Below are 137112 nucleotides of genomic sequence, written 5' to 3' on the forward strand. Positions count from 1 at the left end.
CCATCACGCAGAGTCCCAGTACCATCGCCATGTGACCGTCGTGGCCACACATATGAGCTGCAGCCGTAGAGATCTGGAATTCCTCGTCATCGTCACCAGCGTTGGGCGCAGGTGGAGCCATGATCGTTGTGGTAGTGATGGTGGACGGAGCAGGTAGTAGATTTGCTGGTGTATCCATCTTCACATCGGGTCTAGAGTCACAGGAAACAGCAGCCACGTCCTCGCCCTTCTTCGGCGACGAAGTTTGCGGGGTGGAGCTCTTTCGTTTCTTACGCTTCCGAAGCTCTTTCTGTCCCCCTTTTTGAGTGGAGCAGTACGGGAGATGGTCGTTTAGTTCTTCGATCGGTAACGCGTCCATGTCGGCACGGAAGGCGAGTACAGGCAGCTTACGTTTGTCGGAACGCGAGATAGTAGCGTTGTCGTAGCAAACGTCTACGATAAGACCAGTAGATGCCATCTCGCGGATGTTCTTGCCCGGGATATGCAGGGTCTGCTCGCAGAACCGCCGGATAAACGCCTGAGTACGGAATTCCTGATATCCAGTCTCCGGGTAGCGGTGGAAACCGCGTCGGATGTCACGCAGCATGCGCGAGAAGCCGATCCAGTCCAGTTCTTCGATATCTTCAGTGCTGGCAGCCCCATCCACTGTCTGATCAGTCTGATCCGCCGTCTGTTGGCTTTTAACTTGCGTAAAGTTCTTGAGGAAGGGCGAGACCTTGGCCAGCATTCCATGTAGACCCTGTTTCCACGGATCGTCGGGTGGGTACAGACTCTTACTGTGGAGATTGCTACTATAAGTTGGAGCTCTTGTGGGCGTCGTAGAACCTGAATAAGGCGTGGAAACGCTTGCGTTGCCATTACTGACGCCGCTCTCCACGAGCGTACTTTTGCCACGAAGACGCTGGTCGCGGATCTCCTCGGGTGTATCGTAGTAGCGCCGCAGGAAGTCGTCCTTCTTTCGCAAAAGCTTGCGGATCGCTGCCTCAGTCACTCCGAACTTGTCGGCCAATTGGCGCTTCGATATCTTGCTGTTCTCCGCCATTTGGATGATGTCCACACGCTGACGATCATTCAAGCGCTTTCCCGAGCCCTGCTTGGCCTTCTTGGGCTCGTTGTCGCCCTGGTCGTGCTCGTCATGCTCGTGATCGCTCATGGTGGTAATCCGCCGCTTGAAGGGAGGGACTCGATAAGTACGCATCGCTGACCAAAAGATTATTATCGGACTTTACCGAGGAGATACAGTACACTCTACCAATCATCGGCGTCTTCAAGAACCGAGCCACGCGACTGGATCAGACGAAGCGTCGACGGAGACGATGGCGCGCAAGTTGGACGGTAAGACGGCGGTGGGCGCCTGGGAGGGCGAGAACATCCTGTCTATCGCTCAGTTTGGCAAGGAGAGCGCGCAGTACGTACCATATTGCAGCAATGAAGTCATCCGCACTGCTCATGAGTTTTTTTTTTTTGGATTGGTAGACGCGTGCTGAGCGTGGCCGATGAGATGAAGAAGATGGTCAAGACGCAAGGCGCCAATGACCTTCTCAAGGGCAAGGTACGCAATACGTTAGCTATGCTTGAAGGTATTGATTTTGACTGGGCTGCTGTAGCTCCTGGCCAACGTGTTCATGGAGCCATCTACACGCACGAGCAGCTCGTTCCAGGCAGCCATGAAGCGTCTCGGTGGCCTCGTGGTGTGCGTCAATGAGACCTCGTCCAGCAGCCAGAAAGGCGAAACATTGCACGACACTATCCGCTGTCTAGAATGCTACGCCGATGTGGTTGTACTTCGCCACCCGATCAAAGGCAGTGCTCTGGTAGCAGCCGAGGCTACCAAGAAGCCTGTGCTTAACGCTGGCGACGGCGTGGGCGAGCACCCAACTCAAGCTATGCTGGATCTGTACACGATTTATAGTGAGCTCGGCGACCTGGAGAAGCTCAAGGGTAAGGTCGTCACCATGGTCGGTGACCTTAAGTACGGTCGTACAGTGCACTCGCTTTCCAAGCTGCTGGCCATGTACGGCACCACGTTCAACTACGTGTCTCCTGAGAGCTTAAAGATGCCGCGCTACGTGTACGATGAGCTGGCTGCACAGGGCATCGAACAGAACGAGACCACGGACTTAAACTCGGTTATCAACCAGACCGACGTGCTGTACGTCACGCGCGTGCAAAAGGTAAGCGGCGTATCTGGATCCTGACTGATTGTGAATAGCACTCATGTTCAATTGATGTCATTATATTTTCAGGAACGCTTTGAGAACGAGGCCGACTACAACGCAGTGAAAGACAGCTTCCGCATCACGCTGGACACCATCAAGGACGCAAAGGCCAAGATGGTCATCATGCACCCATTACCGCGTGTTGGTGAGATCGCTGAAGAGGTCGATAACGACCCACGTGCTGCGTACTTCCGTCAGATGGAGAACGGCATGTACGTCCGTATGGCTCTGCTTGCTCTCGTCCTGGGCAAGGCATAAGAGAACTCAGTGGTACCGGCAGGAGCACAACCCAACGTCACACGGACCATACCGGTAGTTTCCCATTATTTTCCACGAGTTCATGGAACTATAGCGTCTTGGCGCGTACATTTTCTTCCAGTTATCTCAACTGTGGACCGATTATCGGCCACAGCACAGCGCGTTTGTACACTCGGCCGCATTTTCACATTGATACTCAACAGCAGCGTCATATGCTTCCGAATTCAGTCGAGAGCCTAGAAAATAAGCGACTTCTCTCACGAAATGCTCGGCGTCTTCATACAAAAATGGCGTGAGCGCTTGCTGCAGCTCGTCGTAGCATTTCTTGGACCCACACTGCGTGATCTTGTTAAGACAGCACTGGATGATTGCCAGCAGTACCGTCAGATCGATATCCCGTCCAATACAAGCCCTCAATTCTCTCTCAAGCCAGACTTCGTACTCTCCTTTGACCTTGTGCATCTTTGGGTATGCGTGCGAGTCTTCGATCTGTTTGCCAGCCACCCGAACGAGGCGCATGCGGCGTCGATACACAAGCGAGCGTCGTCTGAGTCTCTGTCGATTGCTATCGTTGCGCTCGCTCTGTCTATTTCTGCCCTCGTGGTCCCGTATCCGTCGCCCCTGGAAGCGGAATAGCTCGAAGTCCGTCTCGCTCCGCACATTGGCATACACGTCTTGGAACGGATTTTTGCATAACGGACACGTGGGCAGATCCACGCCGTGAAGCGCTAGACTGTGTACCCATGTGCTTAGACACTCGAAGCAATACACATGATAGCAGGATACTAGCATCACGGGGTCCTCCAGTGTCTGCAGACAGATCGGGCACGCGTCACCGAGCACTGCCAGATCAGCTGCACGAGCGTTCTCCTCCTGTTCTCTTGATGAATCTACTTGACCACTGGAGGACGCAGAGGGAGCTACAGCGTTATGTGCATCTGATGACGTCAGTACAGCGGCGTCATCGCCCCGACCGGCCCAGTCGCCCTCGTCCAGCGCCGCCTCGTCCGGATCAGCGCGATTCCCAATCGACATTCGAAAAAATGGGGCTAAAAGAAGAAAGTTTGAAGTTGGTGTCGTGCACATCATCCATAATTAACCAATCAAACGTCGGTGTTCAACCTCCCTTATCATCCAATCAAACGTCTTTGTTAGCTATTGCCTGCCTTCCAGTGCTTTTCTTGATCGAAGAGTTACACTCGTCAATCGACTGCGTGTTGAGCTGCAATGGCGGGCGACGATCTGCTGAAGAAAGGCAAGCAGAAAGGTGCAGGGGGCGGCGCAGATGCGGGTACGACGCATGGCAAAAGTAATGGCAAAGGTGCGGGTGTAGGCGGCTTCCAGCACTTGGGACTGAGTCCTCTAGTGTTCCGCGGCGTCATGGCCATGGGCTACAAGGTGCCCACACCCATCCAACGCAAGTCGCTGCCGATCGTATTGTCCGGAAAGGACTGTGTGGCCATGGCCCGAACAGGTTCTGGTAAGACTGCCGCTTTCCTCGTCCCCATGGTGGAGAAACTCAAGGAACACTCGACCAAGATCGGTGTGCGTGCTGTGGTGCTCTCACCCACGCGTGAGCTGGCGGTGCAGACGCTGCGCTTCGCTAAACAGCTGTCCAAATTCACGTCGCTTAAGATGGCGCTTATCGTCGGTGGCGAAGGAATGGACCAGCAGTTCGAGGCCATCGCGTCCAACCCGGACGTGCTGGTGGCCACACCTGGACGTCTCATGCATCTTCTACAGGAAATCCCAGACTTTAACTTGAAGGCTGTGGAATATGTAGTCTTCGACGAAGCCGACCGTATCTTCGAGATGGGATTCGCCGAGCAACTACAGGAGATTTTGAAGAATATGCCCACTAGTAGACAGACGTTGCTGTTCTCTGCTACGCTACCGAAAGCGCTGGTGCAGTTCGCACGCGCTGGTCTAAGCGACCCGGAACTTATCCGTCTAGATGTGGAGAACAAGATCTCGGAGAACCTCAAGATGGCCTTCTTTACTGTCCGATCGCTGGACAAGCCAGCGTTGTTCTTGTATATGGTACGCGAGTTCTTACCTAAAGGAGATCAGACGATCGTCTTCGCTGCCACACGCCACCACGTCGAGTTCTTACACGCTCTACTAGCCGCCAACCACATTGAAGCATCGTGTGCTTACGGTGACATGGACCAGGCTTCGAGAAAGATTAATTTGGGCAAATTCCGAGCCAAGAAGACAAATTTACTTATCGTCACGGACGTGGCAGCGCGTGGTATTGATATTCCGCTACTGAACAACGTGCTGAACTACTCGTTCCCACCTACAGCCAAGCTGTTCGTGCATCGTGTCGGTCGTGCAGCTCGTGCCGGTCGCAGCGGTACAGCGTTCAGCTTCGTGGACCCAGACGAGACGCCGTTTATGGTTGATCTACACCTGTACATTGGTCGTCGTCTGGAAGACTCGTCGCCCGAGGAAAGCGCTGGCACCAAGCCGTATTCACTAAGTACGATGCGTGTCGAGGACGTTCACTACGGCGCGTTCCCCAACGAATTGATCGACCAGGAGAACGAGGCTTTACAAGAGACAGTGCGCAGTCATCCACAGGTTTCACCGCTTGTCAAGGTCTGCGACAACGCGTACAAGGCGTACGCACGCACACGCGCTGATCCGTCCAAGAACTCGATTCGTCGCGGCAAGGAGCTGGCAGTGAAGAAGGTGCATCCTTTGTTCCAACAGGAGTATGTGCTGGACGAGAGTAAAGCGGACAAGGCAGCGTACATCGACTCGCTTCAGACGTTCCGTCCGCCTCAGACGATCTTTGAGATCGCAGCGGGTGCTCACTCCTCAGCTAAACGCTCGTCTCCGGGTGTTCTGATGATGGTCAAGAAGAGGAAACTGCATGGCAAGATCATCGCTACGGAGACGACGAAAGCGGCGGACAAGGTGAAGGCCAAGGAAGAGGCGACGGCACTTAACGCTGCGGCTGAAAAGGAGGAAGTTGCTGGCGCTACGGACGATAAACTGACGGGTACGAAGACGGATAGTGAAGATAACACCGAGGAGGCGGCGGAGGAAGCTGTTGCGCCGAAGAAGAAGGCGTTCTTCTTGTCCAAACACGAGCGTAAGCAGCTTAAGAAACGCGTGGCAGCTGGAGAGAAGGAGGAGGACGTCATGAAGCAGCTCGCGGCAGCTAAGGAGCAGGGAGCGACCAATAATGAGACCCAGGATGAGGGCGATGCGTCGTTCAAGGACGACGAAAACTACATCGGCTACATGAAGGACGGAGACTACACGACCGAAGGATTCTTGGCCAAGAACGCCGACGGTGGCAAGGTGAATGCGTTCGCTGAGGCCCGTCTGGAAGAAGCCATCCTTGATGTGAACCCGGACGAGGCAATCGAGATGAACAAGAAGCGTCGTATTCTTCACTGGGATGTGCGTAAGAAGAAGTTCGTCAAGACTACAGCGGGAGAACTCACGAGTCAAGGCACACTCAAGCGGCGTAACGAGAGTGGAGTGAGTGTACGTAAGAAGCAGCAGGTTGGCGAGGTGTATCGGAAGTGGCAGCAGAAGCAACATAAGCGCGTGGCTGGCGGTGGCGTTGAGGTGGAAGATGACGACAACACTGGAGGGCGGAAACTGGACTACCGTAATGGCAGGAAGCCGCGTGGTGGCGCGGTCATGGCCAAGCGCAGTGGCGTCAACAAACACGCCAAGGACGAGTTGATGAGTGAAGGCAAGATCCGCAAGGAGGAGAAGCGGAAAGCTCGTTCACGCGGTGTCAAGGTCTCGTCTGGTGTCAAGTCGAAGCGTGGCAAGGGCAACATCAAGGGAAAGAGTCACGGTGCTCCGACCAGAAGCAAAGCTATCATCAAGAAGCGGTAAGCTAAGGATGACTCGAGGCTTTCAGTTGTCTTGTGACGACGCTAGATAATAATATAGACAAGTCGTGTGCACTTTCAATCAATTTCTTACCAACTGATCGCATCTCCGTTGCCAAAGTGGCGGAGATGAAGTGGCTCGCCCAGTCTCGTACGCACGATCACTTGAGCCATGCCAGCTACACTCTCCTCGGGTCGAACGTCAGCTGACGAGGACACTCCGTCGGGTTTGTCGTCGATTCCTGAGTGTAACAAGACACATCCGATCTTGTGAGGCAGGAAATCCGCCACTAGCGACCTCGTGAACATGTGCAGTGCACTCATAGACGCCCGGAATCCGTACGAACCTCCAGCTAGATTCTCCGAGATGCTACCTGCACGTGACGATACATTCGCTACGAACGCCATGCCACGATCACGGACTCCAAGACGTAGGTTCTGGAGTAGCGCACGCGACACAATAAAAGGCCCCATAGCGTTTACTTCGTACAGGCGGATACAGTCCTCGGGTGTTGTAGAGTGCATGTATCCTTTGATAAAGAGTCTGGCATTGTTGATCAGCAGATCGATCGGAATGTCCTTAAGAGCGTCAGCAGCAGCAGCCACAGACTCCTTATAACCTGGATCCATGGCTACGACCTTCCAGGGCGACAGCTGCATGACTTTGACGCACATTTCGCCTTCAGGACATGCCGCAATGACGTCCCACCCTTCGCTCATGTAGTGCTGTACGAAAGCCATCCCTGTGCTGTTGTCTGCCCCTGTGACAAGCACTGTTCTCTTGGGTCCAGTATACACTGGTGCTAGCACTTGAGCCGTCGAAGTGGGCGTCGACACGAGTCCCAGTTGCGTCGGACGCGCACGTCTCGGAGTGTTGGACGCTTTGCGTCCTCCTGAACGGGACGATGAAGCAGCCGCCTGGATGCGCGAGGACACCATTGGATCAAATTGGATCTCAGCATCGCCACCCTCACCGTCGGTCTGCAGAGAGCGCGGCCGCAGTCCCATGCCGTGACGCCGCATGAAGCTGGTGAGCCATCCGTCCGAGAGGTTTAGAGATGGCGCGTCGGGGATGGTGGACAGGATTTCACGCGCTTTGTCCACTAGAAGGCGACGGGTGAGATGTATGTGGTTCTGCACACAACTGTCAACGTAGAGCTTGAGCGCCAGATCTAACTCGGGGCAAGACACGCCATGGCCCTTGCGAGTGATACCGTGACGCTGCTTGTCCTCGATCTCCTCGGCTGTTTTCAGTACGCGCGAGACCGTAGCAGCCGTGGGGCCCGTTGGCAGGTTAAAGGCCTCGTGTGCCCATGACGCCAGCTTCCTCGTGGATATTGAAGGGTTCTGGCGATGCTTCTGAATGAGCTCGAACTTCTGAGCTACCGTCATCCATTGCACCATTTTGACGGGAGCACGGTACTTGTTGCAGAATGCGCGCGAACGAGGTCGCTTGAAGAAGAGGGTGTGGTATACACAAAAACGAGGTTGCACGAAAGGATGGGTTTCTAAACACCAGTGAACAGAAATCGCTTGATGACCTTTTCAACAAAGTAAACTGCTCGCACCCACGATTTTGTCCCGGACAAAAAATGAAATAGTGCTATGTTATAAGATACATTTTTGAAGACGTTTAGGACAGATGAAAGGCTTTTTTATTATTATTTTTGCCTTCATGGCCACGAAAGCTTATTCATCGTGTCGTACGAGAGCCCTAGCTAGGGTTAATTGTAAGTACATTTTAGAAAGTGACTCAATGTTGATTCTTGATGATAGCTGCAGATAATTTCCACTTTCCGCAGGACTCGTGTCGAGTGAAAACATGTAGCTCGGAATTAGGAGGAGTCCTGCAGGCTGCGACAGGAGTTACCAAGGCAGCACGTCGCCCTTCTCGAAGTGGTACATCACGAGCTTGTCGCCGAGCTTGGCACGCTCAATGATGCGTACCATTCCGGCAACGCTGTCCGCAGCCTCCACGGTACCGGTGAAGTTAATGATCGCCGTGTTGACATGGCCCGGGTGCAGCAACAAACAGCCAATTTTCTCGGACTGAAGATCAAGAGACAGGCTCTGCGTAACCATGTTGAGCGCCGTCTTGGACGCGCGGTAGCCGTACGAGCCGCCAGAGCCATTGTCAGCGATGCTGCCCATGCGGGAGGTGATCTGGGCCACAAACGCCTGGCCATGCGCGGCTACTGCGAGGCGAAGGTTTGGTAGAACCGCTCGCGTCAAGAGAAACGGGCCCACGGTGTTGACTTCGAACTCGCGCATCATGCTCTCTTTGGTGGTGGCGTCCAGGCCTCCGGCAAAGGAGACACCGCTGTTGTTGATGAGCAGATCAGCAGCTACACCGTCGACAGCCTTGGCCATCGTCAGGATTGACTGCTCGTCGCCTGTGTCGAGTGTCAGGATCTTCCACGGCTTGAGATTCTTGAGCTCGTCGGCGGTGTCGACACTGCGTGCCGTGGCAATGACGTTCCAGCCCTGCTTGACATAGTGTTGCGCAAACGCGAGGCCGATGCCGCGGTTGCCGCCAGTGATCATAACCGTCTTGGAGGTCATCGTGGTTGAAGGAGAAGGGATTTCGCTAGTCGACTTAAGCGGCTCGAGAAGTGAATCACTTCTGAAGTTGCGAGACCAAGCATCCACTTAAAATGTTACGCAATCCAAGCAGAAAAATATGGGGTTTAGGCGCGTTCTTATTTAGAAAACTGCAGTACAGGGCCACAGGGCCACCCAACCTCTAGACAAGTGAGCGGCTGGGCAAAACTGCAGGGTAGGTGCAAAGCGAGGGTAAGCGACATCTCCACCCTCCTTGACCAGTCACGTCTAAACCAAAAAGCGCCGATGGTTTTCATCGGTCCTCAGCGGGACTCCTCTCTGCTGGCACTACTAGCGGTGGCAATCGTTGACGAGAATGGCAGCCGACAGGAGCAGTTCGTACGTAGTCGACTGCTGTGGACTCTCGAGAAGGAGCGGCTTTTACGAGAAGGGCAGTTTTCTAGGTGCTTTCGCATGAGTCCAGGAGCATTCGACAAGCTGTGTAGAATGGTCTCGCTAGAACTGTGTCTAAATCCGCGTACATGGAAGTACCGAGGAGCAATTACGGTGACAAATCGACTGCAAATGCTTCTTCGCTACATGGCTGGAGGCGCTGTGATTGACATTCGACGTATTGGAGGAGTGAGCTTGCCATCATTCTATCGCGTACTCTACGACACTTCAAGAGCTATTGTTGCCTTGACGGAATTGAGCATCCGTTTTCCCATGTCGTCTACCGAGCGAGAATCTATTGCTCGTGGGTTCAAGGTTGTAAGCTCGGGAGGAATTATTAGCGGGTGCATTGGTGCAATGGACGGCTGGCTGTGCAGTATTGTCACTCCTCCGACGAGAAAGGTTGACCAAGTGGCTGAAGGCGAAGACCCCGGAGCAGGGGTTCGTGCGTATTTTAGTGGTCACTATGGTACCATGGGTATCAATGTTCAGGCCGTGTGTGATCACTACTGTCGCTTTACGTATATCAATGCCAGTAATCCTGGCGGCTCTAACGATGTGAAGGCGTACCGTGAATCACGGCTTCCCCGGCTCGTTGAAGGACTAGAGCGAGGCCTCTACGTCGTGGCAGATAACGCGTACATGGCTACCAATCATATTCTAACGCCGTACACGCGACCTCAGATTGGGGACAATATCTACCGCGACTCGTTTAATTTTCACGTTTCTCAAGTCCGTATCCGGGTGGAAATGGCTTTCGGCCTGTTAGTGAACAAGTGGCGGCTATTCAAGTCACCGCTGTCTGTGAAACTGGAGAATGCCACGCTTTTGATTCACTGTGCAGCTGTCTTGCACAACTTCGTAGTGAACGCGAGATTGAAGACTACAGTGAACCCTGTTGGCCACGAAATCTCTTCTCTCGGAGAACTGGTAGGATCGTTTTCGCTGACTGATATTCTTGCATACGATGCAAGCGACTTGGCTGACGCAGGCGCAACGACAAGTTTTGTTCGCGAAGGAATCGTCGAGAAGCTGAAGACACAGTCGCAACTTCGACCTCATATACCAATGAATAAACAGTAGAGTTGTGTTCGTGTTCATTCGATTCTGTGCTCATCGTTCAGTTACCGTGTCCTACATCTCGACGGGGCTATCTCCAAGCAAAGCCTCGTCGCCTTCCGCATCTTGATGCTCTTCAGCAAGCTCGGCGGCGGCCGACTTCATGACCTTGTCGATTGCGGCACGAATGGAATGCACAGTGTCCGATGCGTCGCCAGTACGCGTCAAAATCTCAATGGCAGAAGCCCATTCCTTCACCACCCGAGCCTTTTGCTGCGAAGACGACAGGGTGGACTCTTGCTCAGCATGCTTCTGGCTTTCCAGTAGGTCTGCAATACGATCTAGCACTTTGAGTCTCTTCTTAGCCGGTGTAGACACATTTTGGTCATTGCCAGCAGCCGCAGTGCTATCGATCTCGCCGCTGCTCTCGAGGATATCCAGGCGAGCTCGTTTCGGTAGCTTCCGCTCAACCGTTGAAAGCATGGACGGTCGGCGGCGCAGCCAGTCATGCAAGTACAGCGCCTCAAGTTTTCCCGCGCAGAAGTCGAAAAAGTCGCTGGTGTGTGTCCCCGATTGACGCGAATTTGCCAGACTTGTAGTGTAGTTGCCCGTAGCCATCCGCCACATCTCACGAAGTTTCACTGCATAGTGTTGAGGCGCAAGGCTGGGATTAATCCCTGCGTACTCCACGCGATTCACAACCAGAGAGTCAAACTCCGGGTTCTTCGAAGCAAAAGCAGCTTCGACGTCCTGCCAGAAGTTGTTGTAAGCATTGACTGCACCGACATCTAGCGCATAGCGTGACGGACTGGCATCCATTTCGTGGAGCCGCACGGCAAATCTTTCACTGAAAATCACCTTCGCCAAACGGAAAAAGCAGTGCTTCGTCCGACGGGTGGAAGCTGACGGTACGTCCGGCTTTGGCGGGTCGGAAGCCGTGACAGCGACGCCATCTTGACGAGCCTGCCAGTATTCACACAGCAGCGTAATGTAGCCGGCTTTGTTGTTTTGATTTGAGCGAGCTTTCCCTTGCGGCTGGATCCGGAGGCTGGAGCATGCTGTTCGAAGATCCCTGGCCAGGTAGCCTGCTAACGCACCCCGCAGCGCGTCTTCGCTGCCGTCCGATGGGAACGAGTTCAGCAAAGCAACGATGCTTGACTCGCTCATGATGAACACGATCCAAAAACGAGAATGACACTGCAGGTGTCGAGCTCCTAGCGAATGGTGGCTGCAGGTGAATGGCAGCGAGAGCTTCTTCAAACACACCCGCAGCGGCGATGAACAGGTGGTGGGGGGGGGGGGGTGCTCCTCAAGACATGTGGCGAGAAGCTGCTAAACAGCGGGGCCAGCTCTCTGCTATTGCTGTGCACTAGCCCTTGGATGGCAGTCAGAGATGCTGTTGCTCTCGAGGTCATCCCGCGCCTGCGCGACAACCTGTACTGCGCTGAGACACGGACCTACAGGTCGTTGTCTGGTTGTCGTCAGAAACCGCCTTCTTTTTGACCAATCGTACACCGAACAGGATCTGCAGGCGCTAAATAAGAACGCGCCTGACTCCACGAACAACATTCTTACATGTTGTTTCTAATGTGTTCCACACAAGTTGAACGCCAAACAATGTCGCTCGAAGGTTGCAAATACTTCAGGCAGATACGCTTGCCACGCAAGGCACTTCGACTGTTGTCATGCGTCTGCTAGTGCTGCTGCCTGCGTTGCTGAGTGTGTTGCCCGAAATCGCGGCTAATTCAGCCACACACTGCGTCAAGTGGCGCTCCACCTCAAACTGCGATCCGCACGGCGTACGTGAGCCGCAAAATGATGCCGCGTGTTCGAAGCGTATCGCCTCCGGACTCTCTGGCTACTGCGAGTGCGAAGGCCGCCGCCGCGTCCGAGAGGTCGAATGCGACCACCACGAATTCACCTGTGAGGAAGCTTGCGCGCAGGACTCCTCCGTCGACCTCAGCTGTACGAATGATAAATGATTCGTCCTTTGGAGTTGACTAGCTGCTAACGCTTTTTGTGCTGCAGACCCGCAAGGTTTCGAGCATGTGACGTGTGGTAGCTCCATCAAGCTGGTGCACGAGCCGAGTCGCTACCGTCTGCACTCTCACGAAATCACGTATGGCAGCGGTAGCGGTCAGCAGTCGGTCACTACGCACATGGCGCGCAATGACGTCAACAGCTACTGGCTCGTCAAGGAAGGAGACAGTGCTCCAGTATGTGAAGTGGGCAAACCTATTGAGTGCGGTGCTACAATTCGACTGGAGCACATGCAGACGCGACGTAACCTTCACTCTCACATGTTCAAGGCGCCATTGTCGTCCCAGAACTTGGAAGTGAGCGCCTTCGGTGTGGCAGGAGAAGGAGATCGATTGGACTCGTGGATTGTCGAGTGTCAAGAGAACCAGCAGTGCTCAGCTGACGGCCACTGTGAAGACGACGGACTCTGGAAACGTGGCGAGCTCGTACGTCTACGTCATCGATCTACAAACCACCTGCTCACCACGAGTTCCAAGTCTCGCTTTGATGACAGCAATTGCCCGCGTTGCCCCATTAACGGCCAGCAGGAAGTGAGTGGCAGCTCCATGCGCGATGAAAACACCCTCTGGTTCGCTGGAGAAGGTATCTACGTGACGGAATAAATGAGAAAATGTCCGGAAAAAATATTGGGGGAAAAGTAACGTTTGCTGCCTGTCACACTGTCGACAAATATGGTGCTTTAACATTAAACACGACGTCCCCACTCCATTCTTGCGGCACTACTGTAGTAAATAATTCATCTCTCAAGATCCAACTCGATGACTTCGAAGCCGTCGTCTTCAAGATCAAACTTTGTCGTCTCGTCACACTCCAGGAATACCGGGGGAACACCCCCCTGGTTAGTTGGCATCTCGAACAGTGCCGTCGTCAGCGCCTTGACCTCTTCTAATACTTTCCGGATAAAAACACACGATTCGTTCGAAGAATTGACGTCACTCGAGGAAACACGCGAGCAGCACGTGATAACATCGTGGGTCTCTAACACAGTGTCCAGACGTCCAGCAAGCTCCAGCATGTACGACCTGGAAGCTTCTTTATACCATCGGATAGACTTCCCTTCGAGAGTTAAGAGCTTCGAGATAATCTCGCGAATATAAGCCTCTCCATCAACTTGATCGATCGTCGACTGCAACAATTTCTTCAAGTTCGAAGAAGGAGATTCAGGACAAGCCATGTAGGACTGCAACAAAAAAAAAGTAAGTTTACTTTACGTAAGGCAAAACAACACAACAACGTCACACTCACTGTTGGAAAGAGAGCCATAAACTTCTCCGCGTTGGATAATATCTCCTTCTCCAGTTTCTTCACTCGCTTCTCCTCGTCACGTTTCGACTGTTCGGATTGAATTGATGCTTGGTTGAGGTCCGCGGTGAATTGTCTCTCCTCAATCTTGGATATAATCCAGACCATACAGGCGTCTGGGTCATCGCCAATTTCTTTCACGCTCGCCTCTGCGTCTTCCTGTGTGAAGCCCATTCCAACCAGCCGATCCACAGTGAGACTGTGTCGAGGACGGTCGGTACCTCCTCGACGTCGGCCTTTTGCTGTGCGGCGCTTAGCTTTCGCGGATGGGGATGGGGGCTGCTCTGCGTCAGCGTCCGAAGAAAAGGCATACAAGTCGAGCATTTCGTCTGCATAGGTCACGATAACAAGCGTTAGAAATCTCAATTTCTCTGGTCAAATTGAGCAGTTAGCAACATACCGTCGTCCAGAAAAGTATCCATCTCAGTCTTCTCCTGATGGTGCTTCGATGCCTTCTTTGCCTTGCTCTTCCCCTTGTTACTTGTATTAGTAGTGCCATTTGCTGGTGCTGCATTCTTGCGATGCGGCCGCCGACGTTTCTTACCAGTCTTCGTGGTGGCTTTTGGTTGGGCTACCTCCGGTGCTGATGAAGTAGACTGAACAGCTGCAGTTGATCGTGTTGGACTTCGTACTGGCGTTGAATTGACGGAAGGATTTGGTGGAATCACCGCCGGGGAAGAGTGCGTCCGCTTAGCTGACACCGCTGCCGGTTCAGGTGGATGTACAGTTTGAGTTGGCGCCGTTGAGGGCTGTAAGGCAACTGCTGACATTGAGCTTCTTGTGGTACCTGCTGGTGCGTTGGCTGTCTTTACCGAGGATGCTGTGGCTACCTGTGTATTAGACTCTGTCATTGCTGCTGCTCTGTGAGACAAAACTGTTGGTGCTGTGGTTGGCAAAGTTGACGAAGGCTGCACTGTGGTGTTCCCTGTGGACACCGGGACAGCAGTACGCGGAGTCGCTGCTACAAGTGAAGCTGGTGGCACTTTTGCTTCAGAAGTCGGCGCTGCTGTCTTGGATGCTGGTGCAGGTTTTGCTTTCGGTGGAGTTGGCACAGGAGTAGGCGAGCTTTCTGGCTGTTCAGCTGCAGCAACAAGCCCAAGGTAAGTTGGACTTTCATTATTTTAGCAGAGACACAACTAGCGAGTAACCAACCTTGATTCACTTGAGGTCGGGAAGAGGTGATCGCTTCAACCGGGCTCTTTGGTATCCTGCTGGTAACAGGTAGGTCACTAGTCGGCTGTTCCTGAGATGCCGGTTTGAGATCCACTCTAGATGCTGTGGCTGTTACCTTCTCTTCAGCTTTTTCAGAAGCCACCGACTTTGGTTTTGGTCCCAAACGAAGTACCGGCTTCACAGATTTTCTCTTCGAATTGCCCCCACTCGCAGTTTTCGCGTCGGCACTCGCGACACTTGCAGACGTAGAAGAAAATACCCCACTCTGCGGTTGTAATCCCAACGATTTTGCAGCACGCTTCGCTACAAGCCTCAGAGCTGGCTGCTTCGGTGGTGCAAGACTCGGGACTGCTAATGCCGATCCTGGAGCTGCTATCGCCCTACCTGATGACACAGCAGTAAAACCCGTCACTGGGGTAATCGGTCGCTGAGCGTTAGAACCCGCTTCAGTCTGCAACGCTGGTCTATTCGACAGGGTCGTAGCACCTCCGAACGTTGCTGCCGCTGTAAAAGCCGAAGTTCGAGGCGACGCTGTGCTCTCCACAACTTCCAGTGTAATTCGAGCCTGATAAAGTCGTTGTCCATCAATCACTCTGCAACGAATTAACCCAATAAAACCCAAACGGATGAGATGTGTACCTGCCCCACGTTGCGGAAATGATTAGCGACCTGCGCAACCGTCAAACCGCCAACTGGTTTGTCGTTGATACTCCGCAGTACGTATCCTGTCATTTACAAAATCAACACACCACACAGAGCAAGCACTCAGCTTTTCATTCTTGTATTAACACCAACTGCGAGCGCTCACAAACCTTTGCGGACACCTGCGCGGTCAGCAGGCGAGTTGGCAAAGACGCTGGAAACCACCGTGTACTTGGGACCAAGAGCTGGACTTTTCTGAGCCAGAGACATTCCAAACGAGCGTTCACCGTCATGCAGCGTAAGCAGCACCTGGATCTGGCGCTGTTGACTCTTGGACGCCATGATACGGCCGCTCTCGTGATCTCCTGATGGCTACGAGACCTTTATCCGATTTGATCGAGTCATGTACTGCATTACATCATGATATGCTGCTCATTAGGTCATTTGTGTTCAAAACATCTCATTTCTCTGACCAATGAATTTGCCCCATTCTTCTCCCCAGGCCGAGTAGACACACTGCTGGACGAGTATGGGTGTGCCTGCCTTCTACCGCTGGGTGCAGGAGAAGTATCCGAAATGTGTCGTGGACTGCGTGGAGAGTCGCGCCGTGGTGCTTGAGGGAGAGCGTCACTTCGAGCTCACAGACACGACGGGGCCAAGCCCCAATGGCTTTGAGGTGGACAATCTGTATGTCGATATGAACGGCCTTATCCATCCATGTGCACACCCGGAGAACGGCGAGGCGCCCAAGACCGAAGAGGAAATGTACCGCCGCGTCATGGCCTATGTGGACCGTCTCGTGGCTGCTGTACGTCCACGTCGTGTGCTGTACTTGGCCATTGACGGCGTCGCCCCTCGAGCCAAGATGAACCAACAGCGTGCTCGTCGCTTTCGCTCGGCACAGGAAGCTGAACAGCGCATGGAAGTAGAGAAAGAGGCGCTTGAATACATGAGCGCATTGGGCCACAAGGTGCCCAGCAAACAGGAGAAACCTTGGGACTCGAACGTCATCACGCCTGGCACCAAGTTCATGGCCAAACTGGCCAAACACCTGCGTTTCTACATCCGTGACCGCGTCAACAATAACGCTGCATGGAAGAGTATCAAGATCATTCTATCCGACGCAGGTGTGCCTGGAGAGGGAGAGCACAAACTCATGCAATACATCCGCGTGCAGCGCTCACAGCCCGGCTACGACCCGAACCAGCACCACGTGCTTCACGGTCTTGATGCTGATCTTATCATGCTGGGTCTGGCTACCCACGAAGTCAAGTTCTCCATCCTACGCGAAGAAGTACTCTTTGGTAAGCAGAAATACGAACGAGAGCGACAAAAAGAGCAGCAGACAGTGCTGGACGCCAATGGGACTACTTTGAACAAGAGAAAGCGCGGAGAGTTTGGCGAGCACGACGCAGACCTCGTGGCTTCGGATCTCAAGCCGCTACAGTACCTACATATCGCCACACTACGTGAATACCTTCAGGTCGAGTTTGAGCCGCTGTCCCGTGTGCTACCGTTCGAGTACGACTTTGAGCGAGTGATCGACGACTTTGTGTTCCTCTGTTTCTTCGTGGGAAACGATTTCTTGCCGCATTTGCCGTCGCTGGACATTCGTGATGGCGCGCTGGACTTCTTGATCTTGATCTACGCCAAACTGCTGCCTGCGATGGGCGGATATATCACCGATGGAGGCCACGTGGATCTCTCGCGTGTTGATGTGATCCTCGCTGAAGTTGGACAGGTGGAAGACGTGATTTTCCAGCGTCGTGCGCTCAAACAGGCCGAGAACGAGAGGAGACGCAAGTCGCACCTGTCGAACGAGAAGAAAGACCAGATCGCAGCGGCGGCAGCGAAGGATTCAGCTGTCGAGATACTGAAGAAGCGTCGTATTGATAAGGATATCATCGCTGCAGACAAGAAGTACGGCGGCTTGACCGCAGAAGAAGCCGTCAAAGCACGTGTTAAGGAGAGTGTGGAGAAGAAACTGGAGCAATATCGAGAAGAGGTTCAAGATGTCGTGCGCTTAGGAGAACCTGGCTGGAAGACGCGATACTACAGTGACAAGCTGAAGGCAGACGATATTGAGGTTGGAGGCGGTCGTGAACGCGTCTTCCACGCCTACATTGAAGGTCTGTGCTGGGTGATGCGATATTACTACACTGGCTGTGCTTCCTGGCAGTGGTTCTACCCGTTCCACTACGCTCCTTTCGCGTCAGATTTGCGCAACATCGACCGCTTTGAGATCAAGTTCGACGAGGGGCTTCCGTTCCATCCATTCGAGCAGTTGATGGGCGTCTTTCCAGCTGGAAGTGGCCACGCTATCCCCAAGCCGTATCGGTCGTTGATGTCCGATCCTGAGTCGCCCATTATTGACTTTTATCCGACGGAAATTCCAGTTGATCCCAACGGCAAGGCGATGCCGTGGCTGTGGGTGGTTCTACTGCCGTTCATTGACGAAGAGCGACTTCTGGAAGCCATGAAGGAGCCGAATCAGAAGCTGACGGAAGCTGAGAAGAAACGCAATGCGCGGTTCGGCAAGGAAGTTGTCTTCTTCCACACCAAGTGTCCCGTGACCAAGAACCCACCGACGACTGAGCTTGCTGAGGCGCAAGCTGACCCGAGAATCTCGCAGTCGTTCAACGGATCACTTATCTACATTGAGTCGCTCTACTTCCCTATTGGAGGGATCGTTCCGAGTCCAGAGAAGTCCCAGAGACACTTGGCGGACATCCCGAACAACCAGTGCTACAGTTTCCAATACCGCTTGCCGCCCACTCTACCGCATCTGTCGAAAATCTTGGACGGCGCTCAATCTCCCTGTCCCGTACTGATTACAGACAATGACAAGCGCATCACGATCCCGTTCTTCGGCAAGGCCAACATCAACATTGTGGATCTGGCTGGCGATGCTTCAAACCACACAAATGTGCGTCAGAACTACATGTCGCGTCACAACGGAGGCGGAGGTCGTGGATTCGGCGGACGAGGCAATGGCGGACGTGGCTATGGCGGACGTGGATACGGTCAGCAGGGCTACCAGCAAGGCAATCAACGCTTTGTGAACAACAATTTGAACGTGGATCGCTACGGTGGCCCACCTCAGCAGCAGCAGTACAATCAGTACATGGCCAACGGATACGGCAACTGGGGCTCACAGGAGCCGAGGAATAAACGCGGTCAGTATGGCGATTCCTACAACCAGTACAACGGAGGCCAGTCGTCGTATGGCCGGCCAAGCTCGGACTACCGCGGAGGCTACAATGGTAATGGCGGGCGTGGATACCAAGGCGGTTTTGGTGGACGAGGAGGACGTGGAGCTCCGATCCAGTCAGCGTTCGGAGGTAGCTTGCAGCAGGCTCAAGCGTACCCATCGAACCATATCGGTGGCTCTGCTGCCCCCGCTGCGCCTCCCGCTCCGGCACCGAGAGGTCTGGAGGCTCTGAAGGCTGGACTGCGCAGCATGCACCAGCAGCGCCAGAATAACGCCCCGCCTGGAGGCAATCCCAGTCGCTACGATCGCTAAGCTGTGTGCACGGTAGCGATGGTGGGCTGTTTTTACTACGCAGCATGATAGTGCAGATTTCCATTGGCAGACGCTAGGAAGGAGAAGCAAAGCAATCAACACGATGTTCATCTCCGCATTTTCATCGTTGACATTTCATCTGACAATTTTCTGAGTTTGCTAATCCAACATTATGGTAGCAAATTTGATTTTTCAAAACTGCAAATTCTGGCGGGAATGGGGTGGTTTGACGAAGAGGAGAAGCTGGAGCCGATGCCACCGCCACCAGCACCCAAGACACGCCCCAACACACGCAGAATACCCTCCCCACACCCGCGAACAAGATTCCAAGCTGTCAGTGACGTTGGTGATCTCCCAGCGCCGCAGTCTCCTCCGGCGCCGCATACCCACCCTCTAGTGGCGCTAAGCAATGAAAGTGCGCGCAACGTCAAGCTCCAGCGCGAAGGAGGCGGCATGGCCATGCGTAGCAGCCAAAGACTTTTCCGCCATCCAATCGTCACAGGTAAGCGGCTAGACCCGATGTTTTTGAGTCGCGACCGTGTTAAAGCATTCACGGACCGACAAGAAGAGGAACCACAACAAAGTGCCAATCCTTTTGCAGTCGAGACGGAGCATTCCAGTCGCATCATCGCGTTGCAATTGCAGCGACAAGCAGAGGAAATAGAGAAAGCGCCAATAAAATCATCCTTAGGGGAAGAAGAGAAAACTATTGCGGCGACAGAGGCAAGTGCTAGACGCCACGACTTGCTGCAATCTGCTCGACAACAAGTAAGAGAACGCAAATGGAGCGATGAAGATACAGAAAACAGCGGAATAATAATTAATGGACGGACTGGGAGTGCATTGGCGCGTGCAAGTGAACGGAAAGTCAGGAAACAGTTGAATCCCAGATGGGTGCAGTCTCGGCAGGATGCTTCTAACCGACCTAAAAGGCCACAGGAGCGACCGGAGGAAAGGCATCTGAGAGAAACACTGGTTCGGACAACGCCGCAAGATCTACTGAGGTCGGGTGTGCTGTATGATGAAGCAGATGCAGCACGAAATGCTGCGTTTGAACCACTGCACAGGCCACAGTTGCCTGTGGTTACGAAAGGAATTGTGGGACTGGCAGGATGCTACTTTGAGGAGTACGATACTTAAGTTCAAAGCTTCACTACAGGGCTATTGACAGGTAATGGTGCACACTGCACCGATACGGTACGATTGAATTAATAGGATGGCACGAACGCTTTCATCTCGCGGACGTAATCCTTTTTCTCCTTAATAACGAGCACAATGTTGAAAATGAGGATCGCCAGCACCAAAAATGAGTGGGCGACTTGGAGAGACGAGGACCATGCCACAAACTCAGCCAGCATCACCGTCGCCTCAATTGCGACCAACACCCCAACAGTGTACAGCGCCTTGCCGGTCAAGTCCCCGACACCCAAGATCATAACGGCAACCAGCAGCAACAGGTCCGTCACGAGTATAAACTGCAAAACCTCAAAAATTCATGTTAAAACTAAAGAACGATGAAAATATTAAAGTGAACATACCGTCTTCACAGGATTACCAGGAGCAGGCCGAGAGGTGCCGTCTCCAGCACCGCGAAGTGCTGACGGTGTGTCTGTCAAGTAATCATCCTCTACAGATGCAGTGGTGTAGCTCCACACACTCAAGCAACATAGCGCCAGTACCAGCGGGACGTTCATCCATACTACACTTCGCACTTTGTGCTGCAAACATAGTATAATACAACGCAGTCGTTAATCTCTCTACCTTGCCAGCACTTCTCTACACTCACCCATTTGCTCACCTGCCGCAGCTCCAATCGGAACACTTCTCGTTCAGCCTCGCGTAGCCGCAACTGCAAAGCGTTAGTCGGGTCGTGCACATGTCGAGCATGAATCTGGTACGCAGTCATAGACCAAGTGAGTTAAAAGTACACAAGTACCCATACATAACACTATTGGTATTCAGAGCACTATTAGCTCCAGCTTCAATACTTACCACCCGTCGAAGCTTCTCCTTAGTACGAAGATCATTGTCAAAGCGCGTCTCTAGATGTGGCAGCAGGAGTCTTGTCACATGCTGGTTTAGCACCCGAACATACTGCGTCTGCCTGCAGTGACAGCGTTTGACTGTAAGCACCACTATAAGCCAAAGTATGCTAGAGCTAAGTTCGCACCAGACGCGGTCATTGTCCAGCAGTCGCTGCAACCGGCGACAAGTGGAGCCTAGACCGATGATATCCCGAGGCGTGAAGAATACCGCAATATGTGGCCAGAGCTGCCGTAGTCGCTTGGAATGAAGCTTCACGCGCTTGCCACGATTGCGCTGTCGTGCCTCCTCCACCGTCGACATGCGTGGCAGCAGCGGCAATCGTTCTCCCTCCATGGCAAGAGTCGGATACGTGGCAGACCAACCCGTCTGATAATCAAGTTCAACTCAATTGATCCCATATTTTTTTCAATTTAAACAGGTTTTGTTTTGAAAAACACCAACAGAGGGCTAAATTTGGGTTGCTACTTAACGCCGCTCTTTGTTGTCTTCTCTGCGTTTGCGAGGAGCTTGGACATTCTTTGAGCGAAGAGCAGCGACGGGTACTCGACAAGATAATACGTTGCAGTCGAAAGTGCCATAATGAGAATCATCCTGGAGAAGAACCGGTCGAAGTAGTTCGGCTGCGCGCTCACTGTCGGGTTATAAATCACAAACGAGTGCATCAAGTAGACGGAGAAACTGATCTTGCCCCAGAAGCGAAGGACACTCCACTCAAGCATCGTCGACACACAGGATGGTTTGATCATCTCGATTACGAAAATGATTGCCAAGAACGCACTGATGTAGGGGTCCCCTTTGAGGGCAGGCGCGGGATTCTCGTGCACCCAAGTAAAGAGCAATCCTTTGACACATACGCTTAGTAACATTGATATGACTAGAGCTTCAACCGCTCGGATGACGATAGTGTGCCACCACTGGAATACGAACTCGGTCCTCTTGATCCACGTATCCAGTTTTACAAAAATCACGGCAGCCAGGGAACCAGTGAGAAAAGTCGAAATGTGAGGTCTCAAAGGCATGTGGTTGGATCTATACGTGTAGACTCCTTCGTGTACGATCCACACAGTCAGTGGGATGGCGGCTACCAGCCAAAAGCGACGCATTCCCAATACAGCCAAGACGAAGAACGGAATTACGAAGTAGTACTCAATCTCCAGGGGCAACGTCCAAAAGACATGATAGCGATACTCGAATTCGAATGTCAGTGTCTTGAGCATATCGAACGGTGGACGATTTCCAATAAAATAGAGTTGCTGATCTTCAGCTGTCATTAGAGACAGCACAATCACTGTCACGAAAAACAGCGGATACACTCGAAAGAACCGCTTCTGGAAATAGTCGGCCAAAGAGAACGCCCATGTGCGGCGAGATGCGCCTCGATAGAATAACTTCATGCTCTTTTTCGTAAAGATCCAGGTTAGGAGGAAGGAAGAGAGGACGAAGAACACGTCAACACCAATTGATCCAGGGTGGATTCCTGGAGTGAATTCGTGTGAGTGCTGTACGACAACAAGCATGGCTGCGAGACCGCGAATGCCATCGAGGAAGAGAACCTTCGTCTGTTGCACTGGTGCTGCTTGTGCCGTATCTTTCAAAGTCTTGGTGACTGGAGACTTCACAGTGTTGTTGTCTTCCTTAAGTAGTCGCTGGTCCTCTGGAGAAGAAGTGTCCGGATCTGAAGGCTCGATGACGTCTAACTTTATTGTTTCCGCCGTGGAAGCCACATTTGCGTGCTGGGCGCTTGGTGTGCCGTTGCTCGCGCTCTGAAGCATTTGCGCTCTCCAGTTGAGTTGGTCGTTTGAGTTGTGAAAGGATCAATAGGTAGCCACAAATACTGGGACATGCTCGAGCCACCAGAGGAAGATGGTCATATGCGTGCTTTACAACAACCCGCACGACGGATGGATAAAACACGATCTGCGAACACATGGATGAGATGTCCCTGTAATACGCACAGCGAATTCCTGCATTATGCAGTGCATACTTCAGTACATGTACTGTACAATACCTAACTTAATACATGTATTTAACAACAATTTTTGCCAGCCAGATAGGCATACCGCAATCCTCCGCATGCCATCAATTCTAGGGTATGAAGAAGAGCTGCAACGCTTTGCACGCTATTAAAATTTTGCCAGAGATGATCAAAATGATAGTGTCTGTATCTGAACTCTTGAATTTTCGTCGTGTTTTAATAAAAAGTAATAGAAACACGTAGCAAATAGATAGTACCTTACATGAAGTACTAGTATTATTACTATAGTGGTCAGTACTTTTGTCAAATCTGATCATTACAGATCATCTTGTCCTATGTAACTGAAAATTGCCGCTACTCATATATAGCAATAATATCAGATAAGCAGGGATGGTAGTACTCCGTCATATATCGCAATAATATCAGAAAGGAAGGGATGGTAGTACTCCGAGGTACTACCCAGAGGTCTGAATAAAAAAAATTAGTATCACTAAAATCAGTTTTTTAAAATATAAAAACGGATTACTGCAACTTTCTTAAAAAATGAATATGATATTGCTCCAATATTTCCAGTATAATTTGCAAAAGTAGGCTCATAGAAACTTTAGATTCCTTACGAAACAATTGGACGTCTCAGCACCGTATCTTGATATCTGTATTGCCCATACTAGCTCTTAGTTATGAATCTGATAGCCAATCATTATCTCAGAGTCCACAAGCAAGCAACTTGCAATGATCAACCGGAGGTGTTCTTTCAGCTGCAGAAGCTGCAGCGGTCAAGCGATTCGAGATCTTAAGCAGTGGTATCAAGAGGAAGGCATGCAAGGAAGATTACGCGACGCATATTCTTCGTGCTGGTCCAAGCAAGCGCGCTAAGCATAGAGGAGACAGTGGTGATATTTTCTACAGCGAGTTGTTGAAGCAGCTACCCCCAACATCAAAAGCATGCGAGCGAATTTTCTCGCAGTGCAAGCTGGTGCTTAAACCTTAGCGGACATGCATGTTGCCTGCCAATTTTGAGCTGATTATGTTTTTGCATGCAAACAGAGATTTATTGAATGTGACGAGGTTAGCTTCAGCTGGAAGTGACGCAGAGCTGTAGGCAATACTGCAATACTTACTGCAGTTTTTTATTTGTAATTGTGGAATTTCCCTTTTTATTATTGCGCTGACCCACCGTCAATTCCGTATAATACTGTATTAGAGAACCCCTGGTACTACCGGTATCTCTCCGAGACATGGGCTTATAATGCATAAATAGCTCATTTCCGGGTTGCTTAGGATCACATTTAGAGTTTCACCATGTGAAGGAAATCGAAACACGTCGGAAACCTCACACAAGAGCAAAAAAGAAAATATGCGCGTGGAAACGAGATATTCCGAGCTTAACCCTTGCTGAAATGGAAGAACGTGAGTTTCCTTTTGTCAAACGTCCCGTACAAGGAGCCATCTCGGCGATCCTCAAGGACAGCAATGGCTACCTCAACGTCCGGGACGAAGATCGAGATGTTCGACGATCGAGGCCACTAAACTTCCCCGAGCTTGACGAGGCGTATACGCCAGTGTCAGGCGCGCCTAAACATGTTGGACGGAAACATTATTAAGGCCAAAAGTCAGCGCCTTCAGAAGAAGATGCAGGTGGCGGAAGACCAGCGCATAGTATGTCAAACGGATGACTACAGTCATTTCAGAGCAGACACAGTTGAAATAGCTTTCGGGTGCATGGCAAGAGCGGATCGATGTATATTTCTTCAATTCAGGAGCACTTAGACAACGCGATGTAGTTTAGAACTATCCGATTGCGGACGTGTACAATTTCGATGAAGTCGGTCTGTTTTATAAGCTGTGCCACGATAAGACCATTGCAGGCCGTCAGATTGAGGGAGCAACAAAATCAAGACCTGAATTATTGTTGTTTTGGCCTCCAATGCTGATGGTTCAGACATGCGTGAGCCCTTCTTCGTTGGACATGCATTTAAATCAAGGTGTTATAAAGAAGAAGAAAAAACTGGTGAGCAACTAGGGTTCAGATACCAGCATCAACAAAAATGCGTGGATGACTACCTTACTCTTTCGTGAGTGGCTTGGTGAGTTTGATAACGCCATGGAGAATCAGCAGCACAAAATACTTTTACTGCTTGACAATGCATCATCACATATACCGACTGCATTGGACCTTCGTAGCGTCCACCGTCGAGATTTTGCACCCAAATACAACTCCAAATTACAACCGTTAGACGCTGGTATCACCGCGGCACTAAAGCGGCGCTACAGATACAGACAGCTACAGTACGCGCTCGATAAAGAAGAAGAAGAAGAAGAAAAAAAAATGTATGCAGTGGACCAACTGCTAGCAACAAAGTCGGTGATGTCCTGTTGGAGAAATATGAACCCATCGAAGATGAAGCTTTATTCTGTATCATACAGAGTAAAAATACTATTTATTAAAATATACCTCGACAGCTACAAACATTTCCTTCATACTAGCCCTTTCGCAGTTGGTGTGCGATAGACAATACTAAATTGCACAAAAAATGAACGAAGTTAGACAGAAACGCGTTGAATTTGAAGTTGAAACGCAACTCTATTGGCTGAGAGACAAGTATTATAATTGCATCTACCGGTGAAGTTGATATCCCGTTGAATCTGATCGGCACTAGCAAGTTTGCGCGCAAACTTCGGGCGCCAATTTGTATGGCTGCTTCACGTGCCACACACTGCGCGACGCTCACCAGATTCTCAGCCAGTTCCTAACTACAGAGACAGAAGTAGAGAGGAGCTGGACGAAAATTTTGGTGTGTTGCCAAACTGGTAAGTACTCCTCTGATGTATAGTTTCCGTTTCTTTATGCTAATTACGTCTTCCTCGTAACTAGAACTATCCGCACGTTTGCGCTTCCTAAAACACAGGTGCTTCTTTAGGTGGGGTGGAATGAGCGTGCCGTTGTGCCAGATCGTTTGCGAGATTAGGCTGCACGTGAGGTTGCTCCCAGTTTCCTCACGACGGACACGGTTGCAGAGCGGTACGTAACCGTCTAAGACTTCGCAGCAGGCCTCGCAAAAATACCTCGTCTCCAGTCCTTTGGTTTTTGAAGATGCCAGCACTGAACACACCTGGCAGAGATGCTGACGCCGCTTGCCAAGGTATAGTTGATCATTGTTTTCCAGCACGTGCTCGCGTGTAGGCTCACTAAAACCTCGGCGTTCATGTTGGTTTGAAACGTGGCTGCCATGACTCGAAGAAGATGGTGCATGTACTCAGCATGGGTAGCACAGGTTTGTTTCTCTTTGCTATCACCAACTTGTGGATCATGAACCTATTGACTATCGCCATGTCCACGAAGGCGAGAAATAGGTGTTTGTAGTACTTTCGGAAGACGACGTACTATAGCTCTGGAGACGTAGCTGGTCGTTCCAGTCTACCCCGCCCGTTCCCGAATGGTAGTCGACCACTAGCTGCGGACACGGTACCTGCGTCACCGCGCCTGTGCGCTTGTGCGCTTGTCCTTCCTCGTTACGTTAGTCACGGTAGTAGAACACCTGATGGCAATCATGTTTACTGGCTTGCTGTCCATCCAGGCAACGGCTACAAGCTTTGGATGTATCCTCGAGTGAGCAATTCGGTAAATTCCGCGCGGCGTCCAAGCTGGTCGTTTCTTTGTGTAAGACGGAGATTCTTGGGTACCCCCAAGCGGTCGTTGCGGTGTGTCCCAACAAAGTAGTAGCCCATGTTCAACAGGGTCAGTGCCAATGCACACGAACTGTAGAAGTTGTCGACAACGATAAGTCGCTTGCCCCAAATGCCTTCGAGATGTTGCGAATGACATCCTTTTGCGCCACTCCCTTTGCATTCTTTTTGTCCGACTCGGCTCGCAAGTACACTTCAACTCTGTAGCAGACAGAACAACATACAGAATAACATTGTCACTAGTGAGTTATACAGTAAACATCAATTTTATCTCGTGAACTCTCACGGGTTTCATTCTTACCAGCTTTCCCTTGATCTCTTGAAGTGACTGCCCTTTTTTGCGAGTCTTTATCTTGAGCTGCAAGCTGACGAAGGCAAGGTTTTTCGGCGATACTTGGAATATAATGTAGGCGATACGCATTGGCTTCGTCAGCGATGCGAACCCACAGCGCTTTTGGCAAGAAGTAGAAAAACATACCAAGAGACGAGGCAGCAAAAGCAGCAGCTGACTTAGTTGGCCCAAATGTGTCATTATCGAGATCGTCAGCACTACCCGGTTGTCGCTCACCTGTAATTAGTGCCATACAGAATTAGTTAGCTCAAATACCACATTATATAGCATACACATTTCTCACCGCTGTGGTTCTCATCATACAAACTTCCAGCCGGACAGTCCAAGCTGACGCATGGCAGCGTCATCTTGTCGAAATAGCTCGCTCTCATCTTCGAATTCGGTGTCAGCCTCGATTTCACTCTCGTACTCGCCGCAAGCTGCTGATGGTATGACATCATCTTCGTTGTCACCTTTGTCGTCGTCTGAAAACGGCTCCGAAGATACGTTGATATCGTCCGTCGCTAAGGGAGCGAACAATACCTCCGTACGCATGGCGTCGATAACCCCTTGGCTGTCAAAGGCATCCACACCAGTGTGACGGCTACTATCACTTGCATTGACACTGGCGTCAAGCTCTGGATCCACCGAAATAGACGCGATGTCGCCTTTTTGTTCTGTAAGCTTCGGATTAGAGCTTTTACCTGATGAATGGGTGGCTTCCGTATCTGGAGCAAATATCGCTGGACTTGAATCCGCTTCAGTAGTATCCGCAGCTGCCATCGTATAAGACGAGTCTGGTTGGGTAGCGTCAGCTTGATTCGCCAGGGTTCCGACGGGCAATTTGCATGCAGCAGCAGCTTGAGTCATCGGGGTTTCAACGATTACGCGAGCAGACGCAGTAACACGTAGTTTTGTTGGGGGGGGCGGTAGTTCCAGCTCAAGCATGTTTGTGCATGCAGCGATTGAGAGCTCGTGACCCAATGGATATCAAATAATTCGTTTTAACCCGAGCGAGCGGGCTACGGAGATGGACACTGTCTTGACTGAGGCTCAGCTGGACGAGTCGTCATACTTTCTGTTCATTCAGACGTCACCTACGGATGCCCATAAGGCACGTTGGAGAGGATGGAGAGCAGCTCACCCTCGAGGAAAGCACTCAACAGAAGGTAGACGCAGTTCGCAGTGCTATCTTCATGCTTGCTGACCATCCATACTTGAAAACAAGCTTATGAAAGATCTTCGCCTTCTCCAAATCCGGATTCGCGAGCAGTTAAGACTGGAAAAGGAGGCATCGATGACCCAGACTTTAATCACTAGTTTTTATGTAGTGGAAAGCTTTGAAATATCAAATTGCATTTAATTTTAGTTTCAGAAAACATCAACTATAGCGTTTCACAGAATTCTCAATCGGTCCGTATCATATATAGAAGGATATCAGCGGTGAGAGGGATCATTTAGGACAGGATATTCTGTAAATATTAGAATACGCTAATAAAATTAATTTAAAGAAAATATTTTGTTGACTCTTAGATGATTAAATAGCTTATGTTCTATTTTATTTGCATTAATACATGGACCGAGAGGCTGTGGGCTAACTTTGCACCATTTGATTCGCTAAAATACTGTAATATTAGCCCTGTATTTTTTTTAAATTTGTTCTAAATCTAAACAAAATAGCAAAAAACAACAGTATAAATCTACTAAGTCATACTACTATACTTAAGTACGTTCTTCTGTAGTACTACTGTAGTACTGTATTAGTACTAAAGTACAAGACCGCATAACCGATCTCATAGAGCGCACCCCATGTACATCAGATCGCGGCCGTTCGTCTGGTGCATAGGATAGTACATGTACACATGTTAACAGAATTTTCCTGTAAAAAATCAAGTTACAGATGACGTCCGTATTTTTGCCAACGGTTGGCCGCGCGCCCATTCAGCGTTTCAGTGTTGGATTGACCCCGTAAAGGGTATTGAGGGGGGATTTCATGTCCTAGCAGGGTTGTCGCCATTATGGTTAATGATCCATCCAACACGAAAAGGTCAGTACGGCTCTATCTATTTGGTCAGTCACAACGATTATCTAACTGCGCGTGCGTGTCTGTATAGGTCCCCCAATACCTACTGCTGTAGCTTAAGGGAAAAGTTCCCTTTGTGGGAGGATAGAGTTTCGATTCCTCTCAGCAGTCTATTCTTCGTTATCGACAAGCTACACTACCACAACAAGGTCTTCATCTACGTCAGCCGCCTCGATGTCCCTGGATGGATCAATGCTCTCCGTTGCCACGCAATGCTGCTGCAGGATCTCGATCAGCTCGTGCCAACTTGGCTCTTGAGAAGCTTCGCGTGCAGCGGCGATGGCGTGACGGTATCGCAGAGATCAGTCTTTCGGAAGCCCGCAGTGATAGTAGCGCTTGACAGGGAGGCCCACACGCTTTTGATCTAGCTGACGATGTTGTGGCGCTCCGGTGCCGCCATCTTGAAAGCCACGCCAGCTCCAGCAGCTCTAACTTGTGATAATAGAAACCCAATCCACTCCTTTCGCAAATGGTTCTTGAACGGTCGATTCCATGCAACATCAGCAGGCTGGCACACATACGTATACCCTGGTGTAATCTTCATCAGGTGCACGTTGAGAAGCCGAGCAAAGATCATCACATCTTTGCGCCAGTGTCCAGAGAAGTCATCCCACAACAGGAGGACTGGCTCGTGCATATTGGCTCGGTGACCAAAATGCCAAGCCAAAACGTCGATGGACAGCTCGATATTCCACCAGCCGGCGCCGTTAGTGTAGATGCGAGTGCCGCGCTGCAGGCACTTGAGTTCACGCCTAGAGTCTGCGCCCAAAGCCATGGCGGATTGCCACGTCCTCGCGTGCCGTCTCCGGGACGCTGGACGGCTTGGTCTTGAATACGATAAACGGGTCCATCTTGGTGCCATCACTAGCAGCTAGTAGCATCACAGTGGCACGTTCATTGGTCTTTCCAGCACACTTGATCCACACGGTCTTGGCACCGCGGCTAGTAATTGTGCGTGACGGCACATACGCGTAGTTTACAGCTGCATTATACTGTTAGTGATCCATATGAACTTGATAAGAGAGTAGTAAACCCACCTGTCTGGTCTGCATTGTAGAGTCGCCTCACCCCTAGCTCTTGCATCTTGGCACGGACTTTCCTGCTAAACTCCTCAGCTTTCTTGGCAGCGTCTGCCGGTGTTGTTTGTCCCTCGCGAGTGCGGCGACGGATAGACAACTTGTGGCGGCGGAGAAAATGCTTTCTCCAGCTCCAAGACGCTGCAAAAGCAGCCGATGACGAGCTGCTGCTCCGGTAGACTTCCTGAGCTTGCAGCTTGAGCATCAAGGCTGTCACGGGTACGCCGTCGGCTCTAAGTGAGTTTATCCACCGCACCAACTGCTCCTCTGTCTGCACGGAAAGTGTCGTGCTCAAGCCGGCGCGACGGTCACGCTGGTGAAAGCGGGCACCTTGGTTGCACTTTGTCTCGATCACCTGTCTAGCCTTCTTCCAGGCATACACCTGGCGCTTTTTCGTCTTTGCCTCAGCAGAGGTGACTCCTGGAAAGAACAAGTCTACAGTATTAGCCATAGTTGACGTATCTAAGTGCTTTAGAACCCTCAATTTGTAGTCGTAGGAGACAGCAGTTCGTTTGTACTGCTTCGGACGAGATCCAAAACCGGTCGTACGCGGCCTTCCCACAATCGCCATCTTTGCCAATGCAAGATGAGAAATGAACAAGCAAAAGGAAGCAGGCATGCATTGTTAATTGATGGCTGGGACGGGGTGTGCTTTATCAGATATTCTACAATGTAAATTTCAATAAAATCGGGTGTGCTTTATGAGTTATGTTTATCTTGTTGCCAACACCTGAAGATCTGATTGGCTTTCGCTGAGTACGCTTTAAGAGATATGTGCGCTCTATGAGATCGGTTATGCGGTACGCTGAACTTCGCAAAGACATCATGACGAAAAGTTTCTGGTGCCAAATTGAAAAATGAAAAGTCTTCGCTAGGTCGTCATTTTTTAACCGAGTGGCGTATAAACTTGTAGAGACGTATAACTTGCTATCGCCTTTTCAATGGTGCTACATGTACTGATAGCGCATCCTTGACTCGGGTCAGTGACAACAACAACAACTGTGTGTAGCCATAATACAACGGTAGTATTGTATGACTTGAGTTTGTAATTATATTTTCGGACACGGTTTAGACAGGCAGCCCGCTCTTACAAATTACAATCTACAAATTACAATGTATAAGCGGGCTGCCTGTCAAAACCGTGTCCGAAAATATAAGCTGCATGTCTAAACCGTACACGTACTGTACATGACATGTTTCCGGACGGAGGAAGAAGTATTTACCAATCGTCCTAAACCCAGATATTAGTACATACTACTGATGTTACGGTGGAGCTGCTCTTTACAAAAAGAGCAGCGCTTATTGTCGAGCGAATAAAATACTACTACCACCAAGACTTTTTCACCATAGCAAAGGAAGTACAATCTACGTAGTATTAACTAGCTTGAAGAAAAGGGTGAAGCAAGAAAAAGGAAGGAAGCACTTGTTGCCAGCTAACTGTGCATTCCGTAGACATATCGAAGCCACAACTGCTTTATGTGAACGCAATGTGCTGTTTCTTGGCCGGCATCTGGGCCTCGTATCCGGGGAAGTCGTAGTCAATGCCGAGTGCCTTGAGCACCTTGCGTTTCTGCCTCTCTTTAGTTACAAGACGCTTGTTGTTGACGACGGTCTGCTCGTACGACTTCTCGGCGTTGTGGCGGTTGCGGTTGATGGCCTGCCGGGGCAGCGGCTTAAACTCCTTGTTGGCGCCGACAAACATGTGCTCGTGCACGGCGTGCGAGGGCACGATGTGGCACGAGAGCGTGTGGTCGAACAGTCGGTACTCGTTCATGGTGTTGGCCACAATCTGCGCCACCTCGGGCTCGTCGAACTGGATGAAGGCGTAGTGCTTCGAATTGCCTGTGCGCTTATTGCGCGAGAGACGCACGCGACGCACGACGCCGAACTGCTTGAAGAAACCCAGCATCTGCTTCTCGTAGAAGCCGTGCGGGACGCGGCCGAGATAAATAACGTTGGAAGGCTGGTTCTTCTTCTTATCGGCCTGCTTCTCCTTGACGAGTGCGGCCGCATCTTTCTTGCGCTGCATCTTACTCTTACGCTTCTTGCCGGTGGAGGAGCTGGCAGCGGCCTCCGCAGCCGTAGGAAGCGTCACCAGGTCATTGCTGGCGTCAAACGTGTTCGAGGCGGTGTTCGTCGTCTCGCTGTCGCTGTCCGAGTCCCACTCGTCGCCCTGCAGCTTCTCCAGCTGCGCCGCAATCTTCTTGCTTACCATGGTCAGTGCTGTGTGTAGGCCGCTAGAGACTCGAGTGGAGTGACAAGAAGTCGGAAATTGATTGGAGCGCAGCCTGACCGAGTATACGTACGTATACCTAGAGCTTAACATGTATACTATGAAATCAAATCGGCGTGGCTGGATAATCATTTTTCTATCCGGATGGCTACATGTTGAAGAGCTATTCTTGCCTCTCTACGTTTACGTGCTGGTTTTAGAAGTCCAAGTCTTGCGTGGCACTTGAAAACTAAGGCTAGAGAAGAGAGGTGTCAATAGACGATGACCAAGGAACTCCACCCGCTAAGTATGCGACGGACGATGGTCAAAAGCACTGTCGGTCACGTGCAGCGTACGACTTACGACTTGCCGGACGCCAAGAATCCGTATCACGTGTACGGCTACGAGATTCCACGAGACCCGGAAAACGCTGGACAAGTTATCGGCAGGTGGGTGCATGCCACACCGTCACCTGCGACGACGACCGGACGCAGTTTCATTGAGACCAATCGCCAGGCTATCATTCACGGGTGAGCACGACAATATTGTTTGGCCAGCGCAATACGCTAACGTGAAGGGGCTGGTCGTGTAGATGCGTGAGCGCAGGAGAAAATCGCAGGTACGCTAACGAGCACCCCGGCATTGCGGTTAAGCCTGCGGCGAAGTGCAAAGGCGGTTATGTGCCTACGAACGACACCACCTTCGGCATCAAGTCAAAGTGAGTCTCGCGGATTGAATAAACTGCCTTTGTCTCGAGTAATAGCTAATAATAATGTGCACAGGGAGTCCGAAGACATTTGGGGTCTGATTCAGGCTAGATACACTTCGTTTAGCAATGACGACGCCTACTATCCGGATCTCGGCTCTATGAAGACTAGGGGAGTATGTGTGTAAACTTTTCTTCTTTAAGTTATCACCTACTAATATTAACGTCTACAACCACTTAGAAACTACCACTACCTCGAGAAACCCGCTGCTCTGTTGGCAAGGACATTCGCAATTATCCCAGGGCTTCGCAACGAGAACCCTTCAAAATGACCAAATTCAAAGCCGTCGGACCCACTCTCTACACACAACCCAACGCTCGCAAACCTGGAACAGAAGAAGAAGAAGAAAAATGCCAGTGCCAATGCGCCGACTGCGAGTACACGGAGGACAATTGAGCTTCTCATCAGCTTCAACTTCATATCCGTCTCTAATTGGTCAATAAAACTCCACTTTATCAGCCAATCCGCATATCACTTTTCAATCAGCGTGATGGCGATGCGCTTGTTGCGCCCCCTACTGCTGCTCGGTCTGCTCCCCGCAGCCTCCTGCACCTCCACCTCGGTGCAGATCCGCGGCGTAGCCCCTTCGGACCAGACCACGTACTTGTCTGCTGATTTTTCGTGCGGTATAGGCGGAAGAGCCACAAACCTTCCCACCAGTAGAGTGAACGACGACTTCTGCGACTGCGACGACGGCCAGGACGAACCGGGCACCGCCGCCTGCTCGCACCTGACAAACGCCAAATTCCACTGCGAGAACGACGGGTTCTTTCCGGGAAAGGTAAAGAAAATTGAGAATTATTAGCTGATATTTGAAGCTTATTCTTTTTATTATGTTTAGATTCATACGTCGCGGGTTCACGACGGAATTTGCGACTGCTGCGACGGATCGGACGAAGAAATAAACGGCGCGTCTCCGTGCACCAATACGTGTGCAGCTGCTGCCGCTAAGCACCGGAATGAGGCGGAGCAGTGGCTGGCAGTGGTCAAAAATGGGTTTGAGAAGCGACAGGCGACGATTAATGGGGAAATCACCGCATACTTCGACGGAGCACAACAGGCCGAGACGACGACACAGAAGGAGCTTGCAGGACTGAATTTGCTGAAAAACAGAGTGGCAGTACACAAGGACCGCGAGGAGCTGAAGGAGAAAAAGTATCGAATGGAAATCGCGAGACACAAGCAAGCGGAAAGTCCTCAAAATGAAGAAACAAGCAAGCAGCAGTTCTCTGATGCGAAAGAAAAAGAGACCATTGAAGCGCTGGACTTTGAAGAGCTTGATGCTGTTCAAGTGGCCGACGGTAATGTGCCTGTGAGCTCGGCGGAAGATGAACGCGCGTCAGAGGTTTTGGACTCGAGAAGGGAGACTGTCAAGAGCCTCATTGAGTTGCCGGATGGCACGCGGATCCCTCTGGCGGATTATCTGCGCATGAACCACAACAAACAACCATCTACCAAGAAGTTGTGCGCGTTATTTTATTGGTGGCGAGCAGGATATCGTGATCTAACTAAATGTCTCTTGTGTATTCGCAGGAGGGCTCCTCGCACAGCGGAAGAAATGCGACGAGAAGATTTCCTGGGACCTTTGCTTAACGGCGGAACTGAAGGTCGAAAGAGGATTGGACTGTACGCGCTGCGGACGTTCGGTAAGCTTACGAGCTGCAGATAATGCTGTTCGAGTAGCAATCTAACCGCGCGACTATTGTCCAATAGGTATCGTCGTTTCCCCTGTCCGTGCGCTAGTTGAATTAATAGTATTCGCTCCTAGAACGCTGTGGAGTGTGCTGTCAACGCCTGAAGTTGCCGGCTCAATGATCGACAAACTGCCGGACTTGCCGTACCCATCGCGCTCGATCTGGTTCCGCCAACTAGGTGGAGGCAGTGTCTATGATGGATACAGCTCGGCGATGTGGGGCGCCCGGGTTGTGTGGGATGCACCGGTGTATGCGTACCACTATTTATTGTAAGCTGTCGTTTTGCTGTGTGCTTTTTGGAGCTGAAAAAGTAACGAATTTGTTGTGTTTCCAAGCCCGACGCTAGATGACGAGTTGAAATTACCGGTGGCGGAGTCATTGCGGAAGGTTTTGCGCGAAATTGATGCTGACATCGCCAAGCTGGAGAAAGAGCAAAGTGACAAACACGAAGCTGCAAAACTGGACTACGGTCCAGACCGCGCGTACTTTGCGTTGAAGGATAAGTGTATTGAGAAGCGCATTGAGGTATGTCAATGCTTATTGTAGAACATCAATGTCCCCGGTTAATATTGTATTTTGTGTGTGTGCAGAAATACCAATACAAGTTCTGTGCCTTTGGAGACGTCAAACAGGATCATACAAAACTAGGCAAGTGGGATGGCTGGGCCGCCGGGGATGAAAGTACTGACAAGGTGGATCACACGAAGATGCGGTTCTCGAAGGGTCAAAGATGCTACAAGGGCCCTGAGAGGTGAGTTTCGGGTTTGTTGCGTTGCGTTGATTTCAGTTTTGCCTGACACAAACATCATGATTCGCTTGTGGCTAAGATCCGTGCTGGTACACCTCCAATGTGGCAAAGAGGACGAGATTCTGAGCGTTGATGAGCCATCTACATGTGTGTACGAGATGACGATTAGCACGGCTCTGGCCTGTACAACTAAAGTGCTTGCTCAAGCACAGAAAGATGTTGCATTTTGGTCACGAGCGCATTAATCAATCATGCAGACTGTATTAATAGCTGCAATAATTTCAATAAAAAATTCTTGCCTCACTTTCTGCTTACTCAATTATTTTCGACGGGAATTTTCATAAATCAGTAGCTTCCTACTGACTTTTTGCAAGACACACCTATCTTACTATTTTCGGGTTTGCTCGCTATTTTCGTAATAGCAACCGAGCTGTCCCGCCCAAAAGAGGGAGACCACGCATGACACATCGGCGCTTAAGTAGCTTATCTAAAAAGCATTTTAGATGCCATCGAGTCTAAAGTTTCACCTTAAAAAGAAATGGCGCTTTGATTTACGCCTTAAAGAGCTGCCAGCGATCGAGAGGCTGTATAAAAGGTAGTCAATGTTCGCAGCAATTAGTTTTTTTCTGCTGCAGCAAGTCAAACTTTTTCGGCGCTCCGATTGAGTGAAATATTTTTGAGCGTCCAGAGTCAAAAGTCGCGCAAGTCGGGCAGCAGCAGCTACATTTTTTTTTCGGCGATCTGCAAGGAGAACAGTGGCAGATCCACTCGCAGACCTAAATGGCGCCGTGCAAGTGGAAGGCATGCAATCGCGTTGCGAAGGCTACAACTGATGAATCGTCATTACTATCGTGTGGAAATAAGGGATGTGAGCACATCATACATCGCAGTTGCTTGGCTGCAATTAGGGTTGAATAGTGATAGTAAAGTGCATAGTTTAATAATACAAGCACTTCTGCTCGGTGCTGTAAAGTGCAATGCACTTTTCGATCGACCACTCACACAGCTATTTTTAGAGCTTGTATAATTACTTTAAATCATGTACGACTACATGTAGCGGTCACGTTGGTGAGCAATGTGTGAGTATTCCAAGCAGCCGTGTTTAGTATTTCTGTTCTACTACAAAGTACTTCAGTACTATTTAGCGCACGAGCTGCAACTCATTCGTCGTGCTCACCGAAGAAGCTGTGGAACTGGTATTGCTGTCGGCACCACCGCTTCTACCAGCACGTGGGCAATGTCGATCATTGACAGCATGTTCCAGGTCGAACTCCAGCTCCTCGGTGACTGCAGCTTCATCTTCGACAAGATCCCCGACCCCTAGCTCATCTTCGAAAGCTTCGACTTCAATATTGTTTAGCCAAGGTGTCGTAAATGTCGTACTTGCGCTTGGGCCCTTGTCACCCATATTCGAGTAAATGAGCACTAGCATCAGCACAGTCTCCAAACTGAGTTGATTTCATCGAGTGGATGTAGTCGTCTGTGCTCCACGAGCGCTCCGCAGCTGCTGACGAGGCTGGGATGGCGAACACTCTGTGTGCTATCTTGGCCAACGTCGGAAACATCTTAACATGGGTGCCTCACCAGCTAATCGGAGGGTATCGCGTCTGTTTCTCAAGCTCTTGCAGGGGGACCACGACTCTTTCATTGTGACGAAGCGCCCGATCTCGTCTCGCAGGAGAGTGAGTTCCCTCTCGTCGAACATGAAAACATCGAAATACGGCTTATGTGCCACCTTGGGAATTGTCACTCGGACCTCACTTCACAAGCGGTGTGGGCGCCTCGGCATGTTCTAATCAATCATAATCGCAAGTAAACTGCCGTTAGCACCACACATCCGTACAAATACTCATCGTACTGTTGTCACGCTCGGGAGCGACGCTGTCCAGGACAGTGTCCTTTTTGTTGCGCGCGTCTAAGTTGAAGTGAGTACGGACATCGACACAGCCTAAACTTTAGAATATCTTCTGCCAGAAATTCAGAATTTAGTCGCCATGCAAAACTCAGATGCACTTTTGACGCACTTTTGAGATAACCCTTTTGCTACCAAAACTAACGAAAGCTGCATGTTTTGAAAGTAGGCGGCAAATCCTTCATAAAATAAATAAAACTTGGTGGTTTTATAAAGCACGTCATGTGGTATTTCTCTGGCTAAGATACTGACCCTTTTAATTATGGCCAATGGCGTTACGAATAAGTTTCACCTTTGCTCAAAATGGCTCGACATATTTTCCCCAATCAGCAGCCAAGCGCGAAACGACGTTAAACACGCAGGAAGTGTAGTTTTTGTTTTTGATGGCTAGTGAGCCATTGTAATTCCCTTTCAAAGTGAAAGACGCCAGTGCGGTATATGTCAGCAAAATCAGCAGATTGTGTTGATTTTACGAATATGTTAGCTTTTTTGTATACAATTTACTTGACCTGCTATAGGAAGTAAAAATGCTAAACCTTATAGTGCATTACTTTGCAATTGTGCACGAAGCGCCTGTACTTCACTTTTCAGCCCTAGCTGCAACCCTCTCAGCGTTCGGGGCCGAAGAATCGCTCGACTGTAGCGTCTGCGGAAAACGCTGTTACAATGCTGTTGTGAAGACCCGTAGGGTAGCTTTGATAGAGCAGCCTGCTAAGAAGAGAGTTCCGTGGCACAACGATGGTCCAGATTCAGGCGTCAGCTTGTTAAGTGTATTGATTAAGTGGTTAACAAACAGAAGCAACTACAATCGCTACAGGGGAGGAGAGGGGCAAAGTGGCGAGACCAAGCAAACTCTAGCAGCTGAGGTCGTGGATGCTATCGCAGACAGTGAGGTGTCCACTGTAAGATCACCAAAGGACGTGATGAACAGAATCCTCGGCCTTAAGACCAGCTTCCCTTCGGCTTCTGATTGGTTAGCCAACACTGGCCAAGGTGTGGATTCGGAGAGGAATTTACGAGCATCATTCAGACACTCTGAATTAAATAGTAAAGACTTCCAGGGGTTCCCTCGACGCCTGTAGTTAGTTGGTCTGTCGACATACCGAGATCCAAGCACGTTCTCGTAGACTTGTGCGTAGGAAAGGTCCAGCTCGTCTTCACTTTAATCGTCCACATCAATAAGATACCGTACGACCGACGCAGTGCTCCTTTCTTCGACGACGACGTGCTCTCGGAGTGTAAGCTGCCTAGTACTGTGGCGTGGCATCATCGCAGAAAATAGATATTGCTGCTGCGGAAAGCTGAATGGAATGGTCAATTGCCCGCATTGCGATTGGATAAAATTAAATTCTGGCGAGCCGCCAAAATAATCTAGCACTGATAACCAGGGCTGTGCAGTAATCCGGCCCACCAGTAGAAAATAGTACTATAGTACTATTACTTCTACTATAGTACTCAGTAACTCGGCCAATTTTGATACTACTGTTACAGCAGTACTCAGTAACTCAGATTGGAGCTCGGATAGTACTATCGAATTACTGCCAAGATCCAGAAGAAGAAGGAACACGCTCCGTTTTGACCACCACACTGGATTTCCGAATGGCTTGATCACTATGCTGTATGCGGCATCGGTATGTCTATCGTGTCATGTTCCCGTCGTTTTCTTCACTCGAACACGACGGGTTTGCAAGTTGAATGGCTGCTGGTGAGCCTTCAAGCACAATTGCAAAGTAATTTCGTTCAGCGAGTCCTGTTCGGGTCTGATGCGCAGGCCAGTCTCATTTACTTGAGATCTGAGCGAGCTTTCACTCACTTTGCGATTTTCATTGCAACCCAGACTTCCTTTCCAGCCCGCTCAACGCCTCTCTCGCGCCAATGAAGTGCTCTTTTGTTGGATGTGACTACTCCGACATCGCGGTAACGGATCCTTGCTCCGTTTGCCAAAGGCCGGTCCATCATCTCTGCTCTAACAGCCTATACGACCCGGACAACATCGCCGTGCGGTAAGTAATCTTTAAGCATTATAGATATTCTATGGTTGAATTCACTTTACTAACAAATGCGCTATAGATTTTGCAGCGCGTCGTGTGTCACGAATTGGAGAGCCAAGAATCTGTCTGCGGGGACTGTTGCTGCGGACGATCGGCGACATACCTTCGAGATTGTAGGGTGGGCGCCTGAATCATCTCAAGAACTTGCCGTTAGCCAGGACTCTACGGATACGACGGAGCTAATGAGCAGCCAGTCGTCGGAGGCAACGTTGCCGCCCGACAGTCCTGTTGGCGTGGACTCATACGGGATCCCGATTGATGTGCATCACTTCCGTGACCTGGTAAACGCGATAACGTGTGGGACGTGGCACATGTACTCGCAACTTCCTATGCGGTGGGTGATGATGATGATGCTGAGCGATTCACCCATATATGCATTCTGTGTGCGGCAACCGCCACCAGCCAGGCAAACCACCCCGGAGATGCGTGGATGAGCGGGCTTCGGCGTTGGAGTCACACTTCCAATGCCAAGGACCACATGGTCTCAAAACATGGCAAGCATCCGGTCGGTATGGCTGAGATGCAGAAGCGAGTCAAGCGAGCTCGGAACCAACTTGAGTCGACCCCTGGATACTTGTCTCGGAGCATTGTCGACTCATCTGCCCACTTGTCGTCCCAAGCGCCGATGGCAAAACGAGGTGCACTGCAAAGGCTATGGGGCCCGACGGCAAAGGAGCTTAACGTGCACATTGCCAGGTGGTTGCTCAATGACGGTCTACCGTACAACACGGTGGTAACAGAAGACTTCCGCAACTTTGTTCGCTTGATTTCGGGGAACACTACCGTTCTCGCCCAGAGGACCTATTATGGTATGATGGATGCCTCGTTCGAACGGTTTTGTTTCTTGACAGAAGGCATGCTGTCCGCTGAATTCAGGGCCTCGTACAACCTGCCCTTCCTCAATGTGCTGCATGACGGCTGCACCACCGGAAGTGGTAAAAAGGGGCTAGTCGGAACTTCTGCAAGTTTCATTGACTTGAGCTGGGAGTTCGTCAATATCGCGCTGTTGGTCACCGTGTACAACGGCTCACATGACTCGTGCAAGATCAAGACGCTGATCACTTCTAGGATTAAAGAGTTCTACGGGATCGACATCGAGTTAATGGCGCAATTTACGATGTCTGATACCGCGCCTAGCGCCAAGAAGGTCTCGAAACTATTTGAGGACTCGCTACCGACGGACTGCACCATGCATGTCTTGAATCTGTGCCTTGTATACGGTATGGGCATGCGGGAGAACTATGAGACTGTCTATCTGCTGGACCCCACGACAAACAAGCCGAAAAAGGAGCGGCGCTTGTGCACGGTTGGCGGACCATTTCCGGAGGGAGCCACCTTGATCAAGAAGGTTCGAAGTCTGAACAACTACTTTAACTCACCGCAAAGGGCTGAACGTCTCGCCAAGGTGCAGCAATTCTATTGTCTCCCCGAGCTGAAACCAATCGTCGATTGCGACACTCGCGTAGCATCCTCCGTAACTCTTTCCAGCGCACTATCCTCAATTACCCCGCGCTCAAAGCATATTTCCAGCACTGTGAGAGTTACGACGATCCGGCCGTATTCGAAAAGTTCACACTCAGTGAGTGGAGACTGTTGGTAGAAGTTGAAGCGATCACGCACTCGTTGGCTGACCTCGCGCGCATTGACGTACAGCGCAGCAACCAAGTCTCATCAGAGCTTATCGTTTTGATGAAGTATGCGCTTGACCGGCTCGCCACAGACACATTCCACATCTACGATCTCGACGCTGCGAGATCACCAAAGACAAACGAGAAGTCACTTCCCCGTAACGATGTTCAGATTGACGCACTCTCAGACAAGGCCATGATTTGTGTGAACCGGATTAAGGGGCAAGTTATGAAGAGGCTGTCCACGCTTACGGCTGAGTCGGTGGTTATCTTGTTGCTCGACCCCCGAACGAAGTTCACGGTCGACAGTCTCATTCATCCTCCAAAGCTACGCCAAGAAGCCGCCGTTGGTAGGGTTGTCTCTGGTGAAGGCTCCGATGATACCGCTGAGCTCGCAGAAGACGCAGGTGATGTGGATACCGTTATAAGCAAGGGCAAGCAAATGCTTCGCAACGCACACCGAGAAGTTTTTCGGGCAATCCACGGCTCCAACACGAATAACAGCCTGCACACGGATGTGGATACACCACCGAACCTGGACTTGGTACCGTCGGTTGACGACGAGTTAGTGATGTGTGGCGCGCCATTGGTTGCTTCATCTTCAAGCAACACGCCTGTGGCCAGCCTTCACGACCGAGCCGATGAGGTCCTTGCGAAGTGGTACCAGCACAGTGTGAACTGGGTACCCGTTGCGCTCCAACAAGCATCGGACGACCAGTTGACGGAAGCAGACTTCACCAAGTTACTCCTAGTCCGACGCAGAAACGACGTTTGCTGGAACTTGCAAGCTCTATGCGAGCACATCGACATTTGCCATTGGTACCGTGAGACTGGGGCTGCAACATTCCCGTCAATTGCTGCTCTTGCCCGTGTATGGCTAGGCCGGAGCCCCTCGAACGCCCTCCAAGAGCGTGTCTTTTCAACGGGAGCCTTTGTCATGGGACCTCTACGTACAAGCACAGACAAGCGTCGAGCTGAGATCCAGGTGCTGATGAAGCACAACCGTGCGGAGATTCGGCGAATGGAACATGCGAGCATCCGCGTTTGCGAGAAGATTGACCATGCAGCGTCCCTCTAGTTGGTCGAGCAGCGGGAGCACAAGCGAGAGTGTGGACCGCACAAGCGAGAGTGTGGACCACACTTGACAATATTAAGTTGGTCGTAAGCAGTAGTTAGATAGTACTACAGTACTTCTACTAAGTAGTTCAGACGCCGTGAATCGAGTTACTGAGTACTGCAGTAGGTTTTAGCTTTGCATCCTTCTACTGCCGCCAGTACTTTGGAAAAAGTGGCAGTACTGCACAGCCCTGCTGATAACATTGACGACCCCTAATAACCATCGTAATAAATAATTGATAAGGTCTGGCTAAAGCTCCAAATACTGCTCACGCAATTGCCGAAAATAACTAACTAGCCCGAAAATAGCCTACTTGGTGTGGCATGCAAATAATCAGCAGAAAGTTACTGATTTATGCAACATGACACTGACATGTGAGGAATTTAGACTGACATGTATTGTCACAATTCACATCCCGTTTTCTATCATGAGCTGGGCTTCTTAATTTGCGTGAATCACGAGTGCGCCGTAATGTGCGTAAACTCACTGTACTGTAGCCGTCTGTAATACAGACTGTAAGTTACTGAACGCGCACCATCAGTGATTGCGAGGTACAGTGCAGTACAGTACCAGTAAATCTGATCCGATGCCCTAGGCATTTCACAGGAGCTTACTGTGTCTTTGGTGAGCTCCGGTGTGCAATGCAAGGCAGTAGCTTGGCCTTGTTGGTGCTAGTGATCCACACGGTGCTCCTTTCCCTGACTTGTTCCTTCTCCTTCTCTTCGTTGTTTGCGAATGATGCTGACACATCTTCTGTAGCAAAACCCACTTCTCAAAACAACTCTGTGGTCGACAATGACAGCCCAAACGTGCCAGTACGACAACCTCTCTTAGATGCTACCGACTGGTTCCTCACAGAAGAGGAAATTACGGATTCACGCGGTGGAGTGCCACGGGATGGCTTGGCAGTATACACGACTGGCAACAAGGTGACATCTCTCACGGTTCCAAACGAGTTTTACGATGCCACTTACGACGATTTCACCGCTACGAAAGCGGGGGACCGTATTTTGCTCTCAGCATGGGAAGTGAGTCTAGTTCCGCTCAAACCCGACATTGACCCCAAAGGCGCAACAACGGGCGTTCATGAAATGGTAGCCGGAGTCGTGGAACGAGGTGGAAGTTTTCACATCATGGGCTGGTCCAATATTCTGCATCGGCAGATCAATATTGAAGCGCGGAATGATATCAACAAGATCCCACCGTCGAAGGTTAACGGAGCTCAAGCGTTATACATTTTCGACGACCGCGTACGCACGATGACCTCGTCACATCACCAAAAGGCGCTGGTTTTCGCGGTCAACATTTCGTCAAGCAAGAGTGACCAGCCCATAGCTTACGTTGGTGGCCTGGACTTCACTAAGGATCGATGGGATACCATTTACCACAACAACTCGGCGATACGAGATGCTGCTGGAATTACGTATGAACGCAAAGGCTGGATAGATGCTCACGTCCGAATTCACGGACCTGCTGCTAAGGATGTGGCTAGCAATTTCCTGGCTCGATGGAACTCAGACTACTTGCCATGCCAAGGTCTAGACGACGACCTACTTGAGTATGTGAACCCAACGTACGAGAAACTACCTCCGCTGGACTACGCCAGCAGCAATACTACAGCGAAACTGGGTAAGCAGAGTGTACAGATCGTCCGAACATTTAGCTGCAAGTACAAACATTACAAAGAGTTTGCTCCATACGGAGAGAACTCGTTGTTTCAAGCGCGTCTCAAGGCCATCAGGAACGCGAAAAACTACATTTACATCGAAGATCAGTATTTTATCCTCGTTCCGGAATTGCTCGATGCTCTGATGGAAGTGATGCCAAAGATCCAGCGGCTCATCGTCGTGGCGAATGCTCTAGATTTCAAGTTACGAGCGACAGGATACGAGAAATATCTGTACGACATGGTGTCTCCTCTTCTGGAGGCCTTCCCGAACAAGTTCAACCTCTACACGACGAAAAAGAAGCTGAACATTTACATTCACAGCAAAATAGTAATCATCGACGACGTGTACTTGTCTGTTGGCTCGTCGAACTGGAACCGACGAGGTATGACGTCGGACTCGGAGATGAACGCGAATATTGTGGACACCAATACGGTAAACTCTCCGGATGGGGTCATTGTGAACAAATTTGCTCGAGACTATCGTATTCGGAAATTTCAGGAAATGACGGGCCTGAGCTACGAGGAACTGGAAGCCATGACGCTGGTAGAAGCTTTCGATAGCTTTGAGGCGGCGGCCTCCGATGCATCGACGATACTTGGCCACTTGGAGGTCTCCTATTCCGCCTATTATCTTGCGTTTACTAACTTCATCCGCCAAAGTGTGGATCCGCAGGATACATGCACGTGATCCGTTTATAAATACTGCTTTTTCGAGCACAACCCACTCCGTTTTAGGCACTACTGGTATTTGTACTACGCAAACGACTAAGATCATCCACACTTGCTTAAGAAATGCTGTAGACTACAATGTAGTAGTAGTAGTATTGTATCTAGCTACAGTAATACAGTAGTAGTATCAAGCTACAGTACTACTACAGGTAGTATTTCTAAAGCAGTGTGAAAGATTAGTTCTGTCAGGTCAGGGGAGATGCTCTCATCTAATGGTAAGTATTTAATAGCTCAGTCAGGTAGCCTTACTGCTGGCCTCGTATCTAATGACATTATCTATTGACATTATCTAATGGTAAGTAGCTCAGTCAGGTAGCCTTACTGCTGCTGTCGTATCTAATGACATTGGACTAAGGTTACGCAGCTCAGTCAGGTACATGTAGCCGAACTGCTATCGTCAATTGACACGGTACCGGTATGAAACATCGGTACTTCGAATGAAAAACATCCTTTGAAAAAACATTTTTAAATACTGCAAAAAACACTTTCTCTTTAATTTATTTTTATGACTATCAGAGGAGTGATTACGACTTTTAGAATAGTGACAGTTCCCCGTTAATGTGACCTGCCAGTCAACGACTGGCTCTGCTGCGTTTGCTCCCTTGTTGTAGCTGCAGGTCAATCACTATTGGAATTGTCGCCGTAACTCCGCGTTCGCCTACACTTCTTCCGCCTCTTTCGTCATGGCTTCTGTTGCTGCCAACCGCCCCGTCGTGTCCGTCCTCTCTGTGGAGGGCGAGACCGCCACCGTCGCCTCGCAGGTGGTGCTTCCGGCCGTGTTCACGGCCCCCATCCGCCCTGATGTGGTGAACTTCGTGCACACCAACATGGCCAAGAACCGTCGCCAGGCGTACGGTGTCTCGCGTGAGGCTGGCCACCAGCACTCTGCTGAGTCGTGGGGCACGGGCCGCGCTGTGTCGCGTATTCCGCGTATTCAGGGCGGTGGCAACCAGAGCTCTGGCCAGGCTGCCTTCGGTAACATGTGCCGTGGCGGTCGTATGTTCGCCCCCACGCGTATCTGGCGTAAGTGGCACCGCAAAATTAATGTCAACCAGCGTCGTTTCGCCGTGGCCTCGGCTCTGGCTGCTTCGGCCGTGCCTGCCCTTGTGATGGCCCGTGGTCACCGCATCGAGAAGGTGCCTGAGGTGCCCCTTGTTCTGGACGACTCCGTGGAGGCCACCCAGAAGACGACCCAGGCTCTTAAGGTGCTGGCCAAGATCGGCGCTGATGTCGAGATTGAGAAGGTCAAGGCCTCGAAGAAGATCACCACCGGCCGTGGCAAGTCGCGCAACCGTCGCTACACCACCCGCCGTGGTCCTCTGATTGTGTACGCCAACGGCAACGGCGCCGAGAAGGCCTTCCGCAACATCCCCGGTGTTGAGCTTGCTCACGTGGAGCGCCTGAACCTGCTGCAGCTGGCCCCTGGTGGCCACGTCGGCCGCTTCATCATCTGGACCAAGTCTGCGTTCCAGAAGCTGGACGCGCTGTACGGCACGTACACCAAGAAGTCGGCCTCCAAGGCTGGCTACCAGCTGCCGCGCCACCAGATGAACAACGCCAACCTGGGCCGTCTGATTAGCTCTGACGAGATCCAGTCGGTTGTGCGTGCCGGCAAGTACCAGAAGCACCGTCGCTTCCAGAAGAAGAACCCGCTTCGCAACCTGGGTGCCATGGTCAAGCTCAACCCGTACACGCTGGTGGCCCGTCGCGCTGAGCTTCGTGCTGAGGCCCTTCGTGCCGAGAAGAAGGCGGCTGTGGTCGGCAAGAACCGCAAGAACACGTGCAAGACGGACCCCAAGCGCAAGACCCAGTCGCGTGCTCTGCTCGAGAAGAACGCTTCGGACTAACTACACTGCTCTTTACCTCTACAGCGATGTAGCAACATAAGAAACAGCAATGAAAAGGCCATGAAAGAGGCTTCAAAAGACTCTAGCAGGACTTTTATTTTGTAATTGCTGCAACTACCACTTTAAAGAACGTAGTCGTTCGGTAATGTATTTCGAAGAACGAGAAGTGGAGATAGATTACCGTAATGTATATCCATTCTGATTGGATCACTCAGTTTCTTCGCTCACCATGGGCAAGTGGCTAACAGTGGAGGAGAAGTACCAACTCATCGTCAAGCATCGCCGAAACCCGGGGCTGTCGCAGGTGAAGCTGGCGCAATGGGCCATGGCCGCCTTTAACCAGGAGCGCGCGCCGTCCGCCAACACGGTGAAGAAGATCCTCCTCGCAGCCAATGAGATCGAAGAGAAGCACCGCTTAGGTATCACCAAACGAGGCCGCGACGTAGTCAGCCCTGAGCTGGAATCGTCGCTGAAGAACTTCGTAGATGTCTGCAATGCTGAAAACGTGCGTCTCTCGCGGAAACTATTGGTTCAAAAAGCGCAAGAGTTTGTGGAGGCAATGCCGCTCGAGCGACGCCCGATGCTGAGCCTCTCGGTAGGCTGGATGACGGATTTTATGGCAAGAAACGGAATCAGATTCAGAGAATTTCGACGTCGAAGAGTGGAGGATAATTCCGGGCTAGTGGACACTGTAGTCGCCCCAGAGGGACAACCACAGAGGACGTTGACCGATGTGACAGACCATTTAGCGCTGGCACGCGATACTCCAGGAAGGCAACTTGCTCGTGGGGACACGAGAGTGGAGGTGCCTCCACGAGTGATGGAACGTTTGAGTGGTTTAACCCAGAAGACGGTGCTTATTACGGGGGCGAGTAGAGGCATTGGACTGGCGTTTGCTAAGTACTATATTAACAGGGGGTGGAATGTCATTGCGGCGGTCAGAGATATGAAAAATGTGGACGAGGTGTGTACAGCTAGAGTTTAAGATTACGTTGACTGTCAAAAGCTTATCTCTTCTTTATGTAGTTAAAAGCATTGTATCCGTGGAGGCTGGTTCGGTTGGATGTAGCAGATCAACACTCGATTGAAGAGACGGCGAAGATACTTCGAGGAGTTGCAATTGATCTGCTAATTAACAATGCTGGGGTGTCTGGACTCTATATTCTGAACGACACGACGTCGGAGGACTGTATATGGCAATTTCAGGTGAATGCTCTGGGTCCACTGCTAGTGACACGTGCTCTTCTGTCAAATCTACGGTTAGCAGTGAGTGCAAGAGGGTTTGCATTTGTAGCTCAAGTTACGTCGCGTATTGGCAGCATATCGGACAACAGTTCAGGTGGAGCTTATGCGCATCGCGCGTCGAAAGGAGCTCTCAATGTGTTTACGAAGAGCTTGGCGATTGACTTGGAGCCGCAAAAGATCGGATGCTTGTTACTCCACCCGGGCAATGTCAATACCGCGTACAATAACTTTAACGGGGCTGTGGAGCCCGAGGAAAGTGTCGAGGGTATGGCGCGTCTTATTGATCGAGCGAAACTTGGAGACCCACTACAGCTTCTTCACTTTGGGAAGGGCGACATCATCGACTGGTAGATTCGAGCTATTTACTACAATTACTTTACAGTAATACTAGTAATAGTCATGGTTCCGTTTGTATGGTCGTGTGGCTTGTGATCCAGTCCTGCATGGATCGAGGCATCGCCACAGCCTTTTGCTCGATACCATCCCACAAGAGCAGCTTCTTTTCCTTCCTCGCTTTCCTCGTCATCTCGGCCATCGTCCCATATCTCTCTAGTAGATGGTCGAGGAATGTCTGCGGTGGCTTCACGTGGTGGTGACTCACGTAGTGCCAATACCCTTCGGGCCAGCAGTAAACTCCATCGGTCATCGTACACGCGCCCATAACGCGAGGCTGCTCGAGAGCCAACAAACAGTCGGAGAATCGACAGAAGCTGTAGGCGAGTTCGTGGCTCTCCACAAAAGCCCGAGTAAGGTACCACTCGATGGTCTTCAGCAGAGCAGGATCGCACTCAACGAACCAGGCATCGTCGACGAGGCGAAGAGGATTCGGGCGATTAGCGTCCGAGGACTCTGCGCTGCATCGTTCATCATCTCTCGGGCACCAGAATCCCAACTCTTCCAGCATCGTAATGGGATAAGCCTACGAAAACGCATTGCTTAAATGCAAATTTAACACAGCACGAAGCGATTGACGTACCGGTGACGCAATTCACTCAATCTCACAAAACTGACAGTAATACTGGGGGCCTTCAGAAAATGGGCATTTTGCGTGCAGAAATGCGATAGCCAACAAGTGCATTTGTGACGATATTTGCGATTCAAATTTCTAAAAGAAAATCACACAAATTTGCTCGAACCTAAAAAACAAGTGCATTTGTGACGATATTTGCGATTCAAATTTCTAAAAGAAAATCACACAAATTTGCTCGAACCTCGCCGATGGCAGCGAATACTGCGTTTGCGACATAATCAGCTACGCAATAACGCCGCTGTAGGAAGGTTTTGTTGCACCTTCTTAGAAGTAGCTTTAAGGAGCGGTGTAGCAGAAGATCTACGAAGAAGGGCTTTGTGGCAGCCTTGTAACGGTGGTGTCGCTGCCACCTGCTTCGTTCGAGGTTCTTCTAGCCGAGTTTTCCAAGAACTACACGGTTAAGTGGCGTCCCGGTCAGCGCGGCCGCCCTCCTAAACTACGCTTTCTACAAGCTTAAGCATGTACAGCGTCTCAGGCGTGGTCCACCCCCTCCCTCGGACCATTGCAATGTTTGTTGTTGTGGTGTAATTACAACTACCGAATTATCGTAGTCCTAGGGGACGTTTACTCCTAAGGGTCACCAACGAACCAACCAATCGGATCCTTCGATTGTAATACAGATGGCTCCATTACTTACGATAAGGTTCATTCTAATTTTACTTCGGCGGAAGCTAAAAGAACGGAGCCCAACACCACAAAGAAAACGGAAGGCCGTCGAAAAGTATGGTTCGCCCTCGCATCAATGGACCAGGAAAGAAGCGGAAGACCTATCAACGTAGGGCAGTAGAGTATGCGCATAAGAGAGACGTCCTCGACTACATTGACAGCGGTCACAGCCTTGACGAGACAATTTCACAGTTCTACGGCGACTTAAGTGGCTCCGACATTCGTGCTAAGAAAAAACAAATTCACAAGTGGAGCAAGCAGGCTCCAACTATACGTGCTGCATGGGATTCTGGGCGGGGGTGCCACCGAAATCTGCGCGGACTTGGTGAAGCGACTGTGCTCACCAAGGAGGCTGAACGCGCTATCGTAGTGTGGGTGAATTCGCTGCGGAAAGATGGTGCCCCTGTCTCCCGTCTCATGCTTCAACTGCAGGCAAAAGAAGCAGCTGCAGACATTGGCCTTGAAGGCAAATTTGCAGCCACATCAACATGGGTTAAGCTATTTCTTCGTCGCCATAAATTAGCGCTCCGTGCACGTACCAGGCAGGGACAGACGACGCCACAGGATGCTCAAGATGCAGCTACGACATTTCGAGCGCTGGTGCTGCAGACAATCGTCGAAAAGAAGTGTGTACAAGTATACAATGCTGATCAGACGGGTAATATTTTTTTTATTTTAGTTTTAAAATATTTTTAATGACTTTTCTTCTTGTAGGTGTGAATTTTGAGTATTTACCAAACCAAACCATATCTCAACGTGGAGTGAAAACTGTTTGGGTAAAATGTGCAAAATAAGAGAAGGCTCGAGCTACAGCTATGCTTTTGGCGGACTGGGAAGGCACAAAATTGGCTCCATTCATAGTGTTCAAGTGTCAACCGTCAAAAATTAAGGAAAAAAGGGAAGAGAACCACACTCTGCGCCATGGGTTTAGCCCGACTATGTGGACCCGTGAAATTAATCCACTTCAAGAGCGCTACAATTGTCAAATTTACGGGAACCAGTGCGCATGGTGGAATTCTGATTTGTCTCTGAGATTTCTCAAATATCACTTTGCTGAGCGCACGAACCGAGATGACCACATTTTACTCATATGGGACGATTTCAGCGGGCATTGGACCCCTGAAGTTGAAGAATATGCAGCGTCTATTAACGTTATCCTACTTAAAGTACCGCCGCGTTACACGTACGTATACCAACCGGCAGATATTTCGTGGAATAACCCCCTAAAAACTAGGTTGCGAGGTCTGTGGATCAACCGGCTGAGAGACCAACTTGTTGCGTATCGAGCCAAGGAGAAGCAGCGCCAGGAGAAAAGGGACAAACTCCAGAGAGATATTATTCGTGTGCGCAAGGATCTAGTGCAAGAGGAAGCAGAGTCTGAAGTTGAGCGACTTCGGAAACAGCATACAGAAGAGCCCTTTAAATTGGAGCCCCCAAAAAGAGAAGACATTACGGAGTGGATATCAAAATGCTGGAACGAGCTTTCAGAAAAGACAATTGTTAGTGGATTTGCAAAAGTAGGCATATTGGCTGATACTCGCCGTGCTGAGCAAGATTTTGACTCATATCCGGGACATATTGATAGCGAGCTTGTCCAAGAGCTGGAAAAATGCAATTTAACTGATGGTCATGTCGACTCTGACGATGATATAGAGTCTGAAGCTGGTACCGGTAGTGATAGCGGTAGCGAATGCTAAATACAGTAATTTGCAGTGAATGCTTCGGTAAGACTATGATTTGCATTCATATGTCGGTGCTCACGATTTGCATCCTTTGCTATTGAAGTGACGCCTAGGACTACGATAATTCGGTATGTCGGTGCGGCGCGCGCTCTGATATCCATTTATATTTGATTTGACGTCGTCATTTGATTTTGTGATGTCGCAATTTGCAGAGACTCCAAAACGGTCTCTTCAAAATGCGAGCGATTTAGTGCGACCTACCCCCATAGTTTGCTACAGGGTTTGTGCGAGCGACATTTGGGATCTGCCATATTTTCTGAAGGCCCCCACTGTCAGTAGTACTGTCAGTTTTGTGAGATTGAGTATCAAAATTATTTTGAGAGTAATTATGCGCAATTTAGGACAGAACATTTTTAAACATGCACAATAATAGTGGTTATCACTTTCTTGCAGGGCCCCATTTTGTGTGGCGTGGCAGGCGCCTTACCAGTGAGCCATTCATCTCTAGCGTTCTGCAGTCATGACACGCAGTGAGCGTGCTACAATATTGGAGTGGTTGGGGGCTGTTATGATAGCCAACGAGCTACTGGGCGACACGGACGGCTGTGACGAGGAAGCCATGGTCTACAAGACGGTCAGCAACAATCAATACCTGGAACGCAACCACGTAGAGAAGACTGGAAAGTGGGAGGCACAGCGTGTTGCCAGGAAATAATTCTATACGCGCATAGCGGGACCTACGGATGAATAAACAAACGTTTGAGCTCTTGCTAGAGCGGCTCCGTTCGCACCCTGTATTTTTGCGGTCCCCGGAGAAGCAAAAGCAAGCCCCTTTCCAGCTGCAGCTCGAGGTGCTCCTGTATTCACTAGCATAGAACTTGGACTTTAAACCCGTCGTGTAGTCCTTGATGTTTGTGCCAAGGAAACGTATAAGAACATATTCCTCCGACTCAGACCAGCGTTTGCTCCCCATGTTGACAAAGGAACTGTGCTTGTTGCTGTGTTGGTCAGCGCCATTCAATGCACCGTTGAATTTCTGCCACTATAACCACACCTATTACTTCTCGAAATAGCCAATAAAAGCGCTGCACTGGTCTTCCTTATAAAATTTCCTCGTTTTAAAGGAAAGTTTTTGCAGGTTTGAAGGCTTGCTCTGATTGGGTGACAATTCTTTTTTCTTACTTACTTTCCAACCGTATTGTATCCATGCAGAAAAAATGTTCGGGTTCAATTTGACGTTCGACGCTTGCATTAAATGCAGAGCAAATTTTGCTCTTCCCTACATGCTTTGAGGCCTGTGCACCGCAGTGATGCCACAAAACCCCTGTACAGTACATGCTAACGCACTGCGTATTACAGACGACCACGGAAAAATACGCCAGCACTGACCAGTATCCTCCATAATGTGCTATTAATAGATGGTACGATAAAATACGCCACAGTTTTGATAAAAATAAAATGACCACGAAAAAATTGCAAATTTCAAAGAAGGAAAATATTTTTACACAGTAAGACTACAATGATGGGAGTGGTTAGCGACTTTGACTAAAGGTCGCTGTAGCCAATTTCAAAAAATTACAATGGTAAAACAAATCTAAGATTTTTTCAAAACTTGTGTAATTTACTTTGTACTACTGTACATACCATTTTAAATACGATCTATAAAGTTCGTATTCGATTACATACGATATAGCTAAGCTCGGCAAATTAATGCCGTCCATTTCCGAAATCGCACGTCCAGCGGGGTAGGATCTACGGGCTACAGAACCTGTGCATCGATCGAGCGCGGGGGGGGGGGCAACCACGGGTGATAGTTTCATATGGCTCCAACAAAAGGAGGCCACAAGCACGGTAAGCTGCTCTCTCACTTGAGTATGGCGACGTTGAATGGTTATTATATCGTATGACTAAGACAATTGCTACACGTATTAGAACGAAACTTGCGGCGCAAGAGTAAGGGCGAGCTGAACTACATGTTTGCCACACTCGTCATCGAGAAGGACAACGACAGCGATGAAGACTTCGTTCTGGAAAGAATCGACGACGAAGACGAAGAGGAAAACCTTGAAAATTCGGATCCTGAACCAGGTAATATCTCCTACGAAATACTTTCTGCTGTATAATATTAACGCTAGACGCTCGATGACTGCCATGACAAACACGCACACAGAGAAGCAGCAAGAAAAATGCAAACCTTCCAAACTGCGAAAGCATCCAGCTGGTACATTATGCTAAAGTCGCTTTATCTTAAGGTTGTCGTATGTCTGTGGCTAACATGAACTTGGCTTGTTAGTTTCAGAAAAGACCAATGAGAGTGTCAAGAAAGGGCGCTTTTCGCCGCACGAGGTGCTGCCCTTGCTGAAGAAACACAAGGGGGAGAGTCGCGCGATTTTCTGCGCGGTGATGTCGTCGATGACAGTTGTGGAGCAAAGATAACTGAGCACGTGGAATACACGCCTCGGAAACGCACAAGCAAGCATGTTGAGGAGCTTGAGGGGATGGCGGTCAGTTGTGATAAAGTTGTGAAGGTCGTGGTTCCTTTTCCTTCTGTGGAGATTTCGAGCTGGGAAGAATTTAACAACGTCTTCAGTGATACAAGAGAAAAAATCATCTCAACTTTTGTGTGCACAGCTGTGGCGTACAATAGGTATGCACTAATTGATAGTATTTGCGTTTTTTCTATATTTATCTTTGTAACTTTATAATGCTTTCTGTACTACGCTGTAGCTCGCACGTCAAGCAGATGCCGACGGAGTTTGAGTGGACGCACAGGGTGTATCGGTGTACCCATGGCATAGCACAAGGATCGCGGTCAAAAGGTCACCGCAATCGCAAATCACGATACTGCGGTTACAAGGCGCGGTTTACACCAACGGTAACAGAGACAGTAGCCGGTGTGTACCGTATCATTATTAGAAATGAGGTACGGCAAAGCGACTTCAATTGTGCGTTTTTGCTATACTAATTTATTGCTGGTCTTAAATCAGGTACATACCCATTCTCATTTGACAACGCGTACTGGAGCGCTGTCGTATGTAACTACCAAAACGTTGCCGCTTGATGAGCAAGATCGTGAAGACGTGAAAACTCTAGCCGACACTCGTGTGTCCTCAAAACACATAACCAACTTTCTCAACGAACGAATCAGTGCGTATTGTATAGTTTCGATTTAATTTATTAACCCATTAACGATGTGTGATCGATTGCTGGCGTAGGCTGCATGGTAACGCCTCAGCAGACGCGAAATTCATACGTATCGACATGGGACAGGAATCCGCTGAAGGCGGATGAAGGATATGCTTCATGCGCTTCGCCAACTTGACGGTAGTGACGTACTGGTGATTCAAGATCAGATGAACGTGACGTGCGGCGTTGTGATGCAAACAAAGGTGCAGAAAATGAATGTTTAAGCAATGGGGAGAGTCGCTGGTGATGGACTTCACGCATGCAACAAATAATGCCGGCTACCAGTTGGGTACGCTCGCAATACTGCTCGCAATAATTATAGCTTCTTTAATTTTTCAGGCAAATATACCGCTTTATAGCAGTCATATTCACCATAAAGCAACCATTGATTAACTTTTAATTTGTTTTTTTCTGCACAGGGAGTCGTGTCGTCACTACCGCTACAGGTAGAGGCTTCCCCGTTGTCGACTTTATGTGTCTTAACCAGCAAGCAGTGGCAATTCCTACAATACTGGAGTATTTCAAAGAGAAGAATCCCTGCTGGCAGCAAGTAGAATCCGTGATGACTGATAAGGATTTTGTGGAGTGGCGTGTATTGAAGGAGTGCTTTCCAAGTGCGCAGATATTATTGTGTCAGTTTCACGCGATTGCTTACTGGAAGAAGGTGATGAAGCGTTCTGTGTATTACCTGAATGTTTCTCAACGTGAAGAGCTGCTGAACATGATGACAAACCTGCTCTACTGGTACGTAAGACTCTATATTGCATCCGCTAACCACTATACTAACCTTCTGAAATGGGAATCCACTAGCTCTTCCAAAACAGGTTACGACGACTGCTATGAGGAGTTGCGGCAGTACTGCAGGAGAAGCAAAAGGCCGTCAATATTTGCGTACTTCGACAAAAAATGGAATTCGTGTCGTGACATGTGGGCAAATTTCGCTCGTGGTGGGGTTTTCACTGCTGGAAATACCACCACTAACATAATTGAGTCCAATTGGAATCAAGTGAAAATGTTATTGGGACACAAAACTCGCATCGAAAACACGATTGCTTGTCTGTTGCAGCATCAAATGACTGTGACTCAGCAGATTGTGTTTTCAATCACGCTACAGTTCTTAACGACTCGTGTGCCCAGGACTATGCCAAGCGTTTTGAGAGCAGTTGCTGCTAGGTTGTCTCCAGCAATATTTGCAAAGTTGAAATCGGAGTGGAATGGTTTATTCTCATGAAAAAGGCAGATTGTGAAAGGGATCCAATAAGCGTCTCGTGTTGAAAGGTGCGTTGCCAGAACAAAATCTACAAGTGTCACGATGTTGATTGGACATGCACCTGCCTATTCTACCGCAGTCACCGCTTGCCCTGTCATCACCTAATGCACTTGGCACGAGATGGGCATCGTTTTGAAATTGTTCCATTCATTTCTGTTTACGGGCGCTGGAGTTTGAATGCTGCAACGCAAGTGAAAAATGAACTAGTGACTGCATCTTCTTCGTTGATGCGAATTGTGCGAATGACGAAGTTAAAGTCGCCGAAAGTAAAGTTGTATTACGCTCCTGATGATGATGTGCAAGGCGGCGACCAATGCATGGCTACCACATCGGCTAAGGACCCGAAACAAGTTGCATACGTGCACCTTCGTTGCCGGGAACTTGCAGACCAAGTCGTTCTATCTTCATCCGAAAAGTACGTGTACGCAAAAGCCATGCTGGAGCCTTTATTGGAACATCTTTCGAATCTATCTAGTGCTGATTTCCACCAACAGCTAAAAGCATGGAAGGAGACTGTGCCAATTGGCCTGAGTAAGGAGGCCTCAACGGACCGTACAGCATCTGAAAGTGACCATACCGACGGCAACAGTGGTAGTAAAGATTTTGATGTGGACCAGGATGATCTAATGGACGCTGTGCGAGTTATAGAAGCGAGAGAATATGCTATCTCTATTACGGACGAGTATATAAAGAAACAGGATTCATTTGATGCAGAAGACGAAGTTTCATCAACGCAACTGACACCCGACCACGAACTACCTCTGTATTCAAAACAAGTTCCTAGTACGGCGATCGCAGAATGTGTTGGCGAGGATGTGTCAAAGGCAAGCAGTACACATACTGAGAAAACTGCACGGCAGGTCGACATTGTCAATGTCCCAAAACCATCACGGAATGGTCGGCCAAGATCAACACCCAAGCAACTGAGACAAACTAAGCTTACTCCGACGTCGCGTCGCCTTGCTGTTCACAAATACCCTACGGGTCTTACTGTTTCACTGGGCCAGCTTCTAGTTTGGGCGCGTAATGCCTCGAATATCAAGTACGTGATGGAGTTACTGAACAAATACCCGGTCCAGCTGGAGGATTCTTACCTGAGGTCGCGCACAATTGTTTGTCAATGGGAAGCACGACGAACCAAGGTTTACATGCACCCATTTGTACTTCCGGTAGACATCACCCGTTCAATGCAGGCTGCGATAAGCGAAGCCAAAAATACACAGCATCAACCCCCTGAGCTGGACGAGAGTGTCAAGAATCAAGGCGTCCTACTCGATATTGTTGCTTCGATTGATCCGAAACTGTGGAAATTTAGCAGGTAAGGTTGCTTTAACATTATGGTTGCTACAATGGGGTTATTTTAGTATGGTTACTTTAACATAATTATGCTTTTAGCCAATTTGTGCACGCACTCACAGGATTCTACGCCGTTAAGGCCAAGGGGGGGGATGGCTGGAAGATCGCAAGAGGCTGGAGCAAAACTGGCGATGTGTTGAATCGGATGTCGACTTGTTCGCGAATGAGACGAAGACGGCAGGCATATCAGTCGATGCTATCTGTTCTCGTCACCAGGCGCTCGTGAACGAGGTTATTTCCAAGTTCACCTCTAGTCGTCTGCTCACCGAATTTAGAACACTCTCACGGAAAGCAATGATCCGCTTTGAGAATGTTGTGGGTGGGCTATGTTATGGGTGGCTTAATGACAGCCCAATCGAAAATTACTTGGAAACTATTGCAACTTCAGTGGGTAAGTGCTACGTGCTATCGTCTTTCTCGTGGCTGCTTGGGTGGCCGGCAACCCCGAGAAACTCGCTGCAAGACACCAATTTCATCGTCCACCCAGTGCATTTGAACGAGAATCACTGGGGGATCATTATTGTTGGTTTGCGCCGCAATGGTGCCAATGGAGCTACGATCCAGCTACATGCGCATGCTTACATGTATGAACCTCTTATTGACGACGAATATCATGACGAAATGGAGACAGTGTGGAATGGAATCTATAGTTTGGAGGAGAATGGCACCAAAACTAAGGTAAAAGAAGGGCTAGTGAACTTTGTAGAGCGGTGGCATTAGGCTTCAATGCCATGGAGCAAACTTGTTTTTGACCCCATTGAGTGGGTTGATGCCCCACAACAGCCCGACTTTGCTAGCTGTGGTGTCTTGGTTGTAGCCTAGGCACACAATTGCCTTACTGGAAACGTGGAACGGCAGAAGTACAACGTCTCAAAGAACGATGTGAAGGTAATGCGCTTACGGATGCTATGGATCATCATATGTAATTCGAATAAACGCAAAGCGCCCAATGCTACTGCTGATAAAGTAAGTAGGATCCATGAGAGCCTACAGGATGAGCTCAAGTAGGAAACCAGACCTGTATTAAAAATTCAATACAGCTGAACGTGCATGCTAAGCTTTCAGCCTGTTAATTGCCATCTCCAGCAACACTTCGAATGATAGAACGCCACTAAATTGAGATCCTCCGACTCCTAGACTTGCTGCTAGCTCGTAGCTGCGCTCTTCATCCTCTTCAATAGCAGCTTGAATCTCCAGTTGAACAGCCAATATCTTATCCAGATTCACTTGCACTCTTACTAGTTTTTTCTTCACATCGGCAAGGTGCTCCAGCCTAGCGCGAGCGAGCTCTCGTGTCAGCGTTTTCCCATCCATTCCGCAAGACCACAAGATCTTCAAGAAAGTCGCAAACTGTGCTTGTGTACGTGGTACACGCATTTTATGTGAAAAGTTGCTGTGATATACAATTAAGTGTAAAACACACGTATGTGACATGTGTATACTCTAAATTTAGATTCTGCGATAAAATATAGATTCTTTTCGCCTTGTAATTTAAAATATATTACTTGTACTGTGGTCGCTTTTATTATAGCTCTTCGGTCTGTTGTGTTGTCGTCAACAGATGTTCTTCTGGTTGCCGTACGTCATTCCTAGTAGGAATGGCGTAAGAATTTCCTACAATGATCGACAAAACAGTACAAAACCCAGACATCAGAAAGATCATCTTGAAACTATACTTACTTAAAATATGCATGAACTTTGTCTTGTGGACAAAGGCAGCTCTACGCAGCAAATACCTGCTATCCTACAACCATAATTACTTTTAAGTTGCAGATTAGGCTTTTACGAGGATTTATGAGGTGCAGATGCAAATACGATAGAGTCTATCATAGACTGGCGAAGCCTCCAAATCACAAAATGATCCTTATATCTTATGGCGCGATTTGCCGGTGTTACCGCCGCACTTTTGTAGTGGGTCACGATCATACCATATTATAGTGTTTGTCGGATTTAGAGGTGTATAATAAACTTTTGCACAATATAATATATCGTAGAAACGTTTGTTGCCACTCGTATGAAGTATACTTGCCTAATTTGAAAAAGAAAATCTTCTTACACTTGATTGGACAAATTGCTTGTTGTTCTTAGTAACGGATCAGATCGAGGGATTTGTTGCATGGCGTGTTTTAAGGTAATGCGTTATTTTTCCGTGGTCGTCTGTAATAACACGCTGCTTATAATAATAATAATACATGTAGTACCGGTGTAAAGAGTGTCATGCATCTTGGTACCACCAGTCTGGAGTGACGAAGCGTGAGTAGCACCACAAATGTCTGAAAAACACATCAAGTACAGGTTTTCACAGCAAACATACGGAGAGCACATAATAATGTGGAAGAACACAAAACACATTTGGAAAACACAATGCTTTGAGAAAATTCACACAAAACTACATGGCGTGCACAATATCAACATCTCTGCCAACACCACTCAATCACTTTAGCTTTCACAAGCTTCCCCTCCCCAGGCCCGACACCATGCCACGCACCCACGACTGGAACTTACTCGCCTGTGACTTGACCGAAGCCGATGCTGACATGCTGCTGCAGAGTATGAAGGCGTTCACAGCAGCGAAGAGCCAGCTGATGCCGTGCACCTTGTGTGCGTCTTCTACTCCCCACTCAATGCGCTACAAGCTCCTGTCGTGCGAATGCGCGCAGTGTAAGGCTGTGGCGCCGTTTGCAAAGTGTCAATGGCGTGGAAAGAAGGTTACTTGTTTAGCGTTGAACGCGGTAACGATCTTTGAGCTCGGCGAACATTTTTCAGCGGCGAATCCACGCCAGAAGCCGAAAGTCACACGTTTGCAAAAGGCATACATCCAAGAGTTAACCAGAGAAAACCTTACCCCTCTCCGTATCTTGCATGCCATGACACGGAAGTTTGGGAAGACTCTACAAGAGCTGCCAGAGCTACGCAAAGTTCAAAATGCTGTGAACCACTACCGCCGCACAGAATTAGGTGGAAGTGACCGCTACGGAGAGCTTTCATCACGTGTAGCCGCCGCGGCGTACAGCGGCCGCGAGGCGGAGCATGATGCTTTCACGTTTACCGCTAGAACAGACGGGTTCGGCAAGCCCGTTGTTGGTGATGGATCTGACACCTACCCTTTTGTTGTGGGTGTGACGACAAAGTCACTGTTGCGCTCTGCTGACCGAGATCCGGCCTTATTCGTTCTCCACATCGACGCGACGTTCCAGCTAGCGCAGACTAGCTACCCTGTGATTGTATGCGGCATGTCTGATGGCGCAAGACAGTTCCACTTAATGGCTCTCTTTATTACATCGCAGCTGGAAGAACGTCACTACACGGATGCCTTGTCAGGACTGCAGACAATCTACACCAAAGTAGTTGGCAAGCGACTGAATGCTCAGTATATTATGGGCGACGCAGACAAAGCCCAATTTAACGGTATTAAAACCGTTTTTGGTGCTGCTGGTGAGTACATATCTCTTATGTGCTATTATCATGTCGTAGCTAAGTTCGGCTTGCCCTAAAGGAGCGCACTAACAGACTGCATGGGGATCTGGCTGCTGAAGTGTTTTGTGGGATTTATGATCTTCACTTTGCTGCAAATAAGGAAGCTTTTTTGGCACGAAGATGAAAGTCTTGGCGGATTGGAGAACGCATTCGGAGCTGGACACGTTTCGTGTGTACATGGAGAAGCAATGGCTGCGAGGAAACTTCGGTAAGTGGCAGGTTTATTTTACACCACCAGGCTTCGCATCAACAAACAATCCGTGCGAAACCTTTAACCGTGCTTTCAAGCGTGACTACACGCAAAAGCGCAAGCTGTAGCTTGCCGTTCTGCTTCAACAGATGCAGTACTGTTGCAGTCATCGGTCCATGGCACCGACAGAGTTTGCGCCTAGACGTATATCGGACAAGCGCCTGGTTGCACGAACAACAGCACTTCGGCGTGGTGGCTATCTGGCGGAACACACGTTCAGCAGGAGCAGTATCAGTTTTCTGGTGGACAATGCGAGCAGTAACATCCTTCGTGTGCTTGCTACGCCTCCACAGCGCTTCTACATCCCGTCGCGAGGCCGATCTGAAGAAGCGCTCGATGTTGCAGCTCAGTTCTCTGTGAACTACGCCAGGATGGAGATAGAGGGACAGCCGAGCACATGATGGCCTGTCAACTTGGATGCACTACATTGTCCATGTCGGTACCACTTCAAGATGAGAGACTGCGTGCATCTTCAATTTGCACTGCAGTGCCGCAATTACGTCGACGGAGAAGGCGAGCGTCTCATGGTAAATCGCAGCAGAAAACGAGGCTTGGATATTGAAGATCCCCAAATTGTTGCACAAACTGTAGGACGTCCGAAGCATGCAGGTCATGCTCTGCAGTGCGAGTAAGCGACGCGCAGAAATACATACTTCTTGAGTCACCTAAACAATTCCAACATCGTATCTGGCTACTGTATAGCAGTTTGTAGCTGCACATACTTGTGGACGCGTCACTAGCGTCACCAACTTGTCGTATATACTGCATAGTGGTTGCGGTCAGAAACCGGCAGTGCCGGCCCGGCACTACCGCTTTGTCGTGTCCTCAGTGCCGCATTCATGTAGCACCTGCGCCAGATAGTGGCAGCGAAATGGTGGCGTATTCTCCAGTATAACGCTAAGGCGTATCTCGCAGCAGCCACGACTCACCTATAGCATCTCACAGTATCTTCAATAGCGACAGCCTTTTAACCCGCACCAGCAGCATCCATAGTAGTTCCAAGGCGGTAGCCGTACGCAGTGTCTTCTGTGATGCAACTACGCCGCTACCACCAGCGGTTTTGCATCTTTCGTGTTAGTCCTCACGCTTGCGCCTTCAATTCCAGCGGAGCGGCAGTGACAATGTCTTCATCGCAGCGCAGACGCCCCAGTGTTAATCAGCAGTAGGTTCGCCACCGGGTATCAATGGTGGCAGCCACTTACCCGGTGTACCGACTGCTCCACAGCATCCTCATATTACTACCAGCGCTGCAGACCAGCAGTAAGTGCACTAGCGGCACGGACAACCGGCGTCTGCAGTGGTGCCAGCCACGCCTCCAGTGCTTTGGCCTCCCTGGCCTTCCGCCACAGTCTCTCCGGAGCGACAGCTTCTTCGTGCCCAATTTTGCTCCGCCGTTTGGCAATTTGCAGGCCCAAGCCACCAATCACAAAGACAATTCTTGGAACGTTCCGTTATGCATTTTGCAGTGCGGCTCGAGAGTCTCGAGTCGAGACAGACCATGGCCATTCCTTGTTCGTGTGCTAAAATGGATCTTACTGTGTTTGTCAGAATACTTACTGTGCTGAACATATTTTCTCGATTGGAGTCCAGGAAGGTATACTTCTTCAATTATCGCATCGTCGTTAATCACGGCGTGATTCACCTGACAATGATGCACCTGACCATCGATTTCATCACCATGATCCATTCGACGAACACAGTAGAAGTCGGTGATTTTTGCGTCTTGGATACACGTAGAATATTGGAAACTGAAATCCCTTCAGTACGGGGTTTGTGCAGAGCTTTCAGCTGTCTTGCAACTATGGCTTACTGAGCTCGATACCGGTCAATTTCTGGACATGATAACCCTCAAACGATGACGATCACGATAAAGTGACAGCGGTACCGGCAAATAACATACCATAGTATCTACTGTACCACAACAAACCACCATACACATACAAATATCCGTGGATACTCACGGACCGTTGTCGTTTAAAAAAAAGCATGTAAACTGTGGTACCAGAAACGTTTGTGTCTTCATTTCCAGCTCAGCTACCTACTGGATGCAGTACTGTAAGCTTCAAGTATGACGTACTTCGAAGTAAAAGGTATTAATATAGGATAGTTGAGGCTCAACTTGAGCTTGAAAGGAGCACACGAACGTTTACTCTATAGTACCGGTACATGTAGATTACTTCGTAGTAATAATAAGCCTAACGTAATTTGCCAGTTGAGTGCGTGATGCCAATTGCGTGCACGATGCAGAATTTCTGCCAATTGTTATGCTTAAAATCAAAATTGCGCAATTGGATTGGTTGATCTCATTTCAGTCAGTTCAGTGCACGCTTTTCAACAACCAACTATATAAAATCCACATTTTTCAGACTCATCATTTTTTAAAGGTTATTCGATTTTGGCCAGCTGCAACCCATTCATTTCACAAGACACGAAGCCATGGGGGCAGACGACGAAGACGTGGAGTCTACAGCGCTGCGCCGAGGGGGGAACCTACACGCTTGTAATAATACCGGCCTATTTAGTCTCTGGATGAAGACGTTTGACTCGTATTTGACAAACAACAACGTGAAGCGTCCGGTGGTGCTGGTCCTGGACAACAGTTCGACTCATGTCGAAATCGGTAAGTGCTTTTATTTTTATTAGAATTATTTTTATTATAAACAAGGATTTTGTATTAATCAATTAGACGGGTAAAATTTTTTTAGGTGAAGTTTCCGTTTGGTCACACAGAGGTATTTTGCTCGTCGATCTCCCTCCAAATGCCACTCACCTCTATCAGCCTCTTGACGTGGCTGTTTTCAAGCCTTTCACGAGCATGATGAAATCTACTTTACTAGCCAAAATGCTGCACAGTTCGGACTGTACCATTGCAAAATCGGATAAATACCATCGAGATAGCGTGCCATGCGTATCGTAACGGTGGTGACAAGTCCTGAAAACGCTGTAAATGGCTTCAGAACCACGGGAATCTATCCACCATCCTTGCCTAGTTTGCAGGCTTGTTTACGACTGTTTGCGAGCGGTGGAGCACGCGGAGACATTGGAAGGGCGGCATGGCTCAAGCGAAAGCGTGAAATTCAAGAAGAAATACGCAGCAGCATTTTACAGCTGCCACCAGCACCTCGCACTAAAGGCAAACGCTCCCGACGCACCGTGGACTTTGTAGGGCGTCCTATAACCAAGGAGATGCTGCTCCGGGGTGAGCTTTAGTCGATAGCCGGAACCGTGCACAAAACTGATAGCCTCAAATTCCATCCTCACTTTTGACTAGCCATTGCACCTTACATGTAACGGGGTACAATCCAGTGTGCCCCTTTTTACATAAAGAGTGACCCGTCACTCTAGTGGACACCTGGTACACGGTACCAGGTGCTCTCGAGCCAGTCAGTGCATGACTACTTAGCTCCACTATAGGTAACCTCTAGTCTGTAAAAATCCCAAGCTTATCTTACTTATAAATACATCAGTCTTAAATCTACTCCTCTAAGTAGCAAACCGTTCCCACTGAGGCCGGGAACACGTGGACTTACGTTCACTCGGGTAGTTAATACCCTTAAGCACTTCCTCTGTGCAAGGTGCTGTGTGACCCCGTCACACTTGGTAGCACTCGTAGTCAATCCAACACCATCGCGGGTAGATTGAGCTACCTGAATCTTCTGTGCGCTCAGCGTTTGAGCCAAGATGGACCGGAGCGAGTTTCCTCGCTTGAACGACTCACAGTACGAGTCTGTTCGGAAGATGGGAGGCATCTTTGGACAAGATGTCCTTCGCAGCTTGGCGGCGGCGACGCCTGCCGAGCAACAAGAACGCGTGACCGCGTTTGAGACCTACGAGCGTGGTCTCATCGCTCACGTCCGCGGGAGCTTGGAGGCCACGATGGTCGCTCCCCAGGCAACCAGGCCTAAGTCGTTGTGGCTGAAGGTCCCCGCGTTTGAGGGGAAGGAAGGAGAGAACCTTCACTTCTACGTCCGTGAGGTGGAGATCGCCATGAAGGCGGGTCTCATCTCGGACGAGCCAGTACGGGTGGCGTTTGCCCTGTCCAACCTCGGTGGACGTGCCAAGCACTGGGCATACACCAGGGAGACGTCATCTCCTGGATGCTTTGCATCCTGGGCTCAGCTGTGTGAGCAGCTTCGAGCCGCGTTCCTACCGGCGAACGTCGAGTTCCGCCAGCGCTCACGCTTTCTCGCGTGTAAGCAAGGTAAACGTGAGCTGCAGGAGTACGCGCAAGAGATGCGCACGTTGGTGGCATCTCTGGCAGGAAATCTTCTGCCTGAAGACATTAAGACAACAGTCTTCATGGACGGCCTGAAGGTCGGTCCTGCTCGCACCCAGCTATTCCGGGTGCAAGCGACAACTATGGAGGAGGCGATTCGAATCGCCCTCCAAGAAGAGTACAGCCACAAGCAGGCTGGTACTCTTCGGGAAGAGGAGCATCACCACGATGAGAATGGCGTTCTTCGGGAGGCGGAGCATCGCAGCAATGACGCTGTTCTCCTGCTGTCGCGCAGCCCGTTGATACCGGTGCGTACAACGAGCCCGAGCCCATGGACTTAAGCTCAGCCGAGAGCTTGGTCCGCTGCTATGGATGCGGCGGACATGGACACTACCAGCGTGTGTGTCCCTCGCTAGTCCTCGGGAAGAAGACGGCCCGTGGGCCCCAAGTCCGGTGGCGCAGGCCACGGTCAGGTGGACGAAGACTCCCCGGCCACCAGTAGAGGCAGTATGCTCTACTGAAGAGCGCTAAGCCTTCGTGATGGGTGTGCAGGTTGTGCGCACCACGGGACTTAGCCCAGAGAGACGTGGTTCTCTCAAACCGGTGAAGGGCAGTGATGGGCTGCTGGTAGTACACTCGGTGTACGGGGGTACGGTACCCCTTGAGCGTTTGATGAGTTCTGGGGCGTTGATACGCCGCCGGAACGTCGCTTGACATAGCGACATAGCGACATCCGACTGCACTCTATGTCAGAGTGGCGGTCGTGGGCTGGTCCTTGGTGGACTAGCCTTTGGTACGGTAGTATCAATGGTCCTCAACGGACCTGAACGTTTCGGCTCGATGAGCTCGCGCACCGCGGTGTCGCTCGCAGTTCTCGCCATGAACAACATGGCTAAGCCGAACATAAGGCACAGCCCGGACTTTGGTGTGGCAAGGCTAAGAAGGGCTCTACCAGTCCAGGTCTATGACGGAGCATTGGTGAGTCATGTTCCCACCTCCGTCATGACTGGGGCGTCTGATACAGACCGCAGACGCGTCACGGAGCTGTCAACGCGCCACAGCTCTGCGTACAGCAAGACCATGCTATCCTGCGACAATGCCACGGACTTTGCCCGGTGTGTGGACCTGCTACACCAGCAGCGTCCAACGCCAAGAGTCGTCGCGCCGTACGGGCTTCGACAGTGGTTATGCCTTTAAGCACTAACCAGGTGGGTAACTTAGGACCACACGGTCGTCCAGACCTTAGCTGAAAAGGAAGGCGCTGAATGCGCTTCCTGTGTGGGTAACACAGTACCACACGCAGTCGCCCAGACTATAACTGAAGTGGAAGGCATTACCATGCTTCCTGTGTGGGTAACACAGTACCACACGCAGTCGCCCAGACTATAACTGAAGAAGGAAAGGCATGTTCCATGCTTCCTGTGTGGGTAACACAGTGCACACGAGGTCTCGAGTGCCTCTGATGTCGCCAACGAGACATCACAACGTGGGTAACAAAGTGCCACGTCACGTCAGCCGCCGCAAGTCGGGTCTGAACCTTGTTCAGGCCGACGTCGCTTCAAGCGACGCGGATTCCAGGGCCCAGACTCCTCTGACTCGGTCGGTGGACACCACCACTGTCCGGTGTGTGTGCGGGTCTGCCACACCAGCCGATCCCAACACCGGAGGTCGTCACGCCGTATGCGCTTCGACAGTGGTGGTGCCGAAGGGCATTCACCAGGTGGGTAACATAGGTCCAGACTGCGGGTAACAAGTTCCGCAAGCAGCGAAGCTGCTTAAGGAGACCGACATTCGGTGCTCCGAGCGTGGGTAACAAAGTTCCACGCAAGGTCACTCAGACTATAACTGATAAGGAAGTCGCTGTATGCGCTTCCGGTGTGGGTAACAGAGGTCCACCCAAGGCGAGTACCAAAGCGCCGCACACAGAGCCATTGGTTCGAGGCGCGAGGTTGTCTCGGCCTCGCCAGACGTGAGCAACTCGCTCGACGTCAAGTCGCGCAGACTCAAACTGCTGACGCGAAGGCTGAATGCCTTCGGTCGACACGGCCGACGCGGTCGACCATACCGACGCAGTGCACATGGCGGAGAGCCGTTGCGCCTGCCAGTGGCTATTAGAAACCACGCGAGACTCAGTAGTATCGAGGTTAAGTGGTGGAGAGGCTCGGAAATACCTTTCCTCCCTGACTTTCCAGGAGGCAGGTAGCCGTCGTGCTGCCAGTGGCTATCACAAGCCACGAGAGACTCAGTAGTCTCGAGGCTAAGTGAGGGAGAGGCTCGGAAATACCTTTCCTCCCTGACTTTCCAAGAGGCAGGTAGCCGTCGTGCTGCCAGTGGCTATTAGAAACCACGCGAGACTCAGTAGTATCGAGGTTAAGTGGTGGAGAGGCATGGAAATACCTAATCTCCCTGACTTTCCAAGAGGCAAGTAGCCGTCGTGCTGCCAGTGGCTATCACAAGCCACGAGAGACTCAATAGTCTCGAGTGTAAGTGGGGGAGAGGCTCGGAAATACCTTTCCTCCCTGGTCTTGAGGTAAGACCAAGTTCCTTACGGAACCAGGCGTCGATGTACATCGACTGCAGGCTGGAGGCGAACAGCCGGGCTAGAGCTGCGGTAGCTCTAGCCGAACAGGACATAGTGGCGAAGAAAGCCACTGACGCAAGGTGCCTCGGAATCGCTGAGCAAATCAGCAGTGTTGGGGTTGCAAGCAATCACACACGAGGCGAAGCGTGGGCCTAGTGCAATCAACGCACTGGTCCCTTGGTCATGAACGACCTGTCGAGTAGGGTGAACGGAACGTCTCACCCGCCGACAAAGCGGTTGCGGTGCGTAATGTACGCAACGCGCCGGGTATAATGGGCCGTGGAGCCATAACCCAAGTGTAGTGCACGAGTGCACACACAACTGACCAGGTGGTGGTCGAGGCAACGCACGCAGTCGTAACTGGTGCCGCGCCGAGCATGACACCGTGGTGATGGCTGCTTGCCTCACCATGGGTTGGTACCCGTGAGTACTCGGTGTCAATGCCAGACACCAATGCCGCAGTGGCATAGTGGTGTGATGTGCCCCACCACGGTCGAGTACCATCAAGGTACATGGAGTCTGTGACAGACACTGGTATAGGTGCAAAGGATGTGCACCATACCACGACCCGATGCGCTCTGGACGCTGTGAGTCAACGCACGTACCGTTCATCGGCACTGGCTGCTGTCGAGCAGCCTGCCAGGAGTTCCACGTAATGAACTCGTCGTGCATGACACACATGACGTGCACGGAGCACTTATGGTAGCTGTGGTACGTGTCGTACACAGCGTACCTCGTGTACGGGCCCATGGACCTGTACACTGTGCTTGCACATGCGTCGTGCATGATGCGAGCACTGGCCATTAATCTGTTCAGGCGACAGCACAGCAGAAGCTGTTGCCGCCAAACATGGCAGCCTTGTGGTGGGCGTACCGCACCAAAGGTTAGTACCGTACGGTACATGGTGTCGATGGGAGACACCTACACCATGTGTGTTGATGAAGGACACCTACGCGCCGTTGGTATGGTGACCAAGACGTGAAGAGAGCGTGGCAGAAGCTCCGCCCGTAAGGATGGATCCTTGCTAGAGCCAAAGGCATGGCCCGAGGTGAGCTGAGAGCTCCCTCTAGTGCTGGGGAAGGTGTTGCCCTTCTCGGTGTCGTCCCTCGCGGGAGACACCATGCTCCGGACGCGTTCGCGAGGACTGTCGTGTCCTCTGGTGCGAACTGTGGGCGAATGCCACACGTTCGGATGCTATTGCACCCTGTGCCAAAGCACTGTACGCGCGCTAGCGCAGGAGCTAAGGCAGCTCTGAGTGTAGGCTTTGCGGCCAACACAGTTGTGAGCATAGGGATGCAAATCCCAGTGAGCTTTGGCAGCACATGTCACTGTGGGTGTGACTGAGAGCCGCGCCAGTCTCGTGGTGAGAATTCACCTTTTGGTGTTTTAATTCTCTCACCTCTGATTGGAGAATCAGTTGTGATTAGAGAATCAGGTGATTCTCAGTTAAGTGCGGGAGGATGTAACGGGGTACAATCCAGTGTGCCCCATGTTACATAAAGAGTGACCCGTCACTCTAGTGGACACCTGGTACACGGTACCAGGTGCTCTCGGAGCCAGTCAGTGCATGACTACTTAGCTCCACTATAGGTAACCTCTAGTCTGTAAGAGACCCAAGCTTATCTTACTTATAAATACATCAGTCTTAAATCTACTCCTCTAAGTAGCAAACCATTCCCACTGAGGCCGGAGCACGTGGACTTACGTTCACTCGGGTAGTTAATACCCTTAAGCACTTCCTCTGTGCAAGGTGCTGTGTGACCCCGTCACATTACATGTTCATTTGTAAGAAACGCAAAAATAAGTATTATATGCGTTGGTTTTCCCTTTTTGATTTCTAAAGACCCAATTCGAACAACAATTGGTGCCTTTTTCGCTAGATGCACCTTTTGAGCATGCCCAAAATCAGGCACTCAACTGGCAAATTACGTTACGCAAAAAGGTAAACGTAGCATGACGTCCGACTCGGAGTTGAATGCTGATGTGGTAGACACCAGAACTGTAAGATCGCCTGAAGGGGTCAAGGTTGGTAGAGTGCCGCGTGACTTCCGTATTGGCAAGCTCGTGGAGATGACAGGACTTGCTACAGAAAGCTCAACGCCATGACATTTATTGAGGCCGCAGATCAGCTACCTGAAGCTGTTATTGACGAATCAACTATCCTCGCCAACAATAATATCCAGCACAAGGCGTACTTTTTTGCCATCACGGACGCGGTGCGAAAGGTTTCGGACCCACAGGATACGTGCACATACAGCGGTAGTGAAGCTACTAAGGAAACGAAGTAAAAATGTTCTGATACAGTATTTGTGAAACACTTACTAAACACTTGAGAGTTTATACTGCTGTAGTAGTAATTCGAAGCATACCTGGTAGTACAGTACATGTATTTGCATCAAGAGAAGGTCTGACTCGACCCCCTCCCCCCCCCACTCAAATTAACTAATATAATTGAGCGGATGACAGAATACCGGTACACGGGTACGAATGCACCGTCTCAGAACGTGTTACTTGTACCGAATCCCTTCTTTGAAGTGGTGTTCCTGTTGCGGCGAATTCAATAAAGTTTTGTCCTGTCGCGTTAAAGAACCAAATTTTAATTTCGCCGTGGGTGACTCCAAGATGCCAAGCAAAAGATTTATCGACAGATGCATTCGTGAGACTACATTCGTCTTTTTCCACAAGCTGCTCCAAAGCAACTGGTGGACTGTTCAAATCTCGAATTCTATCATGAAGATCCACATTATCATTCCACCAGTGGTGGGCCACGGCATACGTCAGCTCCAAGTCGACGCCTCACTTCAGACAAAACAAACGCAACTTTCTAATAGTTCAGCAACGTTTACTAAGCCAAAAGCCTTCGTGGACACTCAAGCGCCATGTCATTTGTTACAGCACTGGTGATCTCGTTGGCAGCGGCGTCAACTTTTTCGTCGGCTTTCTCATTCTCGTCTTTATTCGACGAGTCCTCAACCAGCGCAAGAACCGGTATCGGTACGAGCAAGCGGGAGCGCGGATCTGTCCGATGGATCGGACATCAAGCCCCGACAACCTCTGCTTGACGCTGAAGATTGGTTCCTTACAGAAGAGGAGATCACAGATTCGCGAGGGCATTCCGCGAGACGGTATGGCGACTTACACTACTGGCAACAAGGTAACATCGTACACAGTGTCCGATGAGTTCTTCAATGCCCTTTTCGACGATCTTAGCGCAACCAACGAGGGCGACCGAGTGATGCTGGCTGCGTGGATGGCCAGGGGGTCCGAAAATGATATTGTTATTTATCGTAGTAGCATCTTCACGATAAATTATCGCGAAGCTAGCTTGTATGTTGGCAATACGTTATGATGCTTTAGCTAGAAGACCAATAAATAATTGAGTTATTGCTGCAATAAACACGGTTTATTGAATCAATAACAGGTATCTACGCTCGAGTTGCTGTGTCAAGTGTTTGTGCGTCCCAGTAACCAGCATTTTCGCGCAGGAAGAGAATCATTTCTAAAGTAATGGGCTGCAGTCCATGGCGTTCTTGGCCAAACGTGGTACGAGCAACGCTAAAAAAGCGCTCCACCACGTTGGACGTCGCAGGGATTGCGTGCAAGAGCTTGTACTTGGTCTCCTTCGCGGCAAGTCGACGTCTCTTTTGAAGCAGCTGGACGAACGAACTTTCGCCGTCGTCCTCGTCTTCACTCACTGCAGGAGGGCCTGTCGACTTGAACGGAGTCAACACTGTTTTTTCAGCTCGCGTGAGGCGGGCTGCATTGCCGCCTAAGACCCGTACACACCCTGACTCAAAGTCAGGGCTGTGAACAATTTCAGCGCGTGGGCCTAGTGTTCATAGTGAATACAAAACAAATTAGCAATGGATACTAGAAAAGGAAAAAATATGCTGCACGTACCAATGTACCGAGCGTAGTGTGGTTTGATGGAAATCAAGCCATCCAGCCACACTCGAGCATCAAGTAGTGATACTTCGCTTCCCTGTAAAGCTTTTGCAACGGACTCGACCTTCTTCAAGTCTGCTAGCAGAGCACGCAAACGGCGGTTGTACGAAGGGGACGGCAGCAAATCTGCGATGTCGTCGTCATTGCTGTCGATAAACTCCAGCAGTGTGAAGTACCGCATCACCATAGCGAAAGTGGAGCTCCATCGAGTATCTTGGCGGATAACTGGACGGAGCGGCGTTTTAGTTCTACATTCAAAATAGAAACCCAATTAGAAACGTTTCTAACTACATCATTATCAGTTCAAACTTACCTCAGCTTGGCACTTTGCTTCAGGTTACGAAGCTTGATCATTAACTTCTGGACAGCATCCAGCTCGTCCTCATAGTCTTGCATGTCAGCTTGCACTGCTCGGTTAAGGCGGTGGCTGGCACAGCCGATTAGCGGCACACCCATCAGCGTTGCGAGCCGCCGGTTAACCGAGCAGTTGTCTCCCACCAGGAAACAGCACTGGCCCAGCTGCTTGCCGTAGTCCCGAGGCAGCATAGTGGCAAGAAACTCCATGTGGCCGCGGGCGGAGAGGTCTTCCTCCTCCTCGTTGAGCAGTGGAGCCATACAAAGAAGAGGAGTCTTGACGACCCCGTCCACCTCGTAGCGAGCGTACACTGCAATGTAATGATCTGAAGCATGAGACCACCCATCAAAGATTAGCCCAAAAAGGTCAGGTATCTCTTCAGCGATGCCACGCTCCACGGCCCGCGTCACACTACTCATGCCAGAGACGAGCGTCTCGACACAAATTGAGTCAAGATTAGAGTACCTATAGAAAGCAAATAGAAACAAAAGTTAGAAATTCACTGGCAACTTTAGAAATGCGTATGACTTACCTTTTGGCCGCCTCGTTCTCACAGAATGACAGCGGAAGATTGCTCTTTACTGCGTCGAGACGAGAAGACCATGGTAACGGGAGTGTCGGCGTGGGAAGTGAGAGAAAAGAAAATGAGTCTGCTGAGATCAGCCGATTCGGCAACAAAACGACTGGTTCGTGGCGATCGATTGACTGCTGCAGATAACTTCAGGAAACTGTACGCATAAATTACCGTATGTAATATGCAGCCACCATAAATTATGCACGAGCCTAGTTTAGGGTGACAACATAAATAATGTCTGCTTATTTATTGAAATTACTGTATCGTCAATTTTTTTTTCGGGGGCCCTGTGGATGGCAGCCCTCGTTCCACTTAAACCTGATGTTGATCCTACAGGTAAGGAGACCGGTTTCAAGGAGGTATTTGCTGGTATCGTGGAGCGAGGTGGGAGCGTCAGTATCCTGGCATGGGCCAACATCGGCGTTGGATACACTTCCTACATCCTGAAGGCGCGAGATGCTATCAACAGCATCACGCCGTCCCCAATTAACGGAGCAAAGGCAGTCTTCATCTTCGACGACCGTCTCCCCAAAGCGCTGTCCTCGCATCACCAGAAGAATATGGTGATCGCCGTTAACAGCTCCTCTAATCCTCATAAGCAGCCTGTGGCTTACGTCGGAGGAGTTGGCCTCGCGATGGGACACCATTTACCATAACGCGACTGCAATTCGCGACGCAGGACACATTACGTTTCGAGAGAAAGGTTGGATGGATGGTCATATTCGCATTCACGGACCAGCAGCAAAAGATGTGGCCAATAACTTCCTAGATCGCTGGAACTCCGACTACCTGCCGTGTCAGAGTCTTAAAGATGATGTCCTGGACGATGATGTCCTGGACTTTAAGAACCCAACGTACGAACACTTACCCCCACTGTAGACTACGCCAGCAGCAACACTCGGAAAGCAAAGTGTCCAGATCGTACGAACCTTCAGCTGTTTGTACGACCACTACGAAGAGTTCGCTCCTCGTGGTGAAACCTCGTTGTTCCAGGCCCACATTAAGGCCATCCAAAATGCCAAAAACTTCATCTATTAATACATTGAAGACCAGTATTTGGTGCTGATTCCGGAACTTCTTGACGCGATCCTGGAAGTCATGCCGAAGATCCAGCGTCTTATCGTCATTGCGAACGAAGAAACCGGGCCGTTTACTAACGCAGGATACATCAAGTATTTGTACCAAATGGTTCAACCGATCCGAGCAAAGTACCCAAACAAACTCAAACTGTACACCACCAGACCCGATCAGAAAATTTACATTCACAGCAAAATTATGATCATCGACGACGTGTTCTTGACGATCGGATCAGCCAATTGGAATCGACGGAGCATGACGTCGGATTCGACTGTAAAGTCTCCCGATGGAATCCTCGTTGGGAAAGTTCCTCGTGACTTTCGGATTCGGAAATTCGTCGAGATGACGGGGCTCAGCTATGAAGAACTGGACGCCATGACCTTCCTCGAAGCAGCAGACAAGTTGCCCTATGCAGTCGACGATGACTCGTGGTTTATGGACAATTTAGAAATCGAGTCTCACGCCTACTTCTTCGCCATTACGGACGCTATCCGGAAAGTTTCGGATCCGCAGGATACGTGCACATACAGTGGTAGCAGAAGTACTAAGGAGACGAAATAAATTACTTCGGTCATGCTTTTTTATTTCTTAAAAGTATCGAATAGCTCCACCTTTCTTGAGCCATTTTCGAAGAGCATTATGGCGTACAAGAAGCACACCTGGGTTGGTGGGGTGGGACGACGGCCACAGTGGTGGACGACATGACTGAGTTAACAAGTCCACGATTTCTTGCTTCAGTACAGGCTTCAAAAACGACTTGCTGCGTCTCCCAACGCCCGTGATAATGCGAAGGTTCTGTAGCGGTGCGTTCCCAGCAAGAGAGACGTCGCTGATCCCCTGTTGGGAGCGCGTGATCTCCTCGAAAGCAGACACTACCGCACACTTGGCCACACCACGAGAGAATGTGTGCAAGTCGATCTCAAACCCGTCCTTGAGTCTCCATGGCGTTTTCTGAATAATCTCTTCATCCAACATGCGTTTGAAAGTCCGACGTGCTGCTGAGAACAATCTCAAGTCGTCCAGCGTATCAATCAACGTCGACGCATGGCCAATGTTGCGCAGATCCACAGTAGGAAGCTGCTGGAGCACAACCGCCAAGTCCTGCTTCAGTTTGCGTTGCTGGTCTTTCGATTTCTTCGTTGCGTTTAAAAAAGCGTTAGCTTCCTCGTCATGTTTGTTCTCCTCGTTATTAGCTTCGTATCGTTTGTGTAGCGCTCGGATTACTGCGGAACAAGCCAGTGCGTTGATCACTGGCTTCTTCACGTCGTTGTTAAGGTTGCGTGTTTGGGTGTCTAACATCGCGTTGAACAGATCCAGCACTTGTGCCCACTCGCCACGTTTCTCGAGATCCATCATATACACTGCAAAGGTGAAATCGTCCGGAGCGGCTTTCCGAGCTTCCCGCATTCGATCGAAGATGCCCATCGCCAACTGGATACTTGAAGACTTCGACACGTTCTTATCGTTCGCTCGCTTCCTGTCACTTGTATTGTCCCCATTGCGGATAGCAGCAAGAAGGAACTGGTTGAACAGCATCGTGCTGGCTTCATTACGAACCCATTCGTTGTCTAGCTTGCGGTAGATCTCCATCACGCGGTGGGTCTCGCCGGCTTCCACAAGCGCCTGGCACATTGCTGTAAGTGTAGCCACATCCGTCCAAACACCAGGAAACTTGTTCTCCACAAACTCCACCGTTGTCATCAACGAATCCTTTCGTCGAGCTTTCGCTGCTGTCAACATGAGCACTCGGAACGCACGTAGCGTTGGTTCGACACCCAGTTCGTGCATCTGCGCGATAGCAGCATGGGTATTTCTCCAATCTCCCTGCGATTTAAACTCCGACAGCAGCGGATCATAGACGCTCGACTGGTTTCGGAACTGTTCGCCAAACTGGTTGCGGAGTTCCGGCATCATGGCCAACGCCCGATCCGCTTGGCCCTTACGAGCCCAAGCGCAGGAAATCTGCATATGCGAGTTCAGTGGGGCTGAGACGCCGCGCTTTTCTCCTCTACGGATCGCGTCTAAAGCCTCTCGAGTCCGATCGCTCTGCGTGCACACGCGGACGACACTCTCGACGTCTTTGGACACCAATGACGCACTTGTGTCATTCGCCTTGCGCTGGAAATCTGCCACCACTTGACGCCAGTCCCGAGACGAAACACCGGACTGACATCGCACGAAGAAGTGCGACTGCGGCTTGAAACGCGTCGGCAGCAGTCGCATTCGTGAAAGGGCGAGCGCAATTGATGCAGTTGAGACCGTGAATTGGAAACTTGATATTAAAACGACGCATAAATTCCGAGAGGGAACGAGTCAGATGGGTTCTTCAAATTTTGCATGTGGCAATTGCTATCGCAATTGCTTGAGCCCGGAATCGAGACGGTTGGTGCTCTAATTTATCTCCGGTGGAGATTCTATAGAGACTCAGCAAGTATTTTTGCCGGTAGATCTTCGAAGCTCAGCTGATCGTCACCTCAAGTGGTCAGTGGAGCTGCAGGTGACTTGCAGCATCATCTCGGTCGTTGCCATTATCTAATTTTTTTCAGTTTAAGGTTACAGGATCCATTTTCAAAGTACATGACATTATAATGATACCGACGTGGTCTCACTAACGTGTCGGCACGTTGGTAGCAGCGCTCAGAACCGTAAATGCGTTGGTGACGAGCACACGGCGGTTGGTACTTGTGATGGCGACAGCAACGCCACTCAACGCTATGCGTTCGTCAAAAAGTCTTTAACTTGCCAGCAGAAAATCCTGTCTTTGAGGACGGAAGTTGCGCTGGTGGCCAAATGGCCTTTGTACGCTCGAGCGAACGAGCGTTTCGAATCATCGCAGTCGAAGGGCAGCGATGCTGCGTTCCAATCGATCCGCCAGCGCAGTATCTGCACATATCGCCCAAGATCTCGTGGCAGAGTATTCCGACTGACCATGTCAACGCTATTTTCTGCCTCGTTACATGAACGCCAAGAAAACTCTTCTCCCCCGTTGGTGGGATCTAGTTCGCTATTCATATCCCGCCCTCGCTGTTCGCCGTCTCAAGTCGGATAGACCTCTGTCCAGTTTGATGTCTCGAAAAAACGTGCGATAGCACTACACCCAGCAGTCCAGCGCAAAAATGGGAAACACTCGCCTAGCCTCCATCACTGGCACTTCTCATTCTGCTACAGCCCCTCACAATCCAGAATTCTCTCTTCTCTTTGTCAAACATGAGGCTAAGCGACGCCATGTGCGCGTCGAATACGCCCATGCGGTCCACCGAGTCAACATGTAGCTCTCTAGATGAGGTTTTGAGGCAGTCCATCTTCCCTGCCGACCCGTTCGGACGCCCGGTCAGAACTCGAGCATCATCGAGAAAAGGCGGCAAGTTCCCCAGACTACTTTGGCGTTGCAGCATGTCGGCTCGCAATCTGCTGTCCCGCGATCGAAGCGGTGGTGTCCCGAACGAAGGCAGGCGCAGTTTGAGACGACACACGCACGGTTCTCTCGCTTCAGCCACTCCAAGGTCATCTACCACCAGCGACAGTCGGTCCTCACATCGACCAACATCCAGAGAGCCGAGCATGACGCCCCGGTCCAGCACGGTTGTGCTTCGAGAAAGTAGTGAGGATCTTCTTCTCTTTCGAGAAGAAGCAGAGTACTCGGAGTATTTATTAGCGCACGTGACGGGACAGCATATTGAACGAGCTGGAGACAACGTCGTCTTCTATGAGGTTGAAGTGCATTTGAGCAAGAATCGGTGGCGTGTAGTGCGTCGCTTCTCGGAGTTTCGCGCCCTGCGACAACAGCTCATCAAGCACTTTAGTCGAGGCAAACGTCGTCGTCAACCGCGCTGTCCCATTTGCGAGAATGTACTCGCTTCGATCCTGGATATCGACTTCCCGTCTCGACAAGTGTGGGGGTCGCATATCTTCTCCAGCTCGTCTGCCGATGCGCATGAAGACGAAATCATCAACGAGCGTAAAGCGCGCTTCCAACAGTTTGTAGTCATGTGCTTGAACACCCTTCGAAGTCTTCGTCAACACGTCCGCGTCAAGCCCGACAGTGCTGACTGTGAGATCAGTGTGGTGTCTAGAATGATCGAGGAGTTTCTCGGTTTGAGCTTCACGAGATACCTAGCGTTCCTCGGAGAGCGTGGGATTGTCGACCAAGCATCAGAGACGTCGAGACAGAGTCTCCCTGCTCGAAAAGAAGATAGAGCAGTATTCAATGTCAAGTATAAGGAGGTGATGTAGTCCTGTACTTTAAAAAAAAGTAAAATATACAAAGAGAAATCGAGCTCTATAGATTTCAGTAAACCAGACACAGTTATGGACAATGTCGCCTTTGCCTCTTTACGCGTAGCTCGTGAAGAGCTCGCGTAACGGCGTCAATCGGTCGTAGCGAATCTTGTGTTGGGTAAACTTGACCGATTTGGGGCCGTTCGGAGTCGTCGCAGGAAGTTGGTCGATCTTGAGCATCAACGGCACGATCTTAAGTTGCAGGTTCTGATCGGCGGTGAACTCCGTGCGCTTCCTCCACTCGGCGTACGAGTCTGTGACTTCGACGCGAATCAGTCGCGCATTCTTCGGAGCGAACGAGTAGAACGCGTACTCTAGCGGCAACTCAGAGTACCGACAGTACGGACACCAAGGTCGGTTGTTATTCCGGAATCGCCCTGAGACCATCATTAAGAAGGTGGGGACCGGGTTTTCCTCCTTCTCGTACTTGACCATGGCGTCCAAATATGCGTCATAGCCATTCACCGTTATGATCTGCTTGTTCTTAACGGCTTCCGCTGCGAAGAGCAGCTCCGGCTGGTCGGTATTCTTGAACAGATACCTCAGAAACGGCTCGTCAAATAGAGACATATGCACCAACATTCCTGACGTCCGACCACTGCGCCCTTCCCATTGTATGATGGAAGGCACGCCCTTCACCCTCAAATCGGGATCGTTGTAAAACTCATTCTGGTGTTTCCAGTATTTCTCGGAACCGGCAAATACCGTCACCAACCGGTTGCGGCCGGGGGACTTGGAGAACACGTCGTAAACGTGTTGTTTCCCCTTCGCGCACTCCTCGGACCAGTCACTGGCTTTGAACTGCTCGTCGCTACACATGAAGAATAGAAACAACGACTCGTCCGGGTTGTACTGGTAGTTCTCCAAGAACTTCATCGTCTCGCTATATCCCGAGATCGTCAGATGTCTTGACGCGAACGGTACTGTCGTCGGTGCCGGCGAAACTTGGGCGGGGGCAGCCTTCGTTGCAATTGGTTCGGGAGTACCAGGAGCCACGACAGGCTCGACAGGCGCGAGTGGGGCTGCAGTAACCTGCATTTCTGGCTCCTCTTCCGCTATCTGCACTGGCATCCCCGGCACGCGTCCTTCCAGATCTTGACCGGCAGCCATTTTCTCTAAATCGCTGGGCTTTTCGGTCGCGGTAGCAGCAGTAGCAGCGATTGGAGCTGCCGTCGTAGCGACTGGAGGTTCAGTGGGTGGGGCAGTCGTCGGGAGCACTACTTTGATGGGGATGTGACGTGCGCGTTCCTCCGTTCTACGCTGCTCTTCCAATCGTGCTGCGATCTCCACGTCCAGTGCGTCATCGCTCTGAATGTGCACTGGGTTGCTGGCCTTCCGCAAGTTGCTGAGCTGCTCGGTTGGAGCGGAACCTTCCAGGTTAGAAACGTTTCCAAATCGCCAGCGCACCAGGAATATGAAGTACACCACAAAGAATCCACCGGCCAACAAGTACCACGGGTTCGTGCGCTTGCTGCCAGGAACACCGCGGCGGTGTGGCCGCTGCCGGTCGCGCCCATACCGAGGCGCCGACATTGCCACGTCAAGTCTAAAGTCAAGTCTCTTAAAGTCTGAAAAACGGAAAACAGGTGCAATTTCAGCCAATCAGATTATTCAAAACACTTGATTACGCCGTTTGAAATAGACTTGCGACCATCGGAAAAGCGTGTTCAACTTGAAAGTCTCTATTGTTTCACATGAATATTACATAGGGCTCTTCCAGCCCTGGAAGATTCCTCGCAGCGCTTCCGGCCGGTCGAAGCGTTCACTTACACGTTCGAAGCTGAAGCTACGCGTTTCCGCGTCCAGATTTGCTCGGTACATCCACGGCACACCACGCACCATCAACGACTTGTCTCCCTTCCAGTCGTTCGCAGGGTTTTTCCAAGTGGCGTACGAGTTCACCGTTTCAACCTTCACGAGTCGTGATCCTGGTGGCGCAAAGGCGTAGAATGCATATTCGACAGAAATCTCAGAGTACCGACAGTACGGACACCAGAGACGGTCGTTGTTGCCCAGTCGCCCGGCGATGAGGAAGAGGAACATTGGACCTGTCGGAGCGGTCAGGGACGGGTTGTTTCCGGCTGCAATACCATCGATGTATGACCGGTAGTTCTTGTATCCCTGTAGCACGACAATTTCTTTCAAAGCGATCTTTTCCGGTGCTAACAGTGGATCTGGAACATCCTGGTTCTTGAAAAAGTAGCGTAGAAGCGGTTCGTACAGAATGCTCTCCTCGATAATCATACCGGACGTGGCTCGCTTTGCACCAGGATACCCTCCGTGCCACTGCATGAGTGCGGGAATCATCTTGACCTTTAGATCTCCATCTTTGAAGAACGCATTCGCTGCGGACCAGTCCTGCTTCGAGCCTGCGTGGATGGTCACCAGCCTATTCCGCGCCGGAGACTTTGCAAATACGTCATAAACTAACTTGGATGCGTCTACACACACTCGCCGCCACGTCGTCTGTTCACCTTTCTCATCACCACACACGAAAAACAGGAAGAGCTTTTCATCGGAGCCTTCGGGCGCTCTGTAATTGGCCAAATACCTCATTGTGGCAGCGTATCCAGAGACAATATCGTGGCGACCCGCAAGTGAAGTTTTCGCTTGAGTGGTTACACTCGGAGTGACCGGGACTTGAAATATTGGTGCTGGTACAACAGCTTCTGTAGCCGGTAGCTCTGGTGTCGAAACAATGACAGCGCCTGGAGTCGACAGCGGAGGGTCCACGGCTCTTAGATTTTGAAGCTCATTCACAGCCACTGTCCCGATGACAGATTGTGTAGGCTCCACAATTTGAGGGTTAAAAGGCTGTTGGGTTCTATCGACATCCTTTCTAGTTTCACGGTGCTCGTCGTCCTGCTTGACGGACGGTCGGTCGATTGCTATGGGGGCTTTATCTGCATTGATGACGTTGGCGCGCAGGTCTGCGTGGCTCGCTGCTGACCATAAGCGCACCTGGAAGATGAGCATGCAGCAGAGCGCGAAGACGCCCCCAGCCATCATTAGCCAGCGCCGCCGTCGGGCGCTGCTGGCATGACGGTGCGCATTCGTCGTCATCGTCGAGTGCAAGTATACGGTTCACTGCCACGTACCCAATACTATCTGCCGTTTGATTGGCTAAAATTTCGTACAGCTGTTGGTAGTATTACCATTTCTAAAATATCTGATTCCGTAATATATACCGAGCTCATTGAAGTTTGCAGCTCATCCGGAGTCTTCGAAGACCTGCTGCAAGGCCTCGAGTATGTAGAACTTCTTCTTGACACGCTGATAAGTGAGTGCCGCTCCAGGTGGGCCTGGATATACTCGGTAGAACCACGGTACTCCTTTCATCGCGAGCTGAGGATCCTTTTTAAATGCGTTCTCGGGATTCCGCCACTCACTGTACTTGTCATACGTCTCCACAAGGACCAGCTTGGCATTGGCTGGAGCGTAGGCATAGAACGCATACTCTACCGGCATTTCGGATTGTCGACACCACGGACACCACAAGCGGTTGTTGCGTTGGAATCGACCCGATACCATCATCATGAAAAGAGGGTACGAAGTCCCATCATTGGCGTAAGATTCCACGTACGCTCGGTACTGTGCGTAACCTCTCAGTGTAACGATCTCCTTGGTCTCAACTTCTGGTTTCGCTAGTAACTTGTCTTGTTCGTCGGCATTGCGGAAGAGATAGCGCACTAGCGGCTCATAAAGAATCGAATTATCCACTAGGACACCCCACGTAGAGCGTAGAGCACCGGGCACACCGCCGTCCCAACGCATTAGCGTGGGAACAGCCTTAAGACGAAGATCATCATCGTCAGTGAAGGCATTACCACCCATCCAATCCTCACGAGGACCTGCGTGAATGGTAACCAGACGATTCGTAGATGGTGACTTGGCAAATGTAGCGTAGACCTTCTCGCGAGCAGTGGCACAGTTCGGATTCCAGTCATCTCGACCGCCTTTGCTGCCGCTGCATGTAAAGAAGAGGAACAGCTCTTCTTTTGAGTCGATAGGCTTCGTATAGAGTTGGAGATACGCCAAAGTCGCGTTGTAGCCGAATATTACATGGTGTCGCTTGTCAAATGGAATCGAAGCGTTTAATTGCTCCGGTGTCTCCAATACAAGTCGGGATTTATCGAATTGTCTCGACTTGAAATCACTCAACTTCACCTGAACAGCTTGTGTAGAGTTTAGATGCGAACTAAAATCAATCGCTGATGAAATAGTATCAGGCATAGAAACCTTTAATTGCGTACCGACAACGGGTACTTTATCCGCACCGGTCCACAAGTGATCACTGCCACTCACTGTTGCCATCAACGGTGCAGGCCCTTTGTTGTCTGAAGCAACAGCCACTCTCGAAGATGTTGTTTCTTGATCTTCTTTGTTTTTATCACTCGTCAGTGTTTCTAATTCGGCTTCTACCGTTGTACCAACCATGGGAATATCGCCAGCATCATCGAGAGACATTTTATCATCGTATGCCACCGTGTCTTCCGTTTCTGTGCGAAGACGCGGGGTCGTTGTCGCTGCTGCGTGAGCGTTATGGGTCTCCTCCTCACCCACGTTCTCCTGCTCTCCTTCTCCATTGACTAGTTGCTCTCTGCCATTCTCCGCCGCTTCCTCGGCCTGTTCTTCTGCTTCTTCGTGCGTGTTTTCTCCCCTGATCGCACCCATTTCCTTCAATGCAGTCATCGCGTCCTGCATGGCGTCGCTATACTCGGCCATTTGATCTGACTCCTCCACCCGCTCCACCGCATCAAGGCCTCGCGCCCACATGGTCGTGTATACCATGAAGACGCAGTAGATGACCACAAGGGTCGAAGCAGCCACTAGCCACACATTTCGGCGCAGCCAGACACTAGCATCTCTACCATGAGACCCTCGTCGCCGGGTATTGCTCGACCTCATTTCTAATTTGAGGTCAATTGCTAAACTGCAGCTTAAATGTTCTCTTTTTGAAGTGACCCATTTCTAAACACCAGCTTAAACTTACATGTTACAACGATATTACTGTAAGCGCTCTCTAGTTGGGTCTCGCCATCCGTGGCTTGTTCTTAAAGAACGTCTTCAGCTTGTTCGTCTCCGGGTAGTCTGGCATGAACTGGTGCACGTTGATCTTGTTGGCCGGTACATCCTTCTTGACGAAGCCGAGGAAGGGAACGCCTCGTACTGGTGCCACCTTCTCCTGGAATTCTGGCTGCTTAAACGGGTTCTTCTTCTTCTTCCACTGCTTGTACGTCGTCGAGACCATCACTCGCACCATGACAGCGTTGTCTGGTGCTGTATAATTGTAGTAGTGCATCACTGCCACATCCGCACGGTCGCAGTATGGGCACCACAGACGTCCGTTGAAGTCGTGATACCCAGATACAAAGAACAAGAAGAGCGGGAAACTGTTGTCGTATGTGGCCAGGTAGTCGATCACCTCTTTAGGGGAGGACACGGTTAGCACCTTGTTCTTATTGGGCTCCCCTGCCAGTGGTTTGTTTACTCGGAATGCATAGTCTAGCAAGTCCGGGTCTGTGCAGAAGGACTCGGTGAGCATGGTGGACGAGTTGCCGCCTCCTTCGTACCGTATAAGAGTAGGAATGTGGTCCAAGTAGAAGAGCTGGTTCTGTCGGAACTCGTTCATGTAGTCGGCCCAGTATGCTTGCGGCCCCACGCGAATTTCCACAAGTCGTGAGCCCCTAGGAGCGCGATTGAAGGCGTCCATCACGGGCTTCTTGGCGCGCTCGCAGTCCGGGCACCAGTATTTGCCACTCTCATCAGCGTCGCTCATGAACAGAATGTATAGCGGCCCCTGGCTCTCCACATCATACTCACTGACAAACGTGTGGCCTGCTTCAAAGCCCTGCAGATGCAGCACCGAGTGGCCCAGCACGCGGTTGCGAACGAGGCCAGTGCCGTCTTCATCCTCCGAATCCACGGCTGAGCGCAGCGAGATACTCACAGACACGAACTGATACATGTAGGCCAGAGAGAAAAGCACCATCGTCGCCAGTGCCATCTGCATGAAGCGCATGGGACTGATCTTCCAGCCACCGCCATTAGCCTTCACCTCCTCGCCCTTTGCCATCTCTTGGTCCAATTCGTCAGGTACCGGTATCAGTTGTGTAAGGTGTGGACCGGTTTTTAGGGTCTTTTCAGAATTCCAGCTGGAAAAAATGTGCACATTTTAGAAGTTTTTGTGGATCACGGCATGATGTATACTTCGAAGTAAGTATCAGAATTTCATACGGTGGTCCACACCTACAGAGTGCAACTAAAAAATGGTACTGTAGCTCCCATGTTATAAGTATGTGTTTATCATGCGCTACCACAAGCTTCAACCGGGGCAGGTGATTTAAAGTCGCTGACCCTTGCGCACCAGGTCGGTTAAAAAGTTCTACCCGAGACATCCTCACCAATGACAGAGCTTCCAAACAATCTCGAGCTTCTATGAACTTAGCAGTTAAGCTTTCGCCAATTCATTTGCGATCGTTGATGTTTGATTTGAGTATTTAGAAGTTGACTGCAATCTGCATGCCAACAATGGCGCTGGCGTATAGGAAACCAAAGACCATCATAGAGAGCTGATCCGACTCACGCACTTCCGTTTGCGACCGAGAGAAGCAGCCAGCAGATCCATTCAGCGTTGCGGAGAGATAGCACTGCACCCACCGGACCCATACACGCAGCGCGTACGAGCTCAGGACGTCGCAGATTGCGGCCAGCACAACGCATTGACGTCGAAGAGGCTCGAGCTCGTTGCGGGTTCGTTTCCAATGCCGCGTGGCTCGAGGAAACGTACCGGGAACAGCCAGGTAAGTGCACGTGCAGGTGAAGACGAACTTGATCATACACGCATACAGTAGAGAGAGATCCGCAGACATCTTGGCGACGATAAATAGCAGCAAATACGGCCAGATAACGACGTCGTACAGGTAGTCGCCCCAGCACTTGCTGGAAGCCGGGGACGTCTCCATTGAAGATCGTGTATCAGCCGACACGCCGACACCATTACGGTGGAACGCAGCAATGCGCGTTGAACTGCGTAGCTTGGCTAGTCGTGGACTGCCGGTTCGCGTGCTCTTGCTCACAATCACACGAGGTATGTTATACTGAACCTGCGCGTCAGAGGGCAAGGACAGAGGCTCTGGCAGGTTTTTGTTGCTTTGATCGATAAAATATTTGTCGACAATAGGTCGGAGCCACGTGTAGAAGCCGCTTGGGTCGCTCGTGATACGTCGAATGTGTTCGTTAGTAGCGCTGGTCTCCGTCTTCTTGGTATCGTTCTCGATCTTTTCAGCTTCTTTGCGGATCAGATACAACAGAATGCCCGCCATCTTCTTGATCCCGAAGTTCAGCATAGGTTTCGGAATGGCACATTTTGGATCGATATTCGCGACGATACAAGTGCGAGCTTGCATGCGTGTTAGAGGCTCGATAAGAGCACGGAAGCCCTTAATCTCCATACGACCGGCATTCCACCCTTGCAACGTGGGAACCGGCACAGCGCTATTCACTGAAGACACGTCCACGGAGCCTCCTAGTAACAGCAGACAATTGTGCTCATAAACGGCGTTAATGCCATACGCTCGGATGATGGCGTCGCGCTGTAAGAATGGAGATGAGATGGCCAAATAAGCCGCAAGTTCCACGTGACCCATCGACTGCAGCAGCAAAGACTGGGAGCAAAACGGAGTCCAAACACTGTAGAGATCCACCTCGCGAATAACGGAGATAGTGTTGAATATATCCACGCCGTCAACGAGACCTTCCAGCTTGATCCACACCGAGCCATCGTCATCCGGTTTCCAGGACGTCGTGACGCCCAGCATCGTCTGACCGAACTGCCAGTCGTCGTCACCTTCTTTGTCGCTAAAGTCCTTTAGCGCTCTGACACCTTGATCACGTCGTTCTTTAACGTGTTCAATCATCTCCTTCTCGTCATGCATTGCTTGTAATATCTTCGTCTTAGCAGCTGCAATGCTCGTGTAAGCGCTGTCCGTATCAGTTAAAAACGCCTCAAGTCGGTCAATCAGAAGTGCAGCAGAGAAGATCCGCTCCGTGACTTTCAAGAGCAGCACTTGCTGCCACACCCAATCGATGTTGCTCGCTGTGACCGCAACGGAGTAATAGTCCGCCAGACCAGAATTTGCATCCTTTGGTTGTCTCGTGTCACCGTCAGACGATAAACTCTTCGCCGAAGCTGAGCTCATACTCGCAGTCATACTCGCATCCGACGCTCGACGTTTCATCTTCCGGAACACGCCAGGTAGACGTTTTGGGAGTTTGTATCTGCTTTTACGCTGCTTGGGTCCGCCCACAATGGCCATCGCTGCCTTGAAAGTTACCACGCAGACGTCACCACTTCGACGCAATAAGTGAGCGATCTCGGCGAATGGTACGTCCAACACATACGAGTCGTTGATCTCGTACACTAAGTAGCCAGCTGGAACCAGCACACGCTCCTTGCCTGGCTGTGGCATTGACGCAGACGCGTGTAGCTTGGGTACATTTGTCGTGGACTGCTTCGACGGAGAATCCAGTAGAGCTGGACTACTGCCTTTCGGACTCAGCGATGCCATAGCTGACACGGTGGCAGCTGGTGCGACAAAGTCGCACTTGAGGACTGCACTTATCGCCGCTTCCTCATCGAGTGGACGTAGAGCTCCCAGTAAATCGATCTCATCTCGAGACACAAGACATTTCAAGACGTTCTGTGGCTCCTTGAAGCGTCGATATTGCAGAGAAGCTTCTCGATCAGGGTGCGTAAAGCCCAGCGTAAGTGGCCGTGGAGCTCGCTGGATCTTACCCAGAGCCTCTGTGAAGTTAAAGTCACTAACTGCAACGCCATTCACTGACGTCACGAGGAACCCTGGCTCGATACGTTCTTTACAAATGGCAGCTTCACTGTCTTTCTCGCAGAAAGCGACAAGCACCTTGTTGGAGAAGAGATCCGTCTCCAAATGCAGACCAACTTTTTGCTTACGGAACTTGATAGTAAAGTCGTCATCCAATGGCGTCGACACGCCGTCTACGCTACGTGGGGTGTGTGTAGAGGTCAGAGAAAACTCGGACACCGACGAAGAGCCGAGGAAGTCGAGACTGTTAGCGGACGATGAATGGCTGAGGTGGGACCTAGAAGCTCCATTGCTAGTGTCAATCTCCGTCGAGGCCGAGCGATGAGTGGGGGACGGACGCAAGCTTTGCGTCGTTGGGGGTTCACTACGAGGCGTGTCGTCGCCCCAGTCTTCACTTACGCAGCTACGTTCGTCGGTATCAAGCTGCAATAGTTCAGGTTTCCTCTTTGTAGTGCTTAAAAAGAACAAACTGCTTCGAGGTCGTTGACTAGCGCGCACAGGCTTGCGCTCCTCAGTAACAGAAGCACCGATGACGCTCGTACTTTTAACAGAACTTACACTTCCCGTCACTGACGTTGTGGCTGCAGCGAGGACTGCAGCGCGTTGACGCACGACCTGGGACGGAATGCTCTGTGCATCGTCATCGTCTAAAGATTTCATGTACTCCGCGTACCCTTTGCATGCCTTACGCAGTCCCGTCATGAACGATGACATCATGGTGTGTAGCATCATGTTGACCACGTAATTCGGGATACTAAAGTTGGTGTCGTCTTCGTATTCCAAGTGGAAATCACAGGAATCATTGGAGCTTGACATGCTGCGTATACAAAGACGTAGTGTACAAGTCTCCACTCTCACACGAACCCCATTGGTCGGTGCGTCTGCGTGATGAGCAGCTTGACACAGCACCACAAAGGCGTTTTGAGTGGGGTAGAATTTAACGCGACGTCGGTAGACGTAGTCCCGATTGGCTAGTGGCCAGGGCAAGTTGAGAGCGAAATACATGACGTCGCTGACGTGTTGATGCTCCACTACATGCACCTCGTGCACAGTACTGTCCCAGGTCTTGCGGTATCTTGCGTCCATGAGCGAATCGAATAGAGTATCGGCTGGGAACGGCAGCCAACCTTTGGCGTAATATACGGGCAAGGTCGAGTCTTTTTGGGTCGGTCGGAAGATCTCCACGTCCTTTTCGGCGTAAATAGGATCCTGTAGGTTGGCCCACACGGCGTTTTCGCCCATATCGACTGCGTCTAGAAGTCAGAATAGCGGGATATTAGTACTGAATTTCTTTGAAAAAAAAAAGATTTCGCCAGTCGCACCATCCAGTTCGGCGTCGCTGAACTCGGGATCGGAGCTGCGGTGCATGAGCGACGGACGCTTGCCTAGCGCTGCAACGCGCGAGCCAGAGCGTGTGGATTTCGGTGCCTCAAACGAGCTCATCCTGGTGAGGATGGAAGTGTGCCCTCTCCACTGCCAGCTAAGACCAGCGCCCGTTCGCTTCTTGTTGTTTAAGCCTAAAAATAACGAACGCACAAGTGACGACCAGGGATTGCTAGTACAATGATATCTGCTAATACTCTGTAATAATAAATAGCATCGTGACTACTATTAATTATTATGTTCGACCTATTAAATCATTACAATAATAGTCACAATGTAGTATTCTTAAGTTCCACAAAATTACTATAATCAAGCGATAATAAATAATAGCCCCACCCCGATCTCCAAAAGATGCAGAGGTTGAGCACCAGTCATCTCTACCAAAATAAAACAAGGCTCCTTGTGTCATTCAAGGTTTAGTCAACCACCTCTCAACCGTTAAGCTCTGACTTGAGGGCGTTTGTACATGTCGTGGCTCGAGATAATGAAGTGTGCTGCCATTCATTGCTGCTGTTTAGAACTATCAGTAGTGTCGCCGTGTTGTGTCTGTCGGAAAGGTGTTCAACATTTGTGTAGCAACGACGTCTACGCTGATGCTACACTAGAAAAACGGTAAAGCTACAGTGCACATGTATTTTACCATACATGTCGTGAAACTCAATGCGTTGTGAACATTTGTCTACATTAGATTCTGTAGTACTGATTGTCTACGTCAGTACCTAGGACCTCCGCCGCCAGTTGACCAAGATATTTAGGTAAAAGAAACTGGTGCTTCTGCTGTTTCGCCCGTCAATAACCTGCGTAGCACACCGCCAGAGTCGCGACATCCTAATGATTCCTGTGGAGCAAATGCAACATCGCCATCAGCTCTACCAGAGTATGACACGCATGGGGTACCTGTTTATGTGGAGCACCACTCTCGGCCTAACGCCAGGGACGCAGCTTGGTCAATTATCCACGACCTTGCTAAGCCGTACAAACAGTCTCGCGGGCGCAGCCAATCTTCGTTTACATCGATCTGCTTGCTATGTACGGCCGATAGCCAGCCTGCAAGTAGCCCATCGCATTAGGAGATTGGTTTGTTGAGGTGTTCGAACACGTCAAATGCCAAGGTTCATGTGCGAACGATGCATCCAGATCACCCCTTGGGTAAGGAGGAGATAAACAAGATAGGCAATCGTACAAAAAAATGACTGTCGGATTTAATATTCAGGCAACAACTAGTAAGCGTGTCAAGGCAAAGGAGGCTGGACCAAAGACCCGAGCAGGCCCCCTAAAGATGTTGTGGTGCCCTACAGACAAGGCAATCAACACCGCAGTTTCGAACTGGCTTGTCTCAGACGGTATGTAGTATATAATGCGAGTTACTGTCTTATGTCGTGTATTGATACTAATGCTATTTGGTAATACCGGTTAGGACGGCCCTACAACTTAGTCACATCTGAGGCGTTTCGCTCTTGCCTTCGGTTTGTAACAGGCAAGGAGCAGCTCACGATTTTATCACCTTCAACACACAATGGTCTTCTCGATGCATCTTATGATCGCTATACAACACTGACTAACCGCTTCTTACACGACGAGTTTCAGCGGTTAAATGGTCGAGCATTTTTGACACTGATGCACGACACGTACACTAGTTGTGAAAAGAAGGGTGTAATTAGAGCTTCCGTCAACTTTCTCGATAACAACTGGCGCATGCATCTCATTTCGCTACTGGTGACGGTGAAAAACGACTCCCACGCTGCTGAAGAAGTGAAGAGAGTGATTGTTAACGGCTGTCAAGAAAGATATGGGATCGATATTGGTGCAATGGCTAAGTTCAGTGTCTCTGATACAGCACCTGTCGCTCGTAAGATTTCCAAAGAATTTGATGCCACGTTGCCAACGGATTGCCACATGCACATTTTAAGCTTGTGTCTTTCATACGGGCTGGGATTACGAGAGAGCGTGAGAACGGGTTACGTGGTAGACCCAGTTACCAAACAAATGGAGAAGCAGAAACTGGTAGGGACTTAAGGCGGCACACTTCCGGAAGGGTCCAAAGTTATTCGAAAGTTACGAAGGCTAAATAACTACTTCTCCACTCCCCAGAGGGCAGATTGACTTGAGAGCCTGCAAAAATACCTGAAATTACCGCTTCTATCTACATTACTTGACGTCGACGTCCGTGTTGCATCTTCGTCAAGCCTAATGCAACGATCGATTGTGAATTTTCCAGCTTTTCGAGCCTACTTTCAATCACCTGAGCCAAGTGATGACCCCTCTGTATTTACTGCACTGTCGGATGAGGATTGGTGTTTAGTTGTTGAACTGGATGGGATCACGAATGTTGTTGCGCACTTAGCACTGATCGAGATTCAACGTGATTACTTGCTGGCATCGGAAGCAATCATCCTAATTAAATTCGCTGCCAATCGCCTTAGTGCGAACAAGTTCAGATGTTATGATCTTCAGTCGGGACGAACATCGCTCACTAATGAGAAAAACCTTCCTCGGTTGAAAATCGCCAAGGAAGATATGTTAGGTGGAGCTCAAACTTGTATCGCCCGAATATCGGCTCAGTTACGCCAGCGAGCACCAGCATTAACGCCGGAGCATGTCATGCCACTACTGCTTGATCCTCGAACGAAATCTGCGGTCCAGTCGATTTTGAGCTGCTCCCCATACGACGATAGTTTTCGTGATCAAATTATCCAACAAGCCGAAACATTGTTCCAGAACGATCTTCGTAAGCTCTTTAAGCTGAAAAAGACACATGAAAACGGATGTGACCAGAGACCTATTCCAGTGACTTCGAGAGACTTACGCAGGACCACTTGTGATGAAGACGAGTTTGTCATTTGTGGCGACCCGTTGGAGACACATGAAGAGATGTGCGAAGGAAACTATCTCACTCAAGCAGATCAAGAATTAAAACGCTGGAAAGGGCTCTCTGCTAAGTGGATTGATGTTGCAGAGCGGCAAAACTTGCATGGGCTCTCAAGAGAGGAACTAAGAACACGTATGACGAATGTGCGCCAAGATGGACAAGTTTGTCTTAATTTGTTCGAGACATGCAACCATGTGGACCTGTGTTAATGGTTCCGTGAGACGGGTGAAATAGTGTTTCCGTCAATTGCAGCAATGGCCAGAGTATGGTGCGGACGCAGCTCGACGACCGCCTTCCAAGAACGGGTATTTTCTACTGGTGGGCTTGTCATGAGCAAGCTTCGCACCCGGACGGAGAACCTCCGAGCTGAAAAACAAGTAATTTTGAAGCATAACAAGCGTGAAATATTCTGGCTAGAAGACAAATGCGAGCTTTACCTCGACGAATGAGCGTTGGCGTTCTGGCATCGTTTAAAATACGATACTGGGGCCACAGTGCTAGCATTGACAAACAAGCATAACATTCCATTAGTACTTACATAGTTTGCTTCATTCAGCGATGTATTGTAATTGTATACGTCGACGCCGTGTAATTGTAGATGATCATTAGTCTCGACGCTGTGTAGATCATTGAAAATATGTTTATGGTTGTCGTTATCAGTAAAAAGTTATTGTTTCAATATCTCGCCAATATCTGGTGTTAAACCAACATACCGTGGAGTTATAAAATATTGTGCGTCTTTGTAGACATTTCGATCTTCACTGTTCGCTCCATCGCCGCGATTATACTCGTTGCTCTACGACAATAAGTACTCAAGTCACTTAGTCGCTAGAATCACTCATGTCTAGCAAATAATTACAATCAACTCACCTTGGTGATGTACAATCAGCTCGCAGTAGCTGGGGCTACAAGCTGGATTAGCTTTATGATCGATATGATTAATGATGCTGCAAACCTTGTACTGATTTCGATGCTTCGGTGTAACTACATGTAATCAACAGTCAAGAAAAAGTATAGCCACAGCGAATGAGCAATAAAGCCGCCAAAATATCTCGTTTCCTTGCCTCAGGAACGCGATCAAGTGCTACATCCTCGAGTAAATACTGTAGCTTGCCACTTACCAGCGGCCTGACGTACTTCCAAGCCGTATCTTGATGTCAGAGAATCGCGTGAGCTTCGCTCTTCAAGTCCCTGATTAGATAAAGAATTTTCTTATTAAAAGCTGAAATATTAATATTAATAACCACTGTAGGTTCGATGCCGATCCAGATCTCTATTGATAGTTATGAGGTTAAAATTTGTTCTCCAAATATTACTAATCAGATCGACAAAAATGCCATTACTATCAATCCCTGGTGACGACGATGCAATGGCTTAAAATAGGTAAATTACGGTATGTCATCATTTAAAAAAAAGTGCCCCCCCCCCTCCTCCCCTAAATCATAGTTGAAATATACTCGCTGGCTAGGATATTTGTTGGGGGGATCCCTTAGCGATTTCACAGCTAGAATAACAAACATTTTTTTAATTACCAAAGAAAAGCGTTTACGTCAGAAAAGGTGTCGCGGTCACTTCAATGGCATGCCTGAAACCATGCTAGCTTTGCTTAGGTTGATGCGGTACTGTAAGCATCAAGAGCATTCCACAAGCGCCGACGACCACCTACCGGTATAATAGCTACAGGTGAAAAGTGCAATTAGTCTGGACCAGACTAAATGCGAAGCAAAGTTTTCAAGCGGTACATTTGAGCCGAGGGAGTCCAGACTAAATAGGAACCCAGACTATAAATGAATGTATAAGAAAAACAAGCTCGCGAAACTATCTATTCATCTGTCACTCTAGCACACTTCACCACTTTCAAAGTTATCCCGGTACTTACTAATTATCTCTTGAAGCTCTGATGAAAGTTGCTTCTCCTCCCAGATACCGTTCAAGCCTTTTGATAATCCACACATTATCATTGCTTTACGAGGATACGTTGTGTCGTTGTCATCGCGCATCTGATTCACTTTGCGTACGCACCGTGCTGCAAGCTCAAGGTAAAACCTTTTACCTGGGTTTTGCAATTTACCTGACCACTGACCAGCCTTATTAGGCGTTGAAAAACATTTTTGCTGTGCCAAGCGTCGTTTTTCCTTATCCCACTCGGCTCTCCAAATGCTTTTAATCGACTTGATGATAAACGAATCTGCTGGTTGACACAAATGTGTTGAATTCGGTGGCAAAAATCTGACGTCAATGTGCTTTTCGTCTAATATGCTTGCAACATTATCCAACTTGTGTCCACTTGCGTTATCCATGTAAATAACTTGCTTCTCATCATGCGCTTCCCGTCTGTTGCACTTCTTATCGGAGAGCCACTTGCTAAACACTCGCTGATCCATCCAGCCCTTGGGTCCAGATCGATATGTAACACCAGGTACATCATCCTTTAGGCCACGGATTGGATAACTGCTGTTTGCGTTCTGAAAAATTATCATGGGAGGCTCGATTCGAGCACTTGCTCCTCCCCGTATTTTAATCACTAGAGTCATGCCCTCCCCACCACTGACAACATCATGATACCGAACAGATTCGTCTCCACGAAAGCCTAATGTTTTCCCGTCGTCCATATTTATGACGAAATGAGCTTCATCCATGTTAAAAGTCGTATTCTCATCAATATCACCAGAGTCAAACAAGGATTTTATGCGTCCAAGGTGGGCTGCAACGCTTCGCTCAATTTCCTCTTTTTTCTCTTCACTACAGTCCAGGTTGCCACACTGGCGGCGAGAGACCACATCGAATCGATCGCAAAAGCGTTGTATCCAAAGCGGAGTAATCCTATCTTTAAAAATCACTCCTTTTCCATCATCTGTACTTGCTTGATACGGACAACCAACTTCATCGAACGATGCCTGGGCAATTTCAAGAAGTAGCCCGCGAGAAAGTTTAACTCCCGACTTGCGAAGGCGGCAAAACTCGCCAAGCAAAACGCTGTGTACCCATTCGACCCATGGGGCACGTTTTGGTCCTCGACCTGGCAGGGCCTTGAGATCAAGACGTTTGCGCACTCCTCTTTGAACTCTAACCGCTGACTTAGGCCGTCGTGCCCGAGATTCGTTTTGCAAGTGTTTGATATGATTATTCCACCAGTCGCTTGCTTTCTGAACGTTAGCTTTGTAATTTGCTCGAAAAACGGTGGGGTAAGCATACACCGCCTTCGATTTGAACTGCTTTTCGCCCTTGTCAAAAAGTTGCTGCATGAACTGCACCACGCGTTCTCGATCACGAAGCGTCGAACAGATTTGTGGGTTTCGTTTACGTTTTCCAAGCTCTCCTGGAGATATGATGCCGATAGAAATCGATTCGTTGTTGTGCACACCGCTTATATCTCCAGGGGCATGTTCTGTACGCTCATCACAAGCCGAGCTCGCGCCGATATCGGTAGCACGAGTACTTGCTGCACACTTGGAGGACGTAACAACAAAACCTTGTAGATTCTGCTGCGCACTGGCGGTTGAATGGTGGAGTAGGGTCGCTACGGTTGTGCTACTAGACGCAGATTGCTGATTGGGACGCTGTTGAGATAGCGTTTCAGCATCTGAATGGCAACTTTGGCAGCGCACGTGTCCTCCCTGCTTCTCTTCAAGCACAATGCCGCAAAAGACGTGATTCCGGTTGCCACATACATCGCATCTATGCGAAACACTCGCAGAATCGCCTCCACAGCCGTTGCAAGTGCTCATATTGGTGTTGGTTCGAAGGCAAACAGGGTTGTCGAGGCGTATTTCGGAGTGGCGGTGTAGTAGCTACTGGAAGAGCAGGCCATGTGGTGTAGGCAGCCCGAAAGGACTGGTGCAGAACGAAAGGTTGCAAAATCTATTTAGTCTGGATTGAAGCTGCTCGTCCAGCCGACACGAATGGTCGGGTCCAGACTGTATTGGAGTCCAGACCATTTGCGAGTCCAGACTAATTGCACTTTTCACCTGTAGCTCTTCCCACTTATACGGACTGTTTACTTCTGCAAAAACTGCAGGATGCTCATCGCTCTTCACATCACGAACCCTCGCAAAAAAAAATAGAATAATAAAAAATAGAATAATGTGGGTTTGCGAGTCCGTGAGTTGTGGGCCGCTATTCCCACTTACGTACTGGTAAGATCTTTTGCATCGAGAACTACGGCTGCACGTAAGCACTTACGATAATGGCGTTTGTTGTCGATTCATTTGTCGTTACCTGATTGTGGAAAAGGCTACGTGATAAGAGTGCTAACAAGTAAGAAAATACGCGATTGAGCATGCCTTGTTAAATAGTGCTTAGATTTCACGGCAATGAAGATTGTTGGAGGGATGATTTGCGCAGAGTTGTTAGGGCAGCACAGAATGGAGTGAGGACAAAAGTAGAGTGGTCTAGTGGAGAGGAAGTCTCGAGTGTAGGAGGAGAAGACGCTTGTGTCGGACTTGGTAAAAGGAGAAGACGCTTGTGTTGGACTTGGTAAAAGAAGAAGTGATGAATTATAGAGTCCGGTGTTCTGGACTCTCCACCAACCAGTCCAGTTATTTACGATTTCTCTATATGAAATAGCACAATTATATTCCACTAGATAGTCATCATCACTCGGAGATGCTTACTTCAACAAAGATGAAGAGGGCCAGTATTAATAACCAGGTTGATGGTGATCTGATCTGCTGACTGTAAACGCCCATCAACCTAGATGGGCACCGACTTCAGCACTGAATAGTTTTGTCGTGTTCAACGTGGACTCCTTGGTCGCTTTTACTGGACTCGTTAGCCGAATTAACGCGGATGCTGGAAAGGACGACGGACACCGTACAGCTTATTTCTCGAGATCTTGGACAGGTGTACCGAAGCAAGGAAGCACGGTGATCTTGACGCGCGATAGAAGTTCAGAACGAAATGATGCATCCAGATCGCCAAATCATTAAAAAAGTCAAAGGTTACAGTTTAAGTTATTTAGATGTGAACCGCGATTCGAACGTCTAAAGGAGTAGCACGCTTGCAGCAATGTACATGTGTAGTTTGTGCAATCTTTACCGCTCCTCGCTTCTTTTAGAAAGTACCAAAGTATCCGCAAGCTCAATTCCATACATTTTCCACAATGTTGACATTCAGACCAGGTCCCATTAGTTATCTCGAAAAGGTAACCATGTGGGGTTATAGTGGGTTGTGGGTCTACAGTACCAACCTTGCTTTGCTTCGACAGCACCATTCGTCCTACCATGTGTCGACGAGCAGTGGCAGCAACCCCTTCTCTTTCGGGGTGAAATGCCGCTGTCGCAGACCCAAGCTGTACTCACACATTATAATAGCGACGCTCCTCCTAGAAGCATGCTGCTCATTTCATGCGTCCATTTCTTAACTTTCGCCCCACCGCAAAATCATTCGTAGCAATGGTAACGCACACGCCAATGGTGTTCGCGCCGGTGTCGCTTTCTCGCTCCCAAGCTGAAAAACTCGAAGCGATGATGAAGCAGCAGGTGCAGGACGCTATTCAAGCACGCACCGCTCAGCTCGCCACGGATAACACTCTAGACCCGAAATGGCGCTTTGTGAACTCACTCGGCCAGCTTAAGACGTTTAAACTCCGAGGGACGGACTCCTTCTGCTCAACCTCTTCCTGGGCTACTACACTGAATCGAAGCACCCGAGCGACCGCATGCAACGTCAACGACCGTATCAGTACTGGATCGCACACTTGGACCATGCGCAGTCGAAGTAGCGTTCGAAGCCGTCACAGACGGTTGTCGTTCTCCCGTCGTACCGTTGGCGCCACGGTAGGACACCGTGACTTTCTTGGCCACCGACCACCACTGCAATCATTCCGAACGTTCGGACGCGTCCAAGGCAACTATCGCGATATCGTGGATGCACACTACGCTTCTAACTCTGAAGATTTCGTTCGGCAACAAAAACTGTTGTCCCCTGTAGTAATTGACTGTGCTGTTCTGCACACCATCCGCGCTACGAAGGACAGCTATCTGGGCATCAAATGGATCGCTGAAAACTCGTTCGCCGGCAAGCGTGATGTTTGCTTTGTGGAAATTGTGGGCTACACCACCAACACAAACGGACAGGAGATCGGGTTTGTGGCAATGGCGTCGGTCGATGTGCCTGAATGTCCAGAACTTACAGGATCCATGAAGCTAACACGTGTGCGAATGAAGCGCACGATGCTCGTGGTCCCGTCCTCTGACACACCGAAGGCGACCTCCGACGTCTTTGTAATGGGCGCCACTGAGACGAGCGAGTCGTCGATTACTGCGCATGCCCAGTACCGCTTCAACATGGCGGTTCTCAATGATATTTCACTCGTGATCGACTCCCAGAACATCGCAACGCAAACGCTGGCTCTTCACAAGAACTGGGTCCCCGATGAGAACCGTCCTTCGTGCAGCATCTGTAGTCGCAAGTTCCATTTCATGTATCGGCGGCGACACCACTGTCGACTATGCGGTGACGTGGTCTGCAAGACCTGCTACGTTACCCGGGCTGTGCCCGGTGCGGACATGGGAGAAGGATACGGCTGCAAACCTGCGGACGATACGGCGATTTGTCAGACCAAGTTCTGCGTGCGATGTGTCATGGGCCTCCGTGCAATCGACAAACGACTGGACAAATTCTCTCAGCAAATATCCAAGATGCTGTCGCTCAATGTTGACACCTTAAACATGTCAAGAAGCAATGTGGAGAACCAGCTGCCCGGGGCGAGCGGGCTCGACTCGTCCATCACGTACTTTAAGCGTGGCTCCAAACAGAAGTATACTCTGGATCTGGATCAACTCTATAAGGTCTCAGCATTGCACAACAATACTCCGGAGGTCGACGGTGATTTCGAGATCAAGACAAGCTATTTGGTTTCCTATGGTTCAGGCGGTCCCAAGCATTTGCGACCTTCACTATCGATGGATCCTTTGCATTCGGACTCTTATGGCAAACTAAGTGTACGCTCCAGTTCTGTGGCGAGTCAGGGTGAACCGGTCGTGTTCGAGGAAAAGGTGATACTCAACATGAACAAGCTCAGCCGGATCGTCGCAATCTGACTATATCAACACGTTGTGGCTTACCGAAAGAAGGCACATAATGTAGAGATACCTCGAACAGGAGAAAAAAAAGCAGAGGAATGCTATCTTCTGCGGTTGAAGCAGGGTGAATAGCGACACTAAGTAGATGGTCGATTCCAAATACTAGTATGATTTTTCGTCTGGAAGTTTAACTAACTACTACATGTATTAATAGCGACTGCTACAGCATTGCTCAGACGTGGTTACTACAGTCCCAACCTTGCAAACCCAAAACTTGCGGAGCTGGCGATATACCAGGTATTAATAAGACAGCTCTCAGAATTTGTGGCTATCCACATTACACGCAGTTTTAGAAGGAATTCTGGTAATCAGCGTCTAGGTTGCCAAGTTGAGTCCATGCAAGTAATATCTGTACCAAACCAATCGTCGATAGTACATGAGCCGAGCCTGGGAGCGTTTCCCATGTGTATAATGATTCTTTGGCGCGAAATATTCCGTTCTCTAATGTGCTGAGCGACATGTTGCTGTCGCAGAACTAAGCATTGAGTGTAGTGGCAATTATGGCAGTGAAATATTCAGATTAAAGTTACCAACCACTATGGCGGCTTGAACCTGTCATTTTCGAACTTCCGCAGTTGATCAACGTCGTTACAACAAACAGTACAATGGCGACTTCCAGCTCCAAGGCGTTTGCACCAGTGTCACTCTCGGCGTATCAAGCAGGGATGCTCGAGACTTTGATGACACAACAAGTGCAAGACGCCATGCTCGCTCGCTCGGTGCAGGTTGCTAAGGAGAACGAGCTCGACTCGGATTGGCGCTTCGTTAGTTCACTTGGCCAGCTTAAGACATTCAAGCTGCGAGGGTCCGATCCGTTCAGCTCAACGTCATCTTGGGCTACGACCCTCGAGAAGACCACACGCTCTACAGCATGCAACTTAAACGACAGGTCCACCTTGGGAGGACACACGTACAACAAGCGCAACCGAAGCAGTAGCTGGACGCGTCAAACGATTGGTGGCGATTGTGTTCATAGAGAATCTCAGTCACTTCAGTCCTTTCGCACCTTCGGACGTGTCCAAGGCAATTACCGGGACATCGTGGGTGTTCACCACGCAGTAAACTCTTCAGACTTCGTTCACTACCAGAAACTACTGTCCCCTATGGTGATCGATGGCGCTGTACTACGCACAATCGGAGCCACAAATGAGAGCTATCTGGGCATCAAGTGGCTGGCAGAAAACTCGATTTCCGGGAAGCGCGATGTCCGTTTCGCCGAGATGGTAGGATATACCAGAGATGCCAATGGAAGGGAAATCGGGTTCGTGGCGTCCGCTTCGATTGATGTTCCAGAGTGTCCTGAACTTGGATCTGCGAAACTAACTCGTATGCGGATGAAGCGCACGATGCTAGTTATCTCTTCGATAGACGATCCGAAGGCGACGTCCGAATTGTTCATCATGGGCACCACCGAGTCGTCTATTACGAACAGCCAGTATCGACTGAGCATGGCGATTCTGAACGACATTTCGCTCGTGGTCGACTCGCAGAACATCACCAGACAGACACTCGCCCATCACAAAGATTGGGTCCCTGACGAGAATCGCCTCTCGTGTACCATATGCAGTCGCTCGTTCCATTTCATTTCTCGTCGACGTCACCATTGCCGAATGTGTGGAGACGTCATCTGCAAAACCTGCTACGTCAACCAGTTCGTATGCCGAGAGGCTGACACCTCAGTCGCCTGTCAGACCAAGTTCTGTCTGCGTTGCATCGTGGGGCTTCGTGCCATCGATAAACGACTGGAAGATTTCAAGCCGCAAGTCTCAAAGATGCTGACTTTCGACACGTTGGATGTGTCGGCGACGGAAACGTTCGAGGAGTTCCTCGAACTCGATTCTCCAGATTCAAACCCACGAGCTTCGTCGCTCTTCACGTTCCAAGCGGACACTCATACTCTACTCGATTCATCCATGCGCACTGACGTGGAGTTTCCGTGGAATGCAACAGCTGATCGCATGAAAAATCGCGAATCCGTCACAGTTGGTGGAGTCGGTTCATTTGTTTCGCTCGGTTCGAGAGATCGTCCTCGATTTCAATCGAGTTACCTCATTCGAAGTCATATACAAGACTCCGTGGACCCTCACGACAATATCGTTGTAGCTCCACTACTGATATCTTTGATGCAAAAACTGTCGTCGCCAACGACAAGGGAAGTACCATCGTTTTGATCTAGCACCTCGCATTATACACAGCGTTGTTTATAGACAGAAAAGCAAAATACTACTTACACCTGCGAATACAGCAGAGCAATAATTGTCACTTAAGCACGTAGCCGTGAAAAAAGGGATATAAAAACAATGCACTGAACACTCCGACTTTCACGTACTGAAGCGCTCGGCCCTAGTGTCAGTGTCGTCCTCTCTGTTGCACGGTGTCCCCTGCTCAGAATCATGACTTGCTTTGGAAAACTGACTCCCCAGATATAACCTTCGCTCTACCTCCCATGTTCCAGGGTGCTTTATTTAGAGCCGTCTAACCACGTCCCGGATAGATGCATGCGCAGTAGCTGTCTAACCAGGGTTGTTGCGTTTGCTGTCATCTCCTGGTCTGCTGAAATCGTGTTTGAAATTGGAGACCAGGTCCGCCGTGGCGGGCGGTGGATTAGACTTCTCGACGCACTCGTAGTGCGAATCGCGTCGAGTACCACGAGAGATTCGCTCGGCGCTTGGGTACAGACATGCTCGCTGCCAGAGCTGCTGCCAATCGGAAGGTTGCAGATGCAAGACGAGCAAAAGAGGCCAATGAATGGAATGTGGTACACGATGTGGCGCCGGGGGAAGAAGGCAGCGATGCCACAGCTGCAACACCTCTTAACGAAGAAGGAGGTAAAGTTGAAGAAGCTGCGCCTCAAAATGAAGCAAAAACACTCGCTCCGACAACAACACCCGTGGATACCTCAGCTGACGCGAAGGACGAAGTAAAAAAGGAAGAAGATAGCGAGAAGATCCGTCTGATCCCGCTGACTGACCTCACGGGCTTTCAACTGTGTTATGTGCGGGTAGCAAATATTGCCATCGGGACGCTCAACAACACGTGGTTTAACTCGATCGTCATGCTGTGTATCTCGTGGGCTTCGCTATCGGTTGGACTGCAAACGTACCCGACGCTTGGGGAAAGTATCATTCTCAACGACATGGACTTGTTTGTCCTCGCCGTGTTTATCCTCGAAGCATTTATAAAAATTATGGCGGAAGGATTATACCCATGGCGATTTTTTACCGGTAAAGAGATGCGATGGAATTGCTTTGATTTCGCAATTATTGTCATGAGTCTACCGATATGGGGATCAGCTCTTGGGGGTAGCAGTATCGCTATTCTGCGTATGCTTCGACTTATGAGAATCATGAAGCTGGTCAAGCGAATTCCGCAGCTCTACATGATTGTCATGGGACTAATCGGCGGACTGAAATCTATCGGCTATATCATGTTACTGTTGTTCCTCGTATTTTATCTCTACGCGATCTCCGGAATGTACGCTTGGCAAGATAACGATACGTTCCACTTTCGTAGTGTTCCCATCGCAATGATCACGCTTTTCCGAATGAGTACACTCGAAAATTGGGCAACCGTAAGTTATCTATTTTCACAACATTTTTTACTTTCCTAATGATTTTATTTTTTAGATTATGGACATTAATTACTTCGGATGTGATCGCTTTGACGGTGGCTATTACTCGACGGATCCTGCCAAGACAGCAAGTTTTCAGTATTGCAACGTCACTCGAGTGTATGGAGCTAATGTGACAGACAGCTCGTTGGCTTCGCAACGCGCGTTGAACCAAGTTATGGCTACCTTGTATTTCATCACGTTCATTCTCATCTCGGCCTTCGTCATGCTCTCTCTATTTATCGGTGCCATCACTATGAGTATGACGCAAAGTATGGAGCACATGAAGAAAGCACAGGAAGAAGCTGAGGCTAAAAAACGAGCTGAAAAGGCTCGTAAACGGGCCCAGGAAGCAGAACTCCGCGCTCTTGAAGCGGAGAAGAAGCGCGCGGCAGGTGAAGCGCAAGAAATAAGCGATTTGGACCCCACCAAGACAGGCAAGTTGTCTGCTGCCGAGCGTCGAGAACGGCAGAAAATGCGCGAAGTTTTGATGCAGACGTGGGATGACTGCGACCTGACGGACATTTTAACGCAGCAACAAGGCGATACCAGGAGTATCAAAGGAGCGTATCTCAAAGTTGCGGGAGTTGCGACGAAAATCGTGGAACATCCCAAGTTTTCGCTCTTCGTCACGTGTGTCATCATCATGGCCGGAGTAATGGTGGGACTTCAGACGTCTTCAGAAGTGGTTGATGTGCTTGGGGCACTGCTTACGGGACTGGATACAGCCATTCTCACCGTGTTTACTGCTGAAGTCACTCTGAAAATCCTCGCTGAAGGTTTAGAGCCCTGGAATTATTTTCGTGGAGCATGGAACGTCTTCGACTTTATCATTGTGGTCGGGAGCTTCACGAAAGGGTCGGGTGGAATGCTTACGATGCTGCGTTTACTACGACTGTTGCGTGTGCTCAAACTTGTGAGAGCGTTCCCACAGCTGCAGGTTATCGTTTCTGCCTTGATTAAAGGTGTGAGCTCCATTGGGTACATTGGTTTGATCCTACTTCTTTGCTTCTACGTCTTTGGGATCGTGGGGAATATGCTGTTTGCCGAAAACGATCCGTTCCACTTCCAGTATTTACATTTCGCCATGATCTCGCTCTTCCAGCTAGCTACAATGGATGGGTGGAGCGATGTGTTGTATATCAACTATTACGGGTGTGATCTGTACGGCTACGATGCGTATCGAGATCTGGGATACGAGTGTAAACACCAACCGGGTGGTATGTTAGCAGTGCTCTACTTCTTCGTCTTCATCGTTCTCGGTGGCATGGTGTTGATTACTCTATTCATCGGTGTGGTGACTACAAGTATGGAGGAAGCCACACAAGAAATGGAGGCCGAGAAAGAGCTCGTACGTCGTGTGGAAGCTCTTCGATCTCAACACGACATCGACGCCAAAGTGGTGGCTTCGTACATGCAGGTGTTCCGAATGTTGGATCTGGATGGCAGTGGCTCAGTCGAAGAAGCAGAACTGCGTACCGGACTTGCAGCTATTGGGAAGTATCCAACCTACGAAGAGCTCAAGGAGATGATGGACGTTGTGGACGAAGACGGTAGCGGCCAGATCGACATCGTCGAGTTCGTCGAGTTTATGATTCACGTCCGCGAGAAATCCAACCAGCAACATGCTGCCAGATTGGCAGCAGAGGCTGCTTTAGCTGCTGAAGTTGCGGCTGAAAATGCCGCAGCAATCGAAACATCGATCGCGGACTCAGAACCGATGAACGGTGAAGTAGGATCGTCCTCGGCTAGACACCAGAGCGTCAACGGGACCGAAGATCCTTCGAGTAATGGAGAAAAAGTGCTGGTTATTAATAACGACAACGGCGATGAAGCTAGCCACGTCGCACCGTTCAAGCACTCAAGTCGGTCCTGGTCGTCTCCAAGGGCTGCGTTGTCGCCTCGGAACGGTCTGAATTGCAGCGTCATGCCCTATATCTCCGATAAAGAGTCTCAAGACGCCAACGTAGACGCTAACTCGACAAACCCAGGCATTTCATTAGATGTCGAAGCGCATTCCGAAGAGGGAAGCGAGACAGCGTTGCTGTCTCAAGAAGCTCCAGCTCGACCGCGCTCTGGACGGGTAACGAGTAAAATTCTCCCATCAGGATGAAGACACTAATCTTGACTTGTGTACTACTAGATGGTTAGCATAAAATATTCAATCCAACACCCCACTACAACACGTATATCTACTGTAGTCACTACTGTAGTCACATTGTTCGGCATTATAGTACCAGTCTTTTGCCTCTTTAAGACTGGTACTGTTCGAGACTCATTTTCTGCATTAACGTGAGTTTGATGTCCTCGAATCCTCCAGCTTTGGCAGCGTCGTACGGCAACCGACCGCGTTTATCAGTTAACGTTAAACTTGCGCCATTAACGACGAGGTAATCGCAGCAAGGTGCAGCGCCGGCTGCAGCGCTCACATGGAGCGCAGTCTCATTCTGTTCCCCAGCACGTACATTGACGTCCACGCCATGAGCCAGACACCACATCAACTCCTTTAGATCCCCACATGACGCTCCTGCGACGAACCGCTTGGCTAATTCTTGCTTAAGTACGTTATCATCGTCTTCCAGCGTCGCGTCAGGCTCGGCAAAGCCGTGGAAATGGTACTTTGCCTTGATAAACCGAGCCTTCTCATCTCTTGAAGTTGTGGGCGTTGGTTTGGTCCACCCCTCAGGTATTGTGTGCTCCCATACTGCGTTTACAGCGTCGTTGCCCAGCTTATCGCGAAGTAGAGTGAGGAGCGACATATCCCACGAGTCTAAGGCTAACGATCGTACCTTTGACTCGTGCACACCGAGACTTCGATGGATGCCAGAGCACTCGATGCACAGCAAGCAGCCAATATTGATCGATACCCACTCAGCCGGTTCTTGTCCGCAGTCGGCGCAACAAGGATTGGCTTCGGTAAGTTCGTCAATAACCGACTGCTGTTCCGGATGCACTTCTTGTCGATGGCTTTGCTTCTCCAATGCGCTCTCAGTACTGCGTCGAGACGCCTCGATCCACTCCATCATGTCGCGAGCGCTGGCTGCTTGTAGTAAGAGTTTTGCGCGGTTGGCGTCGATAACTTCAAAGCAGAACGGGAGACTTGATCCCTCCAGTTCACGAACTCGAGCAAGTAACAGATCGCACACAAGCGTCAAGCTACTTTCTGTTGGATGTTTCCCCATGCCGCCACGTGACGTGGTTTGGAAGAGTTTGCCGGCGTGGATCTGGAACCAACGGCGCTTCCAGCTTCTAGCTGGGAACATGGAGTTACGGACGAACAGATAGCCCTGTTTGGCTACGCCACCAGGAGTACTAGCCACGGTCTGTCGACTACTCAATGTATCAGTCGAGATGACCTCTACAGGCAAGTCGAGAGACGGGAAGCAGTCGCTTGACATGGCCGTGTCGACACTCAAGGAACCTGCTGCTACTGGCGATGATTCACTTGACGGAACACTGGAGCTGACTGCCTCGACGTCTTGAGATAAACGTTTGTCCAGTAGCTCTCGTTGTGCTGTCCACATGAGTTCGTCTTGTTCGAAATCTTTGCGTGACAGTTGCATCATTTCTTGACGTCTACGGAGACTTGGCTCCACGGACTTGATGAGCTCGTGGCATGCATGGAAGTGGCCCAATTGAGCGTACAGTATCGAGTTGAAACACTCGACCAGCACAAATTTTTTCATGCAGTCGACCCGATTCATGTGCCGAACGAGGTCGAAGCGAGCGAGTTCAAAGCGTCGACGTGCCGTCACCACGTCTCGCTCCAATGCACGTTGATGTTTATCACTTCCACTTGTCATAGGTCCAGAATCCGATCCGAGAATGTTGTTGTTGCTGCCTCCTGAAGCTGCAGAGGCCGGAGGTGTCCCTGTGGTTGTGAACTCGCCATTATAGCTCCCTATCGGTAGCGCTGGACTGCCTAGACCTATTGAATCCCCTCCGCCAGTAGGTGTACCCGTGCCATTAGCGGATTGGCCTGGCTGTCTCGATTTGCTCAGTAATTTACCCAACAGCGTCTCGTACTCCTCTCCCAGTCTCGTCACATCCTTCCTCAGTTCTCCTGCTTCTTTTAGCAACTCTTTCTCTGTGAATTGCTGGATTGATCTACTTAACAATGACTCCACACCCAGTAGCATACTCACACGGGAGCTCTGCACCTGCGCCAGGGTATCGTGCATCTCTCCGAATAATTCCGATAAACTACCCAATTCCGGACAACTAGTCGAGAAAATGGCTCGTGCATGTTTGCGTTGGATCAGCTCATCGGCCAGCTCTGTTTCTTCCTGGCCAAAGTGTTTCCCTGCAGCTGCGTACTCCTTTGAGTGTGCCACAAGCTCCTTTAACAGCGCTCGGAGGCCTGTGATGGATTCCTCGAAACCCTCGAGTTGGCGACGGAACATGGGCGAGTCCTCTACATAGTCCAGCACTACGTTCTTACTAAAACGACTTTGGATCTTCTCGCGAGTCTCGTCCGCGTCAGAGGAGGATCGGAAGCGCGGCGACGTGGCCACAATACGAGGCGTGGATTGTTTCTTGTCCTGAGTGGACTTATCCTCGCCCCCATTGGCCCTAGACACTACGGACTTACTCTCTGCTGCTAGTTCTTTCGCGTCCGCGCTTAATTCCCTGCTGCGTTTCTCCTGGGGCTCGTTAAGCGCGTCGGACTTCGCTAATTCATCCAAATCTTCGGCCGGTAGAGCGCCAAAGCGAGCCTTGTACGCGTCCAGCTGCGTCTGCAGACTCAGAATCATCAGATCCTTCTTCAGGATCACCTGCTGCAGCTCCGAGACGGCGTCGTTGGACGTCTTGGAGCCCCCATCGCCACCCCGCCAGGCATTGAATGCCTTCATCCCCGAACCGTTATGCAAAGTGTCACTTGAAGTTTTCCGTATCTTATTGGTAGAAATCATGATTTTGAGTTTTGACCAATAGCTTGCAAACATGTACACAAAACTTGTACGCACAAACGTTGAAGTGAAAATGTCTAAGGATAAAGTTATCTGGGTCGTCCTGGTTGCTATTCGGCCTCTGTACCCTGACGTCATGACAGGATTTTTACTGCTCGGCGCCGGCAAAGACGTCAGCGAACTGGTCCTCGGGCATCTCGCGCTCGGGCTGGCGGTCCTTGCGCTCAACCTCCGCCGACTTGCGAGACACATAGCGGTCGCGCTTGTCGGCCTTAGCGTCGCGGCGGTTCTCGTTGGGCGACACGTAGTTCTCGTTCTGGTACAAAGTCTGACCGCCGAAGCTGCCGTCGAAGATGCGGATGGGCGTGATGACGAAGCGCGGGCCGATCTCAATAAGCTGCACGAGGTCCTCGCCACGGTGAAGAGCGGCCAGCTCCGCCTTCTTAGTGTCGGCGTCGTCCGCCAGCTGGTAGTTACGGCACCAAACCTTGCCGTCCGCGTAGTAGAAGCTCATGACGCGGTCAATGAACGGCTTGCTCTTCGGGTGCGCCTTGGGCGTGCCCCACACTTGCGTGAAAAGCTTCTTAACCACCTGGAGATGCGGCTCATCGTCGAAAGCCTTGTCGAACGTCAGCAGCGGACGCGAGCCGGCCAGAGCGTTGCCCGTCATCTTCAGCTCGTCCATTGTGTGCACTGAATGTGTCGATATGGCATAAATGAAGTGAGTATAAGTGGATAAAATACGTAAACAATGTTTGAACTGACCGTTCTGCACAAGGAACTTGGCGCTGGGGCCCGTGCCGACGCGGCTCACCCACAGGTAGAGGTCCTGGCGCTTGCGAGCCTCGAGGAAGATGGTGGTGTTGCAACCCTTGATCTCCGCGATCTCATTGACCACGTGAAGAGTGTCCTTGGCGTCCAGCTTCACCTCACGCTTGTGGTGCGGCAACAGTTTGCGGAAATCGTCCATCAGGTGGCGATAGCGCGTCGTGATGCCGCGCGAGGAAAACACAAGCACGCGCTGTTTGTTGATGTACTTGCTGCCACCCGCTGTGGCCAGCTTCTGCTTCTTGGCCTCCTCAGCCGCATCTGCCTGCGCACCGGTCTCATTCTCGCGTCTTCGCTTCATCATGGCCATGGCTGCTGGTGTCTAAGGAGATGACCCACAGCAAGGAACTGCTACACCTTGAATGGCTGGTGGGAGTGAGAATGGACAGATTATGTTCATTAAATAGTCCATGGTCTTCCATTGGCTGAAACACAAATCCACCACGGCGAAGAAGTAAAATAGTCCGGTAGAAATAGAAATAGCTCCTGGAGAAAAGAAAAAGGTCCCCAATAAATCCCTGTAGATTTAGAGCATCTCCAGTCGCATTGGACGCCTTCCAAAAATATAGTAAGCACCTGACATATCTGCAGCAGATATGTCAGGTTTTATCGACCTCTATGTCGACTTATATGTTTTGTGCCCCACCACAAATCTAGTAAGAGGAGGAACCTAGGCCAGTGCAAAGTGTCCCCTCCGCAAGAAGGTACTTGAGTTTACTAGCAGTTTTATACATTGCGGCAATTTCTATTGGACTAAAAAAATTGTACTTGAAGCTCACCACTTCCCCTTTAGAGACTCTCGCCAACAAGGTGCACGAGGAGGACGATGACGTTGACGTGCTGCTGTTATTGAGCGCCGCACACTCGTGGCGCGAAGCTAGTTTGGGTAGTGTCCGCCGTGAAGTGCACCAGCAGATGATGGAGAGCGCGTGGCGCGTTGCCATGCGTACACGTCACTACCTGACGGTGTCATGCTTGGATACACCCTGTGCGGCCGCGTGGATGGCCCTTTACCGGAACGGCCTCGACACGAACTTCATAAACGCTACAAGCCTCACGAGGTAGGTTTTATTGACGAGTGGATAATGTTTGCACTGTTCGTAACAACTGTAACTATGTACTACGCAGAGCTGCCTTTAAACATCTACTTAAAAGATTCTCGCGCTTCTACCACCTTCCTTCGGCGAGAAGTAGAGGTCGGCCACCGAAGCTACGATATCACCATCAAGACCTAGGACTTGTACTTTGCTTCTACGTGGGTTCAATGGAGAACGCGACTCTGTACATGTTGTTCGGGGTTCCTCCCAGCACGTTGTCGCGCTCGCTACGTAAGGCCGAAGAGGCATTGTCGCGTGCCCTTCAGGACTTCTATCTAGGACGTTTTTCGTTCCGTCGCCATCTCGACAGAGAGATCTGGCGACGATGGTCAATTCCCGCGAGCCGCTATTGAAACACACGTTCGGGTTCATAGACGGCAAGAACTTTCGTGTGGGTCTCTATACTGACTCTCTTTATTGCTACATGCCAAATAATATTCTTTTGTTGCTGTCTATATGTTTCAGGTGCAGCAACCATCTAATGCTGACCTACAAAATGCAATGTATAACGGATGGCTACACTCCGTGCTGGTGACCGGCACGATCTGCTTCGCCGCCGACGGGTGCATCATATGGTCCAAGCATAACTGCCCTGGGTCCTGGAACGATTCCGACACCTCTTTGGGATTTCGCATGAAGCTCCTGGATCCTACTTACTGTCCGGATGTGCGCATGAACGCCGTGTCAGATTCGGCGTTTCCCTGCTCCACGGCGATGACCGGGAGAATATTGTCACCGTTGAAGGACGGGGATCGCGAGAGAATTCAACCGTCGCTACGAAGCTCGGCGCGCACCCTGCACAACGCCATCACGTCGGTGAGACAGGCTGCTGAGTGGGGCATGGGCAGCGTGCAGAAGGTTTACAGTCGCTTGAACCTGCCGCTTTCCCTACGACCAGAAGCTCCGTGGACTGCGACTAAACAACCTATTTCGGATGGCAAATTACCGAGTCCGCACGGTGGGCATTTCGGAAATCCGAACGACGTTTACAGGCGCGATGGAGATCTCCCTGTAACACGGGAAGTGGATTATGTATATGAAGAACAGTGGCAGAGTTCCTTTGCATGAGTAGTTTCACTACGAGTTGTATACGAGCGGAGATGACGGACAATTAGCATCGTGTTTGTGGCATTTTCGCTCTCTATCAAGGGCTATTCTCAATATGCAACGCTACGAAGTGGACTTCCTCCCTCTGTGGGCTGGTTTCTGGGGTAGACTTCTTTCGCTAGAAGCACTGACCGTATATCTTTTCACTCCTTCTTGAAGAGGGCACCAATGAAGAACATGAGCTCTTGCGAGCGAGCGCGGGCTTCCTCCTTATCGCGACGAGCTCTTTCTTCCATCTCCATCTTCTCTTGGCGGCGGCGCTCTTCAGCTTCAAGTTTCTCGGCGTGCCAGAGGGCCCCCCGGGCTGCGACTTCATTGCGTCGGCGCTGTTCTTCATCGGCACGACGAGCTTCACCTCTGCGTTCGCTGTCCTCTCGCATGAGGATCATCATCTCAACGATATTGCCCCCCACCGCGGAGGAATCTGTCGCCAGGTCACTGAGGCGTTTCTTCAATTGGTTGGCCGCTTTCGTAGCCTTAACTCTCTTCACTTTGGCGTAGCTGGCCTCCCGAGAGATCATCGTCGTCGTCAGCTCCGCGTTTTGCGTCCACTGATGCTTTCGAAATTCGGCTAGGTTGCCACCGCCGAAGCCGGTTGGGAGGACGTGTGGTATCGCTTCGAATACTCTGTGTCGTCAGCTCGGATCGAGGCGGTTTTCTCCACGCTGATGACGCTTGAGGTCGAAGGTTGCGGCACGTTCGGCTTCGGCAAACCGGTGGATCGGCCCTGTCGTTGCGAGGATCTGGTACAGACTGGGGACGGTCCCGAAGTGTTTGCAAACGCCTCAAGTCCTTCGCGCCCAGCAGCCGAATCCATCAGCTCGTCCATGCCGGCGATTGGAGCGGTGGAGTCGTCGACCGACACTTCGCCTATGTTGGTGGCCGAGTGGAGGCTGGTTGCACTTACAGCGGAGGTGTTAACCATGTCGTCAACGCCTTCCAAGTCAAAGCTGAAGTCAGGCTGGTCGTCCTCTTCATCTTCGAATTGGCCGTCGACATCGGCACCGTCGTCCATTTCCGTCACCCCCGCCTTTTCATCAATGTTCTTCTTCAGCAGCTTCGCCTCCTTGATATGTGGAGGCATGTCCGCCACACCCGTTGGTTTGCGGGTACTGTAGAGCATCTTAAACTTTCGCCGCAGACTCTCGTAATCACGCTCGGAGATGCTACGACCTCGGTTTGAGTTATAGGAGATTGCCAGACGTTCCCACTCATCTTTACCAAGTGGCAGGAACTTCTCGACGAGAGTTAGCAGTCGTTGCACTTCAGAAAGTTTGTAGTTTGTACTCCCTGTTAGTTTAGCCATCTACAAGTAAGAACACGAGCGAATCGATAGACAAAACGTTAGTAAAGCTGTAGCGGGAACACAGGAGAGGTTTTAACTATACCGGGGACGTTAAGAACGCTGAGGGCACTGAAGGACGAGGGCTACGTCGAGAACGGGGGTTGGACTTGCCCGAAGCTTGGCAAAACCAGTAATGAGAGCTCCGAATTCGCCTTGTCAGCGCCGCGCTTTTGCGCGGCGCCGGCGGCGCTCTTCGGCCTCTATCCACCAAAATCGAGCGTGAGTAGAAGCTACAAGATGATTTGGCGCCCAACCGAGTGCGCTAACGGAGACCGAAGCTTTTTCTTACCGTTGGTATCTCTTGGGGGCTCTTGTTTTGGCGCGAAACCCCGTCCTCCAGCTTCAACTTAGACTGTAAAGCTTCGAAATGAAGAGACGTACAACTTCACTTCAACACCAGCGTGGACTATCGAAGATGGATACATTCATTCACAGGATGTTAGTATGTAATCGCTTCTACTCATCACGCTCACATCTTGCTGGTACCCGCACGCACGCTACGGGTCCTGCTCTTTCTGGATCTCGCGGTGGCGGCAGGTCGCGAGGCCGCAACGACACACGAACCAGAGATCCGTCCCGTAGTCGACGGTGATTTCCTCTCCTTCCCGGATGTATTCCGTCGTGGCAACGACAACGGTGGTGCGACGGCCGTTCGACACCTCTACGAACTGCGCCACCGGCGCACAGGAGTGGTTAACGAAGCGCATTAGGCCGCCCATGCTCTCTGCGTTGATTGCGACACGGATCGGGTGGCTCGGCCTTTCCGGTCTCTGTGTCATAACAAGACGATAACCTTCGTTTCGAGGTCGGCCGCGGGGATTGACGCTCACATGCTCTAACTCGCCCAAATATTCGCCCAGCACTTCACCCGCTTCGATGTCTTCAGCCGCTACAACCGCCAACTGCCGTGTGCAAACATTCCGCGCCAAGAAAACCGAAGAGGACTCGCCCAAGGCGTTCCCACAATTGGCTTCGTAAGGACAGCAGCCTGGCGTGCAGAAAATCTGCATCAGTGAGTTCCTGCACGTACCCACACGGCACGGCAGCGCGCACTCACACCAGCCGAAGTGGGCCACCGTCGGGAACACCAAACCGGTCGGGTTAAACGGGGTGCGCAGATTGGCCACTCGACACGGCCAGTCTGCAGGTACAAAGCGGTCGCGAGAACGGGACACAGCAACACGCGGCTTTAGAGCCGAGATGGGGCTTGTTCTCAGGAGTCCCCGGGGGTTAGGCGACGATGACGCTGGCTCACGAGGATGGCCATGACGTCGGCGGTATGGGTCAGCAGCAGCCCGACGCTCTCGCCGTGATGAACGATGCTCGCGTAGAGGAACGCTTGGGCGCGGACGAAGCAGTGGCGATGGAGGCGCCCCCAGCATCACCGGTGATGATGTCGTCGGGCTGCGTGGCGCGCGCGTGTGTGACGGAGATGCTGATGCCCGCAACCCCTCACCAACTGTCGGAGTGCCCCCCGGCTTCGGCTTGCGCGGCGGCGTATCCCTCACTACAGACGAAGTGCCTGTTGAGCTGTACCCGTCCAGATTATCGGCAACACCAGTGTGGAGATTAGGCGGCGTGTTCTCCTCCTCCGTCGACGAATCTGCAATGCACCGCTCGCGCCAATACGTGGCCGAGTGAACCATCTCCTGCAAGTAGGAAGTTAATTAGCAAACATTCTTCTCCAAGCTTCTTGAGTACGTACCTTTCGCTACGATGGCGGCACTTTGCCCTCAACGACCGATTTTCGAAAGTGTGGGCTTCTGCAACTTGAGCGCAAAAATGAGATATGCGAGATATATGCAGAGAGAGTGATTGTGGGTCAGTTCAGAGCGATGGTCAGCATTTCTAATACAAAATTCTAGATCTAGCGATAAGATGGCTACAGAGATTAAATATAGGGGAAGGGTAGATTACTCAGACGATTTTTACGCCCCACGGATTTTATTCGATCGTTATGCCTGCAATATCTGCTGCAGGTATGTCAGGTGCTTACTATATTTTTGGAAGGCGTCCATTGGCAAACCTATTTCTAATCACGAGTTTAAATCTATTTTGATTGGCTACTCAAAAATAGAAATATAAATACTTCTGCCTATGACCACTCGCCTGGTCGCTATCCAGCATAGATGGAGCTTCAAGCGCTGCTACGCCACGACGACGATGACAACATCATCGATGTTCTTGATGGCTTTGACGCCAAAATCACTCTAAGTCTGATTATACGTCGCCGTTCTAAAAGACGAAGAGGCCGGCCACGCCGGGGCTCAGTCCCCGGAAGGATGAAAACACGTGAACGGAACATTCTACTCGGTCACGAATCAATAATGCGGGACTACCTCGGTCCTAATCCGGTCTACGACGAAACGCTGTTCCAGCGACGCTACGGGCTCCCTTCAGTACTCTTTCGGCGGCTATTGATCGAGATTACGGAAGCGAATTCTTATTTTGCAAGGAAACCTGATGCTGTTGGCAAGATGGGGGCATCTCCAGAGCAGAAAATGACTGCAGCTCTACGCATGTTAGGAAGCGGCATCTCTGCTGATGGACAGGACGAATATTGTCGAATAGCAGAGACTACTGTGATGAAGAGCTTTCACGCTTTCTGTAAGACTGTAATAGACATATATAGTAAAGTGTACCTGCGGGCGCCAACAGCAGATGACGTTAGGAAGATCCTGCGCTTTAATGAGAGTCGTGGCATGCCGGGTTTGCTGGGATCTCTGGACTGCACTCACTGGCGATGGAAGGATTGTCCGACAGCTTGGCACGGACACTATCGTGGAAAAGAAGGAGCTCCTACTGTCGTTCTTGAAGCCATTGCCACTGCAGATCGATGGATATGGCATGCTTTTTTCGGTATTCCGGGATCAAACAACGATTTAAACATTCTGAACCGTTCTCCTTTACTGCATAGTTTTCTTAATGATACTTAGCCTCGTGTCCACTATGAAATTGATGGTGTAGACTACGAAACACCATACTATTTTGTGGACGGTATTTACTCGGCATGGAGTACATTCATATCGGCGTATACGGATCCTGAAGAAAGGAGCAAGAAGGCTTTTACAAAAGCCCACGAGGCTATCAGAAAAGATGTTGAATGTGCATTTGGAATATTAAAGTCCCGTTTTAATGTCCTTGCCGTACCGTCTCGCTTGTGGTACGAGGATCAAATGAAGTACGTTACTTACTGCTGCGTGCTGCGTCATTCTACATAACATGGTGATCGAGTTGCGAGGAGAAAACGTGCCTGACTACCTTCCTGATCCGTACGGTACAGAAACTTTGAATACAACCGCAGAGCAGCAGCCCCTCGAACCCGTACACGTGTCTGCGTCAGCCGATGAATGTTTGGCGGGTTCAATTATGGATATATGCAAGCGCCTTAAAGTTCTTCACGACAACAGTGCATCTTTGGCCATGCGAGAGGTACTTTGCAGACATTTCTGGAGTTGGAATGGTACACATTAACACAGCTCAGATTATTAATGTATATGCTTTGCTACTTTTATTTTTTTAACTTTGAGAATGGCGAAGACTCGAAGATTGTTTTTGTGGTAATTTGTTAGTTAAGGTTAAAGCAATTTACTGATCGTGCTCATAGATTGTCTTAAATGGCGGGACGAGCTACTAAATCCTTGATCGAACCAGCATCATTTCCAACCGTACCATTGACAGGTATAGCTACATCGGCACCAGGATCCGATGAGTTTTGACGTTTGTCTTGCGCGTCTTTATCTCGACCATTGATCGATGTTCCTAGTTCTCGAGCTGCCTCTCCATCCATGATAGAAGCTAGACGCTTCTTGCGCATGAAACTGAAAAAGGTTTGGGATTCTTCCGAATTCGGGTCTGTTTTAAACAGGTCCATTGTAAGCTGCTCCTCAATCAAGTCGTTCTTGCGCTTCATTTGCTCAAAGCGTACAGAATTTCGCTCTTTATTGTCATCCACGAGTTGCTTCAGTATTTTGAAATCCTCGATTTCCGCGGCTAGATCAGTCTTAGCTTTCTTTCGTTCTTTTGGCCTCTCCTTCTCTACTTCACCAGCCACACCAGCGTTAGATCCGGACCCACGGGTTCTAATCCCATCCATGAACTTCGGGCATTTCTGCAGAATCAACCAACAACTCTCGAAAGAAAACTCGGATCCTTGTTGCTCTCTGAATAGTAATCGAGTGTCTTTCATCACGTCATCCGCACTCTTGCCTGACTCATTGCGGGCCTTAATAACACTATAACACCCCACAAATTTGGCCACGTCGTGAGAAATACTAGACCATCGATTGCGAAGCGCTTGCGCAGTACGAACTTCCTCCTTCTTCGGCTTTGTTGCGGTATTAAATCGATTGAGAATTAAATCCCAGAAAGACGCTGCCTTTTGCTCTGCACCTTGAATGGAGTTTTGAGAGAGGTCTAAATATGCGCGAACTAGCGCTTCATCTTGCTGCGTCTCCCATTTGCGCCCGCGTCCCATTGTAGAATGGTGGATTTGTGCTTTGGTAGTCCGTTGCCGAATGCGGCTGTTGCAATAGATCCCGCGCTCTATTCATATTTGGAATAGCCACCTGCTTGAAATTTATAAATTTAGATAGCAATAGAGCACCCACTGGGATGGTGTGAGCTATTTTTAGCATTTGTTACGGAAAAATATTTTCTTGATTAGCAATAACACGCTCGAGTGGAGATGCTCTTAATCCTCTTGGTAGATTATGTCCCAATAAAATGAGAGCTTAGGTCTCGGGCATCTCGTCCCTAATAGAGGGCAAGATTAGCATATAATTTTAAATGGGTTTTAAAAAAGGAGCCCAAAAATCAAGAAATGATCTAGTGCTCGTAGCTTTTAAGGAGCTTGCTATGCAATCCATTGGTTAATAATTGACATTATTTTTGCTATGTCACCTCTCAACTATCTACCAATCATTCGGCTAGAAAATGTCTGCTCCCTACTTATCTGGACGAGCACAAAAACTTACGAATCTGAGCACAGGGATTTCTTATATTTATTGCGGATAGATGCTCCCGCTCGTCCGATGTTTGCGGGTAAGGCGACTATTGACAGTCGCCGACCCGATATCGATAATCTGTGCCAATTTCAATGGGGGCCGGTGGGACTTTCCTCGCGCCTCGATGATACTTGCCGATGTATATGTACGTCAATCGGATAGAAGAACGTGTCGGATAAAAAAACAATCAAGTTGAGGTGCGCTTGGCGTGCGTCCTGCACAAGCTAGACGACAAGACCGCTTCCGTCAGTGCGCTAAGCCCAATTCTGGATTTCGGAACCAAGATGTTCTTATAGCAAGCCATAGCATCATGAGGAAATATATTGTGTACTAGGCGGGGAAGCTATCAACTTTCATTTCTCAAACTTCGCACATAATGATCCGAAACCACGTGACGCTAGCTCACAAAGCTACCTGAAAACGGCGTGATCCTTCTCTGTTGCTGCCTCAAGAAGCCGAGGACAATATTTTCGAGTGGATAGGTGTGCGTCAAAGTGTTGTCCGTCCTGTTGAAAGCGCTAGCGTAATTCGTCGTGAGTGGCCTCAATACTATAGTACAATAAGCCGCCCACAGAGGGAAAGCGCAAGCGCTTCAATGAGCGCTGCCCCAAACTTTCACATCGCGGCGCTTAATCCATCAGCAGGCTCGCAATACCGTCGATTCTGATCTAGTGAATTTTCTTTTTAAACAATGGATAAACTGTAGATCGCAAAGAAAATGTACTCAACGCGAGTTTTTAATGTGGATGATATTGGTTTCAGATTCGCAAGAGAATCAGGTCAGTGGTTGCTGTCGTAGGACCATCAAATATATAGTCATCAGAAATCAGTGATGTCTTTCACTTGTCCGTGGTGTGTTGTGGCGATGTGGCTCCGCAAAACTCGCTGCTCGTTGAGGTCCTCTAGCACACGGCGCCCGATCTGCCGACTAACGGTTGGGGTACTCTGATCTTTCATGAAGTTTCTTGTGCTCACCTTGTGTACCCGTCGGTGGGATAATTCGCTCTTCGAGTGATCTCATTAGAGGCCTAGAGTATCGGACTGTCTACGTGAACAGCGACACGTTTAGCAGCAGCGAAGTTACTTCTACGCGTTGCGCCGAGTATAGGTTGAGTCGTTGATCTTGTACCAGCGAGATCCCAGATTTTGTCGATCTTGAGGTATCGGGTTGGCGATCTCGGGGTCAATGTCGATCTTGGCGTGGGGGATTCCTTGCGGTCGGCAAATAGCTTCCCTCCTTTATACGCTTGCCGCTTTCTTTAGCGGTGTACTTGAGTGAGGACTGACGGTTGTCCTAATTAATCAGTTCAGGCTTCGATTTTGTGCTATTACGTCTCTAACGCGTCCTCTGGGTGGGCCAGCGTCAATTCCGTGTTCGTAATAGCGGAGACGAAAATAAGAAGGATCTAAACCAATGCTGTTTAGTGTGCTAGCTTTTCCGTAGTCAAACGTATGTGACCCCAGTCTTTACTGTCGCTCTCACGTGTCACTGGCTCTCACCCCGCTGTTTACGCTATCAGCGATTCAGAGATAACATGTCATTTACCCGTGATCGCATTATCAGGCTGATATTAATACCGCATGGGTACAATCATTTTGATCAGGTATGGAGTGCACCACACTCGAGACCGTCAAACTGAGATCGCTGCTTGTATTCGCGGCGCAGAATTTCTTGATCCAATTCACCACTGACGCTTGGCGGATGCGACCATCGTACTTCGCCTTTCGGGTCGCTTCTTTGACCGTGGATTGAATGTCTTCGTCGGCTTTTGTAGCGTCTTCTATTTTAGTGGTGGCTTCGGTAGCTCTGTGTGGCTGCTTCGGCGTCTTCCTGGGTGCATTTTGTGATCTAGCTATCGAGGCAGCCGTCGGTCGCCTACGGTGACTTGCTTCATAGGTTTCTACGCTGATTGTCGAGGAGGGGGGACTACCAAAATGCTGTCTTGCACAACAGCTTTAAGATACGTTTGTTAGGAGTGCTTAAGTAAAAGTGTCAGTCTTACTGAAGTCGATACGACAAGTGCCATCGGTGACACCGACAACACCGTTGCATCTCATATCAGAAACAGAATAGTAGAGGTTGCGCAAAACGTCTATGGGATGTGAGAAACACCTTAAGCGATGTGCCATTTCCATCCGCTTTATCAAGCTGGTGCTTAAACACAATATGATAATATCATTCCGGAAATCCAAACTTTGCTGCGCAACGTCGCACGGGATCAACACCAATAAAGTAAAAACGTTATCGGTCGACATACATATACGCGGGTTAGTCCACTCAAATCATCACCAAGAAGCTGGAAATGTCCCAATATTGCATAGGTTTTGTTTAAAACTCTTTTCGGGTCTTGCATATGGCATCGTCAGAAATATTGAGCAACAAGGTGGGGTCACTTTGGTAATAAAAAAAATACTAGAAGAAGTCTGCGGCGCTTGGGGTCGGCGCCATAGTTGAGCAACCTGTCGACTTTAATCTTTTATCCCAGGCTGAAAGCCTACCAGTAGCATGGTACAATCTTACTAGTAGGCGCGCATAAATAAGATTTTTTATTTTACTGTGTGAAAAGCGCCATATGTGGCAGCCAAACCCGACAATATTTATAGTAAAATTGGGCATTTAAATTGCCATATATTTTTAAGAAGCCCTTTTTGTCGGGTGTCATTTCTTCTCAGGCATATGCACAACACGGTAGCGCCACTAAGGCTACCAGCTCCACGGGCTCTTTTGTGTAGCCTTGGGTCCCAGGGTCCCAGCGCTTCTTGACAGGAGCGATCTGTCTGCGATATCTGCAATGATATTGTGGACACCCCGTGCTCTTAGCCCAGGAAGAGCACGAGATGTCAGTACAGTCCCGCATGCCAGTGACCATTGACCTTCAGCAGACAGCGGCCAGACGGTGACAGAGTTGGTGACGGACGGTGGCGTGAGGGACTACAGATACAGAGTGACGAGGGAGACGTTGAAGATGCGAGCAGTCGGTTGACGTCGACTGCATAAGATCGCACGGAAGGAAAAGACACGGCGGAAGGACAGAGAGGGGGTATCAAGGACAGCGGGCGACGTCGGGGCTAGTGATGAGCATCTGGCGTACCCCAGAGAGGGGGAGTTTCCCCTTACGAAGACGAAGTTATAGGGAAGGTAGAAGGATAGACAGCGAAGTTAGGAAGGGGAACTCTGTGCGTGTGGCTGGCAGCATACCTCTCAGTTGCAATTTGGACAGGAACGGCTCAGATAAAGCAGCTAATAGAGCCTTACTACGCGTGGGGTCTGGCAACCCTACCCAACAGTAAGAAAAGGTTTCTGATCGCTGGTGTACTGCGGCAATACGCAGCAGGCCGAGTAAAGCAGGTAGGGCAGAGAAAAGAGCGCCAGAATGAGAAGTGCGTGCTGGGGTCCGTGGGTAGTGCCCACGGGGGCTCGGGCATCCCGTTCTTGCGATGTCTTGGCCGCGTGAGACGTTGGGTCTTTCTCTCTTGGAGCGTGCGCGTATGTAACGTACACTTTGAAGGATCCGCGTCCAAACTACATGTATTTCGGGTTTACGTGTATGAGGACGGGTTGATAGACCTACCCGAGGTTGCCGACTGCCGGAAGTGTCCTATCCCAGTCGTCTCTGTTGGGGCTGACGAACAGTCGACTCCCCCGGCCTGGTTAGTGGCCGGCGCTGGCGACACTGTTCTCTAGCGGAATGCTCTTGTACCGCCATCTCCCTCGAGTCGGGTTTTGCAGCGTAATGGCAAGTCCAGCCGACAATATGGACTAATATATATCTCGCTGGTGAAAAAACAGCCGCTGTCTTTTCTACCATCTATCGATTAAAACCTGCAGCCGAGACATATAACGCTTTCCAGCAACCAGCTCAATATGACGGCCCACATCCCCACGCAAGGTGAGCCACGCCCTCCGGACTTAGCAAAGATATAAGCTTGTTAAGTGCGTTCTGCGGCGTCGGGGGGGGGGTTAAACCCTAGGTGTTTCCTCCTCGCTGAGGATACAGTAAACCGACTCAGGTGCGGGATTGACTACAAGTGCTACCAGGTGTAGCGGGGCCGCCGTAGTTTTCGCGTCCGATGAAGACGTCCGACGACTCAAAGAGTCAGTAGTAATAAGTCTCTTATCCGAAGATGACTTATACAGTCCATTAATCAGAGCTTCAAAGTTATTTGTAATACTAACAGTTTTTTTGCTTTAAAATCCGAAGTGTTTTTTATTACTTGCACTGCGGTCAAGCCGCCTAAGGGGTAAATCTATCTGGTTAGCTATCTAGCAAATAAACACATAAGCGAATACTTAACGTATCGTCTTCGGCCAACGTACTGAGTCTTGGTTAGCTCCTACAATTATGTAATGAGAGTCCGTTACTCTCCAGGTATTCCATACCCCGTGTGTCCCACACAGTGCAATTCCGTTACATAAATGTTCGGGTGTTGCTCGACGGTTCTTTGCTTTGAAACCGGTTTACGCCAAATTTATTATTGGTAAGCTTTTTAATTTAATAATATAAACTAACCTGTCATTAATTAACATTTTCTGGTCACACAGGACCTCGGGCTGTCATCGTACACAGCCCGGACTTTGAGTCGGGTTGCGTAAGCGTCATCGGCGGGAGCCACCGGCCTTTCTCTGCGCGGACGAAGGCAAACCTACTGCTATTGAGTAAGCGAACGACAGCGATAGAGAAGGCATTTTGAAGAATCTACAGAAAAGGCGTCGGCTGGCAGCGGTTGAACTAAGTTGCAAGCTGCAGAGCGTCATTATGCCTACATCTTCTCTGGTTGAACAGTTCTATGGCGCTCAGATAACGTACGGGTGATACTCGTCGTCAATAAGAGGTTCATACACGTAAGCATACGCATGTAGCTGGATCGTAGCTCCATTGGCACCATTGCGGCGCAAACCAACAATATGATCCCCCAGTGATTCTCGTTCAAATGCACTGGGTGGACGATGAAATTGGTGTCTTGCAGCGAGTTTCTCGGGGTTAGTGGTACCACAGCCTGCGGCCAATTACACTGGATACGGTGTGGAAAAGGGTGCATATTGGACAGCCCAGACTGCCACTCGCTAAAATTTAACACAGAGCTGTTTTGGTTTCCAGTCCACGAAGCGCCACATGATTTAGATAGAGATGTAAGAGTCTTGTGCAGAAAAAAAATGTGGTGGGCTTTAGCGGAAATTTATAGAAATAGATGGAAGTGCGTGCTTTAACGAGAGTTGTAACATGCTACCGCTACTAGCATACACTAGGAGTAGGAAACTTGGTGTAAAATAAACTCGGAGATAGAGTCTTAACGGCGCGGTCTCGACACTTCAAGGCCGCGCCGACGAGTATACCTACTCTACGATATGATTGGCCATCGTGGTATTGTGCGCTCTACTCCAAATTGGATTGGGGGATTGGTAAATCGCCCCAATCCAATCGCCCCCAGCCTATCGTATTGCATCGATTATTCATATTCAAAAGGGTTTCTGTCTGCAGCAAACGGCAACATCCTAGCTAGTATTAATATTGAGCCTCGATGCCTCAACCTCCGCGACGCTCTCAGCTACAGACAGCAACTTCTGCTTGTATGCATAACGGTGGCGGTCGTATTCGGACATCCTCACGTTCTGCACGTGTGTCGCCATATCCTGAACGTATTCGTACACCTACACAAGCAACTCCACTCCAGTCAGGGGCTCCCGTCGTCGGGCTTCACTCCACTATACGCCGGAAGTTCCCCCTACGACACAAGCTGCAGCCCGGCACTTGACACCACCTCCTGCTCCACCTTCGGCTCCGTCTCCGGCGCCGGCTAGACACTCGCCGTCTTCTTCGATTTCAGCACGCCTCGACGCCCGACGCCTTTTAGAGTCACAACAGCAGCACTAGTCCGACGGTCAATACCTCCACCAGGCTCAGCATCTCGGCATTCTGCTACACGGTCCCCCACACCACCCTCAGCGAGTTCTATCTTCCGCCATTCACCGTCTCCAGTTCCCACACAGGTACAGTCGCCGGCGACGCCGTCAGACACCACATCATCAATCTTTCAGCTGGTTGTTCAGCCCATCGTAAAAAATACGGTTTGTCAGCGCGATTCATCTGGCGTTTCTACAGAGGACTTTGCTGTTAGTGGATCGACGTTCAAGGGTATAATACACAAGCTTTGGGTGAGGTGTGGACACCGTGTGAAAGGACGTGCAGTGAAACGCGACGACACTTAGTCTCAAGAAACAGCCACTGAGGCTCAGTGGTGCAAGGTAATGCAGCTCAAGCTGAACAACCATCTCGTCGATACCGCCAAGACGGAAACATCCTGGAATCAATGGCTCGTTTCATCTCACGGCAAGACGGTTCAGCTCTTGATTTTTGAGGACGGTACGATGATTGCCAATGCGAAGGATCATGCCGAGTTTGAATCAGCATGCATTCGCCCCCTTCAAACGGATCGTGCCTGTGCTGCAGCTGAGGTTTCTCTCCGTGAGATTGTATCGGAGCTGAAGACGCACGGGAGATCACTTTCGAGGCTAGAACAATCACATGGCGTATATGGGCTAGTCATATCGCCCGAAATCTGAGCCGCTCAACTTGGAGAGAGGCGGTTACACAACCACCACCACCTTACATAGTTCAACTTTTGAGGGCTCCTCCGTCTCAAGCTGACCAGCGACTGACAGCATTCGCCCGATCAGCTCGAATGGCACAAGATTGTGTGAATGGGGTTCTTGCTGGCTATAAGGAATTACGTCAAGGTTGGGAAGCCTATGGACTACAGCTTGACGCTTACGAAGTCAGCTTGACCTAAAAAAAGCTACAATGACGCGTTTCTTGAGGACATTGAGCTAGTATTGATCACGGATGTGGTGGATCCGCTTGGGCAAACGGAAAAGCTGGATGACTTCGAGCACCAAGATCAGTAGTCTGTCCACTCCCCAACAGTGGTGCTGCATCTTTCTCTAACTCGAAATCCTAAATCTCCTTCGTTTTCTGCTCCATCTTCGTTTCCCCAGATATCGGGCACTTGGCGTGCCTCCGTTGACATGGGACCACTTGGGTCAAAATACCCTTGAATCTTCCAACCACAATGCTCGAACACCCTTGCCATGTTGAAGTCCTCGAAGCGGCGAAACGTCTGGACTGTAAATGGTAGTAGGTCTCGCCCACTCGACTCGTTGTAGTGACGCTGGAAGGACTTCTTCACGTACCCGAACATGTATTCGATTGGGTTGAAAAATGGGCAGTATGCTGGTAGGAATATTGGCACAATACCAACACCTCTCAAAAAGTGGATAATCTCTGGATGTCTGTTTATGGAAGCACCATCAACGATCCACACTGAGTTCGAACCATGATAATGGCGAACATGTCCGAACTCGGAATATGCAAAGTCTTGACAGCATTTCACGAATTCAATCCTGTCAAACGTTCCTACCGTATCGAAATATTCAATCAGTCCGCGAACCCCGATAAACGCCAAAACCGATATCCTCGATTTGCGCTAAAAGTCACCTCTGATCGCTAGTTTCTTGCCTTTAAGTGAGTATCCGCGCTTCCTGGTCATCCCGCGGCTGTCAAACAAAACTGCATCCAGGAAGACCAGGTTGTGATGGCTCCAATCGATATGCGCGAGCTCTTCCACGAAACAAAAAATATCTTGCTCCTTGATGTGCATTGCTCGTCGTTCGAGCACCTTCCATGTCAAACCGTGCTCATGAATGATGCGCCAAACGGAGCTCTTTGATATAGTGATGTGGTGAGCTCGCATGAAGGCATCTTGAGCTTCGTCTAGGTATGCAAGGGAATGTTTACCATACAAATCACACAGCCATTCTCGATGATCGGAAGAAAACTTCTTGTCAGCCACTGTTTTATCTCTCTCAAATCTCTGTACTCTCATAGAGACGCTAAGAAATATCAGACGCGTCTGCTATAAAGCAATTGAACTCACGTTGATGGACTATTAATGTATCTCTTTTTGATTCGAGAAAAGAATGGAGAATGCAGTACTCAAGCAACAACCACATCCTAACACAGTACTACACTGTCCCTACGGGTACTATAATCTTGGATATTCTCGAAAGGAGCTTGCCCGTGTGTATAACAAGTCAGAGACCACGCTTGGCAACAGGATTCATAAATTACAATGCAGATATCTTTTCACTATTTACCTGAGCAAGTGCTGACGCTAGCGGTTCCCTCTACACCGCCGTGCTGCCTTATCAGAAGAGTCTTCACCGCAAGTGCGCGCTGGTTGCCGTAACTATCAACTGCAACTTGATTTGACCAATCACATTGCGGATGCTGGATTTGACCAATCGGCTCAGGTCTCCAATTTTAGGCGGAATTCACAATATCCCGACGGCAGTTGAGTGACGAGGGTCCGTCACCCCCCCCCCCCATTTTCGACGAGAAACACAGCTTTCGACGCTGAAGCGGCGAGGCGAGAAAGCGATGAGCGCGAGGACGGCGACGTCACGACGTTCGGAAGGACACTAGAGACATGACGGCAGAGCTATCGAGAACGCGCGCAGTCCGTACGAAATGTGCAGCTTGTTTGAGCGGCTCTGCACGACTCGGGACAAGCCTGCCATTGTGACCCGCACTGTGACTATCAGGTCGCTCAACAAGGCGTGGACTGCGCTCGCGAGGCGATGAAGCAAAAACGGCGGGGCTGCGCTCGACTGAATGCTTGAGATCCGCGAGGAAGCTCACGAAGGACTGTCCGCCAGTACGCTGGCAGATCCGATCTGCCGGGCCTCTTATGACTCGGATCGCCAGTGTTGCTCGCGCATTTTGAATATGGGTGTCCGCGCTGTCGCGGATCCTGCTGAGTGACAGCGTATCGTCCAAGTGTGGCCATATCTGAGGTGGGTGTGCTGTGATTGGCCGATTTGAGCTAGCCTTGGATGACGTGAGCAGCTCTTGTTTGTGCGAGGTTTGTCTCGTACGCCGCCACGACAGCGAGAGGCATCGCTCGAGGCTCCCAGCTATCAGGCATTGGGCCGAGCCAACGCACCAGGTAGTGGTGGCGTGGAGGAACTTTGTCGTCATGGTGACGAGCGTCGTGACCTCGCTGTGGAGCAGCGCGATCGTCGTCGTGCTGGTGAATCGCGCTCACAATGTGACGCATGTTACCCGCGCAGTCGACAAGAGAGACGGGAGCGTCGCGGAGGAATGGTAGACTGTGCCCGTGGGGAGAAAGCTGCAAGCGCGTAGCTGCTAAATTGCCTTCTGCGACGCGTGGAGTCAGTATCGCTAGGGGTGACTGCGACGCAGGCACCCCACGTAGAAGGTACGATGTAGCTAAAGAGCCTTAGGAAGATAAAGTGTATTAGCTTCACCCAATACTTTCGTCGTTTAAATGGTCCAATATAAGGGGGCGTGCACTTGCTCGCACCCAAGTTCGTCACTAAAGTGGGCTGAAGTCTAGCCGTCAATGATAAAGCATGCTCATCCACAGAAAGCCGCTCCACATCTTCCGTCCTCGCTGATCGGCATAAAATTATGCCCAGAAAAGTATGCCGATATACAGCAGTCGCAATTGCATCAATATCATAGCGGGTAACGGACTCACGTCTTAAAACAACTTCTTGAATGGCGACATCGCCACGCTGTTGCAGCTCTGGGCTCGACGCGGTGCGACGACCCGGGTTAATCAGTGCTCGAACGTCCAGTTGTTGGTTGTGCGTGGACGTCGCGGTGCGCGTCTCAGCCGTGATATATGTGGAAGTCGTTGGCAGCATAATGGTGGTGTGATTTAGTGATGGAGAGCCAGGAAACGTAGATCATCGCTTTAATAGCGGCATATGTGTGCATCCCTTGCGCGGCGGCCTTCGCAACTGTGCGAGTCGTCGCTCCGTTCCGTAACGTAGAGGGAAAACCGCGAGCGTTTTCACGACTATCATCGCCGAAATCGAGGTACGCGATCCGGGCAGGCTTGGACTCGAGTTGGGAGACGGGGTCGTGTGTGTCACCAGCTGTGTCGTCGGACGCATTCGTCTGTGAGCGTTCCACATCTATGAGCGTCAGAATCCGAGGAAGTTTTTCATAGTTCACGAAGAACGGAGTGAGTGCGTAGACGTGTGTTCGGCGTTGCTAAGCGCGAAGTCGGTCATAGGCAAGAAGGAGCTCCGCGACGTGAACGACGTTGCGTAATTTTTCCACACGTCTTCCACCATGCGGCTCACACGTTCGGTTTGGCCGTCCGTGTCCGGGTGGGCCGCGGCACCAGCAATCGCGCATCAAGCGACTTGAAGAGCTCGGATCAGAAGACAGCGGTGAAACCGAAGTATCGGTCGGACACAATCAAGACCCGAATGTCATTGTGTCGACAATTATCGCTGCAGCCTAGGACGCGGTGATGGACGAAACGACCGAAGAAAGATGCACCATTTTGCTAAGTCTGTCAACGAAGATGAAGGGTGATGCGGTAAAGTTGCGTGCTCCAACGACGCGCTGGATGCCTAGGAGGCGTCGCTCATCGATGTGTCATTCATCTTGACCTTGGTTGCTGGACAGATTACAAAATGCGATCAGAAGTTACGGACTTAGAGCAACCCGTTACCGGTACTAGCATACACTAGGAGTAGAAAGCGTGATGTAAATCGAACTCTGAGATTGAATTTGAACGGCGCGGCCTCGACACTTCAAGGTCGCTATAACAAGTAGACCTACTCTACGATCTAACTGGCCATCATGATATCACGACGGCAGCTGTGTGACAAGGGCCCGTCGCAGTAGTTCTAGACAGGTTAGTCACTACTGGGTGACTGCTACGAGTAGACAGGTACGAAAGCTCCCGACGGTCGTTACCGCAACAGGAAGTCAGCGGGGGGGGGGGGAAGTGAGAGATAAAGAGATCTCGGGTAGCTGCCGCTCAAGTAGTGCTCATTTCGATGGCGCTTGGTCTCCGAATGTCGAATTGCTGTGAGTTTGCGATTGAAAAAATAAAGTGCCCACACTTTCTTCGATATGGTCAGCAGTGTTTCCTGTATCAGGATCAAGCCTTCCGAAGTAATATTTTAGGGGCATTAATATGAATGTGTAAAGTCGATGGTCAGTCTAGTGCATGTTTGCAAGGGCGTTTCACAAGAAACTAACACATATATCGATCCTTTTGCGTTATTAAAACGAGCGCAGATAAATAATTCCATGTCTGCCTTTTCCCATCTCAGTTTATGCTTCGTTTTATGCGCTCGATCTAAGCCATAAAACAGAGCGACATTTCATCTGCAAAACACAATGTATGCTCGTAAATCTTGACAGAAAAGCGCCGGAATTCAGATAAGCTACGGTGTCGTGTCAATCTCTGCTTGACTTGCAGGGGATACGATTCATTATGTACTTCCTCCGTCCAGAAATACAAGCAAGGCATCTGCTAAAACCGTGTCCGAAAACATAAGCAGTTGGCATACAAATTTAAGTCATTTGATAGTACTGTCGTATTAGACTAAGCACGCCCATAAAAATGCTGTTGTTGTTGTCGGCCGCTGCAAAACATACCCTAGGAATATTTAAGCACTATATGTGCACGCGCTACATCTCTACAATGTTCTTATACAATTTCGTGTAAAATTGCAATCCCGGCAAAAAAAAAATTAAATTTTACATCTTCAACACGAAGTGATAACTTTGCGACAAGTGGCCAATTTGCTTCACCAAAACATCACTGTAGTATAAATGGTAAGACCAATCAGATGCTCGCTTAAAGGTTTCTGTTTTAAAATTTAATTTTGCCCCCCCATCCTGCTTATATGTTCGGACGGAGGAAGTACAGACAACGACGGAGAAGTCCGACACCACTGAATAGCTTCCAACCATAGTAAAAGAAAAAACACAGAGCCCGACACAAAAATCCGACGCTTCATTTGATAGGTTAATAGCGCGCTCTAAAACACAAAAACAGCACAGAAAAAAATGTGAATGAAAAAAGGGGATTATATTCAGACGGTTACTTCCAAATACCTCGGGATAGCCTTTTCGAAGCTACGAATTATCGTTTTCTTTTCTAGCTTTTCCCAAGCAGCAGTAGTAGACTTTATAGCACGGATGCGCTTTTCCTTAGCGGTTCCACCAGTGCGTCTACCACAACGGTTCCGGATTTTTGCTTTTAATGGTCCCATCACCCCCACATCTAGCGGCTGACACACAGCAGTGCTATTTGGGGGTAGTGGGACCAAAGTAGCATTGGCTTCTTCAGCCACAAGCCGCTGTCCTTCTTCTGAAACGTGACATTCAAAGTTGTCAACCAGAAGGACAGCGGGCCATCTATTTCAAGGTTTAAAGTTTTTCTACGTAAAATTTCCACACACTGGTGTCCATCCATGCGTTCTCCTGCATGGCGTAGAAGTGATCGTCAGGGCACTTCTCCATTTCGTTTTCTCGATGTGGCCACCAGGGACGCCACGGATGATAACAAAATAGGCATTTTCATCCCTAATAACTTAAAAATATGTTAGCAAAAATACAATTTAAAACAGATTTTTGCAAAAACAAATAACAGACCGTCATCGCGAATGGTTGGCACTGCGGTCATTCGACCGGCGTGCTTATCCCCACCCAAAATTCGCGCGGAGTCCTTGCGCCCTTTGCCAGCCCCCGACTTTATTGGTGGCATGTCGAACAGTAGTTTCATCGACATTCAGAATGCCTAGCCACTGAAAGAACTCTACTTGGACCAAAACTCAAGGGAAAAGCTTGCACGGGTCTCTTCGAGGTCTTCAAATGATGTTTTAACCGCTTGAGGTTTTTGTGACGAAAACGCGTTGCTATGTCGCGCAAAATTTAAATTTAAAGTAAGAAATGAGTACAATTTTAAATATTTGCACAATTGTTTTTACTGATTAGCGAAACGCTGTACCATGCGCTCTAGCGCAAGCTCGCTCACTTCTTTTTCGTTTATGTAGATTGTCATCCACTCAGGACGAATTTGCCACATGAACTGAATCATGCCGGCAGTCGATAAAACCTACATGTTAATGTAAGAAAACTTAGTCCAACACCACAATAGCACAAATAGCACATTCACATAGACTTACTTGCTCAAGTCTGCGCATATCCTTCATGTATTTTAAAAAAATCAGAGACGCCAGGAAAAAAAAATTCTTGCATCCCTGACCTTTTGACGTCTTTGACGAGTGATGTCCCTTGAAATTGCGTATTGCGTCCTGTGACGGGGTCACACAGCACCTTGCGCTAGAGGAAGTTATCTTCCGAGAGTATACAAACTCTCAGTGAACGGCAGTTCAGAGGTCCCCTCTTTAATTAAAGAGAGCGAAGTGACCTAAATAAGGTAGATTGTAAACTGAGTATATTTATAGGTAGGTTAAGTTTGAGGTTAATACAAACTATCAGTTACCTATAGAAATGCAATGTCATTTAACCAATGGTTGGTTTTGAATGACCTTGGTACCTTGTACCAAATATCCCGGAGTATGACATGTCATACTCCTGAAGTGTGAAGTGTCACACTTCATGTAACCAGGGTACACTTAGTGCTACGTACCCCGTTACATCCTCCCCCACTTAGGTTCGGTTTACCGACCAATCAGAATGAAGAGATGTTCGTCACAAACTCTCATTCTCAAAGTCGAAAACCATCGACTCGGCCGCGCGAGCGCGGCGGAGGCTCACTTTACAGTTAGAGCCTCGAGCAGCAACCTGTGCGCTCTTCGTCAAGGTCTCCACTTCGACCGTTAACATGCCTCGTGGCACTGCTAAGAGCGGTGCTAAGACACGCTCCAAGGCTGCAGCCGGTAAGGCACAGGCCAAGAGCACTAAGCCTCACGGCAAAGGCTCTGCACTTAAGGAGGCTACTCAGGTGGCCTCCGAGGCGATCGGATCCTCGGGTGACGCGGCTGCGGACAAGCGCGCAAGCAGGCGCCGCAGTCCGTCGCCCTCGTCTTCAGACAATCGTCCGAACCCTCGGTTCGTAGAACGTGAGTTCAACTCGGGCAGTGAGGACGATGCCGAGTCCGAGAGCACCCATGATGCTCCTGCGGGCTCTGTGGGAGGGCACAGCCCAGTGCCCAGTGAGCACAAAGAAGACAGCGTGCAGTCGTCCGCTAGTGATCACGGTGATCACAGTCCCAGGACCTCTGTGCGCTCTGAGAGTCCGGCCGTTAAGGCTAAGGGCACTCCCAAAGCCGGTGGCGATGAGGAAGGGAGTCCTCGCAAACGTCTCTCGCTTGCCGAGGGTCTTGCGCGCGCTAAGGCCTCTAAAGCCGAAGGCGCCAAGCCCTCAAAGAAGCGTACCGCCTCTAAGTCTCCACTCCGCGAGGAGAAGGAGACTCGACGCTCCTATCAGAGTCTCTTCGGCTCCTCGGATGAAGAGGAGGAGAAGGAGGAAGAAGAGGAAGAGGAGGGTGCCATTGTTGAGCCCCGGGAGGTCTCGAATGACCTCGACCAGCAGCAGGAGGATTTCCAAGCTGCCCAGCGTGTGCGTGGGGGTTCGGTGGCGGCACCCGTCAGCCAGGGAGCTGCTATCAACTCAAGAGGGTATTGGCCTCCCGAGGAGAGCTCTGGGGCTGACCTCTTCTTAGAGCTTCTTGTCGCTCCTCGTGGCCTTGTGGGCGGCCACACTTCTAGGGGCATCTATGAACGAGCCCTTGTTCAGAAAGAACAGTTGTTCGTCGACAACGTGGAGGCTGCTCGGTGTGTGCTTCTCGCGCCACACCGCATTCCCCTTAAGGACTTCACGACTTGTCGTAAGAAGCCCGAGACCCGGGGTGGTCTCTATCCTGTTTGGGGATACCCCTGGGTTATGCCCGAGAACTGTCCCACATGGAGTTCTTGTGAGGACATGTTCTGGGCGTGGGTGGAGACTCTCAAGTACTCGCCCACGGAGTTATGGGAACTCCATGAAGATCAGCAGCTGTCCCACATCCTGGACCAGCGTGATCTTCGTGTGAGGTTTGCCCACTTGATCAGCAAGCGTATGCTGCCAAGGGACATCCTGAAGCGCGCGGCTTCTAGCGCTCACGATGAGCGCGGGTACGGTATGTATTCATCATCCGTACCCCGTTCGGGCAAGAAGCCCCGGACTACTTATGAAGCTGCCGCCGCTTCTGTTCCCAGATTGCGACAGCCTTCGGGCAGTCAATCAGGAGCCGTTCAATCGGCTCCCACGAGTTCTCGGAGTGGGCATAACCCCTCCACTTCACGAGGAGCTGTCGCTTCCCGCGACACCGTTGCTCCTGGAGGATCCGCTCCACGTGGAAGTGGACTTCTCCATTCCGGTCAAGCAGGGGCGGAGGTGCCCTCGTACGAGTACGAGTACTCGGCGCCTCCCGAGAGCCACTCTCGTCCGAGTGCTCCGACTGCGGGTCGGACACGGGACCCTAAGGTTGACCGCCTCCGTCAACGTGTCCTCGTACTTGAGATTGCACTTGGCCTTGGGACTGGCGGTAATGCTGCCGCCCAGGCCGGAATCAGGGCGAGCTCGCTCGTCTTGCGGGTCGCCTGGACCTGGTGGAGCGAGAGGTCGCGAGCCTGCACCTGCGGGTGGATCGCCGGGCCTCTTCGTCCGATCTGGACGAGGCCTTTGATCCGACGGATCGAGGCTTTGTTGCCACGTCCGGAGCCGCCTGCGGCACACTCCCAGACGTACGCGTATGGTGCGTACCCGGCGTACTCAGCGTACTCGGCGTATGGTGCCGGGGTCCGTTCGTATGGAGCCCCTCCGGCGTACGGTCTTGACCGCAGCCTTGCCGTCCCGACCGAGGCTTGGGTGCCTGCTCCGACGCCCTCGTCGACGACTGTGACCGGCCCTCGCTTCGAGGAGCTGGGTCAAGGGGGGGACTGCGAGTCAGCAACGCCCTGCGGGTCAAAGTACCGCTTAAGACGTCCGACATAGGACGTCGGGTGCGTCGTCATTGACTTTGGAAGGTCGATGGTGTACGACGCACCATGTCTTGCCAGGACTGCAAAAGGTCCGATGAAGCGGTGCTTCAGCTTGTTGCTGCCGACAGAGCTGACAGTGTCTAGCGGTAGGTTCCTCGTGTCTAATAGCACTAAGTCCCCCACTTTAAATACACTTAAGTTTCCTCTTCCATGTTTGTCTGAGTACTCCTTTTGTCTATCCTGGGCCGCTGCCATGGCATCGCGGACCCTGCTGACAATGTTCAGCTTGGTATCCATAAAGGATTCCACCTGTTTCCGCAGCGAAACTGGCCTCACATCCGAGACCTGGGAGGAAAGGGCTTTCCGAGCCTCTCCCCCACTTAGAATAGAGGAGTCAGTGTTTCCTCGAAGAGTGAGAGGCACTCTGGGGTGGCGGAAGCCGTTCAAGTAGAACGGCGTGAACCCCGTGGACGCGTGCACCGCGTTGTTGAGCGCAAACTCAACAACTGGAAGCTGCGTCGACCACGTACGTGGCGCTGCCGCGCACACACTGCGCAGAGTGTCCTCGAGCACTCGATTGACGCGCTCTGTTTGGCCGTCTGTCTGCGGATGATCCGCAGTGGACATCTGCAGACGAGTTCCCAGTAAAGGGAACAGCGTTTTCCAAAACGCAGCAGTGAACCGCGGGTCTCGGTCCGAGACAATCGTCTCCGGGAGACCGTGATAGCGGAACACGCCATCGACGAACAACCTTGCGGTTTGTTCGCCCGTCACAGTGACGGGAACTGGAGCAAGATGTACCATCTTGCTCAGCCGACACACGAACACCAAAATTCCGGTGTTGCCGTGTCCGTCGGCGGGAAGCCCAAAGATGAAGTCAAGACTCATCGACTTCCAACAATCAGCCGGTACGGGCAGGCTCTGTAGTGGAGCCGAAGAGTGCCCTGCGGGTTTAACCCGCTGACATGTTTCACATGTCTTGACGTACCGGGCGACCCACTTGTACATGTGGGTCCACCAGAAGGACTGAGAGACCGACAGAAAGGTCTTCTCGCGGCCCAAGTGGCCGCTGGAGGGCGCGTCATGCGCCTCCGCGAGGATGTCGAACTTCAGATCCTCGTCGTTGGGTACGACCACCCGTGGAGGATCAGTGGGCTCCACCCGATAATAGAGGAGGCCCTCCTTCAACTCATATCGGTGGAGCCGTGAGCGCTGTCGCGACGAGAGCCAGTCGGACTTCGCGCTCGTTCCGGCCTTAAGGAACTTGACGATAGGCGCGACAGCCTCATCGTCCCGATACGCCATGCGTATCCGATCATATAGATCCGTTGTCACCCGCGTGATGTGGGCCAACTCATAGTCGGGACGCCTAGAGAGGGCGTCCGCAAGCACGTTGAGCTTGCCCGGCTTGTACTCGACGCGGAAGTTATATTCCGCGAAGAAGGACAGCCACCTCGCCATCCGTTGGGAGAGGTGAGGCGAGTTAGTCGCCGTCCTCAAGGACGCGTGGTCTGTGTAGATCACAAAGGGCGTAGAGCCCAGAAGGTGAACACGGAACTTCACAAGGGCATATTTCATTGCCAGGAGCTCCTTGTCATGGACAGGGTAGTTCCGCTCGGCGGCTTTGAGCTGCCTGGACTGGAATGAGATGACTCGTTCCTGTCCAGCCGTGTCGTCCTGCAGCAATGCACACCCGATGGCGTAATCGGAGGCATCGCAGACGACGCTAAACGGCTTCGTCTCGTCCGGCAGAGCCAGGACAGGGGCCTCTTGGAGACTGGCCTTGATGCTGTCAAAAGCATCCTGGTGCTCTTGCTCCCAGCGCCAGTCGACGTCCTTCTGAAGGAGGCTCGACAAGGGCTTAGCGAAGCCCGCGTACCCAGCGCTGTACTTGTGAAGGTAGTTGGCCAAACCCGACCACTTTCGAAGATCCTTCTGGGATCGGGGCGTCGGCCATGCTGCTATGGCCTTGACCTTGTCTGGGTCAGCCCGAACGCCCACGTTGCTTACGAAGCAACCGAGAACTTTGATCTCTGGTGACGCGAAAACGCACTTGTCGATGTTGGCGTAGAGCTTGTTCGCTCGCATCACGTCCAACACTCGACGGAGGTGTCCTAGATGCACCTCCATGGCCGTCTTGCCTCCCTCGGCACGGCTATGGACGAAAATGTCGTCGAAGTACGTCTGTACGAAGGTACGCAAAGGGCGGAACAATTGCGTCACCAGGCGATTGAACGTCGCCGGGGCGTTAGACAAGCCCTGCGGCATGACGAGCCACTCCCAAAGCATGCCGCTTGGAGTGCTTACCGCGGTGAGCGGGATGTCACTCTCTCGCATCAGGATTTGGTAGTATCCGTCTACCAAATCCAGCGCACTGTACAGTACGCTCCCGGCCATGTTGTTCAACAACACATCCTTTCGTGGGATCGGTGTTTGGGCCGGCACCGTTGCGTTGTTCAGCTTGTTATAAGCGTGAACCAGACGCCACTTTCCGTTCGGCTTACGAACGCAGAAAGTCGGCGTCGAGTGCGGGGATTTCGACTCCCGCACCATGCCTGCCTTCGCTTTCGCGGCGAAGAAGGCATCAATGACCTCGCACTGTTTGCGCGGGAGAGGCCATTGCCTCGTGACACAATACTTTGTGCCGGGCACGAGATCAATCTCGTGCCGTACGCCTCGATCCGGTGGGAGTTGGGTCGGTGGGTGTTTATTCACCACGTCCGCATACTCCGTCACCAAAGGATACACCGGATCCTTGGGGTTCTTGAGGATCTCAGAACCCAAGCGCGCCTGACGCTGCTTGTTCATGTCTTCCAGGACGTTCTCGTCCAAGACAGAGGAGGAGTTCAGCTCCTCCTGAGTGGTCTCAGGTCTCATGAGTACCATCTCAGCGATCTCTCCAGCCTTGAGGTTGGCCAGGAAAGACTCAGCCGTCATTTCCTCGAGGTTCAGTATCTCTGCAACCTCTGGCAACGGTTCCAAGTGGACACCAGATGCCTTGACGGGTAAACCCGTCTCGCTATCGAAGATGTGATAACACTCTTCCACCGGCCTTGTCGGAGGAGCCCGGGCCCTGGACTCCGAGTCGCTTGAAGCGACGTCGATCGGAACGAAGTTCGGATCCGACTTGAGGCGGCGGCGGCGTCTTTGCCGACGGCTTCTGTGACGGGGAGCTTTGCTGCCCACGTCTAGGGATGTCGTCGCTACGACATCCGAGGCACTCGTGGCCTCGTGTGGTACTGTTGTACCCACACAGGAAGCGTGTTCAACGCCTTCCTCTTCAGTTAAGGTCTGGGCGACCGCGTGTGGCACTGTGTTACCCACACAGGAAGCGTGTTCAACGCCTTCCTCTTCAGTTAAGGTCTGGGCGACCGCGTGTGGCACTGTGTTACTCACACAGGAAGCGTATCCGACGTCTTCCTCTTCAGTTATGGTCTGGGCGACCGTGAGTGGAACTCTGTTACCCACTCTGAACACGCTGTTCTCAGTGTTCATGACAGCTGCAGCTGTCTGCGGAGCTAAGTTACCCGCCTGTGATCCTAAGTTACCCACTTGGCCGGCGCCTCTTCTGGGCGCGGCCACCATCAAAACATCCTCGGAGTCGTCATATACGTCGACGACTCCCAAGCATCTGCCGGATGCTTTGGTACCCTGGCAGCCCTCGCGGGCGCCCCGGGTCCTGACAGAGGTGGGAACATGACTCACCAATGCTCTGTCGGACTGCGCAGGGCGGCTGGCACCGATTGCCTTGCCTCGCCAGTCGATCCAGGGCTCGTGCTTCTCAAGCCAGGGCATGCCCAGTGATCATATCATATGGATCCATATCGAGAACAGTGAACTGTTCGAGGCTGTCAAAGTCTTCAAACTTGACAGCCAGATCCACTTGGACGTTGGGGACAGTGACGACCTTCCCGTCGGCCAGTCGCACTGACACCGTCCCGTTGCCCTTGCTTTCTCGCAAAGCTTCGGACAACTTGTTGCTGTTACGAGCAACCGTCTGGCGGCGTGCGAAATTCTTCGACGCCCCAGAGTCAATCAAGATTCTAAAGGGGTGATCGTACCCCCGTACACATCCGTGTACTACGAGCAACCCGCCGCTGCTCTTCGCCGATTCGAGAGTGCGAAGACTCTCAGGGGCTAAGTCCCCGTGGTACGCGCCACCCGCGCACCCATCACGAAGACTTAGTTCTTCCCCAGTAGGGCGCCCCGCCCCTACTGGTTCCCTGCGTTCCCCTGTCCCCGGGATCCTGGCTTCTGCCAGCGACCCTTGAGGACGGGCTTGGGGAAGGACCGTCTGCGGAGTCTTTCCGCGGGACAGTCGCGCTTGAAGTGGCCCATCTTCCCACAGCCGAAGCAGCGGATGTCACGCTGTTCGGCGGACCCGAGTTCCATGGGAACTGGTCCGTTGGGGCTTGTTCGACCGGGAGCCGACAAGGAACTCCCAGGCCACGCTGAGGCCGGCGTACGCGCCTGGCGATGGCTGTACTCTTCTTGAAGAGCCACTTGAACCGCCTCTTCACGGGTGCTTGACTGCACCCGGAACAGCTGAGTGCGTGCGGGACCCACTCGAAGGCCGTCCATGAACACAGTCATCTTGATGTGTTCGTTGAGTGGGTTTCCCACTAGGGACGCCGTGGGCTCCCGTATCTCTTGCACATACTCGTGCAGTTCGCGCCTTCCTTGATTACACGCGAGGAAGCGCGAACGCTGGCGGTACTCGTAGCTCGCCGGGAGGAACGCGGCTCGGTGCTGTTCGCACAGCTGAGCCCAGGATGTGAAACATCCAGGGGATGTTGCTTCCCGAATGCACACCCAACGCTTAGCACGACCGCTAAGGTTGGAGAGTGCAAAAGCAACACGCAGCTGATCGGTCGAGATCAGAGCCGCGTCCATCGCGAGCTCAACTTCTCGGACCCAGAAGTGAAGGTTCTCGCCTTTCTTCCCTTCATACGGCTTTACCTTCAGCCGTATTGGCTTCGGGTGAGGCGGGTTTGCTTCCGCCGCCGGAGCCTGCAGGTTCTCCCGCACATGCGCGATGAGGCCCTGCTCGTACGCGTCGAATGCATTGACGCGCTCGAGCTGCTCAGCCGGTGTTGATACCACCAGGCTCTGCAGGGCCTCCATCCCGAAGATGCCTGCCATCTTCCGAACCGACTCGAACTGAGAGTCGTTCATATGGGAGAAGTCGTTCCTATCCATGGCAACGAACTTCGGAGGTTCAGGTAGTCTACCCGCGATGGCGTGGATTGACTACGAGTGCTACCAAGTGTGACGGGGTCACACAGCACCTTGCGCTAGAGGAAGTTATCTTCCGAGAGTATACAAACTCTCAGTGAACGGCAGTTCACAGGTCCCCTCTTTAATATAAGAGA

The 137112-nt window shown here is 50.5% G+C and overlaps 36 protein-coding genes across 36 annotated transcripts in view; 19 read left to right on the forward strand and 17 right to left on the reverse strand.

The window, feature by feature from the left end:
• The window catches only part of PITG_06978 (metalloprotease family M20D, putative), a gene marked incomplete at both ends in the record, with an annotated part of 2049 nt that extends 896 nt beyond the window's left edge, over window positions 1–1153 (reverse strand). Inside the window, 4 exons of the mRNA XM_002904905.1 lie at window positions 1–191; window positions 240–612; window positions 739–772; window positions 878–1153. The exon at window positions 1–191 is cut by the window's left edge and continues 896 nt beyond it. Coding sequence (XP_002904951.1) covers window positions 1–191; window positions 240–612; window positions 739–772; window positions 878–1153 — 874 coding nt within the window. The remainder of the gene's footprint in view (window positions 192–239; window positions 613–738; window positions 773–877) is intronic.
• A 161-nt stretch (window positions 1154–1314) lies between these two features.
• PITG_06979 (aspartate carbamoyltransferase) lies at window positions 1315–2585 on the forward strand (the record flags this gene model as incomplete). Its single annotated transcript, XM_002904906.1, has 4 exons — window positions 1315–1408; window positions 1477–1552; window positions 1608–2174; window positions 2247–2585. The coding sequence occupies 4 exons, from the start codon at window positions 1317–1319 to the stop codon at window positions 2475–2477; spliced, it is 966 nt and encodes a 321-aa protein (XP_002904952.1).
• Window positions 2586–2618: 33 nt separating this feature from the next.
• On the reverse strand, window positions 2619–3512 carry PITG_06980 (uncharacterized protein; the record flags this gene model as incomplete). The annotated part of the gene is made up of 1 exon (XM_002904907.1): window positions 2619–3512. The coding sequence occupies one exon, from the start codon at window positions 3510–3512 to the stop codon at window positions 2619–2621; it is 894 nt and encodes a 297-aa protein (XP_002904953.1).
• A 192-nt stretch (window positions 3513–3704) lies between these two features.
• PITG_06981 (DEAD/DEAH box RNA helicase, putative) lies at window positions 3705–6341 on the forward strand (the record flags this gene model as incomplete). The annotated part of the gene is made up of 2 exons (XM_002904908.1): window positions 3705–5453; window positions 5547–6341. The coding sequence occupies 2 exons, from the start codon at window positions 3705–3707 to the stop codon at window positions 6339–6341; spliced, it is 2544 nt and encodes an 847-aa protein (XP_002904954.1).
• An 86-nt stretch (window positions 6342–6427) lies between these two features.
• PITG_06982 (short chain dehydrogenase, putative) lies at window positions 6428–7741 on the reverse strand (the record flags this gene model as incomplete). The annotated part of the gene is made up of 2 exons (XM_002904909.1): window positions 6428–7202; window positions 7272–7741. 2 exons carry the CDS (start codon window positions 7739–7741, stop codon window positions 6428–6430), a joined length of 1245 nt encoding a protein of 414 aa, XP_002904955.1.
• Window positions 7742–8203: 462 nt separating this feature from the next.
• On the reverse strand, window positions 8204–8611 carry PITG_06983 (uncharacterized protein; the record flags this gene model as incomplete). The annotated part of the gene is made up of 2 exons (XM_002904910.1): window positions 8204–8297; window positions 8367–8611. The coding sequence occupies 2 exons, from the start codon at window positions 8609–8611 to the stop codon at window positions 8204–8206; spliced, it is 339 nt and encodes a 112-aa protein (XP_002904956.1).
• A 3464-nt stretch (window positions 8612–12075) lies between these two features.
• On the forward strand, window positions 12076–13032 carry PITG_06984 (stromal cell-derived factor 2 precursor; the record flags this gene model as incomplete). The annotated part of the gene is made up of 2 exons (XM_002904911.1): window positions 12076–12355; window positions 12419–13032. 2 exons carry the CDS (start codon window positions 12076–12078, stop codon window positions 13030–13032), a joined length of 894 nt encoding a protein of 297 aa, XP_002904957.1.
• A 376-nt stretch (window positions 13033–13408) lies between these two features.
• PITG_06985 (uncharacterized protein) lies at window positions 13409–15918 on the reverse strand (the record flags this gene model as incomplete). Its single annotated transcript, XM_002904912.1, has 7 exons — window positions 13409–13462; window positions 13676–14061; window positions 14133–14336; window positions 14520–14562; window positions 15021–15470; window positions 15545–15630; window positions 15718–15918. The coding sequence occupies 7 exons, from the start codon at window positions 15887–15889 to the stop codon at window positions 13409–13411; spliced, it is 1395 nt and encodes a 464-aa protein (XP_002904958.1).
• Window positions 15919–16076: 158 nt separating this feature from the next.
• PITG_06986 (5'-3' exoribonuclease, putative) lies at window positions 16077–19070 on the forward strand (the record flags this gene model as incomplete). Its single annotated transcript, XM_002904913.1, has 2 exons — window positions 16077–18516; window positions 18592–19070. 2 exons carry the CDS (start codon window positions 16077–16079, stop codon window positions 19068–19070), a joined length of 2919 nt encoding a protein of 972 aa, XP_002904959.1.
• Window positions 19071–19286: 216 nt separating this feature from the next.
• PITG_06987 (uncharacterized protein) lies at window positions 19287–20210 on the forward strand (the record flags this gene model as incomplete). The annotated part of the gene is made up of 1 exon (XM_002904914.1): window positions 19287–20210. The coding sequence occupies one exon, from the start codon at window positions 19287–19289 to the stop codon at window positions 20208–20210; it is 924 nt and encodes a 307-aa protein (XP_002904960.1).
• A 68-nt stretch (window positions 20211–20278) lies between these two features.
• Window positions 20279–21449, reverse strand: PITG_06988 (uncharacterized protein; the record flags this gene model as incomplete). The annotated part of the gene is made up of 6 exons (XM_002904915.1): window positions 20279–20416; window positions 20462–20545; window positions 20609–20788; window positions 20869–20961; window positions 21063–21174; window positions 21241–21449. The coding sequence occupies 6 exons, from the start codon at window positions 21447–21449 to the stop codon at window positions 20279–20281; spliced, it is 816 nt and encodes a 271-aa protein (XP_002904961.1).
• A 45-nt stretch (window positions 21450–21494) lies between these two features.
• On the reverse strand, window positions 21495–22633 carry PITG_06989 (acyltransferase family; the record flags this gene model as incomplete). The annotated part of the gene is made up of 2 exons (XM_002904916.1): window positions 21495–21971; window positions 22029–22633. The coding sequence occupies 2 exons, from the start codon at window positions 22631–22633 to the stop codon at window positions 21578–21580; spliced, it is 999 nt and encodes a 332-aa protein (XP_002904962.1).
• Window positions 22634–29075: 6442 nt separating this feature from the next.
• PITG_06990 (uncharacterized protein) lies at window positions 29076–29653 on the forward strand (the record flags this gene model as incomplete). Its single annotated transcript, XM_002904917.1, has 2 exons — window positions 29076–29156; window positions 29224–29653. One exon carries the CDS (start codon window positions 29377–29379, stop codon window positions 29530–29532), a length of 156 nt encoding a protein of 51 aa, XP_002904963.1.
• Window positions 29654–31742: 2089 nt separating this feature from the next.
• On the reverse strand, window positions 31743–32483 carry PITG_06991 (FHA domain-interacting nucleolar phosphoprotein, putative; the record flags this gene model as incomplete). Its single annotated transcript, XM_002904918.1, has 1 exon — window positions 31743–32483. The coding sequence occupies one exon, from the start codon at window positions 32481–32483 to the stop codon at window positions 31743–31745; it is 741 nt and encodes a 246-aa protein (XP_002904964.1).
• Window positions 32484–32724: 241 nt separating this feature from the next.
• PITG_06992 (glucosidase 2 subunit beta, putative) lies at window positions 32725–35934 on the forward strand (the record flags this gene model as incomplete). The annotated part of the gene is made up of 10 exons (XM_002904919.1): window positions 32725–33010; window positions 33073–33198; window positions 33263–33362; window positions 33428–33624; window positions 33707–34028; window positions 34089–34893; window positions 34961–35210; window positions 35277–35466; window positions 35532–35692; window positions 35769–35934. The coding sequence occupies 10 exons, from the start codon at window positions 32763–32765 to the stop codon at window positions 35932–35934; spliced, it is 2565 nt and encodes an 854-aa protein (XP_002904965.1).
• Window positions 35935–43038: 7104 nt separating this feature from the next.
• On the forward strand, window positions 43039–44754 carry PITG_06994 (phospholipase D, Pi-sPLD-like-7; the record flags this gene model as incomplete). The annotated part of the gene is made up of 1 exon (XM_002904920.1): window positions 43039–44754. One exon carries the CDS (start codon window positions 43039–43041, stop codon window positions 44752–44754), a length of 1716 nt encoding a protein of 571 aa, XP_002904966.1.
• Window positions 44755–45395: 641 nt separating this feature from the next.
• PITG_06995 (60S ribosomal protein L4) lies at window positions 45396–46722 on the forward strand (the record flags this gene model as incomplete). The annotated part of the gene is made up of 1 exon (XM_002904921.1): window positions 45396–46722. One exon carries the CDS (start codon window positions 45479–45481, stop codon window positions 46640–46642), a length of 1164 nt encoding a protein of 387 aa, XP_002904967.1.
• A 245-nt stretch (window positions 46723–46967) lies between these two features.
• PITG_06996 (uncharacterized protein) lies at window positions 46968–47774 on the forward strand (the record flags this gene model as incomplete). The annotated part of the gene is made up of 2 exons (XM_002904922.1): window positions 46968–47606; window positions 47712–47774. The coding sequence occupies 2 exons, from the start codon at window positions 46968–46970 to the stop codon at window positions 47772–47774; spliced, it is 702 nt and encodes a 233-aa protein (XP_002904968.1).
• Window positions 47775–48284: 510 nt separating this feature from the next.
• Window positions 48285–48791, reverse strand: PITG_06997 (uncharacterized protein; the record flags this gene model as incomplete). The annotated part of the gene is made up of 1 exon (XM_002904923.1): window positions 48285–48791. One exon carries the CDS (start codon window positions 48789–48791, stop codon window positions 48285–48287), a length of 507 nt encoding a protein of 168 aa, XP_002904969.1.
• A 4294-nt stretch (window positions 48792–53085) lies between these two features.
• On the forward strand, window positions 53086–54025 carry PITG_06999 (uncharacterized protein; the record flags this gene model as incomplete). Its single annotated transcript, XM_002904924.1, has 4 exons — window positions 53086–53116; window positions 53198–53353; window positions 53559–53665; window positions 53993–54025. The coding sequence occupies 4 exons, from the start codon at window positions 53086–53088 to the stop codon at window positions 54023–54025; spliced, it is 327 nt and encodes a 108-aa protein (XP_002904970.1).
• Window positions 54026–69554: 15529 nt separating this feature from the next.
• On the forward strand, window positions 69555–70759 carry PITG_07002 (uncharacterized protein; the record flags this gene model as incomplete). Its single annotated transcript, XM_002904925.1, has 4 exons — window positions 69555–69626; window positions 69785–69885; window positions 70497–70595; window positions 70702–70759. 4 exons carry the CDS (start codon window positions 69555–69557, stop codon window positions 70757–70759), a joined length of 330 nt encoding a protein of 109 aa, XP_002904971.1.
• Window positions 70760–72418: 1659 nt separating this feature from the next.
• PITG_07004 (uncharacterized protein) lies at window positions 72419–73513 on the forward strand (the record flags this gene model as incomplete). Its single annotated transcript, XM_002904926.1, has 3 exons — window positions 72419–72587; window positions 72812–73038; window positions 73355–73513. The coding sequence occupies 3 exons, from the start codon at window positions 72419–72421 to the stop codon at window positions 73511–73513; spliced, it is 555 nt and encodes a 184-aa protein (XP_002904972.1).
• A 60-nt stretch (window positions 73514–73573) lies between these two features.
• PITG_07005 (phospholipase D, putative) lies at window positions 73574–74113 on the forward strand (the record flags this gene model as incomplete). Its single annotated transcript, XM_002904927.1, has 1 exon — window positions 73574–74113. The coding sequence occupies one exon, from the start codon at window positions 73574–73576 to the stop codon at window positions 74111–74113; it is 540 nt and encodes a 179-aa protein (XP_002904973.1).
• Window positions 74114–74140: 27 nt separating this feature from the next.
• On the reverse strand, window positions 74141–75775 carry PITG_07006 (uncharacterized protein; the record flags this gene model as incomplete). Its single annotated transcript, XM_002904928.1, has 3 exons — window positions 74141–74671; window positions 74777–74990; window positions 75075–75775. The coding sequence occupies 3 exons, from the start codon at window positions 75773–75775 to the stop codon at window positions 74141–74143; spliced, it is 1446 nt and encodes a 481-aa protein (XP_002904974.1).
• Window positions 75776–76759: 984 nt separating this feature from the next.
• On the forward strand, window positions 76760–77785 carry PITG_07007 (uncharacterized protein; the record flags this gene model as incomplete). The annotated part of the gene is made up of 1 exon (XM_002904929.1): window positions 76760–77785. One exon carries the CDS (start codon window positions 76760–76762, stop codon window positions 77783–77785), a length of 1026 nt encoding a protein of 341 aa, XP_002904975.1.
• Window positions 77777–79363, reverse strand: PITG_07008 (uncharacterized protein; the record flags this gene model as incomplete). The annotated part of the gene is made up of 2 exons (XM_002904930.1): window positions 77777–78790; window positions 78863–79363. The coding sequence occupies 2 exons, from the start codon at window positions 79361–79363 to the stop codon at window positions 77885–77887; spliced, it is 1407 nt and encodes a 468-aa protein (XP_002904976.1).
• Window positions 79364–79531: 168 nt separating this feature from the next.
• PITG_07009 (uncharacterized protein) lies at window positions 79532–80386 on the reverse strand (the record flags this gene model as incomplete). Its single annotated transcript, XM_002904931.1, has 1 exon — window positions 79532–80386. The coding sequence occupies one exon, from the start codon at window positions 80384–80386 to the stop codon at window positions 79532–79534; it is 855 nt and encodes a 284-aa protein (XP_002904977.1).
• A 654-nt stretch (window positions 80387–81040) lies between these two features.
• PITG_07010 (uncharacterized protein) lies at window positions 81041–82267 on the reverse strand (the record flags this gene model as incomplete). The annotated part of the gene is made up of 3 exons (XM_002904932.1): window positions 81041–81976; window positions 82088–82095; window positions 82261–82267. 3 exons carry the CDS (start codon window positions 82265–82267, stop codon window positions 81041–81043), a joined length of 951 nt encoding a protein of 316 aa, XP_002904978.1.
• Window positions 82268–82853: 586 nt separating this feature from the next.
• PITG_07011 (uncharacterized protein) lies at window positions 82854–83929 on the reverse strand (the record flags this gene model as incomplete). Its single annotated transcript, XM_002904933.1, has 1 exon — window positions 82854–83929. One exon carries the CDS (start codon window positions 83904–83906, stop codon window positions 82854–82856), a length of 1053 nt encoding a protein of 350 aa, XP_002904979.1.
• Window positions 83930–84330: 401 nt separating this feature from the next.
• PITG_07012 (uncharacterized protein) lies at window positions 84331–88119 on the reverse strand (the record flags this gene model as incomplete). Its single annotated transcript, XM_002904934.1, has 2 exons — window positions 84331–87929; window positions 87999–88119. 2 exons carry the CDS (start codon window positions 88117–88119, stop codon window positions 84331–84333), a joined length of 3720 nt encoding a protein of 1239 aa, XP_002904980.1.
• Window positions 88120–96321: 8202 nt separating this feature from the next.
• On the forward strand, window positions 96322–96859 carry PITG_07013 (uncharacterized protein; the record flags this gene model as incomplete). Its single annotated transcript, XM_002904935.1, has 2 exons — window positions 96322–96705; window positions 96776–96859. The coding sequence occupies 2 exons, from the start codon at window positions 96322–96324 to the stop codon at window positions 96857–96859; spliced, it is 468 nt and encodes a 155-aa protein (XP_002904981.1).
• A 230-nt stretch (window positions 96860–97089) lies between these two features.
• On the forward strand, window positions 97090–97589 carry PITG_07014 (uncharacterized protein; the record flags this gene model as incomplete). Its single annotated transcript, XM_002904936.1, has 3 exons — window positions 97090–97422; window positions 97495–97522; window positions 97570–97589. 3 exons carry the CDS (start codon window positions 97090–97092, stop codon window positions 97587–97589), a joined length of 381 nt encoding a protein of 126 aa, XP_002904982.1.
• A 1029-nt stretch (window positions 97590–98618) lies between these two features.
• On the forward strand, window positions 98619–99366 carry PITG_07015 (uncharacterized protein; the record flags this gene model as incomplete). Its single annotated transcript, XM_002904937.1, has 2 exons — window positions 98619–99307; window positions 99354–99366. The coding sequence occupies 2 exons, from the start codon at window positions 98619–98621 to the stop codon at window positions 99364–99366; spliced, it is 702 nt and encodes a 233-aa protein (XP_002904983.1).
• Window positions 99367–101068: 1702 nt separating this feature from the next.
• PITG_07016 (Voltage-gated Ion Channel (VIC) Superfamily) lies at window positions 101069–103736 on the forward strand (the record flags this gene model as incomplete). The annotated part of the gene is made up of 3 exons (XM_002904938.1): window positions 101069–101584; window positions 101640–103289; window positions 103482–103736. 3 exons carry the CDS (start codon window positions 101069–101071, stop codon window positions 103734–103736), a joined length of 2421 nt encoding a protein of 806 aa, XP_002904984.1.
• Window positions 103737–103988: 252 nt separating this feature from the next.
• On the reverse strand, window positions 103989–107730 carry PITG_07017 (uncharacterized protein; the record flags this gene model as incomplete). The annotated part of the gene is made up of 4 exons (XM_002904939.1): window positions 103989–104039; window positions 104089–106579; window positions 106686–107226; window positions 107299–107730. The coding sequence occupies 4 exons, from the start codon at window positions 107669–107671 to the stop codon at window positions 103989–103991; spliced, it is 3456 nt and encodes a 1151-aa protein (XP_002904985.1).
• A 7089-nt stretch (window positions 107731–114819) lies between these two features.
• PITG_07020 (uncharacterized protein) lies at window positions 114820–115387 on the reverse strand (the record flags this gene model as incomplete). Its single annotated transcript, XM_002904940.1, has 2 exons — window positions 114820–114871; window positions 114984–115387. The coding sequence occupies 2 exons, from the start codon at window positions 115385–115387 to the stop codon at window positions 114820–114822; spliced, it is 456 nt and encodes a 151-aa protein (XP_002904986.1).
• Between the last annotated feature and the right edge of the window lie 21725 nt (window positions 115388–137112).

The sequence above is a fragment of the Phytophthora infestans genome, genomic scaffold (assembly GCF_000142945.1).
Source record: "Phytophthora infestans T30-4 supercont1.10 genomic scaffold, whole genome shotgun sequence".
In the NCBI taxonomy this organism is placed as follows: Eukaryota; Oomycota; class Peronosporomycetes; order Peronosporales; family Peronosporaceae; genus Phytophthora; species Phytophthora infestans.